Here is a 144,179-nt window from a genome sequence, read left to right as displayed (position 1 = left end):
TCATTACGGAATGTGAAACGGACGACAGCTGTGGGGAAGATATGGGGGAATAACACAATTAGTAATGTCTGGAATACCTGAAGGAAGTCCATATAAACCATCTAAAACCTAAATAAATGCATTGCTAAATAATCCACATTTCTTAGTCAGAGAGGGTTTGTCCAAAGTAAGCCTGCAGAGATGATGAGATTAGAAAGAGAATTTAAAATCACAAAACAGGAGCATGGTCCAGGTGGATTTGTTTGGATTCATTACTAATGCTAGCATTCAAAGGAATGTGTAATTTAGCATTTTTGGCATGGACAAGTTTGTTTGTAGCGATATCCAACCTGTAAGAACAATTTATATTTATTCTGCAGTCACTCTGTCTTGAAGTGCACCATATAAACTGTTCTCTTTAAAATAGTTTACTTCTTCTAGCTGTAATTAAATAATCTATTTGTTGCTTTCAGTTCATGCTAGCAAACCAAACATACAGAATGTCACAACACAATATAAACATTTTGATACAGATTTTATTTGTGTTCTAAAATACAACATGTATAAATATTAAAGCATTATAACATATTTCCAAAAGATACAAAAGTAAACTGACATTTGCTCAATTGTATTCACTTGAGATAAAAAATAGAGATGAGAAATGTCAGTGCTAAATATTAGTCTACAGCTCATGTAAATACCGTCATAGAAAAAACGTCATAGAATAAATAATTTGAACATTTATTAATTTGAAATGGCATGATGGAAATGTGAGTAGTTCTGGTCAGTTGTTTATAAAATGGTGGAATTTCATGTGTTCAAGGTGTCCCTGTTCAGGTCTTCCTTTGGCACTTCTGTTGAAATACTGGCCACGATAGAGGAGAGATGGAGTAGGCTGCTACAGCCGGTGGACTCGACGGCCTGACCTGAAACAACCGAAACAAGAACTCTCTTAGTCCCTGGGCCACAGCCACAACATGGCGAACAGGGAACATTTGTGTATCTGTATATATACAAAGGCATATATTATTTATAGGCTTGTATGTAACTTGAGTATGCATAGATAATTTATTTTATTTTTGTTGTTTTGGCTCTGTAGACCAGGCCATTGGATTTGAAATGAAACAAAGTGTGATTAAAGTGCAATCAGCTCTAATCTGAGGGCATGAACAGCTGTTTCTATACCAACAAGTGGTCTAGAGTTGACTCAAGGTGAGGCTTTTTCATTTGGAGTTTGTTGGCATTGTCTCTCAACATGAATAAAATAAATGTGATAAAATAAGTCCCAGTAAAGCAAGTCATCAGGGGTAGGAAAAATCAGAATTAATCGATCAGAGACATAGTCAAAACATGACTATGTGCATCAAAATCATCCATTTGATACATTGTTAAGAAGCAAGAACACACTTGTGAGTGGTAGATCAAAGAAGAATATTCTCGTGGATGCCCAAAGAAAGCCCCTGTTGTACAACACCAAGAACAACACAACACACTGACTCCTGTGTATAACCTTTTCTTCAGAATGTTGGCAGACTAAAAGAAAGAGAAGATTACACCAGCATAACCCTCGAGGGTTCACTGCAAGCAGCAGCCTGATGAATTCTGAAGTTTACAGAATCATATCTGCTCAGATCCAAACAAATGTCTCAAAATTAATTTGACAGTGCTTCACCTTGCAGCAGGGCAATGACCCTAAGTACACTCCTAAAGTAACCAATGGAGTTTTTCAGGGCTAAAAAAGTGGAATGTTCTTGACTGGCCAAGCCAATCACCCGACCTGAGTCCAATTGAGCATGCATTTCACTTGGTGAAGACCAGACTGAAGGTAAAAAGACCCTGAAACATGGTAGAACTGAAGAGGGCTGCACTACAGGCCTGACCCAGCCTCACTGCGGAAGATATCCAGGGTCTGGTGATGGGTATAGCTCACAGACTTCAGGCAGTCATCCACGGCAAAGGATTTGCAACCGAGTACTAAATATGATGGCTTTAATATTGTGTTAGAATTTCTGTAATTACTTTTGTTCCCGTGAAATGGAGGGCTATAAAAACGATTGTCATTCCAACATGGATTACTGGATATGGATATACTAAAATTAAAGCTGACAGTCTGAATATAACCTCATACTCATTGTTCAGTTTAAAATGCAACGTACTACAGTGCTGGACCAAGACAACAAAAAGGAATGTGTGACTGTCCAAATACGGACTGAACTGCAGTTTGCAAATTTATCTGAAGATTAAAAAAAAAACAAAAAAAAAAAATGCATGTACACACTGGCTACTCCTACGCACACACAAAAAGTATGCAGTACAAACCTTCTCTTTCATTGATCATGTTCTGCCAGCTATGAGAACTGTCCCCTCTGCAGTGATCAGCACTGAGGATCTTAAAGTTAAGATACAGAATCGCAGTCATACATAGTAACTCCAAACATCCACCAGTCGAAGATCCATAAGAAACTTTATATTATTATAGGGTATTAGTCCTGTTACTAATGCTAAAATCAATACGAATTATAAAATACTACTTAATGATAAATGATTATAACATTATAATATTGATAAATATCATTTCAGCTATCATTCTCTGACACTACTAATCATTAATACTAATGCAAAAATACGACTTAATGATAAATGATTCTAACATTCATGAATATCATTCTTATCTTAATAGGTATCATCATATGATAATAGTTTCTTAAGTCATATGGCCCACAAATGTATACATACAATGAGATTCAAAAATCAAATGAACTGTATATTTCCCCTTTGAAAGTTTAACAGAAGGACTTGTTTTCAGTGTCGTTGAAGAGGTGGGCATGTTAACACTGTCTGTTGCACTCACGTGTCGTTTCTTAACGCTGCAGTTCCCCCTGTCCGTGTCCAGGGCCCTCTCCTCCTCGTCCAGCGTGTGCAGCAGGTCCTGCAGCTTCTCGATGTAGCTGATGGCACTGCGTAGGATCTCCACCTTGGGCAGCCTCTGGTTGGGGTTGGCCACGGTCTTCTTCTTCAGCGCCTCGAAGGCCTCGTTGATCTTGCGGAGCCTGCGTCTCTCCCGCAGGGTGGCGGCCTTGCGCCGGTCCGTGGGGGCGGACTTCCTCTTGCAGGTCTTACAGGCCCACACCAGACACTGCCCCGGGTAGTGCGGGCGGAGACCCGGAGGAGCGGGAACGTGCTCCTCTCCGCTGCTGTCCTCCTCGCAGCCCGTCTCGAACCCCGTCTCCCCGCCCCCGTCCCGGCCCGGGGAGGCCGGGCTGTCCCTCCCCCCGTACAGGGGCGACACCCCGGCCGGTCCCAGGTACTGCAGTGGCCCGCCCTCGCCCTCCAGGTAACGCAGGTCATTGAAGAAGTACGCACTGGTCTCGAAGAGGTCCATCATGGTGAAGTGGGCGCAAGTAATTCTGACAGTCCCTCGAGCGGAGCTCTGTCAATAGCATTTAAATAGCCCAACAGTCACATGGTTTATATATAGCCGGCAGGTGAAACTCAACCCCACGCTTGGCTGTCGCGGGACATCAGGGCCTCCCTGAGTCTAACGTGACGCATGCCAGCCGCTGTCAGTGTATTTCATGTAGCGAACAAATGCATACGTTAACACCTCTAACTGAAACATAAAGTGTCACTTCAAATACGCGATGCCTACTTTCTCATGTTTGCTTCGTGGTATCAGATTGCAACATCTCATCTCTGCTTATAATCTATAGACGGCGGTTTGTTGAGTTATTATTGAGTTGTATCGAGGAGCATATTATCTATATACTGTGGTTTGTTGTGTTATTATTAAGTTGCATTGAGGAGCGTATTATCTATAGACCGTGGTTTGTTGTGTTATTATTGAGTTGTATCGAAGAGCCCAGGGAGGTCTGAAAATGTAATAATGAAGGAAGTTAATGAAAAAATCCGGCAGGTTCCTGCTGTTGTCAACAACCTGAGCGACATCATCTCCAGAACAGCCAAGGGGGAAAAAGCATCTGTTGATTAAAATCTTAGGCTTGAATAGATAAAACAGTATGACAAAACAAAAATACCAAGCTTTAGGCTTTGGCAATTGCTGAATATTTATTCATTTTACTTTCTAATAACTTTTGTTTCTAAGCGTTTGATATTAGTAAAATTGTAATATCTAAAACCTTAATAGCCATTTCTCATTTTCATGAGACTATTCCTGAAACACAATACTATTGACAAGCAGGACTTTGTGACTTGTGAACGCAATATCTTAAAATTGCATTCTCCATAGAACCTCTGAAAACATATGTATGAGCATAGCAATGAAAATATATTGGGAAAGGAGGGAGTTCTCTAGAGAGAGGGATCTTCTTTACCAGTGTTTGGTCATGTGTACTGAGAGGCATGATCTGTTGTGGGCTCCGTCTTGTGACACCCTACACGTTTAGTATTACTACATAAGTATCCCAGTCAACCTGTCAGTAATAGCTGAATTTCACAGCACTCTACATACTCTGTGTCCTTAGGGAGAGACCGTGCAGCAGCTATCCATTTCCCTACTGTCGTAAGCATAAACAACCAGGTCTTCTTCTGTGTGGGGTGACATGGCTCAGGCAGTAAGAGCAGTCGTCTGGCAGTAGGAGGGCTGCCAGTTCAATCCCCCGCCCGGGCTGTGTCGAAGTGTCCCTGAGCAAGACACCTAACCCCCAAATGCTCCTGACGAGCTGGTCGGCACCTTGCATGGCAGCCAATCGCCGTCGGTGTGTGTGTATGAATTGGTGAATGAGAAGCATCAATTGCACAGCGCTTTGGATAAAGGCGCTATATAAATGCCAACCATTTACCATTTCTTTATCCAAAAATCACAATCACAAGATGTTGTTAAAACTACCAATTAACATGTAGATGTCCAATGGATCATTGTAACAGTAGGTATAGTAGCTGAATTGTATTTGCCCAACACATTGCGCTGTAAACTAGAAGGGTGTGTAAGTTATTAGGCCGATAATTCCAAATATTTCCAATTTTAGGACAAGGTGAATATGTGATTAAAAGTAGGTGCTCTAGTAATGAAATTTACTATCCAATTTGTGTAATTGAATTGTATTTTAACTGCCGCACTATTTAAATACAACTTTGAGTGATGAGCACAGAGAATGCTGACAATGGTATGGCAGCCAACACACGTCTGTTCTTTCTTTAACTGAACCAATGAACATGATACATATCCAAAATAAACTAACCCACTTTATTTCAAACTCTATTTCCTGCTTTTAAATCCCAGGAAACCAGCTGTTGCTCTCATTAGTATCTCATTATTACTGTTGCTTTCCCACAATTCAATTCTTCACTGTGAATAACGGTTCGTTGACAGAGTTCCAAACCACCTTGTCCTTGGCAGTTGTGCAACTGTCACTGCTGCACCAACTCTGCATTCAGGATAGCACTCTGTGTTCCAGCTCCTCATTCGTTTGTCATCCAGAGGTTTACGTAACAGAGGCCTGTACACCACTGCCAACAACTTGAATGGAAATAAATATTCACATTTTTCTGTGAAAGCTTTCTTCTCTTTCTTCTAGGAAAATAAGGTGAACTAACAGCCTCAGTGCACACTTGAGTACAGCAGAATTCATTCATCCCAACAGTTTTGTGTCTCATCATTGACTTTGAATGATAGTTTTAAACGAAAAGGTGCGTTCAGCACTGTTGAAACATTTTACTATGAAGGTATTTCAAACATTGTTGTTTGAAATGCTTTCATTTTTTGTGATCAAGTGTTTTTAAGATATTCAACAGTTTTTTTTGTTGGGGGGGGTTATAGGCTGCAAACATACTTTGTAGACTGCAAACATGGTTAGTTCCCATCACAGCACCTTGCTTTATTCTTATGTAAAGTAGTACTCCCTTGTAGAACACAGCTTTCCTTCTGGCTATTAAGCAGATTATGAAACTCAGTCTGACTGACTGGCACAGATTCCCCTGCAAGGTTTACATTCATGGTGCAGTTTTCAGACAATCTGTACTTACAGCATTTTCCCAACTATCACAAAAATAAGTTGAGTGATAAATATTGTAGCAGAATTTATATTTAATGCCTTGGTAACTCTAGATTATGTTATTCGTGGTGAGGTATGGCCATTTGATTTAAAAGATTAGAGTAATGCAGTCTGCCGTAAAATCATATTTGAATCAACACTAGTTTTTTGATGCAGCTATGCAATACAAGTCCATTATTCAGAAAGTACAAATGGAACAAAGGAATCATATCATTTTCTGATACCTATTACTGTTATCAGAAAAAATGCCAACAGACCGGAATTAAAATGTGACCCATGTTACATTTAAAAGATACCTGAATGTTTTGGTCTGGAATGTGGTACATTTCAAGTATATTTTAACCCTGTCCTGTCTAGGTTTACTGTCTATGTGCATTTATATCTCAAAACACCATATAAATAGACAGTGCCCACCATTTACATCCGTTCGAAAAAAAGGCAAGCTAGCCACTGTAACTGGTCAACAGAACATACCCAACATACAGCATTCAGCTCCACTACGCAGAATAACAAGAATTATCAGCTGCCTCAAAATCATTTAATCTGCTTCACAAAACTGGAAGTGTGAGGTGTCGCTTGTGCAGAGATAAAAATTAAGAGTAATGGTTCTTAATTTATGGTGATTATGATTATTATTATTATTATTATTATTATTATTATTATTAGTATTTATATTTTTTTACAATGTATGAGCAGAAGACAAAATGTCGCAGCGACAGCATTCAACAAATGAAGCGGCACACTATTTATTTAAGTTTGAAATTCAGACTGCTGTGAGCTACAGGGGGGACTTTTATTCATCAAGGGCACTGTGGGAATGTTGACATTCCTCAACAGAGGCCTGCTGAATTCATATTTCACTTCATGGGTTCAGCACAGAGCTCTGTATTTAGTTTGTTTGTGTGCTGCATGGCCAAAACCCTCCACTCTACAACCGCGAGGATCAAGGTGTTTTGTACTTTTAACTTAATAAGGCCATTTTATGTGCTTTCGTTTGAGTTATTTCTTACTATACACACCTTTATTTCATATCATATATTAACAATAATACATTTAGCTCATCATAGGTCATGAGGTATGCTGTTACAGAATCAGGAGCTAATGCTATATGCTAACACAACATCTTATGTAGCTCAGTATGTATGAAACTCTCAAGACGGAGCACCTCAACTCTAGCACCTAATAAATGTTAATTATAATAGAATACGTCAAATTAGGGGTCAAACACAGAGGAATATTTGCTGAAGCCATTGTGAAGCCATTTGTGTTACCTTGCCTATGCCTGCTATCCTAACACTCCAGCTATAACATTCCCAATAAACCCAGCGTTAGGTTCCACAGTAATTCCCCAGAGATCCGGTTTCAAGGGGGACCGAAATACGCAGGACAATCACACAGAGTGACCGTCGCGTGTGCCAATGGAAAACAAAACGTTCACACCCAGAGTCGCAAGGCCATCTTTCCGGAAAATTCTCCCTGCATCCGCCGAGCCTCAAGGTGACAAGCCCTTCTATGCGTAATGTATATCTCTGTCTTTAAGGGCTTCTGTACTGCTCAGCAAATGGGGGACATAAACCGCAAAGTCAGATTTATAAATAGGGCTGAAAATGAGTGTGATCTTCAGTCAGGTCAGCTGGAGGGTCTCTTTTCTGCCGGTAATGATGCTTCAGAAATATTGGATTTGCTTCAGTTATGAGGGCCTTGCTTCAGTTGGATGGGTGTTTGGTTGGGTTTATGCTACAAGCAAAGAATAAAGGCTGTACTGCACATTCCATCCAAAGTTGGGTGCAGGTGCACCACAAAACGTGTCAGAGAAAAAGATAAATATGTTTGCTCACTGAATTTTTGCACCCACAGGTTTATTGATGCAACGGTTCGACCAGTAAGGTCTTCGTCAGGCAAATGACTGATGACTTAGGGTTCAGGCTGATGAAGACCTTGCTGGTTGAAACATCGATAATCCTGTGGATGCAAAAATTTGGCGAAATATGAATTCAGTGTGTGGACATATTTTTTCCTTTTCTCTGGTTTTGTGCTACAACCCAGCTGATGCAATGTTTATTGGGTCAGGGGGAAACTGAGATCTTCTAGTGTTCATATTATCCAGTTTGGCATCTGGCCCTGGCCTTACTCATGTTCAATGTCCAGGTCACGGAGACAAGAGCTGAGTCCCATCAGGGACATGAACCCATGACCCCCTGGTCATTTGCCAGGCAGAGGTGAGCGGAGGGCTGGCTTTCACCAGCCACCCTGGGAGAAAAGTATTCTCTTCTCCTCACACCATTTCGCTTCTCCTCAGAAAACATACACAAATATTTCACTCCATGAACCTGAAATACGGATATATGTTCTTATCCAAAATTCACTTTTAGCAACTCACAGATTTGTTACATATATCCTACTGATAAAGCTATTTAGTGAAGTATTTCAGGTTCAAAACATTGCATAAGTGTATAATGGTGGTGCATCCTTGAAGGTAAGAGCCCAGTTTAATAGCCACCCTTATATTAATATTTTTGAATATCTGAGAACGTCCTTTACCCTCACTGGTCCACACCTGAATCATTTTCTCTTGCTATCTCTTGCTGACTTTATAATGGGTCTGAAGCAGTGCGACAATAGGTCATAGCTTTCCCCTGACCTGGTCATCACCATCTGATTGGTTCCCAGAGTTCTGCGTTACACAAGGTCACGCACTTCCTCTGTGGTCAGTCCTCCAAGAGGTCAAAGATGTCAATAGTTCCCTGGATATAATGACAGTGTCAGGCTCTGACATCTCACCCGTATGCAGGCCAATGGACAGGTGAGTCTCTCGTTCATGAGGTCGCAGAATTGAGATCTGTGAACACAAAGAGACAGATTCTGATTAGCAGCTGTTTCAAAACGGCTCATACCAAATAATGTCTGTCCCAACCGCCCTCCCTTACTGACAAAAGCTTATGCAAACAAGAGGAGATCTTTTCTCGTATATGTGACCAAGTGGTGCCATTGGCAATGGGCTTCTGCCTCCTGGCCCCTCCCTTGCACCACCATCTCCACCAATCACAGAGAAGAGCTCCACAGTGACTGAAGTGGTTAAAATGCACTGCGAACAGCAGGAGCTGTGTGAAAATCTCTTCGGGGACCGCCTTTAATGGGAAAGCAAACAGATTGGTTATTTTCACCCGCTAGGCTGCACCAATGAGGGCTCGGGGTCAGACGAAAGGTTTCGATTTCAAAGCCGCGTGGAAAAATAATAGATGCGTCTGTATGGTCCCCGATGTGGAGGTATTGAGTTCAAAGGCAGAGTCAGGAGAAGTTTTTAGAAGGAGCAAACATGGCCTATCAGCCAGCACCCAACGTTCCAACAATGTAACCAGAACAGCATGAAAATATTAACTTTTGAGTTAGTAAACAGAGTACTGTGTTAGTAAGTTAGTAAACATAAACACTCAGAAAAAAATTTTTATTTGGCTTGTTTCCATCGAGGTGTAAAGTGTGAAATCTCCCAGAGAAATAACCATTTTTGCTGAACAAAGAACCCTTGAACTAGACAGGGTTCTTATATGGATTCACAGGGTTCTTTTTGGAACCGTTTCTTTCTGAGAGCACAGTTTGTGGCAGGAACGTGTGGCTTGGGTATGTTGCACACATGGCTCGATGTCAGTGAAGCACTCCCTGGACCTGTTTCAAGACAGATAGTTGCCTGAGACCTCACGTGCCACTCCGGGGGAGCCTGGTATGGTTACTGAATCTGGATGCTCCCCAGAAGCTTCCGGAAGGAAACACGTAACGGTAAACAGACCAGGTCTTCTGAATGTGAAACGATACTGCATAACAGAAAAACTGCATAACAGGCATTTTTCATCTCTGAAGTTTATCAATATGAAACTGCATTATCAGCAAGGCAAAAAGGTGGGTACTAAACCGAAAACAGTAACTATAAAAATGTGAAAAAGGGCACACATGTTTCAGTACTATTGTTATTTTGGACAAAACCTTTATTTCATATAAAGTAGTATGAGAACAAAATGGAATAGTTTACAAAAGTATAAAATTGTTGTATTTTGGAATCATTGAAACAGATTGAATATTGGTATGTTCATTTATAGCTGAAAAGCAAACAAATAAACGTAAATATAAAGACATGAAATTACAAACTCAAACTGTATTAATGCTTACGAGACCAGTTATTAAAGTTGAGTGGGTTCAGGTGAGTGTAATTTGCTCTTACTCTCTCTTATTTGAGCACATATTTAATATTTTGAGTGTTTCCACATTGATTAATTTTAATGGCCAGCCAATTTCCTTTTTCAAGGACAAAGTACCATTGCGATGAAACCAGGATCCCCTTGAATTGGCAAGGACATTTCCATCAAAGCCTTTTAAAAATAGTATAACTCCAGTCTCCCACTACTCATGATGTGTGTCTTTCCAAGCATTAAATGTCTGGTATTAAAAATAAACGGTCTGCTGATATCAAAGTGCATCTGGGAGTAAGTTTCAATGGCAAAAGATAATATAAAATAAATCCCATTCCTGAGAAAAGTGTTGCTGTTCTCTAAACACTGCAGGAGACTGCCGTCTCCAAATATTAGCTTACGTTAAAGTAGCATAACTCACACAGATTTATGTTACCAGTGAAGTCACAATAATAAAAAACACACACATGATTTTCAATATGAACTAACTGGTTCCAAAAGAAACTAACCAGATATTGTCGAAAGGACATGGAGTAGATAGTGTGACATTATTGACCCGGGTCGTTTGTCACGGTTGCGGTATTAAAATAACACAGTGTAGTTTGAATTGAGAGGAAGAATAATGATGGATTTAGGCTACAATTGGCAAACTTGACCATTTTTGTGAAGCAGTATTGAAAACAGAATGAATATCATGCATTACATTGCAGCACAGGGGTGTCCAGTCTTATCCAAAAAGGGCTGGTGTGGGTGCAGGTTTCTGTTTTAGTCCAGCACTACAACACCTGATTCAACTCAATTCAATACAAAAAACACAGTTTGTGTGTGTGCATGAGTGTATACATGTGAGCATGCATGTGCGTGTGTTGTGTGTCTGTTTTGGGGGAATTAATTTTCAGTAGTCTATTTACATGTACTGCAGTTCTGTGGTGTGGGTGTTCAGAGATTGACAGCTCTGCTTACCCAACATACCTAGGATGCCGCCCTGGAATGGGTGGTCACAAGGGTGGGTCTTCTATCCTATCAGCAGTAAGCATGCCTGGTCCTGGAATGGCAGACATTTTTGTGGATTTTACTCCATTGTAACCCTGATCGAAAATGATTTATTTAATGATTAATGAGAATCTGGGCAATAAAAAGTGGAACAAAAGCCAAAACTATTTTTGCCATTCTGTCTGCCTACCCTGAAACACACCCAGTGAGAACTTTATAAGGCATTTATTTACTTATTTTTTATACTTCTGCTTCTGTAGCCTATCCACTGAAGATGTTTAACGTGTTGTGCATTCAGAGATGCTCTTCTGCATACCAATGTTGTAATGTGTGTTTATTCGCGTTACGGTCACCTTCCTATCAGCTTTGACCAGTCTGTCACTGACCTCTCTCATTAACAGGCATTTTTTTATCACAGAACCGCTACTCACAGGATGTTTTATGTTTTTACACCAGTCTCTACAAACTCTAGAGGCTGTTGCGTGTGAAAATATTCTGAGATACTTTACCTGATCTGGCACCAACAATCATTCCACGGTCAAAGTCATTTAGATCACATTTCTTCCCCATTCTGACATTTGGTCTGAAAAACAGCTGAACCTCTTGACCATGTCTGCACGCATTTATGCATTTAGTTTCTGCTACATGATTGGCTGATTAAATATTTGCATTACAAGCTGGTATACAGGTCTACCTAATAAAGTGAGTGTATATTCTGATAGAACAGGTCTGAAAAACAGAGAGAGATGTAAAATATTTGAACTTTATTTAAACATTGCAAAAGGTATTTGCCAAAATAAATAACCAATGACCTTCTAACCATAACAATGCTAAAAACAAAACACGAGAATAGTTTCATAGCCATTTCATAGCTATAAAAGAGAGCTTCTCACACACAACGACACACTTGGACACATACAGAAAGACAGAACTATTTTGAATGCTTTGAATAATATGCATTATTATTAGCAGGGACCAAATCCCCTCTCTCTTTTTCAACAAAATTCATTCGGCTCTTATCAGATACAGAATTCTGTATTCAATCTGGCCCTTGACCTTTGACCCCTATGTCATCAGTGACTAGTAGTCTGTCTCTAATCCCTTCATCCCGGCGTAATCTCCCCTGCTGCTCGGGGGAGGGGGCACAGCACTGACATCACTGTTTAATTATGATACGCTGCCCGGTCCCTGAGGAGCCTAGGGCTGGGCGAGAACACAGGCGTGAGCGCTAAGGGCCCGGGGGGCTGGGGGGGGCCTGGGCTGGGGGCGGAGGGCAGGGGGAGATTTGTAGGCTCCAGCTCATCTTACCGGGCTGTTCGTCACGCTCCCCTGATTTATGGTCGGCACGGTAGCGGAGCTCGAGATCTGGACTGGACAACAAATATTTTCCCCGGTCCTGAAATCTGAAGAGCGCCCAGAAGCGGGAGGTCGGGGTGAGGTTAGCGAGGGGGACAGGAGCGGGCCTCTGGTTCTGGAGCTGATCCAGCTGGTCTCTGCGGGCCAGACACACAGAGCCCTGAAATGGAGAGATGGTTGAGGAAACACGTCTATGTAAGAATGCATGAGAAGAGGCCGTGGCATAAGTCACTGCTGATGCTGAGAAGATTTTAAACTCTGCTCAGCATCTTTTTTTCACCGTGGCGTGACTGTCCTGATACCTGCCTGAGTGAAATAAAACAAAGGGCCTTTGTGGCAGTTAGGAATCAGTTTGTTTTCTGAAATCTTTCTGAATTTACACAATGATGATTTGATAAGGAGGTAAGCATTATGCTAAAGGGTAGTAATAGCTTTTAAATTTTTTACCTCTGGCCTACACAGCTCAGATATCAAACAACCAAGTGTTTTCTTGGTCCTGTTGCAAATTATAGGCTTTTAACACCAACATGCAGTCAAATGACCGAGAAGGCTAAATATATGAAAAGTGATTTATTAATAAGCATTCATCCTGTCTGTACTATCACATGCTCTAAATTATTCAAGTCAGAACCGTGAACATGTCAACAAGCACTGATATGATAATCATCACATAAAGAATGCAGAAACATCTGTATGCAATGGAACAATAGCGTTGTATTTTCTCCTCAGTATTTTCAGTGAAATGCTGGGATGATCCTCCTACTTAACCACAGTGTCTCCGACACTATGAATGTCACACTTTGTCTTCATCATATACCAAAGAAGATAAGTTAGGCCTCTACACATGGGATAAGTTTTACCCAAGGAGGCCCTGTAATGTACTTTTTACTCATTACATGGTTAATAGACTGAAAAAGGCTGGAATTTCTACTCTCCCAATCTGTAAAGATTATGTAGATGAATGATTCCTTCTGGATTAAAATCACAGGAGTAATGGGCAATAAATACAATTACAGGACATCTGTGAAGAATGTCCCCGCTAAATTTAGAACGCTTGGGTGACATTTTGACATTGGGTGACAGTTGCCCCTCTGAAATTCCACCCCTTTTAAATAATAATGGGACATTTGGGTGAGTATTCCTCCTCTGTGGGGACCACCTCCGTGGCTCACAGAGGAACCTCGATAAACAGCCCAGGAACAGGTGTAGCACCACACACGTAGTAACCCAAGGAACAAGTAACGTTTCTGGAACATTCGTGAAATTCCCGAGCAATGCTGCGGTATTGCTTTAACCTTTCATTAATGTTACAAAAAACATTACTTGGCCAAGACCTGCCCAACAAAACCTGCAATGGCAGCTGGACTAAATCTATATATATAGCCTACAGAAAATGGTGCACACTTAGAGGTGCAGACTAGTGTAAATATAAAAAATGTAATTGTCTCACCCTCAAGCTCCCCCTTGCTTTGTTTGAGTAATAATACACAGCAAGGAGGAATTGTTTTATTAATAAAACACAGCAAGGAGGCACTTGAGTGTGTGTGTGTGACTCTCAGATTTTTTATAGCTGGACTAAATCTACAGAGCCAAAACCGAAACTGTTGTTCCGTGCTGTTGAGAGATGTCAAACAGCACCGGGACTGTAAAGTTTTGATTACAAACGTGCTTCTGTGTGGGTCGCCATTAACACCGGTGACCTACAGCGTCCACACTATCTCCTCCATGTATCCTACTGTGAGGCCTGTGGCTCACAAACCCCCAGTCAAAACAACAACGCCACAGCTAACTGCTCTCTCTGTATGCGCCACCCAAACTTTACTACCGGATAATTACCAGGCAACCTGTTGTGCTTTTTCTAATGGGAGGTCCCCCAGGAATAACATTATTCAGCTTCTGGGGCTAATAAAATGTTTATAAGTACAATGTAAAGGTTCTATTTGTATGAATTATGCACTAGTCCAGTATTATTTTGTTAAACCCATGTTGTTTTTCTGTCTTTTTAAGAGCTGGAGATCGTCTTTCCGTACCATGGTATGCCTCACATTCTTTCTCAGTGAGGAGCACATTTTGAAGGAATTCTGGTATTTTCCATAAATTTCACAGTCCTGGAGTTAAGTGATGAGTTGCCAGTGGGTGGATAATCAGAGGAGCTCTCAGAATGAGATGGTTCATTGAGGTCCCTCCATTCTGGCTCTGCGAAGCCTTCATATTTCATCCCTGTTTCACCTATGAATTCTATACATTTTACTGCGTTTTCCACTCAACTGTTAAATTACACATAATAAAAATGATAAACTCTTGATATAGACCGATGCTACATGAATTTTGCAAGTATTATCCTATCCAGAGCCACTGAATAAAATAAAACAATAAAACACAATAAAAGAGAACATAAATACATCCAGAAATATGAGTAACAGTAAGACCTAACTGACATTCTGACACCAGCAAGTGTAAGTGCAACATCGACAAAGCACTGAAGGTAATTTAACCCTAATGAAGGTATGGCTGAAGAATACATTCGTTTCCTAATCGCAATACTGGTACATTGTACTTTTTTCAGTTTTGAAAGAGGTGATTGTCCTTTAAAATCTACAGAATTCATATATAGTACATTCTTGAGGATCTACAAACTATAAGCAATATCAAGTCACAAGTTTGCACTGATAAATGCGTTGGTTTATGCTCCATCAGATTGATAGCGTTGAAAGTTTTCTAACGTTTTGATGATCGCGTGTGCCTATAAAAATTTCTGCATGTGGATACAAGTGGTCGAAATTGAAACTGACATACTGAAGCTAGATTGTTAGGGGAGCATTATACCACCACAATTATGGCAAATATTATAACCAGTCATCATCCCTAGAAAGGAACTAAAATTACTGTAATTGCTATTTTAGCTGATAGCAATTTAAAGAGTTCAGAAGCCTGACTGCCATGTAATAAATCGATGGCAGGAATAATTACAATAATTAGCACCATCATCTATTTTACATCTTCAATCAAATTACCAAAATGTACAGCAAACAACATTAATTAATTATCTCCTAATATACCCCACCTTGCCCTGTTCTTCATCCACAAAGAGGGGTGTGGAGAACTTGGTACTGACTGGAGGTGGTGGTACATAGATTTTAGATTAATTTATGTGATCAACAAGTGACAAGGATTTCACTGGTCCAATAAATCAGCCTATACTTTGGGTCACTATGACTTGTGACTGATTCCCTGTGCTTTAATGGTATATTGTGGAAACATAAGCTATAAAAGGCCTGCACTGTGATAAAATTCAGTGGGCTTAAAGTCCTGCTCATAAGCAACCAGCTACTAAAATATAAATGCATGCAGAAGGGAGTGACACATGGATATTAATTCTATAATTCATGTAAATAAGCCTCAAGTAATACCCCAGAGCTTTATTTTATGAAAAACTTTTTTAATGTCTGCTGTGATTGGCTGTATCATTATCAGGAACATCTCTAGCCTGCTGCTCAGGCCCTAGGCAAGATTGCACTAGATGGCTCTGCATTGCACTAAATTGCACTGAATTGCACTTAATTGCAATTTTGCTGTTTGTTGTGCTTGTTGTATTGATGCAGGTCACGTTAAGTGCCTTAAATAAGAGCAACAGTGGCCCTTCACCTGGGAGTGAAACCTGTAATTACCTAAGAGTTACAGCCCCACTTCCCTGCCCATTATACCACACAAAATCTATCATTTTTAAACGCAGGTTTAAAAATCACTTTTTATGGGATCCCTCTCCAGACGCATCCCCCCACACACACACTCAAATATACATACACACACCACACCCACACATACACACGCACACACACACTATCCCCATCCTTCATACTAATTTTCCCCTGTCTGTAATCATGCCTATGGAACTGAAGCACCCATGTAACAGGCTGGGTAGTGCAGGGTATTCTCAGCAGATTAACCTGCCTGATTTATGGACATAGTCTGTGGACAGCAGCTGGCACTATGACAACAAACTCGACTCGAGCAATCAGATCTAAAGGTCACCGCTTTTAGCCCATTTCTTTTATCTTTGCTGTTTTTGAACACTAAAATGAAACACAAGCAGATGGTTTGCTTCATGTTTTAAACTTAAGAAAATAATTAAACTACATTACACCTTAAATTACCAGCAACACTTTGCCCTTAATACAGTTACTAGTATGTACTTCCGTTGTTTGTAGTGTGCCAAGTGAGGAGGAAATGTAGCCCAAATGTTTTTATTCTATCTGTTTACTGTTCTTCCTAGTTGGTTAGATGTGTAGAGGAATTAAATTCACAGCATGTAAGAGCATAGATTCTCAATGGTGTCTCATGTTCCTTTCATCCTCTCTTGCTGTTGGAAAATCCTGTTGTAAGAGACGTTCTTGTGTATTAATATTTGAGGAGGCCCAAATGTAAGTGTCTGACCATCAAAGTGCATGAAACTGGAGATAATTACACGTTAGAGAGAAAAAACGTTCAATATGTAGTTCACCGTCTACAGCCATACTATTTACCGTACAGAACCTGCAATGAAAGTGATGCAATGATACTTTCTCTGACTTCTGGACCAGACGTTCCTGTGTATTAATATTTGAGGAGGCCCAAATGTAAGTGTCTGACCATCAAAGTGCATGAAACTGGAGATAATTACACGTTAGAGAGAAAAAACGTTCAATATGTAGCTCACCGTCTACAGCCATACTATTTACCGTACAGAACCTGCAATGAAAGTGATGCAATGATACGTTCTCTGACTTCTGGACCAGATCCCTAGGAGCCGGCCCATTATCGTTCTGGCTGGAGCAGATTCGATTGTGCTTGGCGGTTGTACGATTAGCTAAGGTGGGGATCTGTCTGTGGTATTGTGTTGTTGTTGTATGCTGCTGTCTAACAGATGTAGGCCCCTGTTCCCCAGCCCAACCGGGGATTCAGATGGAGTATACTGAGGGAAAAATGGACCCAGCCACGGTGGGCACTCATAGAATAATAATCCAGTAATGGAAAGCACAAGCTCTACACTGAACCAGCCCATTCACAGAATGAGCCACTTGCTCCGAATCAATACTGTCAAATATCAACAACCGGTTTGCTCTTTGTTGATGGTTTACATTTGAAAATGGCTAACAGAGTGGTCTGTGGATAACAGAGTGGTCTCTTCGCCTCAAGCTAACATTCTAGCTGCTTCACAAATGTGTTTGTATTAATGAATTGTCAAACAAACACATACAAGTGCGTTCCATTAATAGAAAGCATAGCCTTACCACATTAGCATGCATGTCACATTGAAGTCCTGTCTTTTAGCGCAGATACAGAGAACACCACTTCATGAGGACATACTTTTTGTTGATTGGGCTTTATCACGGAGCCTTCTGTGGTCGAGTGACAATGTTCAGACGTTGATTGAGGATTATTTAGTAACCAGGAGCTGCTTGGACATGGTGTGAGGACAAGGCGCCTGAACGGCCGGAGGGCTAATAAATCTGAGCTATTTATTGAGCCAAAAACAGCCTGTCCTCAATCTCTCAACTGCACATTATCCAGACCCTTCCTCTCCTGCATAATGCATTTTCTGTGACTAACAGGCTCCCGTTCGCCCATTTTCACGCTCCCGGACCCCCTTTCCTGGGGAATGCGCCCCCCCCCCGGCAGGTCAGGGGTCACCCCTCCTCCGGGCCATGGACCCCGGATGCGAGTGCGGAGCCTGGGGGGATGGCCTCATGTCAGGAGGTGGCGAAGGATCCGGAAAACCCATCGCTTTTTCCATGCTGCTAATTCCTCCTTCCTAGGGAAATCTCTGGCAGGCATTCCCTGTAAAGAGGATCGTCACGCGTGCCATGTTTCTGGAAGCTTCCGCCCCGCCAGCGTGTCAGGTCATCCCAGCGTACAGTGCCTTTCGCTCGTACAGCTACACGTGTCTGAAGTGTCATCTGCCTTGACCCCTGACCCCGGGCCAGGCCCTGGATAGAGCAGGGTAAACAGTGAGGTTCAATAAGACCGTTTTCAGGAACCAGTTACACTCACAGAAAGAAAGGTGTTTTGTTCTTCAAGGATCACATTTCCCAATGTACCCTGAATGTACCATAATGTTCTCTTTGGGTACAAAATGAATATGTTCTCCAAGCAAAAAAGGGACAAGTTATTTATACATTGCTGGCTAGGGGTGCAATTTTATGTACCTATAGGGTACTACCCCAGCAACAAGCATTTGTACCCTTTTAGGCATTTTTTGTACTCGGCATTTCTCAGTGTAAAGTCATGTCTGCTCATCCACAAAGCCTGGTGATGTACTCTAAACAATGCAGTTCTCATTTAAGGGCACATTAAGGGCTCGTTAAGTTTTTAATGAGAAGGTATATACAAACGCTGTCCATTTCACTTCAGAAAGCAAGCTTTTTAAATGGCCTCTTTTCAAATGGACGGATGTTTCTCTTTCTTTTGGTTTCGTAAAATCACCTTTGAGGTTTGTGTGCGGAACTAGCAGCAGGTTGAGTTGCTGAGTTCATCAGCATTCACACGACCTCCCTTCCACCGTCCAGTGAAGAATGTCCTTTTAAAACACCTGAAAGTGTGAAATGTCACCAGGAGTTGTGGGCAAATCCATCTTCATCAGGACACATGCGGATTTACATTAGAAATGTGCAGCAGTGATTACATGATTTACCTGACATAAAGCACAGACTATCTCATGAGAAGATGGCAGTACTAATATAACTTTACATTGTGGTTAGCGGGCGTAGCAGGCGGCCTGTAGCGTAGTGGCTAAGGTAAAGGACTGGGACATGCAAGGTTGGCGGTTCGATCCCCGGTGTAGCCACAATAAGATCCGCACAGCCATTGGGCCCTTGAGCAAGGCCCTTAACCCTGCATTGCTCCAGGGGAGGATTGTCCCCTGCTTAGTCGAATCAACTGTACGTCACTCTGGATAAGAGCGTCTGCCAAATGCCAATAATGTAATGTAATGTAATGTAATGGTTCTGAAGTACTATTACTGGACATACGTTCTCTCTGTATAAATAGAGACCATGTAGTGGGTTTGGCCAAAGCCAGCACTGTTTCAGGCAGCTGCCACTATAGCATGGCTGCGCTTTGCGAATGATGCTGCATGTATTTTGGGTAACGTTTACTTCAACCCTTCGACACAAGGCTGATATAACGCTGTCATACCCATGACATAACAGCTGTCACAAGACAGCATAACAGATTATGTCAGTTTATGTGAAATGGCATAAAATGGCAGATGTTATTTTTAACTAACTGATAAAATCATCTGTTGTGTTGTGTGTCCGACAGAGCTACATCAGCCTTATTTCAAAGTGTTGAAATAGTGTTACTCCCTGCTGAAAAAAAACAGCTCAAGTTTTTGAAACAGCTGGTAGCTGCTTGACCTGTTAGACTAGGTTTCACCAGTTCCAGCTATGTTTTAAAAGAGCTGGGAGCTGGTATTTCAAGCTGGTCATAGCAGAATTTTACACCAGGGCTGTTCTTTGTCCCACTGGCCTTGCACTCTTCATTGCTAGCCCTGCTGGCCCAGGCAAAGCAGTGATTCAGCACTCATGCAGGGGTCACTGGATGCCCTCCAGCCAGAACCAGCACAGAGCTACGTATGTTGGGTGGAACTAAACCTAGGGAGTAGGATACTTACACTAGATACAAACCCTATGCAGGTATGTTAATGCTAATGACAACGCCAAGCCAATGCACTGCATACTCAACGCATGCTCTTACGTCCCTGTGGAGGTAGTAAGCCAGAGCACTCAAGGGGGCGATCCAGGACGGTCAGGAAAGACTGAGTGGAAGAAAGCACAAATGGAAGAAGACGGCGTCATCCTGTTGTTGGCTGCTAGAGTACCCCCTCACTGCAACGCTCGACACTTGCATTAAAATTTCTCGTGACACATTTTAGAACTCAACGACTTTGCTCAGCTCAAAGCATTTGTGTACTCACATAGGGTACGTTTCAGGCCTAAGTGCTTAAACAACTTTTACGGTTCGAAGAACCCAGAATAAAACCCAGGAACGGTGTGCTTGAATTCATTTATCAGTATTGCAGCACTTGCAGGGCTGGCTGACATATTTTCCAAGACTGTAAAATGGAATTTTATATAGTTTGTGCACGTTGTTCCTTGTCAGAATAAACACTTCATGGTGCTGTCCAATCACAGGTCGTTTATACTTTTATCAAGCTACACAGAAAACTTTTACTTTTGATGTTACACTACAGTATAAACTGCCCCTCCAGGCACACCTCAGGGTACAGGGACTTAACGATATCCATTTCGACTGACAGAGCGGGTGGAATGGCAGTTAGTTGTCGACTTCACAAACACCTCATATCTCTGGAGTGAGATGGAGCCATCAACGAAACAATCTTACATTTATAAAATTACATTTACAAAATGGTTGCCACACAGCAGTTTGGGGGGAAACAGAAACAGCCAAGAGCCATAATAAGGAAAAACTGGAAAATGATTCCCTGTGTTAAACAGAAAATAGTGCGATATAGAGAATTAGGGCTTATTTACACAGTGACATTAATAAACCACAGCTTTAAGTGTCCCACGATGGCTAGCTGTATGAATAAATTGTAAGAATAATACCTCATAAGTTTATTGAAATACAGTCTCCTGATGGATGTGGCAGGACTGTTGAATATGGTGGATCATCTATAGGTTGAGGAGGCCACCGAATGAACGTCGGCGTGGTATCACTGGGGCTCTGCCCACAGGTCTAAGCTGATTTATCTCCTGCGGTCAGTGCTTCTGGACCCTTCTGCGGAGCGCTGAGGACCTGGAGCATTCAGAGGTTACCACCAGGGTCCTGGGTGTGTTGTGCCACAGAGGGGGGGCCCAGGTGTGTTCAGCACCCAGTGACCCCCCAGGACAGATCGAGTTTCAGGAGCCGGCCCTCCGAAAACACCGCGGGACGTATTTCATCCCACATAATCTCCGCTCTGGCCCAAAGGTGGAGGAGGGCTATGGCCCCTGGCCTTCAGGGGGAGAAAAGGAGGTTGTTTGGGGAAAGTAAAGGTCCAGCAGTCAGAACACTGAGACTAATCCGCCTCTTAGTTCAAGTCTAGGATGAATACATTACGGATGACTCAATGCTGGCCGGGGAAGTGTGACCAAAGCTGAGGGCTCTTTAACGCGGAGAGGTTCAGCCGAGAGACGGTGACGCCGATATTACACAGCAGGCTGGAATGTGGGCCGAGCTTTGGAGCTGAGCCCCATGGGAGCACTGCAGCTCTGTCCATCCAATGACAGATACTGTATAAATAAGGGTACACGAATGGCAACGAATGTAGTTGTTAACATGATTTAATTCATGCACAAATACATGAATTAAGCATGAAATTACATTTTCATTGAGCAATGCATTTGTTAACTACTAGCTAATGTATTAGTTACATGAATATTTATACATTAGCAAACCACAGGATAAACATAGAATTAGTTGACCAAAAACATGAACTGCTTCTTTTCATTCGAATATGAATAGGCATTAACTAGTTGTTAACATGAATGAATTATGCACAAATATTGCACAGATTAGTTAGTTCATTAACAACTACATTAGTTCATGTCAATTCATGTAACCTTATAGTAAAGTGTTACCCGACTCTCTAAAAATAAAAGTTTCAAAAGGAGCCCTGTGATTCCATAGAAAAATATGTAGTTCAAGGGGTCCTTGTTGGGCAAGGGTTCTTTGTCTGGGAGCTGTCACACTTAACACCTATGATAGAGGATTCCATAAATTGGTTAACTAAAAGAGTTTATCTTTAGAGACAAGCCAAATAATCTGTTTTTCTGAGAGTATAGTCGCTAGTATTTTTAATTGTGATACGAGCTGTGGTTGAATTTGGATAGCCCAGAGATGTTTACCACTGGACAGGCAAAGCAAAGGGCAGGCCAGGTTTACCTGCCTTACCAAACATCTGTAACAAAACCAGAGGTTTGGTCCAGGCAGAATAGGGTCAGGCAGGATATTGTGAACAGCATGTTATTATCATGTAATAGCATATGCAATATTGTTAACAGTAGATCACAATGATTTGTAGAGCACTCCTGTGTAATTGTTCAATTCATTAAATTAATATTTGAATCAAGGATTTGGAATTTGCTAGAGGTCAACTGCTTCTCAGTCTGCCATATTCTACACCATATTAAAAAAGGCTGTAAAATGGTATGAACATGGAAAATGAAGGTAATTACCATAAATGATTATTCATTGACTACATCTCACATGGTTTTTTATCACAATGTATACCAGTGGAGTTCCATTATTAAAAATGTAAACGTTTGAAATGAGTTTTAGCTTGTTCATTTGTAGAACTCAATAGTAATTGTTTAGTTTAATTGTTTTGTTCATTGTTTAGTTTAATTGCAGGTATAATTAGCTACCTTGTACCAATCCAACATATTGCATTAACGTTTCTCAGTATGAAATGCTATTAGAAGAAATCCAATTGCACAAAAGTTTAAAAACAAAAGCCCTTTCCCACAGGAATGCCTGGTTGGACATGACTAAAATTTGATGACGGTAAACGCACAACTCCATGTGCTGTGCAGTTGTAAGGCATGGTTCCTCATTAAGGCTACCCCCAGCCATGATCCCAGCCCCTCTCTGAGTGCTACTGTTCTCTGCTCTCCCACACCCATCACAGGGGATGTCAGGGTGACGTCAGGGGGACACAGAGGTGTTACAAATGGCAGCAGTGCTCCTGTCCCTGAAAAGCAGAGGTGCAGGTGGGGAAAGGGGCCGGGGCCCGAGGTGTTTCGGCCAAAATGCACCCTGACCCGACACCTCTGGTGTTTGTGTCATTTGGGGCTCAGTGAGGTGAGAATAGAGGAAATTAGTGGTGTTTGGGTTTGCAGCCAGTTTGCCATGTAACAACAGAGATCAGTGGGAGCTAAGGATATATTCTAGATAATATTTCATGTTTAGTTTTGACCATGATTCTTTTGCTCGATCCCATCATTATAGGATTGTCTACGTTTGGAATTAATACACTGATACCTGTTAGTTATGTGTCATGACTGCTTCTAATTTTGATCATTCCAAGAACACTGGCAGTTAATATTCCTTGTTGTATTCTAAGTTCGATAACATATTTAGTTAAAAAATATACATCCACTATAAATGACTTCAAAGATATACCACCATAGTACACAAAGTATTAGAATTCCAACTGGAAGATGGTATTATGGTATGATTTTGAGACCAAAACGCTTTTTGGCCATGCACAGGGGTAAAGGGTTTGGTGTCAGAAGTAGCCAAAATGGACATCACACCGATGGTAAAACATGGTGGTGAATCCTTCCGGGGTAATCTTTGTCCACTGGTCCTGCGGTTCTGGTAAAGGTCAACAGGGTCTCCTTGCAAAGCTCAAACTTGTCCACAAATGGATCTATCAGCAAAACAATCCCAAGCACAACTCAAAATCAACCAACAAATGGTTTGTTTAAAATATGTCCACTTTGAACGAGTTCAAATATCCACCACCATAGAACATTAGAACATTAGAACATTACCTGGAACAGGGGGTTATGGTCAGATGAGACCAAACGTGAGCTTTATGGGGGTTTGGTGTCAGAAGAAGCTGAAAGGGATGTTATAGCAACTGTGAAATGTGGTGGATCTTTGTTCTGTTCATCTAATGGTCCTGTGCCTCTTGTAGAGGTCAATGGATCAGGCTCCCTGCAAGGAAGAGAATATGTACTTCAAAATAAACCAACAGATAGTTAACTGACCACAAAACTACTGTTTTGAAAGTGCCATCTCTGTATACTGGAAAGGAAGATCCTCAGTATGAACACCAATAGCATAAAACAGTAGTGTTATCCTTGCAAAGGCAGGGTGCACAAAGAGAAAGTATGGGGTGTGAATAATTGTGACATAGACTTTTTTTTTTGTACTCCACAATATTAGATTTCTAATCAAACAATTCAGATGCAGTTAAAAGGAAGATATTGGTTGCACCATCGACTGTAGAACTTACAAGATTTTTTTAGCCCCCACATATAAAACATAGAGAAACCCAAACATTTGCTTTTCTCATCTTTAAGGGTGTGAATCACTTTGGGAGACACTGTAGATCGGACACATCAATGACACATTAATGAAACATATAATTTACTCAATCAGCCTCTTGTCCTATAAAAAAATTTTAAACAGACTATTTCAAGTACTAGAACCACAAATGGGATTGAAGAAAGTCACATCTTGGACCAGAGCCAGAATCCTGCTCTACGGTGACAGAGAGAGTCACCTCAGCGGCACTGGGATTTTACCAATATCAAAGAACAAGAGAAGAGTCACTTCCAGCGTCTGCAAAGGTTAAGCTCATACAACCCCCAATGGTCATTTAAAATAGACACTAGCATCGAATAATCATTCTAAAGAGAGTGAGGGGAAATTGGGTTTTATCACGGCCTCATCAGTCCTCTGCCGCCATCTAGTGGTGATCTAGTAAAGATTCAACAGGAGTTCCGCAATGAGCGTTCACCCCAGCATCCTCAATGCATTGATGGATTTCATATTGTGGAACATATTGTGTAGCAATACAAGTTTTCAGTATGTTTAGCAGAGGGTACATTTTGAGGACACAATTTGGCCTCAGGTGCCAAATTGTGTCCGTTTCCCAAGTGAAGTCCACTCATAACCATGTAATTTACCCTGGCAAAACTTACATTTCAGAGTACTTTTAAATTCAAAAATTTCTTGACCACAAATTATACTCTGCAGGGACCTTTTTTTTTCTTCCGGAGTTGCACAGATTATTTTTTTTACAGTCCTATTGATGCCTTCATGGTTATGAATCCAGCGCACATACGCTAGTGCCAAATTGCCCCATAGTCGAACATGAAGTCTCGCCTCTATGAACAGACTTCTCAAGTAATTGAGGAACCATAGGAACCGGTATGGGGAAGCTAGCTCTAGTTCTTGTACACCCCCAGGGTTCAATCCATGAAAAAAGATTTACCTGTACTGAGGTATTCATCTTCACAAACTCAAACCCAAGCATCACTGAGACTTTAAAAAAGCAAAGGCAGATATTTATCTGCCAAGATACAACTTTACAAGCGGTTTTTGAATGTCATCAAATCTGGTTAATGACTGAATACTGCCCTCCAGTGACAAACATCACTTCACAGTAATTGCTCTTAAAAAGAAAATCTCAATACCGTCAAGGGATGGCTTTCTATCTCTGCCACTTCTGTAGTTGTTCATTCAGAACAGCAAAGCAGTAGGCATAAGCAGAAAAGGGACAGCAGACTGTCCCTCTCCGAGAACATTGTGGCGGTGACCCGGTCATGCAGGTTCTTCCTATACAACATACGGAGAACCCGCCCCTTTCTCACCCCCTACTCGACCCAGCTCCTGGTCCAAGCGATGGTTCTGTCCCGCCTGGACTACTGCAATTCCCTCTTGGCTGGCCTCCCAGCGTCTGCCATCAGACCCCTCCAACTCATCCAGAATGCAGCAGCTCGTCTGGTCTTCAACCTTCCCAAATACTCACACGTCACCCCCCTGCTTACTTCCCTCCACTGGTTGCCTGTCATGGCTCGCATCAAATTCAAAACATTGGTGCTAGCCTTCCAAGCAGTTAAAGGGTCTTCCCCAGCTTATCTACAAAAAATCATCAGACCCTACACCCCTGCCAGACCTCTTCGTTCAGCCTCCACAGGCCTCTTGGCACCTCCCCCTCTCCGAACCTCCACATCACGCTCACGACTACTGTCTGTTCTGGCTCCACGGTGGTGGAATGAACTCCCCGTTGAGGTCAGAAGTGTAGAATCTCTCCCCACCTTCAAGCGCAAGCTGAAGACACACCTCTTCAAGCAGCACCTCTCCCCATCCCTCCCTACCTCCCTGTGAACCTTAATTGTTGTCTCTGTGACTTGCTTTGTGTATCGGTATTTTTAGTTGGCTAGGTAAGCAGTGTTTGGATAGTTAATTTTGGTCACTTTTGCTGTTTGTTTCTTTGTTCTCAAAAAAAATTAAAAAAAATTAAAAAAAATCTTTGTTGTACAGGTAGCAGTTGAAATTGTACTTCCCTCTAGGGTCTTTTCAGCGAACTTATCCCTGGTTATGGGTATGCACTTTGTTGTACGTCGCTCTGGATAAGAGCGTCTGCCAAATGCCAATAATGTAATGTAATCCCAGCAAGACATTCAGAACCTCATTCCCCATGTAGCAGCAGTTTGTAAATTAAGTCATCTTAAATCACAAAGGTTCAAGCCACAGAGTTTAAGAGTAGTTTGCAATAAGAAAAGTTGGAGTCTCACAACTTCAGAAGTCATTGGATCTATATCATAAGGAAAGTTCATCAGTCACTGGGCCAGTTTCACAGACTTTCAAGTTTAGTCCTAGACCATTCAAAAGTTTTGTATGGAGAATCATCATTCAAAATTTAATTTAGTCTAGGACTAGGCTTAATCTGAAGATTTGGTTTATTCAAAGTCTTTTTCCCCCCAACAGCAAACAATATATAAATCAAATGTTTCCATACAAGACAAACTCTTCCAACAAAGCAAGCGAGAGACGGCGAGTAGTCGAATCGCATTTATTGTATGAAAATGTACAGATTAACGGTAAGACTTCTGGTAGCGCGCGCGGGCCCCGGGGCCACCGAACTTCTTGGACTCGCAGCGGCGAGGATCGGCCACCAGCAGGGTCCTGTCGTACTGGATCAGGATGTCTTTGATCTCCTTCTTAGAGGCCTCGTCCACGTCTGGGAGGAAAGGGCAGGTCAGTCAGACTACACACCAAGGCCGAGCTTATTCGGGGCGGCAGTGAGACACAGGGCCAGTTTCACAGGCACCGATTAAGCTCAAGTCCGAGGCTAAAGCGAGTTTTGTATTTAGTCCGAGACAAAAAAACTATAAGGTTGTAATAATGTACATCAGTACACATACCAGACTCCTGAACCTCAAAATTCATTAAAGATTCTGCACTTGAATTCTCAGTAAGTTTAAATTCCAATCATTTCCACAGATTTACATCACAACCCTAAAAGAATTGGTAAAAGTGAGGTTAAAACACTTACATTTCTGGTAGTAGGCAACCAGGGATTTGGAGATCGCCTGACGGATAGCTGCAGTAGGAAAACAAAAATCATTATAAGAAAGGTCTAACAGGATTTTACAGAACTGTATAATAAACAGACATTTCAACAGCAAAGCTGTAGCATACGGGAAGTTAGTTGGCTACCCAGAGCCCAGTTTCACTAAGCAGGATTACTGAATTAGCCAGATAACTGTACCTAGTAGAACCAGGACTGAAGTAAAAAGAGCTGTTCTGGGTTTTACTCTGCACAGTTACGCAGCGAACACAGAATTCCTGCTTTGTGAAATAATGGCCATGCTGTGTGACAGCTATTAAAAGCAGCCCCTCACCGTAGATCTGGGCGACGTGTCCGCCCCCCTTCACTCGCACGCGGATATCCACTCCAGCGAAGCGCTCCTTGCCCAACAGCAGAACTGGCTCCAGTAGCTGCAGGTATAGGGGAGAAAGTTATTCTAGCACAAAATACATTCTCCACTTCTTTTACAGAGCATAGGGGATACGGGTTTAATTTAATCCGTTTAGAGCTGCATTTCATAGAGCCATCCCGGAGACTGACTGTTTAGGCAGGTGCTCTGATTGAACCATCCAAACAATTTTTTCACTAAGTCTGTGACCAACTGGAATCAACTGTGTACACATCAATAGCACAGCAGGGTACATCAGAAACAGTAGCAATGTTTCAGTCAAAACAACTGTGCACGGCCACGTAAATGTACTGTCAGCCAGCAAGTTGATATACTCCAGAATGAAAAGGAAACTCTTCATGCCATTTAAACTGTATACAACTGTGGCATGTCTAAAGGACAAGGTAGTCACACAGGTTGATTTGAGACATCAAGGGGTTTTACAGTGTAGACATGTCTACTCCATAACAGAGAAGGAACTGTATTACGACCCTCTATTAAAGGCAAGACAATATGACCGTTAAAACAGAAACGTTTTTGGCAAGTCGTCTCACCTTGTACTGCAGAGTGGCCGGCTCGATCATCTCCAGAGGACGGCCGTTAACTTTGATGAGACCATTGCCCCTCTTGCAGTGAGCGACGGCAGTGGCTGTTTTCTGCAACGAGTCAGGAAAGATGTAACGTTAACATTGAGGAAGCAGGTGGCTGCCCGAGTGCTTACTACCAATATTTAAAGGTCCCCCGCCGACAGCAATAATTAAAACACAGTGGGATGCTTTCACCGTTACTTAAAGACCAGTTTATCAGGCGGCCCTAACAAACTAGCTAGCTATAAGGTTACTACAGTGAAGTCTGAACATAGAAAAGCTAGCTACATAGCACGCTTAAACTAATACCAGTTAGAAAAACAACCTATCCAAACTGACAGCTTAATGGTAAAATAGATTAACCGTCCGGATAAAGCAGTTAAATCATATTTGTCTGAACCGTTAGCTCGCTACATATGATTAGCACATCGGAACTTACTGGGTGCGTTAGGCTAGCATAGACGTCAGAATTAGCTGCTAACTCACTTCCTTGACGCTAGCTACCAAACCATGATCCATATGTCCAAGCTACATTAATGATCAAATCAGTATATTCATTTCAAGGGTTACTTTACAGTATTCAGTCCGTAACACGAACAGTATGATCACCGCTGAAATACTAAAACGGCACATGGCCAACGTTTGCATCATGGTAGCAGAGCAGCTACAACGTGGTGTAGAAGTATCCACCTCATGTGGCTAACGTTAGCTCGAGGCTTGGCATATGAACAAGGCCAGGAAATAATATCACCCTAGTTAAACCTATTACTTGGAAATAACACTTGTAGCTAACATTAAAAACACAAATAGTTACATTTTAACAACGTATGAATAACGTTTAGTTAGTCGTAGTTCTCAAAATGTATTATCTTGCCGTTTGTCTGTAGCTACTAACGTTAGCAAACATGGAGAAACAGATACGCGCTAACTACTGAAGCTTCACATGCTAAACAAAAAATGGTTTTATACTCACTTTACGTCCGAAAACCTGGACAGACTGCAAAGGACCTTTAGCCGGCATGTTTCTAAACCAAATAACACAGCAGTTATTTATTAATGTTTCTTTAAAAAGTCATAAATATTACATTTTGTGAGGAGCACTCAGCACAGACATACCTGATTTCAGCTAAAGTCGCACAGAGAGACCGAAAGGGATTCACCGTCCAAAATTCAGGGGCATTTGCACGACAATTCCACACTAATTTACGGCATGTTTACGTCAATGTCAAACGCACTTCCCAATGGTGTTGGCTTCTTTTTGTGTTACGTATCTAACAGTATATTAATTTAAGAAACGTTCTTAAACAGATCAAATTAAATGAAAACATAAACATTGTTTTTATGTACAAGTTTTTAGACTTCCCTTTGTTCAGAAAAAAAAACAGTATTCTGAAAAAGATGCTAAGTTTAATAACCCATTGTCACGTTATCTGTTTTAATTAGTTACCCCAACGCTCAGACGTAAACTCAGTTGTAGATCAGCATGCATACCCGCTGACATTAAATAAAATAACAGTCATTCGTTTATTAATTACGAAATTAAAAACACGCACATATTTAATTATATTTACACATGCGTGATTCGGATTGACATTTTGTATTTATCCCTGTGATGCAAGAGTGAACTAAAATGATCTTGGGGCAAAAATAACGATATTTGAAATGTCCCGGAAAAGTGAGCAACGCCGTCCAGCCAGAGGATATTCCAAAATCATTCAATTAAAGTGAAGCTCTGCTTGGAAGCATTTCATTAATTTTGAAGGAGGTAGATATGCTGTGAGACATATTGGATCTGTAGTTTGATTAGTTTAATTTGATTAGTTCTCTTTCATTTGCATTTAATGAAGGATTCTGTTTCCTTATGCATCCGTATGGGTTTAGTTTCTTATGAGTGTGGGCGAAATGCATATGTGTGAGGCTACCTGTGTGTGCGTGTCCTTGCGTGGTAAATGGAAATGAAGAAAGGACAAGTGAGGGTGAGATAAAGTGTGGGTGACAGGAAAGGAAAGCATAGTAAAGTAGAATATAATTTTGCACACAGATGGGTAACATTGAAAGGAGGCTTGGATATGAGAACAGTGTTGAGGTTATTTCAGTTGTAGCCGACATGAAGATGCATGAATCTGAGGTTCATACGGAATTGCTTCTGGTCATGTCCAAGTTTGGGATGTCCCCCTTTCCCTTCCCTAATAAAGACCTATTTACAGCAACAAAAATATAATAACATATAATAATAAAAAAATTTTTAATCAACTCTGACTAGTCCAAATGTGACACTCCTACAGTTAAAAGTACTTAATGGCAGTTTATTTTACATTGAAATAAATATTATATATATTGTTATATTGTATTTAAAGGGAATGATGTAGATGTTTGCTTGGAATATCTAACTTCTCTGCCATATATTTAGTTATATCAAATCATTTTGAGAATAATAATAATAAGAAGAAGAAGAAGAAGAAGAAGAAGAAGAAGAAGAAGTATTAAGATTATTATAAAGATTATTAAGATTCTCAAATCAAATATAAAACATAAACGCCAGCAATGACAAACATGGTAATGCCGTTACAGAGATTTATGTTATTTTAATAAATTTATTTCAGATTTTTCCCTTTTTCTCCCAATGTAGTAGCCAACTGTACCCCCTTCTAATTCTATTCGAGTTAGTGTTAGATACACCGTCCACACCCCGCCCCCTGGCGGGCCGAGGAAGAGCGACACGCCTTCTTCAAGACGTCTCATCTCTCTAATCGTGTCAGTGGTTCCGAGGCGCTTATTGTGCGACGATCGGCTAACCCTGCCAAGACCCTCCTCTGGAGCGGCGAACCAATTATGCCGCTCTACGTGAGCCGGCCAAACTTGGCTTTTCTTGGCCATCTTAGCCGGCTGCATCTTAGCCTGTTGCGCCACCGCGGCCCCTGGATTTATGTTTTAAACTACTACTAGTTCTGCAGTATAATGGCTTTGGAACTGGGCTTCTGTCCCAGTTGTAGTTGTGGGTTTTCTTCCAGGTAATGCACAGCTCTTATGTCCTTGAGCAAGGTGTGTAAGTGCTGTACTGTTTGATAAATGTGACTAAAATAACTCAAATAGAATTAGAAACAACAGACACGAAAAATAGGTTCAGGACACAAAAGTGTATAAGCAGGTTTTTAACCTCCCCCTATTCGACAAGCCTGCCCCACTCAGCCTGCACACTGAGAAAAATCAGGTCAGCTCTCTGCAGAATAGAGCAGGAGAGCTGAAAATTGCATCTGAGATTGATTGCAAAGCAGCAAAGGTTTCGGACAGATTACATTTTTTCATTGGGATGGTACCGGTTTTAGACTGTAGAGGGAAACCAAATGTCCTACCGTGCCACCGATACCATTCCACTACTCACCACCAGAGGGTACCATAATCATTGCTCGTAACTATTAGTTCTCTCCAGGTCAACACGTCACGGCTGGTGAATTCATATGTAGAACTAATTACATTTCTGAAGTAGCTAGATGATTTTAATGCAGATGGGTCATTCCATGAAATTGGTCACTGTTGTTTTGAAGACAAAATTCAGTGATGTTGATCGTGGCGAAAGGTAATAAGATTTATTAAAAAGTCAAGGTTGAAACTGAGTTGAATTCCGGTCTGCCGAACTGCCACTTGCACAGTATATTCAAATGATTTATGAAACCATGAATGTTTGTCAAAAGAGAAGTCATCTTTATTTTGAATTCTGTTATTGCGGTAGGAGACTTTCCAACAGATGTAGTGCTGTACAGTAATAGATGTTTTAACATGGCCTCGTTTACTCACACTTCTGAGCAAGAGCCAAAAGCCATCCAGCTGTCTTCTGTTCCCGTCCCTGGCTTTCTCATCGTACAAATGGGCAGCCTGTTCTCCATCAACGGCAAAGATCTTTCTGCTGTGTGACCTCCTTACCCCCCTCACACACACACACTCACTCACTCACACAAACACACACACTCACACATACGCACTCAATCTGAGTATGCTTCAGAGAAACATCATTGTCTTCTGCGTATTAATAGTGATGTTGCATAGTGAGGCCTGCTCGACTCATGACCACTCATTCTGAATTTGCATTCAGTGGTGAATGTTTACACTCCAGTGTACACAAGCGTAATTGTTTGTGGACTTTTGACGTACATAGCGCAGTAATCTGACGCAGTGCCATAAGTCTGTGCGTCTGTCGGTCCTGTACCCGACACTGCATCCTGGATTTTATCCTCTTGCACCTTGAGGTTTCATAGCTGGAGTAAACCACAGTAAATCAAGGCTCTTTCCTTCCACACATTGTCCATTTAAGCCATGGGAAGAGCTCAGAAACCCCAGCCCTCTCAGGCCAGGACACTTTCCAATAACAGCACTGATTCTGAAAATATTCTCAGATAGTAAATAATTATTAAACACAAGTCACCACTCTTCCACTCTTATAAGGGTATAGGAAATATAATAATTGAGAAGATATACAGTCTATTAAAACTAGAACATTATGGCCAAATAAGCTGCAGTCAAATGCTTCTGTTCATGTAACACGTAATGTTTTGTACAACACTATGTACTTATTCAGTGAAAATAAGCTGGCACGCTTACAGTGACTTTGGAGACAGCCTTTGATTATTATGAATCACTATTAGTATCAGAAGTACTAATTAATACACTCACACTCACAAGCGCATTCTCACATTCGCTCGCTCATTCTTTCACACTTAGATCCCTGCAAGGACGAGAGAGGGGGCGGGACAAGTTCAATTCCCAAAAGTTTGAAAAGATTCTGGGGGGCTCTGGGGGGGGGGGGGGGACAAAAGGGATCTTGGGAATCCAGGCACGAGTGTGTGACTCATCCGTGAGTTTTCAGTGCCTGACATTTACAGGAATGGGCAGGTGGGGGAGGGGGGGAGCTGTATTTACAGTATCTGATTGGTCAAACACGCACCTGGCTTGTGTTATTGTCAGGCTCTCGAACACTGGGTGCCTCGATCGTGTCGTAAAGTGTGGAGTGCTGGCAGAGCTGGGCTTTTGACAGAAGGTAGGTGTTACAGGCCCTATCACCCTCGAGCCAAGGTTCAGACAATATTCATCTGCACAAACAGACAACATAAGCCCAGATACATTAGTTAGAGTATTTGTAAATGTAATCTCTGCAGCACCATAGCCTAGGACTCCTGCCCAGCTGGGAGTCACTGTCATGGGGTCCCCTCCGCCCAGTTCTGCCTGGCACTGGTGAGTACTCTGGAACATCTCCCACTGCAGTCATCTGCTGGCGTATACCCTGAGAAATAAAGGCACAGTGGATAGGGGTACAATTGTATGTGCATTTGCATTTGTACCTTTAATAGGAACATTTTATACCTTTTTTCTGAGAGGGTGGTTGAAGAGCTAGCTTTATCTCCCTGTGAGTTTCTAAATCGATATTCTCCATTCAGACATGCAGACCAGGGGTAAAAAGTCTGTTATATTTGAATTTTTACATTTTTTAATTTGAGTCACAGATTATCTCCAGTGTGTTGTTCTAAAGGACATATGTGTAATAGGTGCATTAAACAAAAAAAAAAAAATGGCTACATGTTATGTAAAATTATGTTCTTAAATATGATGAAACACATTAAGCCACCGACCATTAAGCCAATTATCATGCATAGATATTTAACGAGCTATAAACTGCTTGAGGCACCAGGCATGTTTCAAAATGTAGAAATGCAGGGCTTACACTTCAGGCCTTTAGTAACTAGTAGATTTTTAACACAATTACGCATTTGTAAAGCTGAATATGAACCTGAGGCACTCGCATATAAACCCTTTCCTCAGAGGCAAAACTGCAGCGCAATCACCTGGGTAACCAGCATTCTACCCTCTTGTTACAAAACCCCGTTCCTTAGCAACAGCTGAGAATGTGTGACGGAGCATGTGCATGCCAGCACATTGGGTAATTAGCGTGTAGCGACGCGGCAGTGGCTGCTATTCCCGCGAGCGTGGGCGACCTCGCGCGGGCAAGCTAAACTCCGGAGAACGGATATACTGTACATGTCAAAATTCACCCCCTTCCCTTCTGTCTGCCGCATTAGCCTGAGAGCGCCTGTCAGCTGCGCAACATTTATAGCAATCACAGCTCCCGAACAGTCGTTTTAGAGAGAAGTGTATTTACAAAGACATAGCTTTTGATTCCTCGAGAGGTGAGGAAGACAGATGACCAGTTTTCCGATGAGTCAGAGGGAGGGTAATTACTCAGCTGGATGTCAGCAGAGCTTCTCCACTTGTGCTGATTACAGAACACATCAAGGACTGCAGAAAAAATCTGGATTTCACTGCTGTCAAGTATCAAACACACACACACACACGCGCGTGCACAGACACACACACACACATGGCCTATATAGCTGTCAAGCTATCCTTGTTCCCTCCAGACCACACAAGGATCTAATTCGAATTGCTCTGCGTTTTAGTGAACCTGCTTTGTGGAGCAAAGATCTCCACTCTGCATTCATTGTGTAACCTACTTGGTGGTTTATAGCAAGAAGATGAAAGGCATTTTTACCTAAACAGTGGAGAGCCACTCCCCCCAAAACCCAGTCCGTTGAAGGGAGTTTCTACTATATGTTTGGCTGTCATGAGTGGATTCTGGGATACATTGCTGTAGCCCCCCCCCCTCCAGGACAGAACTGTGAAGCTTATTAAAAACCATACCATATATGCACGTTTCCACTCGGCCGCTCGATGGAAACACATCACCTGCTGATGCGACCGCGTGACCCCGCCTCGGTATGGTACGCCGCGCCCGAGACAGCGAGGCTCAGATTTACAGTGTCGGAGTTGCGCCGGGTTATGATATCGTTTCATTTGACCATACTAGGTGCTGCAGCAGGTGAAAAAGCTTTGCTGGTAATTGAAGTTACTCGCCGTGCTGGAGCGAGGCGGGGGAGGTGTCCCGGGTTTGTGTGGAATACAGTAGTGTGGTTTCCATGGAAATGGGGGAATCTGTCTTTGCGGACTGCTTATTAAACACAAAAAATTTTTGTGTCCTGGATATATTCGCTTGCCAAGGGAAATAATGATATCCCAATCTGCGGTCTGCGGACACGTCTCGGCACCATCACTTTTTTCACGTCGGGTAAAAAGTTCAAATGTAAACATTTTCTTGGTTCCCTCTAAGCAATATCTTCACAAATATAACTAAAGCCCACCATATCTTTTGGGCTTTTCACAGTGGATCAAAATATATGTGAAACAAACTGATTATTTTTTAACCAGAAGGGTGAAATAATTAGTCCTCCAAGTACACAGACCACAATACTGACCTAACACGGAGCAAAAAAAGGCAGATTAACTTGAAAAGAATGGAAGAGCTATAATATATGAACATACATAATATAGAAATGTGGCAATTGCATTTTATCCAGTATTGGCAAGGCTAATATTAGCTGGCCAAAATCTGACAGAAAGGCGGGTATCACGATTTGTTTTTCTTATGTGTAATTTCACCCAAATTTTTGTCAAATGGATTATGGTGTTATTGGGGCTAGAAACATCGTTAAATGCAAAAGTATTGGCACAGTTGTGGCAAAGTGGTTGTTTTTTCCAATCCCAATTTGGACCTCATCATTAAATCCCAATTGCCCGTCACTGCATACTGGATATGAACTTTAAATATGCTATAATATTGAAAATGGAGCATCGTATTTGCAGTTTTTAAGTTTTAATAATGTATACATTTTATAAAGCTTTTTAGAGAACCGAGGATTATTAGAAAACTTAGAAGATAATCATCAACATCTTCAGATCTACAGTATGTAACGAAAAGTCTGTTTTGCTTGGACTTGAGCTCAAGTTTGACAGTTTGACACAAGTATGCGAAGACTCTTTCCTTCTTCGTCACTTACAGAAACGTTCAAACAGCTCGGCTTTCGCTGAACTCTGTCCACTTCTGGCGGCTGCTATTAATAGCCCCGAAGACGGTTTAAACATTCAGCCGCAGCCGAGCGCTGCAAGGGATGCTGGGAAACGGCGGGGCTGAGCCTGCTGGTGCTCTGTTGGTGAAGAGACGGAGGTCGTCTCTGAGACAGCTGAGGATGAAGCCGGGGGTGGGGGACATCAGTAACGATGGCTTCTTACCCAGAAACATCACTGAGTGTACAGAGTACACCCCTGCTGTCTGACGGACAGTGGGGAAAGGACCGCAGGAACATCTGCTGTTTCACGTTCAGTACTACATGCCCTCCCTCTACTGTGGCCCACTTACAACACAAAACAGGGTAATCACCATTTCAGGCAAAAACAGAATTGAAAAAATGGAATGAGACATATATATTTTTAATTATTCTTTAAGTGCAAATGATGAATATTAGTGGTAGCAGCGGTAATGCTGGATAATGCTGTGTTAGACAACACAAGTAGTAGTTCGAATAATAGTAGCAGTAGTATTAGAAATAGTAACAGCGAAGTACTGTAGTTTATTTATTTATTTTTTGACTAAGTCAATGCACATTAATAGTATCTATGTAAATGTGCCAGGTAGCCAAGGAGGCTAATTTTCACCTGTAGATGTTGGGCGCGCTGTCTTTGGATTGTGGACGGAAACCACAGTGTCCAGAGGAAACCCACACAAACGTTGGGAAAATGTGCAAACTCCACGCAGAGAGGATTTGGGCTGCTCAGGACTCAAACCTGGAAGAAGGCATCAGTGCTAACCACTGTGTCACCGTACCGCCCATGACCGTGGCTCTTCTCTGTGCTCCTTCCCCGGTAGTAGAATTGCTTATTCTCAAAAAAATGTCTGAAGACCCACCTTTTCATGCTAGACCTCTATTTAAAAAAAATATATATCTTCCCTTTATTTTGTGGGTCTGGAGACATTCAACTCGACAGTGGCACGTATTACATTGTATCCACACGTGTTTAGCTCTAGTGGCGTTTGCTTAAACGCACTTTTGTTCGCGGCTCTGGCGAAATGCATATGCAAAATGACTACATTGTTGATAGTGACACAAAGAAAGAGCGATTGGGTAATAAAGTATTATGCTGTCTTTTTCTGGGGCAGTTTTATTGAGATAATTTAAGCATTAGCAAAACAACAGCTGCAGACTAACTCTCAAAAAAGTAAATCATGGTTCTGCTGGTTCATAAGTGTGAGTGATAAATCAATATTGATAAGAACTATAACAAAAAGATATGAATCTGTGGATGTGCAGGCGGTGAATTAAGAAGATGCCGTTCACTGCCACGGAGGACGGGAGATGAGACACGGTCCCTTTCTAAGATGAGGACATGCTTTTGTATGCAGATATGATGAGGTGAGAGTGGGGGTTGATGGGAACAATTGTGATGGATCCGTGTCTGTGGTTTTGGCTCCCTGGAGAGGAGAGGAGAGGAGAGGAGAGGGGGGCGGGCTGGGAAACCAGGCCAGAGCTTCTTCAGAATCCACCAGACCACTCCTTAAAAGGCCAGAACCCATGATGCCCGGGAGCCAGCTCTCGCTCTCTCGCTCTCTCTCTATCCCTCCCTCTCTCTTTCGGTCTCTCTTTCTCCCTCTGTTTCTCTCTTGCTCTCTCCTTTCTGTCTATCTCTCCCTCCACTCTCCCTCACTCTCTCTCTCTCTGTCCCTCTGTCTGTCTCTCTCTCTCTCTCCTTTTCATTAATTTCTTCATAGAGAAACCTGGTAGGCTGATAGGAAGGTCATTTAATACAGTGCAGGAGCATGTAGCTCTGTCAGTGGGACACACTACAGCATTTCCCCAGTTGTCTTATAGCAGTTACATAACCGTGATAACTGATAACCTGATAAACTGGTCGTTGCTAAAGTATTGCAGTTGTGTTCGCCCCTAGATTCGAACCAGCAACCTTGCGGCTACGGTCCATTTTCCCTATCTAGCACCATCTTGGTGTGCATTTACACATTTATTCCTGACTACTTAAGGTCCCGATATAGCCTTCATTTTAGATACGGCATGCCAAGTTCTCCCACTGCCATTTGACCAAGAAGTGTACAGCTATCAGTTGTGATTCCTCCCACTAACCCTGAACCCCAGCAATCCATTAAAAATGAGGACTTGTCAGAAAAAGAACTGCAGGGATTAGCAGAAAGGTCTTTCGCGCACAACAGCTGTTGAGCTAGAGAGTTATGCCAAAGACTATTGTACAAAATGTATTTGTCAAAATAAAAATCCCTCATTGTTAAAAGCTTGATTGACCCAAAGGACTTGGCACACTTTGGGACTAGACTGGGGTTTTTTGGGTGACGTTCGGGGGCATTGTTTGATGTACACAGGCTGCTGTCGTTCCTCCGAGCCTCGGATCTGCCGACCATCTGTAGATATCGGCGGAATGTTCCGCACGCTTCATGGACATATATGTACGAGAAGGTCCAGGTCTCAGCTATTTTTAGCCTGTTTCGCTGGCGGAAATGTTATCATGATGTCACTCCGTTCTCTAAATAAACCGTTTGTTTTTGTTTCTGCAATTTTCCATTTCCTTTGATGCCACTCTCTCGTTCTTTGTTTGTCCAATTATAACTTTTTTTCCAGCAGAGAAATTTGTAGAGCAGTGTAGACCAAATTAAGTTTCACTCCTTCCCTGTATGCTACTGTATACACATATAAGGGTTGCCAGGCTGATTACTTAATTCCATTACAACATGACAACAGTTGCCAGCAAAAGCAGACAAAATACTGTATGATCAATTGTTATTTTCCTCCTGTAAAATGTCTACATCTGATTTCAAGACAGAAGATTTCTCGACAGACATCAGGCAACTTGTGTGCTGTGGAAATCAAAAAGAATCATGTCACCCCCGTAACAATAGAGGCAGCCGGTAGCCCTGTGACGTTTAGAGAGGATTCGGCTTTGGAAGTGAACACCGAGTATGTTTATTATGAAATATGATTCAATCCTCACTTATTGTGAATCCAGGCTTCAATTGTACTTAGGGATTCTCATTTACAAATGATCTATAACTTATTTTACTGCTGTCATATATACCATAAAATAAACATCAATGTGTATGGCTGGTTTTAAAACAATATGTGCTACAGTTAGTTTTTCAAAGAAAATGTAACCCAGGGAAATCTTTGAGTAGGATCTGCTTCACAGAGTAAATGATTTTTGCAAGGCAGATTTATAAATGCTTTACATTTCCAGCCAAAGTCTTTCTCTGGGATTTATTCCCTCACAGAAATACAACCACCCCTTTTAACTTCACAGCTATGTTGTGAATTCTAGTTTCCAAAGATAGTGGCACCTCAGACCTGTAGCTATACTGGAATCTACAGGATTTACAGTTGATATTTCATTAGGAGTGGTCTATCTGTGCTCATATCAAACCATTACAAATGGCCGCTTTGCGTCACACAGGCTGAAAAATATCCAGCATATAATATTTGAACTTCGTCTTATCAGCTTTACTTCTATTTGACATATTTTTTGGATAGGATAGAGTAGGTCGGATTAAAGTATAAATCCGTACCATTGAAGGAAAATAGTGTTTATTGCTATGAACTCGCCCACATGAGGTAAAGTGATGACTGGTGTGTGTGTATGAGTGTGTGCGCCTTCACGCTGGTGATCATGTACTGTACAGTATATGGATGTATGAAGATGTGTGTCTGCACGTGTTCGTGCATAAAAACATAATGACCATCAGAACAGCCCCGGAGTTTATCTGGGGTGACGGCTGAATGTGTTTGTCATCGCTTGTGATTTACAGAGAGCTAAGTGTGTGTGTGGGGGGGGGGATTTCAAAACCTAGATTCAGATGTTTTTTTCTGCATGGTAATATGAACATACAGTATCTTTTGTTCTTTGGTTCAGTCATAGTATTCGCACAGTATTTGCTAATACAACAACTGTTTATGGCAAGACTTTATAATAACATGAATTGGTATTGACTAATGTAGTTGTTAACATAAATTAATGATTTACAAACGCATTAAGCATGACGTTTTGAAACTTTTCATTAATTAATGTATTTCTTAACTCCTAAATAATGTATTAGTTACATTAATATTTATACATTAGCAAACCACAGGATGAACATATAATTAATTAAGCATGAACAGATACATTAACTGGTTTTCTCATTCCAATATGAATTGGCATGAACTAATGTAGTTGTTAGCATGTATACATGATGTACAAATACATAAACAAAGGGTGAACAGCTTAATGTTTCAGTAGTTAGTTAATTAACAACTACATTAGTCCATGCCAGTTCATGTAACCTTATTGTAAAGTGTAACCCAGTTTATATACTGAGAGGTAAAACATGCAAATATACTTCCCTTGCACAAGCAAATTCACACAGTGAGGACATGACATCACTGCCTGGCCATGAACCTTCCCTCACTACAGGAATGACTGTGGTTTAGCAGTTAAATGATGGAGTGGCGGTGAGTAGATGAGAGCTGGTGCAATCGCAGTTTGGAGACGTATACTGTACATAACCGACCTTGACCTAATTACAACTCCCACTCTAAAAACTGTCCAGCTCTCACTCAATCTGCATCATCAGTATCACAGCCTACATACACTAAATATAGCCAAGATCACATTATAGGGTTTAGGCCTGAACTGGCTGCACAGTTTGATGGAAGAAAGAATTCCGAAACAGCCGTCTGGGAATAAATCCGTGGGATGAGACTTGTGTTTGGGAAAGGATCTAAGTCAATTAGCTGTATTTGTTTAATGAGGACACGTCTGATTGCGGCGAAGCAAAGCCTTAACTCTGCTTTGAGAGTTTAGCATTGTCTATGAACTTGTTCCATCACTCATTCCTTGGTCTATTAATGTTCACCTTAATGCCTACCACATGCCAAGGTGATGCTTAGAAATTGTTTCTGAAAACATGAAATACTGCACATTTTTTATGTTCTTTGTCAGATAAATGGATACCTTTGGTTTAATATGAACCAATGAAACAATCTCATTGTTAATTGGATCCAAGGATGAAACACAGCGATAAGCTCTTATTATTATTATTATTATTATTAGTAGTAGTAGTAGTAGTATGTTATAAAAGGACGTAATATAAAGCAGTATCTTTTGGAAAAATATCAGTGTTTTGTGTAGCTGTAATTTGGGAGCCTGAATCGATTCTCTATATTCATGTGAAAACAGAAAAAGTTTTGAATGTGCACATTTTTCCATATTCGCATTTAGCAGCCATGCTTATTTGAATGTTTACAGGTTTATCAAACCTTTCTGGTACCTTGCACCAGGTCCCATTGAGGTCAATTTTGCACTGTATTTGTAAGGGTTGTAAATATGTTCATTGATCTTTTTTAATAAGGACATACATTTTTTGTATAGTTTGATATTTGGAAAAGTGTCAATACATTGTTTTGTTCTTTTCTGTTCTTGTTTCTGTTTCGGTAAATGTTGTAATATTGTGATCAGAAAAAAGATTTATTTCTCATATATTTATTTTTCAGCCAGCAAATACACAGCCACATCACCACCTGTTTGGGAGTGGAATACCATAGCATTCACCATCTTGCCACAACACAGGCAACTCAACATCTTGCCACAACACAGTGAGCTCAACATTTTGCCACAACACAGTCACTCAGCTCAACATCTTGCCACAGCACAGTCAGCTGAACATCTTCTGTCTCTTTAAAATGTACCTGTTTCCTGATATTTATTAGGCCCACTGAGCACCTGAGGTTTGTAATGATTGTAGTCAGAATGGTGCTGCCACACAGGCTTAGTGTAATGACATGCCCTATGGCATGATACAAAGCATTGTTTTCTTCAGGAGCCAATTCACATCCAGATTCAAAATGAATGGGCTTCAAGCAGATACAACCTTTAAAATGTTGCACATTTTCATACTTTTGAACAGTATTTTTGTGTAGAACTTCACATATATACACTGTATTTAGTGCTCTGCAAACAACATATTTATGACACTAACTCGTTTTTGTCAGAATTGTCAGTTAGGACCTGAGGTCTCGATTTTCAGTCTTCCCAAGAGGGTTTCGGTCACCTGAGTTGTGCTCGCCTCATCACACAAGACAAGGATGACTCATCTGGTTGACTGGGTATCTGTAGTCTGCATACGCAAACTGAACTCCAGTTTGACTCCTCCAGTGCAATGACCCCACAGCTAAGCTAGTGGCCTCCAGACCGAAGAGGAGTGTCTGGTAGTGTTTGCTTCAGAGAGGATTAGCCTATGCATTTGGTCAGAAGACTTGACAGAGCCATTAATCAAGCCCAACAATGCAATATCAATAATACAATTGAATTGGGAGAAAACTGAACATGATTTTCTACTGAACACTTTGCACAGTGTTGGGGGAAGTAACTGCATCTTTTATGTGCCTTTCCAATCCAATAAAATCTTCAACTTTTTAAACTGAAATTATATGAAAATAAAAGGTTATATTTTTGTCTTCGGAGAAAGCAAAAACATTACTGCTGTTGGCTGTGTGGAAAACACGTTACGAAACGTCAAGGAAAAAGATGACCGCAATTGAGTTTCAAAGTGCTAAACAGCAGGTATGTGAGGGTGATTGTATTTTTTAAGTGTTTCTTGCCAGTGGGGGTATTTCAGTTTTTAAGGGTAGCCCATAAAACCTTAGACAGCTTTCGACCTTTGATCTTTGACCCCAGGACTGTTGTGCCCAACGGCCATGCACCCATGGTCAGAGCTTGTGGTTTTTGCCTGAATGATACCCAAGTTGAGTAATCACTCAGGAGGGTCTTGCCCACTGCTTACAGGGGTGACTTCACCGAACCTGATATTAAAGGAATCTTACTGCTTCACCGCCCAAAACAGGAGAGACATTTACTTTATCTCTCTCTCTCTGGTGAAGTTGATTAATTACCTAGGACACCATGCTGCTTCTCTAATTAGAGGCCATCAAAAAAAGCATTTGAGAGTTGACTTTTTTTCCTTTTTTTTTGACAAAAGAAATTATTAATGTTATACTACATTCGCTTTAAATTACAAAAGCGAAGAATGAAGATGAGCTCCAAAAGGAAAACAAAAAAAGGGAGAAAGCCCTTTTGAATGAAACACGTTACCTTCTGTCTCGGCTGTCTCAGGTGGTAGCGGTCATGGGCAGATTAGTCGGTTATTTCAAACTTAAAGGTCGATACCATAAAATGAGCCTCTCAGGTCCTCTCAACGTGTTACTGGCATTGCCATAGCGATGGTAAGTGGCTCTCGTAATTGGCCCTCCTGTGTTTTTAGGAAAAGACAGTCACCAGGAGGAGAGAGGATAAACACACTCAAACAGAACCATTACTCATCACAGGAATAAAAGATGCTCCGTTTTCATCGCAGGCTGTTAAAGGCCCTCACCATGGTCGGTGGTTGTTGCTACTCATCTGGCTGTTAGTTCAGACCTGTCAGCCTCAGGTTTCTAGACCAGTCCTATAATGAGCTCATTTCTCACAGAAACAAGGTCACTCTGACGGGCCATTTCTTATTAAGCTGCTGCACCTTTCCGATATCGCTGGTCAGAAAAAGCTCACTGCGATGTAGCCCAGAAACACACGTAGGAATGACGTGCCTGTGTCAGAAAATGGTTTTGTTCCAAGTATGACCAGAAAAACTATTTTTTGACAATAAGGTCAAAAAAATTACAATGTGGTCAATTTTTTTTCAAGTGATCACTGCAATGGCAGTATTCCCAGTTCTCCATTTTAAGTCAGGTGTGAATGTCAAAGGTAAAACACACATGCATAGCAATGCCACTGTTGTAAAGACCAGAGATCTGAAATATTTATATCCTTGTACCCTTTGTGTACTCATGTTATCAATCAGTTTAATTGTATTAAGAAGCATTGAAAGTACACCACTATTCTCAGCCAGACCTCAGCTGTTCTCTAACTATATAAATGCTCCTTTACGGGCCGCTACATCCTATTTTACTGTAATTTACTGGGTTTTTTTGGTTGAGGGGAGGGTGCATTTTTTCAGGGGTCCACTCACTGGGCCAGCTCTGTGGTGGGGTAGTTAACAAAGTTCCCAGCTGAGCTCCTTAGACTCTTAAAGGAGGCTAATGCCCAGTCCCGGTAGGGCAATACGACACTCGTAGGATACCAAAACACTTGTCGGGCGGTGTAAATATCGCAGAGTGCGAGTTACGAGTTACAAACAGACGGAGACAGGCAGGCAGGGGGTCAGATTCAGAGGGTCAAGGCAGCTCTTCGGAGCGGATTGAGTGAGGGGCGGTTGGGGAGCTGGAGTAGCTGTACAGAATGGTTCCGGCACCAGCATAGGCCTCTCTGACCTTTGACCTCCGGGCTGTCAGACTCAAATCCCCCATGTCTCGCACTCAGTAACTCAGCTGCACTGCTGATTGGCTGCACGTGGAGTTATTTACTGAATCCGCTCCTATGTTTTTGCTTCATTGTTTGGGTTATGGCAGATACCTTTTTTCAGGCTACTTTTTCAGGCCTTAGCTTTTATGTATTTTGTCAGCCATCTTTACTGGGCCTTAGGCAAAACAATTACCTTAAACCCACCTGGATACAGCAGAACCTGTCCCCCTGACACAGATCTCATAGTGTGGTCTGTGCGACTATTGGAATTTTGGAACCAGACAATAAACATTTTTTAGTTATTTTGTTTCTTTCCCAGACACGATTATCAATAACAAATTCAGGTAAATTCAAGTCATCGTTTATTTAATTATCATTCATTTTGTGCTTTTCATGGGGGCCTCAACACACTGTACATTTAAAAACAAAATAAAAGATAATCTATAAAAAAAAAAATAATACACATGCACATATCATCAATGATGAACAACAATCATCGTAACAAACAACAATAGCAATAAAAACACCATGCTTTGAAATGGTGGGTCAAAAATGGTGCAGTCTCATGAGTTGAGTGAACTTTTGTCTGAAGATGGGAGAGAGTTGGAATATTGGAGTACTCTAATTATTGCATTCCTTTTCAAATCTATGGTACACTGTATGTGAACATACAATTGCAGCTTGATGAAGACTGCATTGCAGATGGCAGCTTTGATTGTAAACATTGTTGCAGATGTTATACTGGGCAGGGCGTTTGCCATACCAGGCACATACCTGGGTGAGGCTTCTCTTATTCCTGAGGGAGTGTACGGGCAGGCAGCAATCAGATTTCCAGGTATTCATTTCACACAGGTATTTTCTACAGCACGAGTTTATAGATGTATTAAATCACCTGTGTCATTTTTCTTTAATTATAGGAAAGAGCTGGCATCACGACAAAGACTGAAGAGGTTTTTTGGTACAGATGAGCACACCACTGTAGATGTGGTTCTGTTGTATTCTCACTTATGCGCCAGATAGCTATGCCCTCCACGCATCTATGTGGAGACTATGCATTGTCCATCGCATTGACCATGTGTTTCAGGGTCAGCACCTGACCTGCTTCTGTTTTATCTCTAAAATCCAAAGTAAACTGCTGATGTTTGTACCTAAATGTGACCTGGGGTCAGCCAGTCCCCTTTCCCTTTCCCAGATGGGTTGAGAAGGGCCTGGGTGACAGCAGGAGACTTGTGGGACGTGTGCATGGCTTGTGCTCACCAAAGCCCCTTTGGTCATCATGGACAGAGAAATCCTGTACAGTTCTGGGTCTAGCGCCAACAATTCTATGGCAGTATGGCAATAGTGAGATATGCGTTGTGACATATGACATCATGTAAAGCAGGACTAAACACAATAGTCTGAGAAATGGATATGTACACTTATTTATTTAGCAAAAATATTGCTTAATAAAATTATAGACCGTGGCTGTGCGCAGTATTATTAAGTATGTGGGACTTTGATTAAGTACTTGTACCAAAAATATTATGTGCAACCACTGTCCATACTTTTTAAGTTAGTTGAGTCTAGATTCACCTGTGAGCTTCCTGAATCTTCACAGTCAACAAAACACTTTTACAGAAGCCCCCTGTTTCACCAAAGTAGGCCCAAAAACACCAGACCATCAGGAGATGGCCCTATCTGAAGTCGCCCTGCCCCACACTCACACCAACTGCCTACGGCTGGCAGGAGCTCGAAAGCGGACACTGACTAATTGAATGCAGTTGTGACCGTACGTGTACCGTTTTTTTCCATTACTTATTGCTGCTCAACAGCATCAAAGTGCACTATTTTTATCGCCGTGATAACATGGCAGTCTGGGTCGTCTGGTCTGAGGGAGGGCGGGTGGGTTTGGGGGGGGTGATGTGTCACATGCAGAGATGTTGCTGTGGCAACAGGCACCAGGCAACAAGGGTTGGATCCCTGTGTTCACTCAGACGTTGCTCTGTAGTTAGCAACACTCGCTGGACGTGCTGGGCGCTTGTATGTCACCTGCCTGTCTCAGGAGACCAGAGGAAGCCAACCCTGGGCCCTCCAGTGCCAGATATGGTCCTGATTTTTGCTCCATCCAAACCTATAGCTAAATTATTGGATTCATTTTAATTAGCTGTAATTAGTCAGGTTTAATGAATGCAGGAAACCACATGCTGGAGTACTACCATTTAGAACATTCAGAACAATCATCCAACAAATTCTCGTGACCAAGCTCAGATGGAAGAAAAACCAGTAGCTGCCACTCCATCTGGTCCAGGGTTGCCATCCCCTGCAGTAGACCTTGTCAGATGTTGCAGGGGGTGTCATGTTTTCAAAATTGTTGGTGTAGCTTTGTAAAACTGCAAGCATGTAATTTAATTTTTCATAAACATCACCGCTAATCAAGTGGTATTACATTAAGCACATAGGCAAATTTTAAGACACAATTTAATAATGGCAAGACGGATAACAAGACTTTGGGTTAAAGCGAGTCGACATGAGAAAAATCTGTTCCTCACAACTTACTTCTAAACATAAGTCTCTACCTTCATGACGGGCAGTACTACGAATGTCTTGGGAGAGATGGCTCCAGCTCCTCACCATGTGCCACATTAGTCTCCCTCGCATTTACAGAGTTACTTTTCAAATCATCTCCAGGGTGTCACATTTTTTTTAGATAAATTGCATATAAAAAAGGGAACACTTAAGTCCATAAGTATTTGGACAGTGACACAATTTGAAAGGCCTGTAATTCCTACACAGTGTAATTGATATTGATGTACATGGACATAAAAAACATTATTTCTGTACTGGCAATGTCTTTAATAAAATAAATTTAAAAAGGGGGGGGGTGTCAAAGGCTCCCATTTAATGTTTATTTCGGGTCTCTGTTGTTTTGTAATCATAATTCAGTCAGTGGTGATGTTGAACAAGATCGCTATAGAGACCCTGGGACACTGTAGTAGTGGAAAGTAGTAATTTGGCCCCTGAAAGCGTAACAAAGGTCATTGCTGCCACACATAAAGGTCCCAACAGATGAATGAATAGAAGGGCAATAGGAGGCAATTGATTAAATGTCTCTTTCAGGGTCTTTCTATGGGGCCTCAAAGCTTATCTTTCATTACAACTGGGACAGGCAAATACAGGGAGCCCAGATGGTTTCGACTTTCTCAGAAAGTATGAAAGTTGCACATTAAAGTTAAAATCTATAATGCGTAGAAATAGAACTTGGCTGTCAATGTCAATTTACCCATAAGAAGCTAATGAGGATCTCATGGGCAGTGCAAATACAGTTGCACAATGGGAGAGGTTGGATGATTAAATATTTACTGTATGAGAAAGTGGAAGCAATAGGCCAGTGGAATTGGAATGACATTGCATCGCTCCCTGGTCACGTGACTCTCTCCAGGAGTCATGTGACCACAGTAAGTCAAACAGTGAGTCTTGTAGTCCTGGAAACTGTAATCTGGAACCAGCAGGTAGTGAATCTTGGCCTGCAGGATTTAATGCTCAAGGCCCTACAAAATTGGCATTCTTCCACAGTATTTGAATAGATATCCAATTTCTTGGAGTTCTTGTGCTATAGAACAAGCTTTGCTGTGAATATGCATTGTGCTAAGTTTTACTGTCAGTACGCATACACAAAGATTCTGAGTGTCAATGGTTAATGAACTGCATTCATATTATCTTTTAATTATACATTTAATGCCTCTCATTCACCCATAATACACAATACATAATACATATACTCACATGCCAACAGTGAAAGGCTGCCATGCAAGGCACCAAACAGTTTGGGGGTAATTGGGGGTTAGGTGTCTTGTACAGGGACTCTTCCACATTCCCCGGGTGGTGGAATGAACCAGTGAACTACTTAGACATCTACTTAGAGAAAAAACAGATTTTGGAATTGAATCACAATTGTGGTCTGTTGCTTTTGAGTCATGGGATTAAGATATCTTCTTTCCAAATTGCAAAAGCAGTTCCTATTGGATGTTTCCTTGTCAGTATTTCGCATAGCGCTTGATCCTTATAAGTCATACCCCTTCCTGTTCAGTGATAGATGAAAGAGAGAATTGAGTCATGTCAAGAGAAAACCTCACGGCAGTGCAGTCCTGCTCCTATGTAAGCTGAAGTTTAATCGCGCTGAACACAGTGCAGTCAACGGGACATAAAACAGACCGCCAAGCCAGGCACCTCACCATGACTCAGTCTGCCCCCCCTCAAAACATCTGCTTACCTTTCACTTTCCTCCCCATCTTTGGATATCAACCACGAGAAGGGCCACCCTCCGGATTGCATTGTGAGTCACTGATACCATAGATGTTTAATGTGACCTTTAATACCATATACATGCAGTTTATATGTACCCTATATATTCTGGGTTGTAGCCTATGGTGACATTTATGCTTGCCACACAATTATTTTCTCAATTGTTTCTGCTTGCACATACTGTAGCAATTAGCATAGCTCAGGTCAAACCTGCCTATTTCTCTGATTTATGGTTCACAGGTGATTCAAATGTTTAAATCCTGTTTGTCAGCTGAAAGCTTTACTTTACAATCGTTATAACTATATCAAACTATATCTACGTACAAACTGTTTCAATGTAATTTCCTCAGACACAGAAAGAATCTTCACACTTCCTATTTCAAGGTATGTCTGCCTTACGGGGAGCAATGAAAATGAGGCATATCCACAAAAATGTCTTTCTGATTTAACCAAAAATATATTTAATGACATCTATTGTGACTACAACCAGCCGGAGACAGGCACACATCTACTTCAAAGTTCACTGTGAATAGCTGTGTTAACACTACGTTTTGATAGTCACTTGAGCAACCAATTCTCAGAATGCATCAGAACCTGTGTTACATATAACTTGCTGTTTGAAGCATAAAGAACGCCTCTTGTTTTCAACCTTCATCTACCGTTATGGTGGATAACAACTGCACCTACATGTGGGCTGTAGAGCTGCTGTCTTTATATCAGAGTCTGGTACTGATGGTACCCTCCTCCGCTACCATGTACACATGGGTGTCTGCCAATAACATCTCACTGCTGTGCCAAAATAAAGCCTTTTTCCTCAACCTGCCATATGCTCACAAAGGCCCTCAGGAGACCACCCTGGCAGGTGAATCCACTCCACATTCCTAACTGCTCAAGTGGTCATTTCAAATCATTACAAAATACCTGCGAGAGGTCTGCAGCTTTTAACTTCCCATCTGTATACCTTACCGCAGGATAGGCATACACAACAGTCTGTTTCCCGAATACACTTTCATTCAAGTGATAGTGATGGTCTCCTACTGTGACTCATGTGTCTTAACTGACCTGGGAGCTCCCAAGATAATGTGGAAAACAATGATCATATACACTAAGTGAGCACTTTATTTGGTAGACCTGGACACCAGCTTGTTAATGCAAATATTTAATCAGACAATCATGTGGCAGCAACTAAATGCATACAAGCATGTAGACATGGCCAAGTTTTTCAGACCAAATGTCAGAATGGGGAAGAAATGTGATCTCAGTGATTACGACTGTGGAATGATTGTTGGTGGCAGACAGGGTGGTTTGAGTATTTCAGAAGCCGCTGATCTCCTGGGATTTTCACGCACACCAGTCTCTAGAGTTTGCAGAGAATGGTGTGAAAAACAAAAAACATCCTGTGAGCAGCAGCAATAATGCCTTGAGAGAGGTCGGAGGAGGAAGGCCAGACTGGTCAAAGCTGACGAACGTGAAAGTAACGCAAATAACCACACATAACAGTGGTATGCAGAAGAGCATCTCTGAACAGACAGCTTGTCAAACCTCTAAGTGGATAGGCTACAGCAGCAGAATAAGTCTAAAAAAAGAAGTCTAATTAATAAATACCTAATAAAGTATTCACTAGGTGTAGAGAATATGCTAATCCAGTGCAGTTTTGTCCAGATTAGCCTAACCTACACAATTCGTATCTGAGCTGCAGAATTTACAGATAATATTTCTGTCGATTTCAAGCAAAAATACATTCCATTGGTGTCACAGTAGCTGTCGCTGGTGTCCTCAGAACCTACACTCATCATTGTTGTTCTTCTGTAATGTTATTGAAATGATAAGACTTTTTTTTTGTTACCATGTGTCAAATAGTGGAAAGAACATTGATGTTCTTCTTCTGCAATCCAACTTTCAGTCAAAGAAGGAGACATAATGTAAGTCTCATCTCTCAACAGTAAGATTATACTGGAAATGTCAGGCACATTCTCCGAAGACAAATACATTGCAGGGGATTTATTTTTCAAAGAACAGAGACATGTACAGTCGGTTTCCCCTGAATGTTCTAGTCCTATTGATTGCGCATGTGTCCTTTTAAAGATGCAAGGACAGTTTGGGGATTGGACATATCTCATCTCAAATGGACCCCCATATGAAGCCATTTCACCACCCAAAAAGGAAAAACTACAGAAAAGAACTACCCTTTGATTACGATGGTGCATACCATCTGCTCATTGTCTTCCTATGGACCTCACAGTTGTGTGAGCATGATGACCGGGAGAATTAACTCTGATTTTTTCAATATGATCTAATCAACTGTGCTGGGGAAACAGCTGATGTTCTACATCACGTCAGCAATCGTCCATCTAAGGGATTTTACTGTTAGATTCTTCCCGCTGATACAAATGAAAGAAAATTATGTAAGCATTGTGCAACCAAACATTTCACCCAGAAGTGCTGTCATGACCTAGACCATTGTGAAAGCTCATTTGAGTGCCAACATCTTTCCCTGAACCACTCTCTGTAGAACAGGGTAGAAACTGCTTTCAGAATTACAGTATGTATTAGTATATTATGGAAATACCAAAAATAATAATACAAAATATATATTTCTTACATCAGTGTTCGCATAAAGACCATTTCTAATACCGAAAATGTGCACACAGTCGATAATGGCAAAGCATATGTGATGAAATATACAGCCAAAGAACCATTGCCTGTAGGTGACCTCTTCTTTGTGGCATGTTAAAATATGCAGTGAAAAACATCTATTTTTCTGTATTGGCTTCAACGTGGCTGGGGTTCATGTCAAAAGCTTAATCAGAAATTGTATTATTATTCCTTCATCATCTTTAATATGCTCTGGATTTATATCAATATTATCAGACTGAGGTATTATGGGATATACCTGAGAACAGATCAGACTCATACTGATGACACACTTGATGATATAAGCAGCTTTGCATTTAATTGTTTCCCAGGGACAAGGGGCAGATGGTTAAAATGTGATTTTCTCTGTCTGTCTCTGCTAATGCTGTGGTTCTGCAATATTGATTTCACTTCTTGTCTTCCAATGTGCTTTCTGTGTAAACAGCTGCCGGCTCACATTACTGAATTCAAAAGCCCTGGTTCTGCTTTCTGGAAGTACAGTCCACAAAACACAATGTGAAGGAAAGGCTTGGTGAAAAGTGACCAAAATTAAGTTAGTAGAATGAGTACATTGTCTTCTGTTTTCTCCAAATGTTTCATTAACAGTGGCGTGCAGCATAGAATATATCAGGGATCAGCAACTCACAGGCAGAGGGCAGAGAACGGCTGGTTTTCCATCCTTTCTTTACCGGGGAGTCAGGTGTGTACTTGATTACACAGGAGAAAAGAAAACCAGGGCTGGATTTGGATTTGAGGGCCAGAGTTGATCATCCCTGGACAATATTATAGGTTATTGGGGGCTTTAGGAAAATTGGAACTCAGACCTGGTCCAGCAGAACTCCTGTATATCATGATTCTCCTTCCAACTAAACCTAAGGACTCTGATTCTCTCCCTAAACAGACAAAGACAGTGATTGTTTGTCTATTACCATTTGCATTGTCCCTGAAAACTTTGTTTCTCACAAATTTGATTTTATTATTTTTATTATAGGCATTTGGCAGACGGTCCTAGCCAGAGGGACGTACAACAAGGTGCATACCCATAACCAGAGATTCTTGCTTCGCCTAGTAATTGAAATTAAACGGACTTAATTTCAAGTACTAGGTGTCCCAACATTCATCATTCAGTACTTTCAAACAATTAATCAAAATGAAATGTATCCCATTTCAAAATGAAATGTTTGCCACAGCACATTGCAGAAACTGAAAGCGCTGTCAGAATCCGAATCGGATTGTTGGCCAAGTTTGCACATGCCAGGAATTTGTCTCCCTTTGGCTCACATAGATAACGCTACACAAAACACAGAAACCACAGCAAAAAGCAAGGAGAAAGGGAATTGACTGGAAGTCCTTAAATTCATATGGAATTTATTTATATAAAATTATTTGTTATTTGGAACATTAATTGGCCTATCTGTTTCTGAATTTAAAATATGTGTTTTAAAAATGTAAAATAATTTGCAATAGGGCACACCAATGGAAAGCCTATTGTTAGTCATGCAAAAATATTCATTGAGGGTCATTTCACTTCAATAACACATTGAGATACAGATGTAGTCCGAACTGCTCTAATAGAATTAGTAGCCTATTTATTTCAGTTATCGAAACCAACCGATAAGTGCGTCAGTTTTGCTGCCTACATTGACGATGACGTGATACTGCAGATCCTAAGATGATGTCACCGATGTCTCGCGAGATGACGAGAACGCGATTCCAGCCGCCCAGACGCTCCCCCCCTCCCTCCTCTTCCCACGCCCCAGTGCGCTGTGGGATAGTGGCAGTATATCCTTTCCTCGGAGAGAGATAAGAAGCCGAGGCAGGAGAGGGGATGAAGATGGCGGACGCCAAGCAGAAGAGGAACGAACAGTTGAAACGATGGCTGGGCTCGGAGACAGACTTGGAGCCGCCCCTGCTGAAAAAGAAGAAGACGAAGGTGAAGTTCGACGATGGCGCCGTCTTTTTGGCTGCCTGCTCGAGTGGCGACACCGAAGAGGTGCTCAGGATGCTGGACCGGGGAGCTGACATCAACTACGCAAATGTGGACGGTCTTACAGCCCTACACCAGGTCTGTATTGCTTGTTTCCTAACGTTAGTTCTCTCTTTGCCTTTGATGACTCTTTGCCTGCCCCGCTAAAGTCGAGACTTGTTAGGAAAGGAGAGTCTGAGGTGTGTTTACACAGTGCGCGCGGAAGCGTCAACTGCGGACAGGGCCGTCCGTGGGTCTGTGTGTTATGTAGCCTCAATTTAAAAACGGGGACAAAAAGGCGAAGAAATCCTGTTTTGTTTGTTGATTTACATTTCCCAGGTCTCGATACTCGCTTTTCTTGACGGCCCGAAGTGATTGGTGTGCGCGTATTTATGATATTTAATCTTTGTTAGAGAACTGCAATCGGCTTGCTAGCTAGCTGTGTCAAGTCTGTGATAGGTCGATGGCTTGGGTGGTGTAGCTAAGCTAGCTAGCTGATCTAGTCTGTAGCTAGCCTGCTAGCTAACTGTTACCTTTCTGTTGCTTTTGTTATGGACATGTAACGTTATGACAATTGGCGCTCATGTTGTTAACTAACTAGCTGACGAGCTTGGGGAAGTGTGAGATTTCCAATTTAGCCATGCCAAGCAATTATCTAATGAAAAGTAACTTGGCTGTAGTCAAAACACAAGTGTACGGCTAGTAAGCAAAAGTGCAAGTTGTGGAAGGGGGCGACAACGTTTGCACGCACAAGGTGAAATCTTGATTGCAACTCAATTCATTGAAACAGGAAAGTTGCAGATTCTTGCGAACATGCGAATGAGGCGGTATGCCCAATTGACTGTATGGAATTGTTTCGTGACATTTTTATTGGTGCCAAAGTGGTTTAATTTGTGTTAGTGTGTTGGGGAGTGGTGCAACTAGCTTTACACTAGTTTGCCGTGCCGCAGTCTACGGCAACGAAGGCTGTTGCATCGCAATGTAGCTGTACAACAGCAAACTAACATTTGGTGATTGCTGGCTAGATATCAAAACAACACTCGAAAAAGCTGTCTGTAATATGGCTTTATATGTCTTGTTTCAAATTGTCATCTGGATTCGGCTTGTACGATCTTAAAATATATTCCAATTTGGTTTGGCCAGAAGCTAGTCTGATATTAAGCGAGACATGCATATTTCTTTGTGAAACTGAACAGTTTTTAAACCAGGTTGCATTCAGAAGCATGACTAGATAAAGGTAAGCAGTACTATTGCACCAGGACTAGTTCAAAGTTGTTTAGAAACCTCTACATATATTTGATGCGCTACCCCTTGAATGACAGTTTTAAATGTCGCGTTATGTTCGAGGCTACAGGTGCTGTCGCAAAGACAACCTAGAGGCAACCGTGTAGTTCGTACTGTGCCTGCAGATATCAAATTGTCGAGATTGTTGAGGATAAATATGTTGGTAATTTAATGAAATATGATTGACGGCCGAGGCCGTGTCTGGTTTTCGCTGGATTTGAAGAGAACGACTTTGAATCCAACCGTCAAATACATCTAAACACTCCAATGGAGACGGTAGTGTGTGATTTCTTGTGACAGGTTATATGTCAGGCTAGCGTTAACTGGTTCCTACGTGACGCGTGTGACGTGAAACCAAAGTAAGATATTTATTCCCCCCCCCTTTAGAGATGAAGTCACCGTCAACGCCGGTGTAGGTCCACGGATACTTTTAATCACAACCGTGAAACACTCAATCTGTGGTTGGGGATACTTCATAGCTTTTACTTTAGCTGCCACAGCTGGTGCTGTGGGTTACACAATTTCACTACATTTCACTTGAGTAGGAGGTCACGAAGGTGAAGGAACACAAGGCCCTAGTTAACACACGCATTCCCTTGGTTTAAGATAATCATTTGCATATATGCCCAGGCGGGATGTTTGGCTATAAAATGAATGCAGTGTGTGCTGCCTCCATCCACGCATGTGTTGGGACATTCGCAGCCTCGTTGTCGTCTTCGTCGTGCTTTAAATGCGACATGTGCTACTTCAGAGAGTTTGCAGGGCAACATGAGAACGCAGTCGCAGCTGTCACTTGTTGGACATGTGCGGGGCTGTATCAAATAAATTAGAGTGCAGAAGTCGGTGTAGTGGGTGCCTGCTGGTTCCAGCTATTCTCTTAGCAGTGCCAGGGCTCACCATAACTGAATTGCCCGTTCACACACGCGCATTGGGAAAACAGAACAGGCTTTGTCTGATAAAATGCATCACCTCTTTTAAATTGCGGGCCTGAAGGGGTTTTCTGTTTGCTGGTTTGTGACACATTCACCATCGATTTCTGTGCAACAGTGGCTCTTCTGGTATTTGCTAAACCGCAAAAACACGGTCCTTGGAGAACGGAACAGTGGCCTATACGTGTTTTTTTTGGTTTGACCTTACAAATCTTTGCTCTTAATCATGATGCAGAAGTTTGCTGAGCAAAGTATCCCCCCTTTTCTCCAAGAGCCGTGTAACGCACCAGGACCAAGTAGTCATAAGGTATCAGGTTTTCATTGCGGCTCCTTGCTGCTGCACAAGCATTTGCCTTTCTGCGCAGATTCCCGGATCTCCTGCCTTGCAAGTGGCCTTCAAACCATTGTGGGGGTCATTCTGTTTTGTTTCCCGGAATGACCCTGCTAAGGTTCATGGAGGGCTCAGAGGCACGGTTTTCCGAGCGGGAGGCTGTGTCAATCGGCCTGGTCTCGTTTGCCTCTCGTCCGCGCTCGCAGAACGAGACCGGCCGCCTCGCTTTGGAGCCATTTCCTGGAACCAGCAAAATGGGGAAGGAATTTGGAGGACAGCTGAGACTTCGGCATGCATGTCTGTTGTGGCCCTGAACTGTCACTGGTGTGTGTGTGTGTGTGTGTGCGCGTATGTGTGACAGAGAGAGAGAGACCAAGAGAGACCGAGCCAGCCAGCCAGCCAGCGCTTTCTCTCATTTTAAGGAAATGCTAACTGTTTCCACGAAAAATATGGCCAGTGTAGAGCTCATTCAGCTTTAATTTAAAACGGAGGGAATTGTCCCCATTTGATGGAGACTATTTTCAGTATGTTGGTGCTGCGCATTTGTATACATTCGATACTTTCCACTTATCGAAAAGTAATTGTCACTTCAAAAATGTTTCACGAAAAAGTACAGCAGCTAGATTCATCATGATGGTGAATTGGGCAACAGTATGTCTCCAACTTATTTTTAACTGTTTTTTGGACAACAATGGAGTGAAGTGACTTTTAGGATATTGGCTATATCTGGTATATGAACTGTACTTGTTAGAATAAATGCATTAATTAATTGTTCATTTGGTATGTTGCATAAAGAAAGGAACTGAAATTAACAATATAAAATTACCCCTGCCTTATCCCTTAAATGGAGCAAAGGGCAAAAGGCATGGTGGGGATTTCAGTTAAACTTTCTAATCCATGGGTTTGGGAAGGGTCAAGTCTGGTGGCGATGTGCTCAGACCAGGTAGGATATCATGTCCTTTGGGACTCAACAGTCTGACCGCTCTCCGGACCACCGTAGTCCTGTTCGTAGGCCTGGTATTCCAGGGGATCACCCCTTAGAATCCCTCAAGGTTTGGCTTTGCTTGACCGAGGACAGAGGTGCCAAGACGGTCGGTAATGCTGAAAATGGGATTAACCATCTCTTAACCCTTTGAGGTGTAAGATCACAAACGTGTGATTAGACCAAGCTCTTAAGTGAACATTCTAATCCTGATGTCACAATCACTGCTGGTGACTGAATGCAGTGGAGTTCTAGAACACCGGCTTAGAATTTAAAAAAAAGCATTCCAAAAAACATACTCTGAAGCAAGGGTTAAGCAACGACGATCGAGTAAACCTACATTGATATTGTTTCGGATACTAGAAGATTGCTTGGGGCATTCGGTGATATTAATGGCTGTTTTCTCTCTTCTTTTTGGGCCAATACAGTTTAAAAATTAGGCTTTTTGCCCACGCAAATGCTCAAAATGGCTGTTCATGTGAAAGACCTATTGTAAGGCATTGTAATCAAATAGAGCGTGTATGCAGTCCTAGAGGCCATTGCCAAAGGTGTGACCATTAGCACCTTGGTGATTGTATGTCTGCTTGTTCTATCTCAGAGTTCCTTCAGTGTTTAGGAGAACAACATGGTCTTGCCTTAGTGGTCGGCCTATGTGGATAAGAATGTTTATGGTATTGTAGAGGTTTTGTTGACTACACCAGGAACAGACCTGCATCAGATAGGCAAGTGTTTTGGAATCGAATACTTTTCGGTGCTCGAGTGATCTTGCCTGGTGTGGTTGAGCAAACTAAGAGGACCAGAAGCTGCGGTTTGCACTTTTTGAGAGTATTTCATAGGTTCCTATACACCAGACAAGCTCAGTAAAGCGTAGAAATGTATTTGAATCCAAAACAATTATATATTTGACTCAGGTCTGACCAGAAAGCGGCTGGATTAGACCACATTTTGCTTGTCAAACTGATACATAATTATGTCTCAATGTCGCAAAAATGTTGGAAGGGCTGTGGTGTGAAATAATGGTCAGCCCAGCAAACACAGAATGTTCTCACAAAGTTACTGGAATGTTTTGTAACCTTGCCATAACCTGGCAACAACATTGTGAGAGCGTTTTGTGTTTGCTGGACCGGTCTTGTTTCCTGTAAAGGTTGTTGGTTTGATGTCCAGTTGGGGTGTTGATCTCGTACCTCTTGAGTAAAGTACTTAAACTGAATTGCTTCAGTGAAAATATTGAGCTATTTAAGAGGATTGTATGTGAATGCAATCTACGTATGCGAGTCTAATCCAGAGTGACATGTAATCAGCATAATGTCGGAATCTGAATGCAAAGCAAAATCTGCTTAAAATGACAGCCTCAATTGTAAGTGTGAGGTTTAGTGTGATTCAGTAATAAGAGCCAGAAACCTGCTCATGCCATTAAATGGTTAAAGAACTCACCTACGGCTAATATGGGCCTACCTACAGCAAACATTTATTAGATTGTTTAACTCCGGATGTTAAAACTCGCTCTTGCTCTTACTGCATGGTATTGCATTGCTCTTGGTAAGAATCTTGTACCAAACACATTTCTTCTTGCCATGTTGTCCTAATTTGCGCCAAAAGAAACCACAGCCCCCTTTTTTTTTGCAGGGGGTAGTGCAGCTCTGTCGACCATGCAGGTCACAGCAGGTCTATAAATAGTGCCCCCAGAGGTCTCCCTTAAGCTTTATTCCCGAGGGGGAAGGGGAGGGGAGGAGCCTCGGCGTTCGGCGCTCAACGCGGGCTGATCAGCATTCCGGGTAGCTTTGGACCTGAGCCCTTAGCCCCTGGCCCCTAGCCCTCAGACCTGGCACGGCACCAGAGGTAACGTCCGCCCGTGATTCACTCTCTCCAGGCACCACTGTCGGAAAACCAACCACAACAGGAAACGACAATTCGCCGACCGCTTTTTGAGGTGGACCTACCAGTGGACCTGAAGTGTTTGTCATATCTTTGGGCCCTGTTTTGATTACTCTGAAGTGACCTTTTCTTTTCCCTCCCAACCCCTCTGAAGATATTTCTTGTGGATTAACGTTAAAAGAAGAATCCACAGTGACGTGTAAAAAAGGCTATTCATAGCTGGAGTTGAGCCTGCCTGCCCCTGAGTATTTACATTCTGTGTCCTCTGTTTTTAGAGAAGATATCATGGAAAAGTTCTCCTGAACCCAGCTTGGGGGGGGAAGTACATTTTTCTCATAGTTTGTCCTAGAAAGAGCAGGAAAATTTGCAGCGTGTTTATCTTTTTTTCTGATGAGCCACTTCAAATTGGTGTTAAACGCGTTTTATTTCGTGTTCCAGGTGGACGCTTTGTTTGCTGGGAACTCACTCAGTGGATTTTATTAGATTCATTTTGATGGTGTAGACGTGCTTGAATTTTTCCACACAGCCCAAAGTGTCATTTTGAGGAGGTGCGATGGAAATATTTCACAATATTCCTTGATCCTAAGCGAAGCAGGCCTCCTTTTTTTTTTTACCCAGGCACATTACTGTGACCACTGCAGAATCACATTGCAGTCACATTGCTCATATGAGCGTAATGCAGGTGTTGAGCCGCTGTAGCCTGCTCAGTGTAGGCCATTGCAGTCCGCAGCAGAAGGGCTTGAAGTTGTGAATGAGCTGGAGAGGAAAGATGTGGAGATACACCGGGTGGGTGACATTCCGGTCAGCAATTGGAGTTGGGCGTTCCTCAGACTACACACAGCAGGAGCTGCTGCGAAAGACTGTTTCCTCCCTCATTACCCCCCCCCCCCCCCCCCCCAACAAACACACGCATGCGCACATGCTCACGCCCATCACCCAATTTTCATTCCGGGCGATAGAAACCCCTTTTTAAAAATTGAGAAACTCTTTCCCCATATTTGACTGAAAATATTGGCCAAATTTCAAGGTGACTATGAAGTGTCATTGAACCTTTTTAGAAGGTTGATACCATGACCTCAAATAAAGCTGGAACAATAATATCAATTGTACTGAAATCTCGGCAACAACATATTTTCCCCTCCTCTATTTTCTATATCATAGCTTCTTAAAATGCCGTCAGAATGAACTCATTTCTACAGTTTAGAAACATGGAGTTCACATGTTCAGTGTTGTATACATCTGAAAACTGCTGCCTGATTTCCGCATCTCAGCAAACAGGAAGTGCCATAACTTGCTTAATTACCTCCGCTGCTTTGTCAGTGTAATTTGTGGACCTAAGCCTTCCGCTAAAATTAATCTTGAGATGGACCCAACCTGCCTGCCATGGGCCCATTCTTATTCTCCTCTTGGCAGAGCTTGGAGTCGTGACATAATCATCTCAGTCTTAGCCTTTCAACCAATTGGGGCTCATCTAAAAAGCAGCAGAACGGCTCAGCTGTCCAATGGCGCGACTGCTAGGATGTTGTCGATTGGTCTCCGAGACCCCATTGAAAAACAAACCTGGAGGAATCCTGTTGCACCCGCGACCTTAGGAATTCCCGTAACGTGATCCGTCTCCTTCGGAGAGTCGGGGTTCCCAATGCACTTTGTGTCATCGTGAGCCCTGCTTTAACTGCTGTTGTAACGATACTCCACTCTCTGCTGTAAATTGGGATTCCTGCTATTAACCCTTTGGAATGTTGCATTTTTTCCCCAGAATTCTCAGTCGGTGTTCTAGAACACTCCTTTCAGTGACCAATAGTGATTGTTACATCAGCATTAGAATGTTCTGTTAACACCATAAAGTGTTAAGTTGCGTACAATATATTTAACTTAGCAGTATTCCTAGGAAAAGGTGATGATGGGCTTGAATTTGGCATGGTTGCAAGTTCAAACAGGAATGGCTGTTCCAACAATCAACATTCTTCACCTTGAACAACATGGGGAAATGTCCAGCTTAAGCAAAAAGGTTCTCAAGAAAATTGTTGCCCTGGATAACGACGTCTTCTGAACATGGCCTTTTTTCCACTTAAATGGGATTAAGCCTGACGATAGGCCGAATGATGAACGCTGAAGGAGAAAAAAAAAAAAGAAAAAAAAACATTTTGTTGCCTCTCTATCACTGAATGTTTTGCATCCTTAAGCTGAAAACTCTTTCTTTGGAAGAAAAGCTAGGGGATCAGGCCAGGTCAACACAGGTTGCCCAGTCCGCCTTGAAGGGGCACGAGGGGAGACTTCCCTAGGGTTTAAGCGGACAAAAAGGTGATCATGGACAAGCAGAAGTCACTTTTTCCCCCTCATTGTATGTTGGTAGGCCCAAACCACCTTTCAGGATCATCAAAAGCTCAAAGTTCAGCAGGAGGATACTCAGTCACTTTCTCCCAGAATGGTTCACAGCGACTTCTACATCAAGTCCTTAAAGAACACGTGGCAGTGGCATATGGAAAACCGTTTATCTGACAAATTCATCTAGTATGTAGCCTGTATTTAATTAGAGCTGAAGGTGGATTTGTAGGGATTACTACCCAAGGCCCACCTCAGGGAACATGTTCAGTTGGACAAACCAAACATCCAGCAAGTCAATGTGCAAGGAACGGTGGATTCACGGATGCTTGACACGTTCTGTCAGATGTCTTCAACAGGTTTTTTGTTTTCTCATCAACCAACTCTACATGCCTTTTTAAATTCACTTTATATCGAAAAGCTTGTTCTGAGATGGGCCTTGATCCAGGCCTATTGTTCTCTGGGACACTGAGGTTCACTTGAGTGACAGTTTGAACTCACTGACAGGTCTTTTTGTTGACGTTATAATCTTGGGGAAATGATTGCTGACTGGCTCGGAGTCAAGTCAAACAGAATATGTGAAGGCAGGCAGGCGTCTTTCACTTGGTAATTCCTGATGTGCACTGTTGCTCAATCTCATGACTGTGAAACGCAGAGCTGGGGCATTTTGAGAGCGTGTGAGCATTTTGATCTTTACTCGGTTTATTGATTATCTGCAGTTTGTCTAATTTAGAGGCGTTCCTTTTCCCTTGCAAACATTGACAGTACGGTTGGTGGTAGGGGCTAATGAAAATGTTGTTTTGTTTTGTTCAAATTGTTGTGCAAAATTGGTTTGCTTGTCAAAGTTGATTTGAGAGAAGAATGCACCGTGGATCGATTTTCAAAAAGAGGTATTTTGTATTTTCAACCACAAAATCCTCCAAACTAATGTAGAGGACCTAATCACCTGTAAACATATCCATCTATTCTCTTGACATGAGCCATTTCCGGAAAGGTCACTGGACATTTGCAAAATAATGTATCTATTTAGGGCCTATTAGCAGTGGATATCTGACACCAGCCAGGCATTACTACAAAGGGGAGTACCTTCATGTTCAGCATTTCATCTTGCGCTCCAGAAGGTCACCCGCCTAGAATTGATGGTTTCAGCCTTTGCTTCATTTAATAATTAAAGATAAATCTAATATCCGGAAAACATTTTGGCACGCCGATTAATTTACCGATCTCTTTGGCGTGTCCAGACCTTTTCAAGTATTTCTGTCATGTCTGCAATTAATGACGTGATGCCCTGTGCTGTCAAACCTGGATAAATGTGGACAGTCATCAGGCGATTGCAACACAGTCGTCATGTGATTGCAACGCGTTGACAGTAGGGTCCTTGCATATCGTCTTTGTGTTACGAGATTCATATTTTCATGTTTCATTATGCATCTTGTGATGTTTAGCTTTCTTTTTAAAGCTTGTTTTAATCTGAGGCATGCTTTCCTGCTGAGATAAGCGGCCCTCTCTTCCCAGTCATGCGTTGTAATGTTGCTGCTGGTGTCAGTGATGCCTCAAAGGGCCTGAAAGGTTTCCCGCTCTTTGATGACTGGACGCTCCCAGTAAAGGGAAGGGAATGTGAATTGGGTCACTAATGTCAATGACTGGCTGCAAGGGAGGGTTCAGTCTGCTAGAACGAAAGCCAGCAGCCCTAGGAATAGTTTGAGTAATGCAGTGCACTTTTTCACAGCCCTGAATTGATGACGTAATTTCTGGTTTGCTGTATCTGTCACTGTACAAATTCTTTGATTTTACACCATTTGACTGAATTTCTCCATGAGTTTGCAATTGAGTTTACCTTTCCTATCAGGTTCTCCACCTCCTTCCAGTGGCATGTCTGAGACCTGTGTGGCCTTCAAGGGCTTAAACCGATACAGGATGGCATTTCACCGGCGTCCACCGTCTTGCCCTGATGTAATCAAACGTGTAAAATGTGCAGGTCTCCTCATATACACCCCCTGCTGCCATCTTGAGTGCGGTTTTCCTTCAAAAAGCCATAAAGCAGAGGGCAGAGGAGACCTACTCATACACGTGTGCAAATGGTAAGACTCAGGTGCCTGGACAGCCAAAAGACGTCGCGATCAACACCGCTAAATTCCTCCCATGTATCCCAGGGGTGGCAACGCAAAGCCACTCTTTTCCAGAGTGCGCCACCCAGCAGCCCCTAATATCTAATATTTTCAACAGTTAAGTAAGTTATTCTATCAGCACCAGTCGCTTGATCTAAGCCCGTTACACCCTCCCCGTTGTCCCAGGCTCATTGTTTGCGGCTGTGATGACGACCGGCCTTTCAGCTTCAAAGAGAGACCAGCGGCGGGAGCGGCGGTTTGTATACAGCTCGCTCGCTTCTTCCTCTGGCCGCTGGGTTTGGGCACGACTTCAGTCGGTATAATCACCGTATTAACCCCCGTAGTTCATCCATCACCGCGGTGGTGATCCGTTACCGTGGTAACCAGTAACACAGAATACCGGCACGGCCCGAGTTGGAAGTCGGTTAGGCCTGCTGAAGGCCTCAGTGTAGTTTCTTGCGAAAAGCTTGGTGTGTGGTTCGCCCTTATGTTGGGAAATAAAGTTTTTCTGTTAAAGTGTGATGTTTAATGTTTTCATTCAGTATGTCATGTGGGTAGGTTATGGTATGAACATATTTCTTCGAAAGACCAAGTTCACATGAATTATCATAATTATTGGTTGTAGGACCTGACAGGGAAGTGACTATTGGTTCTTCTAAAGTTTCACTATCAATGCATCCCTAAAATGAATAGAGAACCTTGATATGACCAAGTTCAGAATGCCACTCTGTATTACAGTTTTTGCCATTCTGTAGTCTGAACCGTAACGTATGGATTTGTAAAGTTGTTGCTTGAGAAGAGGTCCCAAATGCTAGGACAGGCATTACCACAGGTTGGGACTGGCTGAGGTGAAACTTGCTTAGTCGGCAAGATTCCTGAAACCTTTCAAATTAGATCAATCTTTTACGGGAGACGGTTACGTGTTCCCCCGTAAAGGAGAACTCCTGAGTTGAGTCATGATCCATTAGGTAAAATCCAGGATGAATCTAAAGTGAATGTCTGGACTGATGTCATATCTGTATCATTGCCAAGGCAGCAGCCATTCGATGCTGTCTCGTTTCTTTTGACACCTGTAGATTCCAGCCTCCAAAAATAGCACCGATTCAGGCATGTTTCAGTCTTGGCCAATCTTTTGTGTAAAAGATTAATGGAAACTTCATTTGGACTAAATTAGCTACCTTGCAGACACGATTGCTTATCTTGTTTAATGTAAATTTATCTTGTGATCCAATTTTAGTTATATATTGGCATTCATCAGATTGAATCCCAGATGTTATTCCCACATGAACATATTTTGATACGAAAACATCTTGAAATTGACATCAGTCATTGTATTCCCTTTCTCAAACTCTGGTTTTGTATGATCCCGTCTCCTGGCCTCAGGCTTTGGCTGTTTGTGGAGGTACTTGACAGAAACCTCCGGGTCAAAGGGTCTCCACAGCAAAGGGCCCTTTTTCCATCTGAAAATAAATAACATTCCATCATAGTCACTGCTGTGTTGTGCTCCACACCCCTCCTGGCTTCCCAACCCTTCCCCTGCTATGTGATCTCCTCGCCGCTTTTGACGTTTGTCCCATCGTTTGGCCGACTTCCCTTGGAGGGCATAAACCACAGACCCGGTGAAATAAGCCAGCTTTGGCATAGGCATCTCCATTACGGCAAAAAGAAATCGCCAACATTTTGTTGACGGACCATTCATAAATCATCGCCGTATGGGCCGTCACCTTGACATTGGTTTGAGATGCTCGGCTCGACCTAGTCTTTAGAAGTCCTCTATGAAAAAAAAACTTTTTACATCTCCTTAAAATCTGTTTTTTAAATTGAAGTTTTGAGACCTGCTCATGGTCATCGGATAACAGCCTTTCACGTCAGCTTCTTTGTCTCACTCTTTCTTTCCGAAGTCTATGTTTAGAAAGCGGTGTCTCCTGATGGCTCATTATGGCCTTTGACTTCAAGGATTCGTCTTTGTGCCGCTAACTCGACCCCTTGGCAAGCAGCCTTATTTTGTGTGGTGCATTACGCACCTGTGAGGGGAAGTTTTACTTTTAGATGAGGAGAAAGAGTGGCCTTTTTTCTGGTTTTCCCAATTGTTGAAATTTTGCCATTGAAAAAAAAAAAGACCCAATAGAACGGGACACCTTGGGCTGTTCTCTGAAACATAATTAGGTGCTGACCTTGAAAACCCTTAGTGCTTGGTGTTCAGTGGGGGGAAACCTCAATGCAGTTTATACTAAATATAAAACTTTCAATGTAATTGTCAACGTTAACTTTTCACAAGCACACAACCATGAAAGTCTTGTGCCTCGTTCCAACCATTTTTATTTTTATAGTCACAGTAAATTTGGGTGCTTAATGGTAAGGGCTCTGGATGCCATTTATAGAAAGTTAATTGAGAATCGTGACTGGTGAAGTAGGTGGACCATTAGCAGTCCTAAAAACCCAGATGTTCTCACGAGAGTTTTGCACCACCAGTGGCAACTGCTGCTCGGCACAAAGACCAAAGCTGGCAGAGGGAAGGGCTTTGTGACTGCTTTGTCTCCAGTCACCTCTCTCCAGAGATCTCCTTTTGAGGAAAAGGTTGTCTGCATTAAATATAATTCTACATCCCTTATGTTCTGATCGTATCGTATATCTTTTTTCTGTTCTGGAAAGCACTTTCTGCTCTGAAAGGTGCCGTATAATTAAAATGTGTTTCAGTGCTGCTTGGATTTAATTGTATTTTGGGGCATTTTAATTGGTAGTATTTAGTAGTGGTACATTTCTATGTTCGTTTCATTCAGGCTCTTCTTTTCTTAATTGAAACTTGCATCTTGAGAGCGTAGGCTCTCTCTCAGGAGTGTGCTAAAATTAGAAGCCCTGGCGTGTTTGTGTTGGGCTTGTGTCAGAGCGAGGAAACAATGTCTCCAGAACAGGTCCACCCTGTAGCTAAATCATTACCTGCGCTCTGTAAACAGCCCCGCGTCTCCTCCTGCCCCCCTGCGTCTCCGCTCCTCCCCCCCCATCTCCGCTCCTCCCCCCCCCCCCCGCATCTCCGCTCCTCCCCCATCTCTGCTCCCCCCCTGCGTCTCCGCCCCCCCCCCTGCGTCTCCACTCCTCCCCCATCTCTGCTCCCCCCCTGCGTCTCCGCCCCCCCCGCGTCTCCGCTCCTCCCCATCTCCGCTCCTCCCCCCCCGCGTCTCTGCTCCTCCCCCATCTCTGCTCCTCCCGCCCCCCCATCTCTGCTCCTCCCGCCCCCCCATCTCTGCTCCTCCCGCCCCCATCTCTGCTCCTCCCGCCCCCCCATCTCTGCTCCTCCCGCCCCCCCATCTCTGCTCCTCCCGCCCCCCCATCTCCGCTCCTCCCCCCCGCGTCTCTGCTCCTCCCCCATCTCTGCTCCTCCCACCCCCCCCCCCCCCCAATCTCCGCTCCTCCTTGCATTTCCATAAAGCACAATTGACATGATAAATGTCATTTATAAAATCATTAAATAAATTGGCAAATCATTTATCTAGTTCGGGGAATTTATGAAAGGAGAAATGTAAGGGTTACATAAAGCATTCTTACAGCATTTTTTGAAAAGATGACAGGGAGTGCGGCCTTTGGCTGCCTGAATGGCACGGCTCCATTTCCGTTTGCCTTGCTGACGCTAGCCTCGTGACAACCGTGACGAAAACGCTGCTCGTCCTGCAAAGCCAGAGCCTTTAATTACAGGTTATGGAGCTTTCTTTCCCCTCCCACTAATCATGAAGCAGTGCTTCATTATTCTCCCTCAGTATGCACTATCGGTGCAAATGTCAGCGAATCACAGGCCGGCAAGCCCACACACCTCACAGCATAAACACGGAATGCTGGTATGCATAATACGCTCTCCTCCCATTTGTGCGAATGTCATGTGTGGCTCGGCAGCCAATGGCGGGCGAGCAAGCCCACACACACCTCACAGTGTAAACAAAGAACGCAGGTATGTTTGGGAGCGAGATCTCCGCTCACAATTCAAATGTCTCCAGGCATTGGATGCGGTTCAAGCCTCTGACACGCGACCAGACTCCCAGGTAACGTGCTTCTGCACCCAGCAGAGAGCGGCCTCCGTTTCGGATCTGGATCCAGCTCCTTGTGCGGAAAAATGTTTTGCCTACAGTGTTAATTTCCCTGCTGCATAATTGAGAGATCTCTCGGATTCATTTGATCAACACATTGCTTAGGGTTTCAGAAAAAAGTCCGGAACGTCCTAATGTAGTTTAAGATTACAGGAGCATAGGTAGATGCCTACAAAAAATAACATCAGTGGTATCACCACAATCATTTTTAGTATTTAAAAAAAAATAAATAAATATACGTTTACCATCCGTGATTACAGTTGTGATTAAGTGCCTCCCATTGGCTAACGTGTAGAGCGTGGACTTTCGGTGGAGGACTGGGGGGGAAGGAAAGATTTTTCGGGCAGAAGAGGAACAGGAAGCGGCTGTTTATTTTTCTGGTTTCCTCGCGAGGCCCGGCGAGAGCGAGCTGCTGTTCACCCGGTCACGGGTCCTCCGGCTTTCACCCGCACGCCCTCCCGCCCGAAGAGAGGGACCCACTTCCATAAAAGTCCACTCTCCTTCTGCTAACCCAAATATCAGCAGCGCGCTTCTGCGCAGAGCCCCCCCCCCCGCGTCCCTCGCTGCTGTCCCTGCCTGCGGAGGGTCGACAGACAGCCGGGGCAGGAAGCGCTGCTCCGTCTGATATCATCTGCCTTCAGCCCCCCACCCCACCCCACCCCCCGCCCCGCCCCGCCTCTGACTTCAGCCCGCAGCAGAAACCGAAGAATAAGTCCCATCTCCGCAAGCGATTTTAATCCGCGCATTCAGACTTAAAATTGTATTTTTGACCGTTTGACCGTTGGTGTGTGCGTGCGCGCGCGCATGAGGCGTTAGCTAATTATAAAGCGCTTTGGATGAATACACTCCATTTACCATTTGCTGTGTATTTACATTATTGCTAAATAAGATGAGGTAAGTCCGTTTGACTCATTGCGAGGTTTGCCAATGGAGTCGGAAGATTTCACTTGTCGAGCCAAACGGTGACTTAAACCGCGCTAATATTTTCTGCTTGAGAGAAGCTTGCTGAGCTTGCGTGGCGCGGCTGAACGCAGGCCCGTCTCCGGCAGCGTTACAGACGGATCATGGGACGCGACCGGCATCGCGCCGGGCAGTGGCGGGAACATCAGTCGGCACCAGTGTTCCCGGAGCGCCGGTATTCCCAGCAGCAACGCGTGCAGATTAGCTTTAGCGCCGGAAAGTCACGCTTAAGGAAACGTATCCTCGGTTTAACCCCTGGAGTCCGCAGCCGGGCGAACGGCAGGGAGACGGGCACAGGGATGAAGGGAGGTCTGAGGCTTGAATCTGAAACCCCTTCATCCACATTAGAACCACTTCAGGTCCTTTCACTCCTGACCCCTATTCAGTAAGACGTCCTGTGGGGGGGGGGGGGGGGGCAGTATCACTGCTTCTGTCTCAGCCTTGCCCGCCTCCCCCGCACTGCTGGCAGTAAAGGACTCATGGACGCTAACTACACCCCCGAGTGCCTCTGTTGTATTGGCCGTGGAGTATGAACCCAAATGAAACGTGCAGCAGCCTCGCTCTGTACATTTGTATTTTTTTTGCCCTTCCTCCTCCTCCTTTCCCCTCCTCCTGTCCGGGTCTGCTTTTTCCATGGGAATCCCAGGCCCTTATATGGTCAGCAGCAGCAGCGCGGCTCTCTCTGCCAGGGGCTCTTTACGGAGCCGGCCCGGCCGCGAGTGAAGCCCAGCTGGCCAGCCCCACGCTGGTGATACCCTCTCCATGGCCTCCTGCAGCAGCACAGTAGCTGCCTTTTTACCCCAGCCAAACAGCGCCACACACACATACACACGCTCACGCTCACACACACACACACACACACACACACACACACACACACACACACACACTCGCGCACGCTCACACCCACACGCTCACACCCACACGCGCTCACACACACACGCGCTCACACACACACGCGCTCACACACACGCGCTCGCACACACACGCGCTCACACACACACGCGCTCACACACACACGCGCTCACACACACACGCGCTCACACACACACACGCTCACACCCACACACACGCTCACACACACACACACGCTCACACCCACACACGCTCACACCCACACACGCTCACACCCACACACATTCTCACACACACATTCTCACACACACATTCTCACACACACATTCTCACACACACATTCTCACACACACATTCTCACACACACACACGCTCACGCACACATTCTCACGCACGCACACAAACAAACTGACACGCGCACACACTCACTCGCACACATACACGCACGCATGCACTCACATTCACACAAACTCACACACGCACACACACTCACACACACATTCGCGCACCACACACACCCACGCAGACATACTCACACTCAGTCTCACACACGCACACCCTCGCACGCATGCACACGCGCGCACACACACACGCAGTCTTACGCACAGATGCATTCACTCACTCTCTCACACACACACCCCCTCACAGACACAGACATACACACACACACATGCGCACACACACGCATGCATTCATACACAGACACACACTCACGCGCACACCGACTGTAACAAGGAATTCCTTTTGTGGAAGTGCCGCATTCTCCACAGCCTGTGACATCACGGGGGGCCGGCGTTCGCGGCTGATCCTTGGAACTCCGAGCCCGGGGTGTTACTTATCTGGGAATTTCTCCACTGGTATGTTAGACGAGGACCGGGCCATGGGATCGCGGGGTGGCTGAAGAAACGGGGGGGAGGGAGAGGGAGCGTCTAAGCTTCGGCCGAAAGGAAGCGGTCATTTTCTGTGCCGTCTTTGCTTTATATGGGAAAGCCGATCAAATCCGGCTTTCTAAAAAAGAAAAGCGGGCTCTCTCGCTCCTCAAATTCAAAGTCCATGTACTCTTTGCCATCTTATAATTCGATGCGGACTCATAAAACAGAGTTGGGCTTTTCTTTGGCCCTACTGAAAGTTCATGAACTTGAAAAATAGTTTTTCTTCTGTGTGTCACATATTGAGCGAGCGAGACCTGCCGTATATATCTCTGATATGGTGTTGCTGGTTGGGTTTCTGCGAGCTGTGATAAGGCTTTATCAAAACACACGGGCAGATACCGGATCTCAGACGGGAAGCATGGAGAGTACAGAACACTCTGAGCTAATAGATGAGCAAAACAAATCATGGCATGATCAGAGTGATCATGCTTCGTTTGTGTTTGGCCTCGCTCTGTTAAGCTGTAGTTTGTACGGGTTTGTAGCCGTTGTGGTTGTCTCCAACCAGCTGTGCTCATAATGGTGGTAAATGAGGCCTTCATACACACGCCACGCCACACCACACACCACACAAACACACACAGCACGCAACACACGCACACATTACACACGCAACACACGCACACATTACACACACTCACTCACATACACACATACTCACTCACATACACACATACTCACTCACACACACAATCACACACAATCACACACACACACACACACACACACACAGCACGCAACACGCGCACATATTACACACGCAACACACTCGCATACATACACTCGCAGTCATTGAAATGTGTGCATGTGGCCCCTCGTAAGGGATGTGCTTTTTCACATCTCACCGAACACCGCCTGAGGGGGTCTTTTTAAAATAGGCTGCTGACCTTATTCTAAAAATACAGGGAGAACCGGAGGTCGCCTTTTAGTCAGAAAGAGGAAAATGAGACATTTTTATTTTTTTCTGTGAGCCCTCCTAAAATGACTTCCTGTAAGAGACCCATGAGCCTACATTTCGGTTTTCTAATTTTCATTTTCAAATTTTGAACAGAATCATGTTCCCTGGCTATTATGCCAATGAATGAAAGACGTGTCCGGCTCATACTGAGAGTGTGCAGTACACGATAAACCTCATCCGCAGGCCTGTTTGCCCGGCTGTTTTTGCCCACCCCGTCAATTGCTGCGTTTACACATTGAATAAGTTATTGTGTTACTTTTTTGAATAGTGTTATGGCTTATTTAACCTCTAAATTTCCCAGAATAGAAGGTCTGACTCTTGGAACCTTGGAAAAGCTGTAACAATAGTAGTCGTAGTAGCAGCTGTCGGAAGTTTGCGCTTGCTTATCAATGATCATTACATTCTCGCTAACCAACACGAAGCATGATATATTGTATATTTATCGTCATCGCAATATCAACATGCAACATAAACGCATCGCAAAAGTGAATTGTCTGCATTTTTTTATTATTTTTTATTAATGTTCTTCTGTTAAATCGATTCGCTGTTCATGTGCAATTTCTTCTTAAACGGGTGTTAGAAATAATGTTCTTTTTTTGTATTACTTTTATTCAGTTGGCATAGGTTGTTCATTGTCTAGGGTCTACATTATCAGTGTACCTAAAGCAGTGTGACATTAGAACTGTGCGCACTTCAATATTTGTTTATTTCTCGGAACTCATACTGGCATTGCAATATTCAACCACGTTATCGCATATTGCATATTTTCCTTATATCGTGCTGCCCTACCCGACACCACCAAACCGAAGAATGGTGCATTGTATCTGTTCTGGCAGCTTGCGGTGCCATATAGTTTGTCTTTAATGTTGTCTTGCATTTGCCATGAAATGGAGACAAAATGCTAAATGTTTTGTTGCCAATCCTCTCTACTGCAGAGTGGCCGTGGATTAGAAGTTAGTTGGGTCTCGTCCCACAGTTTGATTTCCGGTGGATTTTTGTTCTCTCTCCCACGTTAGTGCCAGAGGCTGTTTAACGCTGGTCAGATCCCAGCTCTCTTCAGTTCCGCTAGTTGCTTAGTTATGATGCCGGTTGCTCCTTATGAATATATATTAATATTTACACAACTAGGCGGCCCTGGAACATGTTGTGCTTGCCGGTGATTGGCTGTTGCAAAGCTCTTTCTCGTGATATACAATGAACCGCCATAGCTAGAAACATTTATACATAACCATGTCTGGCTGTTGGTTTAAATGACGAGATTAATGGCTAAATGATGCATATTCTGTTATGAAATTTAAATCATTTCTGAAATAAATGAAGCGTAGGCCTAACGGCATTGCCTTGTGGGATCAGTCATAATCAGCTCTTTTTTTTCTCTGGGAGTACTCTAAACACATGCCAGAAGTTTTGTATATTTCAGTTTTTATGTATTTTCTTTTTTTGAGTATTTCAACAAGTGCTTTTGTGTGATGATCGATGATGCCTGCTGTTTAGCTCCCAGCTAAAAAAAAATTTTTTTCCCCTGTCTTCATATTTTCCTTTTCTCAGTTAAAAATGCACATGTTGGTGTTGCACTCTGTTCGAGTGTGAAGACACTCTGAAAGCTGTATTGTGTATATATATAATTTGTGGATTTTGGTAATTGGCCTACATTTTGTTTCCTGGATGAGATATCGCACTGTTCATGCAAATTGGCGGGAAGATGGACGACCGTCCTAACGGAAAAGAGTATTTCCTCTGCGGGCTGTCTGTGGAGATCAGAGCGCTGGGAAGAATGGAAGCAACCGGAAAGACTCATTCAAAGTGTGGGGGGGGGGGGGGGGCGGGCGGGTTCTGAACTCACCTTCGCTGCAATGCTACAACCTGTTCTGTCAAACTGGCTCAGCGCATGACCTGGGCCAGATACATGATTATTGTGGATTCCAATACTTTCCGGTGCTCGATTGATCTTGCCTGGTGCAGTCGAGCCAACCAAGAGGACCAGAAGGTGGGGCCTGCGCTTTTTGAGAGCGTTTCACAGGTTCCAGTAAACCAGTCAAGCTCAGTAAGGCGCAGAAGTGTTTTTGAAACGATTGCATATGTGAGCAGGTCTCGGCGACAGCTCTGGGAGCACCCGAGGGCCTTACCTGTCGTCACGGCGAAGGGTTGCCTGTGTCGTCAAGGCGAGGGGCCCTGTCACTCAGAAACGGGGGGCGGAGCAGGAATGCACGGCAGCTGAAGATAGGGCCCTGGAATTCCGGGTGTTCCTCCAGCCCCGCCCCCCCACCCACCCTCCCCAGCTGTGTCACGGCAATGTCCGTAATGCCAGCCGTCTGCGCTCAGAACAAAGGCGCACGTATTTCCGAAACCGCACCAGGTGCTTTTGGCGTCGGCGTCGGCGTCTGGGTCAAAGTAAGGGAACACGCTTACACCTGGTCACATAGCACTAAGCGCTCTGGGACGCTTCTGTTATGAATTTTAGCCTCTCTGGGTTTGGCCAGCGGTGTGTTGTTATTGGCGGGGCTGCGCAGATCCTCTGCGGCGATGTCGTAACGCAGCTAAAGATAGGAGGGCTTCGCTCCGCTGTCAGGGTGCGGAGGCTCCAGTCGCACATCTTGTACTTTGCTCGGGCGGAACTGTGCGGTTGCAGGGCCTTTTAAAGTATGGAACGAGCGCCGGGCCCTCGCTCAAGTGGGTGCTGGGTTTAGGGAAATCCAGAATACACAGACCCACACGTGTCATTTCCAGGTGCAGCGTTAAAAAAAAAAAACTAAAAAAAAAAATAAATGATCGATATTGTTCAAATACCTTTCACACGATTATTAAATTATTAACAAGAGCTGTAACGGGGTGCAAGCCATTTTTGAACTATTGATTTAGGGAACCTTGTTATTCTTTTTCCTCCTCCTCTCTGTGTCCTCATGCAGCTACTCGGAGGCTTCCGGGGCCTACTTCTGTTCTTAGTTGTTCAAGGGCCCGAGACCGCCTGTTAGTCAAAATAAGATGACTGTGGAAGCTTTTCTGGGGCCTCCTAAAACCCAGACTAGACTCTTGTGTCGCACACCTTTCTTACAGCCAAGCGCCTCGCTACCTAACCGGCCTGGATGTTTCCAGAAACTGGCGAAACGGGCAGAATCCTGACCCACCTGCGCTGGGTCCGTGCAGAGCAGAGGATGGGGACGGGCAGCCTCTCGGATGGGGCTCCCAATGCCCCGAGGGGCGGAAACCAGCACTGAGTACAGTCGGGCGTGCGGGAAGTGCCTGTGCAAAACCCAGCCCGCCCTGCACCGAGCGGCCCCCACTTAGGACGCATATTAGATTTTTCTGATCTGTTTATTTTTAGATGTTCCCCGTGAGATAATTTGTCCTCTGCATTTAGCACATCCTAGTTACTCCGGAGCAGTGGGCACAGTGCAGCGCCCGGGGAGAAATGCGCGCTCAAGGGTCCCGACAGCCGCGCGGATCTTATGGTGGCTACACCGGGGCTTGAACCACCGACCTCCCGGGTCCCGGTCACGTACTTTAACCGCTACGCTATCGCATGTGAAGGCTGTGAAAACGGCGGCGAGCTGCAGCTCACGTACGGCCGTGGACTGGACCTCGTCTGCAGGCGGTTATCTCTCGCAGCGTGTGGAAAGGGAGGGGAAAAGCCCCAGTGTGAGCTGAGCGAGAGAGCAAGTGAGCGTGTGTGTGTGTGTGTGTGTGTGTGTGAGTGTGAGGTTGACTCATAGGCACCGTGGCTGAATCACAGCGTTCGGTCAGCCCGTGCCGCCAGCTGTCAAAAAACCCGAATCAGAACTTTGTGTGCAGACGGACTTTAATTCGGTTCCTTCGGCGGGCTTTTTAGGCCGAATATTTCAGACGCGCCTTCAGAGTTTCAGTGCTGCTCGCTGCTTTAATCCAGGGCTTTGTCTGTTGGTGGCAGGCCAGTCAGTGAATTATGTAACCTGCATAATGAATTCTGCTGCCGACTTGTTTTGCCACGTAATTACTGTCTGTGCTCAGTCCCCCGTCTGCGTGTTCCGGAGGCTTCCTGCGGCTGGAAAGGTACCATTCGGATAGACGTCGAGGCAACTTCCTGTCCTTCGACCCTGTTCTCAGTTTTTTTTCTACACTAAAAGTTCTACTACACTAAACCGTTTTGCAAGAGTTTTCCAGGCCTCCAGATTTGAGTAGGTGTAGCTAATCTTTGGAAAATCTGTGGGAGAAACTCTGCTTCCCGCAACACTTGACCATAATGGGACTTCCTCGGTTTGGTTTAGAGTGGGTCACGACCCCTTGTGGGGTCATCTGATTTGAGGATGGGGGACGGATGGAAATTTTGCGGAAAAGATAAGTTTTGTCTCTCTCTAAAACATGAATGTAGGCTACTGCGTAGCAAGGAGGCACGAGAGGTGGTATATCGTAAATATAGTCACGGCTAAAGGGCGTTGTTTAGCGTAAGGTGTGTATGTGGGTGGGGGGTTGCGGTCTTGTTAACATTCATTTGGGGTCGCATCAGAAAAACATTGGGAAGGTCCCCTGCTTTAGAATGTTCTCACTTTGTCGCAAACCTGTGTGTAGAAGCTACGGTCCGGTACCTGCCCTCGTTTGCAGGAGAATGGTGGCTATATTTAAACTGGTCCCTCTCCCTTAGCTCTGTGCGGGTAGATGACCTACACAGTGGAACAGCACAGCAGAGAGAGCTGCGACAGAGTGGCTTCACGCGTTACCTGTGCGTCTGCCCGGCCGCATTCCTCCCACACCGTGTGCTTATTGAAGCTGCTTTTGGGTAGCAGAGACTGTGTGTTCCGACCGGACCTCGGTCAAATGTGTCATTGTTCTGGATTCAAATACTCTTCTGTGCTTTATTGAGCCTGTCTGGTGTACTGGGACGTATGAAGTGCTCTCAAAAAAGCGCTAACCCGGCCTTCTGGTCCTCGATGGCCTGAATTTCACCAGGCAAGATCAATCGAGCGCAGAAATGTATTTGAATCCAAAACAATTGCATATTTGACCCAGGTCTGGTTCTGATTGCAACCACTCGCCTTCCATGAGCATTTAGTCAAAATTGGATGTTTAATAATCTGGTTAATGTATTAGGTTTTCTGATTTAGAGAGTTCTTGAACTTGTCGGTGCTGTAACGGCACGCAAGTTCTGGCCCCGGTTCCCGCTCATAAACTTTTGTCCTGTTTCGGACCCCGTCGCCATGGAAACCGGCCCGGACGTGACTGCTGCAGGTTTTTTTTGGGGGTTCTTTTGTTGAGAGGCTTTCGCCCGTCTCTCCCACTTCGGCCCAGAGCCTGGGCCGTGAATTCCGCCGTGTTATTTCAGGATTAGACCGCCGCATGCGATGGGCGGCGCATTGTTTCACGCCCGTAGCCATTTCCATTTTTACCCCATAGGTCGGGGCAGGTTTTATTAAGTTATTCTATAGATAGCCCAGGCCCTGTGTGGGTGTGTTTAAATGTAATGTTCAGACCCGTCTGTTGCACCCACACACTGCTAAAGAGCATATCTGTAGACCCGATTCAACACAACCCTCATCGGAGAGCGATGTTGTTCTACCTTTTATTCCAGGGTACTTTCCTAGTTTTCGTGTATTTTTCCATTTAACCCCAGTTTGCATCATTCCTGGAATATTTCGTGCTTGCGAAGTTTAGTAATAGTACGTTACATTACATTACTGGCATCCAGAGCGATGTACAGTTGATAAGACTGAGCAGGAGACAATCCTCCCCTGGAGCAATGCAGGGTTAAGGGCCATGCTCAAGGGCCCAACTGTTGTGGGGATCTTGTTGTGGCTACACCGGGGGTCATACCACCGACCTTGCGGTTCTCAGTCATGTACCTTAACCACTACGCTACAGGCTGGCCATCGACTCTGCAAGTGTCTTGGCTCTGTGTGCTTGGGTTCACCCCACTGTGGTCTAACCATCAGCCATGGTGAGGGAATGTCCAGGGCTTTTGTATTCTTTTGTTTTTCTGTGAAGTTACAGAATGGGCACCCATTTGAGATTGCTACACATGCTATTAATTCATTGGGCTGCGACCTGCACTCTCCCATGATGCCCTTCTGTTGAGCCCGCTCCCCTATCACTACCTCTATCACACACCTGTTATGTTTTTGGTATGACGCGTAAATGGTAAATGGTTGGCATTTATATAGCGCCTTTATCCAAAGCGCTGTGCAATTGATGCTTCTCATTCGCCCATTCACACACCAATGGCGATTGGCTGCCATGCAAGGCACCGACCAGCTCGTCAGGAGCATTTAGGGGTTAGGTGTCTTGCTCAGGGACACTTCGACACGCCCAGGGTGGGAATCGAACCGGCAGCCCTCCGACTGCCAGACCACTGCTCTTACCCCCTGTACGGAAACATCGCTCTGATCTTACCCATCAGGCCAACATTTATTTATATCGGCTGAATATTATGTATCAATTGCATATATGAACAGTATTTTTTTATTTTTTGCTTCTGAGCAGAACATTGCCCATATTCCAAAACCAGATGTGTCTGGCTTTTGTGGCCTTTGTTGATGATGACAGTACTATGCACATGGGTGGCTGTATGCTCAAAGTAGTCAGGAGTTCATTGTTTAGAAGGCTAGAAAATCTTCCAGATCAGGCCCCAGTAATCTCTGTGGAAACTTCTCCAATGGTTGGTAGGAAGTAACACAGCAACGGGCCTATTTAATGTACCCTTTGTGTATATCGTGTGTTTAAGTTAAAAGCATTAAATGGATTCGCATTATGGAGGAAGTTGGCTCATTCCGCCTCTTCCTGTCTGTCACCCGTCGAGTGGGCTGCAGTTTTGCCGCCCACCATGTTGGATACTGTAGTCTGACTCAGACCTCCACCCCCCCATAATCTCCCCATCTGTGCTCCGTGAAGGTGCGATGTCTCTGACGTCAGGCACAAGAAGAAGATTTGAGAAGTCGCCTCCAATCTGGTGGTGTGTCAGGATGTGAATTTTCGTGCCAGGAGAGAACTTGTATATGCTCGCTCGAAACCACCAAGTCATACCTATCCCTCACTGACTGTTCAAACCCGGGAGATTTTGATTTACGACGGACATGTTGGCAGGGTAGTTGGCAGAAGAAGTTCGCAGGAGTTGCAGATTTGATGTGCATGTTTGTAAAAATCTGCTCTAAAAATATATGTGTTGTGTTCTTGTGTGCTGTCAGATCTGGTGCCTCCTCCGTCTTGAATGTTTGCTTTTAAAAAGTTACCTTCGCTGTAGCAGTCAGCGATTTAGGACATTTCTATATCCCCATCAGTACAGATTCAGCCTCGATGCAGCTTTTTGTGAAAGTTGTGGAGATCGTTTTTCAAGATGGCTTGTGTGCTAATTATCATTTCTTGCTTTAAAAAAATCCATTAACTGTAATGGTATTCAATAGAATGTAGTGATGAAATCAGTCACCGTTGGAAGCAGAACTGAACTCCTACTTTAAGTCACTGCACCCTGCATTGGATATGCGACTACTGAATGTAAATGTGGTCTAAAACTGCATATTTCCCTCCATTGTTTACTTTCTCTAGAATTGCCCAGGCATGTCATCCTGTGGGTTTTCTATGGCACGATACCTGTCCTGAAACATTATACGCTAACAATGGTTTCCTGGTATCAATGAGTGACATCAATGCACTGGTATGAATTAATTTAACAAATCAATATTATAAAGCTGCCACACCTCAAATTCCACAGTTTTACATTGTGCTGCAAAAGTCATCGCTCACCTTCAGCATTGGACCAATTAGATTTCCATGAACAAAAATATGAATAAAAAACACACAATCTTGATTACGAACTTGCTACTGTCTAATTACCTTAATTGGGGATTCAAGTATATGAGCTACATTATATTTCTATGAGTATCTTGGACTTATGGCAAGTGTCAGGGAGCAAAGGGAAACTTAACTTTGAACCCTGTGTACTGCATTTCCCACAATCCTCTCCTTCCGTGTGGATCAGAATTTCCTGGAAACCTGCACTCAATTTCCAAGAAACCAGGGTTGGGTACGGGTACGGTTTGCTTTCCTACTATTGAGGATACAAGTTGTATGCAAGTAGGGAAGTAAGCAGTGTTGGACCTGCCCCTGCACTCAATTTCCCAGAATGCTGTGCTGTTGCCGGCAGGATGGGAGGCGCTGGGCCTTGGCGGTCCAGGACAGCCCCCCTGCACCTGCTGCTCTGCCACAGACCAGCATAACCCCTCCGCTTGGCCCCACGCCAGCCCTGGGTCCTCAGCGCTATTCCTGGCGCTAATTAAAGTCACACTCGCTATATATAAATTCCCTGTTGGCCGGTGGGACGTGCCACGCTAAGCCAGGGTGGAATTTTACACTGCATGTCCCGTGCAGCCTGACCGCACCATGTTCTCTCTCTCTCTCTCTCTCTCTCTCTCTCTCTCTCTCTCTCTCTCTCTCTCTCTCTCTCTCTCTCTCTCTCTCTCTCTCTCTCTCTCTCTCTCTCTCTCTCTCTCTCTCTCTCTCTCCTCTCTCTCTCTCTCTCTCTCTCCTTCCCTCTCCGTCCCTCTCCGTCCCTCTCTCCCTCTCTCAGCCAGCGAAACTCCAGGGGTATGTCCACAGGAAGCCGCCCGGTAGCAACTTGAAACCGCAGAAGCGGTGTCTGGTCTGGGGTTCCTGGCCGCGAGGCCTCGTCTGTCACGCGTAATCGGCTGGCTTGCTTTCGGGAAGTGCGGTCGGGTAGCGGTCCGTGAGCCGGGCTCGTAACCAGGCTTCGTTGCAGGTTCAGATGCCATGTAAAACATTGCGGTTATAACCGTGGAACAAGGTGCTTAAAGCCGAACTGCCTTCGTAAATATTCATCTCTAAATGGGACATGTTATAGCTGGGCGTCCGTCCAGCAACTTCAGAACAAATTCAGATCGACACAACAGTTGCACACACCTGGAAGACGGCAAGAAAAACCAGCTGCTAATTCTGCGTGCCTCTACTGGGTTACACCCTCCTGAACCAAGCGTTGCTGGATAATCATAATCACGGCATTATTCACAGACGCTAGCCTCCAAGCTAACTTCACACCTACCTTTCCACATCCTTAGGCCGTGTTGGTTTGGCTGGCCTGCCACGGAGAATACTCGTTTGGCGGGCGAATGCGGAGTGATGTCACCACTTGGACCGAGACCTGCGTCTCGCGTCTGACTCGTGACTGCTCGCCTCTGATTATGTAGCCGAACGAGAATCGACGTGTCCTTAATGCTGGTCGTCCTGTGTTTTACGATTGCCGATTTATCGCCGAAAGCCGGCCATTTGTTTCTGAATCGGTGCCTTTGTGTGAGATAGTGTGGTGAGTGGACGTGGTAGTTTTTATTTTTGACTGCAGTAGAAATGCGTCCTGCACTACTTGGTACTTAGTAGTCACACGTGACCATGAGGGTGAGCTTGCTGGTTAGTATGACCGCCCTTGTTTCGGGCGTATTGCGACTCTCACACTCAATACGGGAGCGTTGCGGCCTACCAGTACCGGCCAGGGGGGGTTGTATGGGAAAGTTGCGACACTAGCGGGTCTAGTCCAGTGTTTCCTCCTTAAAATGAGCTCCCCGTTGAGACCCAGGGAAGCAGGTGAGCCGAGTTAACTGTGTAATCAACTGCTCTAATTGAATCATTAAGTGCAGAGTAACATCAAAAACCAGCAGACCCTGTAGCTCTCTGGGACCAGGGCTGGCGACCACCGGTCTAGGCCCTGGGGAATAGGCTGGAATAGGGTACGCTCACTCTTATAGCCTTAGACTCTGTCCATATGCTTGCTTGCGTGTGTGTGCGTGTTGCGGGGGGGGGTACGCCCGCTCTCGTTCGGGGGGGTCTGCGTGTTCCGGTCGACTCCGCGTGGTGACTCAGAGATCACTGCTGTAAGGAGCGGGCGCCGGCACCGGCGGAACAGGTTTGAGCGCAGACGCGCGGCGCTCGTGTGTCGGGCTGAGTCGCTACATGTCTGAGGACTCCCGGGAATGCCTGGACGCGGGCCTCTGGCTGCGTCGGGCCTGGTGGAGGAACCACCGGGGAGGCCTAACTCGCTACGCGCCACTGCGCTAGCCTGGCTGCTGCGGTACAGACACGACGTTAATTCATCCGATCTCAAATCTTTAGGAAAGGACACATCTGTAGCGTCTTGTTATTTGTTAAAAAACTTGTTTAAAAAAAAAAAAAAAAAAAACGCTAAACGTTCCTGCATTGGGCAAGAAACCCCCCTTTGAAAAGCATTATTTTAACCCTTTGTAGAGCAGGTTTTTTTTTTTTTTTTTTTTTTTTGGGGGGGGGTATATTTTCAGAATTCTACGTCCGTGTTCTAGAACGCTTAGTAGTGATTGTTACATCAGCATCAGCATTAGAATGTTAATTTCAGAACATTCTAATCACACATTTATGGCCTTTAAATGCCAGAGTGTCTCTAGCCCCCGTGTTGTCCAGCCTGGAATAGGTGCCGCAAAATGCAGATTTCTCTTTTGACTTTAGCCTGGCTCCCTGGCTGCCGTGCTAGCACCTTTAACCATCCTGAACATGAATGGATTGGCATCGGTGGTAGGTCGTAGCTCGTAGGCGGAAACTATGGACATGTGTGACGCACAGGTGAACCAGCTTGCGCGGTCTGCGTTAGCCTCAGGGCGCATAGTCGTTCCTCAGCCGGGGTGATGGAAAAGAAAAACGGGGCGATAGACTGCATCCCGTCTAAGAGCAAACGCAAAGGAGTACAAAATCTGTGAGGGTATTACTCCAGACAGTTTCAAGAAGCGGTTTGTGCGGATTTGCAATTCAAAACGGGTCAAAGGGACATCATTTCTGAGGGAAGGATTTGTTCCTGAGTTTAGTCAAAATATCCTGAAGCTGTTTTGAAGATTTCAGTAAAGTGGAAAAGAAATAAATGATCTGACTGTAAAAAAATTTGTAACCATATCACACTAGGTATCCTAGCGGTCAGCTTTAACAACCCTCAGACTGGGTTGGTAGCTGGACTGGACCTACCCTTTCAAGGGCGGTCAGTTAGACGAGGAGGAGAAGGGCCTGGTTCGGGTGCTCAATGGAGCCCTTATGGACCTGGGACAGTATGGCGTGGGTGGCAGCCTAGGCCTCGTGGTTAAGGTGCTTGACTGGGTCCTGGAAGGTTGGTAGTTTAAGCCCCAATGTAGTCATAATAAGATCAGTGCAGCTGCTGGACCATTGAGGCCCTGAACCCCACATTGCTCCGGGGGGCATTAACCCCTGCTTAATCTAATCAACTGCATGTTACTTTGGAGAAAAACATCAGCGGAATAACTGTTGAGCGGGGCCCTGACTACCTGGAGTGTGCCTAGCCGTAGCCCCGCCTCGATGCAGAGGAGACGGTCAGCACCTGGAGGGTTTCTCCTGTCCTCCAGTCTCTCCCTCTCTCTCCCCCTTTCCCTCCCCCTGTCTCTCTCCCTCTCCCTCTCTCTCATCCCTCCCTCCCTCCCTCCCTCTCTCTCTCTCTCTCTCCTCCCTCCCTCCCTCTCTCTCTCTCCCTCCCTCCCTCTCTCTCTCTCCCCCTGGGCAGATGGTCTGGTGGACAGGCCACTCTCTCCCCTGCCCATATACGGTGCAGCCAGCCACCCAAATTTGGGCAAGGACTCAGACCAGATGGCCATGCGTGGCAGGCCAGTGCTGCCATAGCAACCCGCGGGGTTTACAGGGGCTTGTTGAGACGGGGGGTGGTCGTGGGGGGGGGGGGGGGTTAGTTTATACTTATTATTTATTGACATTGGCGTTGCTTCATACAACATTATTAACCCTCTGCTGGGCAGGTTGTTTGGGTTTTACCCTAACATTTGAAGTCAGTGTTCTAGAACTCCGTGTTCTGGTAAATTTCCTGGTAAATTGTTCTGGGAAGTCACCGGTAGTGATCATTAAGTCAGCACGAGAAGGTTCAGTTCGGAACATTGTCACATTTGTGATGTTTTCGTTTATACTTTATTTATTGATATTGGCAAAATTTCATACAGAAAGTGATCACACAGGGTCTTAAACAGGCCTCTAAACGCAGTGACCAGACAGGGACGTCCTGATTCTCTGGGGGGGGTTTTTCGGATCACTGGTTTCAGAAAGCGCTAACGTCATCTGAGCCGGTTTAAACGCGCCGGCACCTTTTCCCCGGGTCTGCGCTGCCCTCTGTTCAGCGCGGGGAGCGACCGTCACCCTCTCCCGTCGAGCGTACGACCCCGGGCGTACGACCTGCGGTCCTTCAGCGCAGGGAGTGACCGTCACCCTCTCCCGTCGAGCGTACGGCCTGCGGTCCTCACAGGTCTGCGGACGCTGGAATGCGACCTCGCTCGCAAAATTCCTGCCGGGCGCGTGTGACCCATCCTCCCCGAAATCCAAAATGGATTCCGCTTGTGGAGCGTCACCAGCGTGTGCTCAGTCAGGCCTACGGCCCGTTCCGTCCGCACTCTGTGGAGGCTGCATTAACCGGCTTCATTTCCAGTGCTCCGCTTTGTACCGGGAAGTTTCAGTCGGCAGAAATGTTTTTAAATTCATTTTGAAATACGTATTTTTTTAATGGGGACTTATGCGTATTAACAGTGTGTAGCTTTTGCCGTTTTCCCTTGCTTGTCCCTAGAAGGCCTTTTAAACAAATTGCAAGTCAACTAAATCTGGAAGACGGTGATTAAAATATGAAGTTACACATTTATTGCAAGATAAATTACTGTTTATACATGATTGCATATCTGATTACCTGCTAAATATGGTTTTAACTTTGTTTGAAACTGTATATAATGACTTGCAAATCTGTGAAATGTGTTCCTTCGAAAGGTTAAATCCTTTGAAAAGTAAAAATCACAATTTAAAAAAAGACTTGGCTGTTGTTAGAGTATCCCTTAACAAAAACATAAGTCTGTGTTGTAGAACTCCACTGCTTTCAGTTACCGGTGTTGATGATTACATCAGCATTAGGACTTTTCAGTTGCCAACACTTTTTACATATTTGTGACTGTTAACCGTACAGGTAATGTTCTGGGTGACATTTTCTGAAGGAAATTGGTGACGAGGCTTAAGAACCGTAGCCTGATTGTGCAGGGGGGCCGGACGGGTCTGTCTGAAAGATGCTGGAGAACACAGATGGTGCCCATTTCCGTGGTCTGAACCCCGTCTCTGTGCGTTCCAGGCCTGCATCGATGACAACGTGGACATGGTGACGTTCCTGGTGGAGCACGGGGCCAGCGTCAACCAGCCGGATAACGAGGGCTGGATTCCGCTCCATGCCGCTGCTTCCTGTGGATACATGGACATTGCACAGTAAGTGACCCTTCATTAGCCTGTTGCCCTCTCTCCTCCTCCCCTGTTCCCCTCTCTCCTCCTCCCCTGTTGCCCTCTCTCCTCCTCCCCTGTTGCCCTCTCTCCTCCTCCCCTGTTGCCCTCTCTCCTCCTCCCCTGTTGCCCTCTCTCCTCCTCCCCTGTTGCCCTCACTTCTCCAGCCCTGTTCTCCTCTCTCCTCCAGCCCTGTTTCCCTCTTTTGCCCCTACACCAAGGCTACTTCCCAAGGGCTTCAGTGCTGCTGGCTTAGCTGCCATTAGCCACTAGCTGTCGTTAGTCACTAGCATTGCTGATATGAAGCTAGTTCTGTAAGAGCTGATCTGGGGGGAGGTCTAGATCAGCTGTGGTTCAGTGACGACTATAATTTGGCAAAGCAATGATTTGGTGATTTAGTGCTCAACTGAAACTAAATTTAGTTGTCCTCCGGGACCAGGGTGCAGGTAGCCTCAGATTTCAGAAGGACGTGCAGTCTCCATCCTTAAGGGACTTCTCTGGCCTGATTTTGGTGATGTACTGGAACTGGCAGGTAGTATCAGGGCTAAGATGAGCGAGATGACCCTGTTCGTAGAGTTCTGTGTGGGTTCAGAAGAGGGATGGATTAGGCAGAATATGCCCCAGTCTCTGAGCCAGGTCACGTGATTAGTGTGGTGCTTCTGTTCTGGTTCAGTGTTCTGAGTGGTGGGGAAAGAATGAAGTTGTGGTGCCCTTCATCTGTTAAAGATTCAGGTGTTTGTTTTGTTTTTTTTTCTCCCTTACGCCACACCTGGGTGAGGTCAAGTGCTCCCTCTGACTGACTGCTAGACTTCCGGCTGCTGGAGCAGCAACTGCACAGACACAGTCAGACTCCAGATAAACACCAAACCAAGAGCCTCGTTAGGTCGTGTTTACATTTACATTTTACATTTTAGTCATTTGGCAGACGCTTTTAATCCAAAGCGACTTACAAGTGCATAGGTTCTACCACAATCCAGAACTAGGAAAATACACCTGGACTGCTGTTCTAAACATATAGTTGTCATCGTAAGTGCAATTATTTTTTTTTATTTTTTTGGGGGGGGGTTAGACAGGGATAGGGGTATCAGAAGGGGGGGGGCGGGGTAAATCAGGAGGGAGTACTAAGGTAGAGTTTGAAGAGGTGTGTTTTGAGTCTGCGTCGAAATAGGGGGAGGGATTCTGCTGTCCTGACAGCGGTAGGCAAGTCATTCCACCACTGAGGAACCAGAACGGAAAACAGGCGTGAACGTGCAGCTCGACCGCCAGGTGCCTGTAGAGAGGGAACCGTAAGGCGACCAGAGCTGGCAGACCGGAGTGGTCTAGCTGGGGAGTAGGGAGTGATCAGGGTGTTTGACCCTCGACACAGAGCTGCCGTAATGGCCTGTGCGTTCTTTTGTTAGTGGCTTGCATCTTGAAACTGAACTGAAGCGCTTTCGAATTGGCCTAAAGCCGTCTAACTGATATCCCCTTTCAATTAATCGGATTGCATGGCGCCTAGTGTTGTGCTGATGGTAATTGTTGGTATCAGTATTGGGCTAATCCAGCTCGTAAGTGCTCGCAGTACATTGGGGGATCAGAGGTTTAATCTAATTATCCGAATCCACTGTCAAGTCTTGTAAACTGCGCAATAACTACGGCAGACATACAATCTGTAGTGAAACACTGCAATAAAGAGCTATGCTACTGCCTACAAATCCCAGAATTCCTCTGCCAACCATCTTCAGTGCAAAACACTGCAATAAAGTGCTATGCTACAGCCTACAAATCCCAGAATGCATCTGGCAACCATCTTCAGTGTAGCTTCACTGATGAATGGGGGACTAGGGAGTGGCAGAGCAGGTAGTGCTTCCAATTAAGCGAGAAACTTCCGCCCACATGCAAGTGAACCCTTAACTAGCAGAGATGGATTCTGTTAGTCCTGTGGCAAAGAGCAAATGCAATCAAGATGTTGGCAAACTACAGCTGTAGGCTATTGTTGTACATCGTTCAGTTCAGTTTTATTTGTATAGCTCTCTTATTTATTTTTTTAAAGCGGATGCTGTCACAAAAACTCTTCAAAGGCAAACCGGGCCTGGATGGTGTGTGATGGTATCACCAGCATAGGCTGTGTGCTGCTTGTAATTAGCCCAGTTGGTATTGTGCAGCATTATATCATCATTTAGTTTATTTAAACATTTTTATAAGACGTTTGTTTAAACAAACATGCTGAACAAATGTCTGTTTCTTCTTAATTAAAAACAAAGTTGTTGCAGTTAAGAGAGTGTTTAATATCTTGTTTTTGCCACAGGAAATGGGAACAGTTAGTTTTCGATAAGTGAAAATCAAACGCGTTTGTGACAGTGGTTTCCAGATGGCAAATAGGCCAACTCTGGCACTGTGATTAGCCTGTAAAACTTTACCAGTGGTGCATTATGCAAAATCCTCATGTGTTCCCCCTTTAGACTATACTGGCCCCTGGACTCAGGCAAGGAAAAAGGGGTATAGGTACATCCCTGGTGGCACGACTCACTCACTTGGTCTGAAATAGCAGGCCTGTGTTGTGATGGCGGTTACTGTCAGCAAAATGGGATCTTGAGTGTTGCAGTTAAGTCTTGGCATGTAACAGTATGGGGACTACTTCCTGTTTCCTGGTCCCATTGGTCAGCCATAATCACTTCAGCCGGCTGACTGATTTCCTGCAGGGTATGAAATGAACTCCCGCCACCAGACAGATGCCTGTGTATTTTATCTGTGGCTGGTTAGCTCATCTACTCTACCAGCCACTTTGGCTGGTTCCATTACTTTGAGGACCTGCTCTATTCAAAATATCTAGTTGTCTGGTAAGACGGTGAAACACGCTGGTGAGTTTTGGGATGCACCAGGTGCTGTTGCCAGTGGACAAAAAAAAAGTACGTTTCCTGTCCTGTCCTTGTGAGCCATCCAGGAACCGCAACCCTAGCTGAAGCAATGAGCCTCAGCCCTGCGTCAAATACGGGATTGTTTTGGACTTTTCTGTGCTCGATTGATTTTGCCTGGTGCAACAGAGCCAACCATGAGGGCCAGAAGGTGGGATTTGCTCTTATTGAGAGCATTTCATAGGTTCCAGTGCAGCAGACAAGCTCAGAAGCGTAGAAAAATGTGACCCAGGTCTGATGAGCAGTAATATCGGCTCGTGTTAATGCAAAACTAAGTGAAAGTGAAGACAGGGTCTGCTCCCCTGATCCAGAACTTAAGCGTTTGCATCTTCTGAGCGTCTGCGCTGTACCGGAGAGCAGTCCCAGCCTTAAAAGGTCATCAGAGAGGGGTTTGAGCCCCTACTATCTCACCCATGTATAATTCTCACCCTCCAGCTGTGCGGATTCGCTCTGCAGTCGGCCCTTTTCTGGTATTCTGTTGTTTGAGGCGTCTAACATGGTCACGGGCCCTCAGCTGACCGCGGTTCAACTGCCGTGTTACCGCCAAGGGCCGCTAGCGCGCATTCTCACGAGGCAGCGGTTAAGATTCATCACGGAGGGGCGTGAGGTCAAAGTTCAAGGCAGTGGTATGGTGGAAAAACCACCCCACCCTCTACAGTAGAAGGTCGCAGTGTCCTTGGAAACACGGGTCGGACGTGGTGATATGCGGTCCCACTATGCGTTCACCTATCGGAGCGAGTCCCTCTGCGTTGCATTCTTCAGCAAAGTCTCTCCCGATTGGCCGATTCCCCGCCGATGTTGTGGTTGACATTCTTCTTCAGGGAGCCAGGGTTACGGCACTGTTTTTCGTAGCTAAGATTAGGGGTTCGATATCGCGTTACGTCCGCTGGCATTCTTTGCCTAACCTTTTGAGGTAGGAATGCCATTTATAGAAATAGGAGCACATCAGAGATTTTTGTCAGTTGACATTTGAATCGGGGAAGGAGCAGGGAGGAGGTTAAGTCGTGCTTATTGTTCTGGCTGCCGCAGTGCACTGTGACCCGATTTCTGCTCCGAGTATCGCGTTTCAGTCCACTTTCCAAAAAGCCTCTTGTGAAAATATCACGAAGTTGCCACAGCTGGTTATTGATTGTTTGCGATTGTGTCTCGCTGGCGTTAGTGTTATCTTAATGAGCTTAGAGCTGGTCTGCTCGCTACGATACTCCTGTGCTTCTGCGCTCCGTAGGGCTGCGATCCGGCCTGCATTTCCAGCGGCGTGGAGATGCCCTCAGACACTTGCTGGATTAAAGAAATGCTCATCTGTTGTTCATTTATAGGCCAATGGTGCCTCCCCTATAGCCGGGTTCCTCACCAGATTTCTTCCCGTCGTGGAGTCCTCACCGCTGTTTGAGGGTTTTTCTCCCACCGGAGAGTCGTTTACCTCCTATGCTATTTGGGCGCTTAGGCCTGACATTTCCAATTTCTCTTCCGTTCTGGTACTATTCGGGATGGTCTGCTGTGAACAGCGCTATACAAATAAAAATTGAATTCAGAGATGGGAAGCGTTCACGGTCTTCTTTGTCTTTTATAAACCTACCATGATGATGCATTGCTTCACTACTTCTCTGAGAGGGGCCATCTTGGCCATTTATGTGGCAAAATTATTATTATTATTATTATTATTATTCATCTCATATTTTTTTATTTTGCCACTTAAATGTATTTTTATTTTTTAAGGGCAATTTTTGCAAAGACTAATTTTGGAATCAATATATTCATCCGGCTGGATCATAGGGTTGAGTTGGTCACTGGAAAGTTAGTCACAATCCATATTTTTCTAAACTGGGTGACAAGTAGGCAGCTATCTTTTGGAGACATCGTGGTGACTCAGCCTCCCCCGTTTAGCGCTGTGGCGATGAACTCCAGTCCTGGAAGGCCATGGTGCTGTTCATTGATGCCTTTGGCCATCAACGATTAAGCTATTGATTGACTAAAGAGTCCACACACCTTGTTCTCTGCTTTTTAATTGGCTGTTGATTGAACAGAAACCTCAGCATGCCTCCAGGCCTGGTGTTCATCACCTCTGCTGAACATCAGGACCAGACTCCCGTAGCAAAGTCACTGGATATGACCGAAAATAGTTTTGGCAACTCTCCCAAGCGGAGAGGGAAAGTGCACTGCTGACTGCTTTTGCATTAGGCTATGAATCACCATTTTGAGGCTGGGGTCCATGGCATAGTGGAGTGAACAAAGTTCACAAAGTGTGTCATCAGAACGGAGAGGCTCTGCATTTCCTCAGGGCTTCAACACCAGCCGCCACGATCCACAGATGCCGGTGTGGAGGAGGATGGGAGAGGGAGAGGGAGAGGGGGATTTGGCGGAACATTTTGCGGAACATTTTGCACACAACCAGCTGCTATCTGTGTGTGAGATGTGCTCTGTGGCAGGCGTAGACAACGCGTACATCACTGAACTGTGTATGCAAAAGTCCCACCTTTTCACAATCAAGCACACATTCTAGTCTATGTATTTTAGTTCTGGTTGGTTGATGTAAAGCTCTACTTTTAAGGGGGCTTGTGCTTACACATGGGGTTAGCTCACTGCACTTATCATCCTAGTATTTTTTTTTTAGATAAGTTAAGTTTTCACTGTATTTGCCTTTGCCTTTTTTTCATGAAGAGAAATGAGACACAAGTCAAGATGCCCACACACAAAATCCCGTCTGGCGTGACTCAAAGGAAAGTGTGGCAATGATTTCTGAAACTGAATAGACTTTATCCTAAAAAAAGAAAAAGAATGAGAATTTTAAATACTAAACAGGATGGGCAGTGCTGGTAAGGGATGTGGTTGTGTAGCTCCTAGGTTTAAGTGAGGCTCTGCAGGAGTACCCGTGAGCAAGGTGTTTAACCTGAACCGCTGCAGTAAAATATTGCAGCTCTATGTAAAGAGGATGTATGCTGTGTAAATTGCTCTGGGTGAGAGCCTCTGCTAAATCCATAATGCATAAGTATAAAAATGTATCTTGGATGGTGTCTGTATAACTAATGAATTCATGATGATGGCTCCGGAACCAGAAGATGATATACTTGCACAATTTTAAACTGAAACGAAGTGAATTTTCATCTCCACCTAACACGGCTGCCGTTTTTGGCTGTTGAGTAATTTGGGTTATGGACCATCTCAGAGGCTTGTCTAAGCAGGTCGCCGTCTGAAATTCTCTGGCCTTCCGCAGGTACCTGATCAGCCAGGGGGCGAACGTTGGTGTGGTCAACAGCGAGGGAGAGACGCCATTGGACATCGCCGAGGAGGAGGCCATGGAGGAGCTGCTGCAGAACGAGATCAACCGACAAGGTATGGGTTACCCGGCAACTAACCGCCCCCTAACCGACAACCAACCGCCCCCCTGACCGACATCCAACCACCTCCCTAACCGACAGCCAACCACCTCCCTACAAGGTAGGGTGTCCTGGAGGAGATTGTTTCCCATAGGCTGAGGCTCTGATCAGGCAGTCCTGATCCGGATGTCAGATGTGACGGGGAGGTCTTCACTGGGTCAGCTGTCGGCGCTCAGTACTCTGGCTCCTCACTCTTTGTCCGGAGACGCACCGTTAGTTTGGGTGCCAACAAAATCGCTCACTAACTTTACGTTAGTTGTATCCGACTACTCCTATCGACAGCTGGGCACGAGCTTATTCTGTCTGTCCAACTCACACAAACGCACAACCATTTTCAGCCATTCGAAGAGTGGTAATGCTAAGGTACCTGACAGTCACACGCTGTGACCATCACCTGCCACCACCCAACACACTGGGACTGACCACCTAGGCAGAGACCGACCGAATATCCACCGGTATGCTGCACAGCCTGGTGGTTTGGCTCTGCCTCTCGCCTGTCTGTTCTGATTTATCTCCCAGTTAGTCATCCAGCAACTGGGCTTTTGCAGTGGAGCCTGTCTCGTCCTTCAGTGCTGTATCACAATGAATAAAACGTGAAGTAAAAACCTTCCCAAATCTGGAACATGGACTCAAGTAAAAAGAGCTGCTCAGTTGGGTAACTGCACTATTTCCAGCTCTGTGAAATTACCTGAACAGACCTGGGGGGTAAGGTTATGTAATAAAAAAATGTGCATGACTCGCTCCTTTTTGGGGGCATTTAGAAATGCAAATTTACACAGATTGGCTTTGCTTCTAGGAAATCAGTGCTGTAGAGCTGCACACAGCCTGCTTCTAATTTAAAATTCCTTGCTGATCCTTTCTGCGTGGTGTACTGGAGGAGTCTTTGGCGAGCTGGTGTGAAGCAAGCAGTTCGGTCTCATTGTCTCTGAATTATCACCCTTGAACTTCTAAATGGTAATGAACTTTTTTTTTTCTTCCAAAAAGAAAATGGGATGCACAACCAGTAATTGCTGGCAGATCAAGCTTACCTTGAGAATTCCCCCTAGCATGAAGGTCTAAATATTTATTTATTTATTTTTTGTTTGCACTACTCCGAAGCATTAACGATTCATGTGAAAGCAGCTACTGTCTGTGCATACATTAAGGAAAGACGGAAGCCTTACAGTCGGGCTGTGTGCAACCAGACACTCCTCGGACCCACAAGGGGGCGTGTGCCAGGCTCCAGGGGGGGTCTCTCACCACTCCTCTCCCCCCCTTCATTCACACGCGCCTCCGTCCCCCTGCCCGGCGCAGTGACTCGGACACGGCCCCGGTATGCAGGGACAGGGCCGCATCATGTAGAGCGGGGCCCGGCCGGCCCTCCAGGGTGGGGCAGGTGAGGGGGAACGGGCCGTTAATGACCCCCCCCCCTCCGGGGCGCGTTGCGTAACGGCGAGGGGGCTCAGCCCCGCTCTGTGAAGGCAGCTGTCAGGTCTCGTTCGCGGGCCTGAGTGACGCGGGGAGGCCCCCAGCGGAGCTTACGCTGACTGACAGCCGCCGCGTAGCGTCGCCCTCCCCCGGGGCGCTCCTGTCAACGCCGTTTACCCAACGCCGGGAGCCCGGGCTGCGTTTCGGAGCGGGTTACGGCCGTTCAGCGGGTACGCTGGCCGACGCCACGGAGACATTTCTGTTTTTGCTCACCGCGGTCTTGGCGGCAGAGTGGACGCGCCTCCCATTCTCTGCTGGAGTGCATTTCAGCTCGCAGGTCTGTTGTGTAACTGCGTGCCTGTGCTGTAGCTTCCAATCGTGTGCCTCTGAGGGCTGTCGGTTTTCATTTGAACCAATCGCTAAGCCCGCTGTTTTCTCTAATCAACACTCCTTCAGCCAGAGAGGAGGGAACTAATCAGTGAAATCAGCTGGTGTAGTGATGGGTTGGAATGAAGACATGTATACTCACCTGTATACCTATATGCGCACGATTGGGCACCCCTGACGGAGATGACTCCACTCTGAAACTCCCCCGCTCTTCACGGCGTACAGGCTCATACCGGTGACCCCATGACCCCTGAGCGACCAGACCCTTCCCCTACAACCCGGCTCCTCATGTGACCTCGCCGGTCATGCGATCGCCTGTCACTATTCCCGGATCTTAGTTCCTCATCTAAATAAAACTGAAATTGTTGGGGGGGGGGACTATGTATAAAAAGGACCAATTTCTACACTATTCACCCAGTATATGAAATTAAAACTGAAAGTCTGCTCTCTGATCTGTGTGGTTACTCGATGAGGAAGTAAGAGCCAGGAGTAGGATGCGCTCCTGGCAGTGACGCCGGTTTCGGCACTTCGGTTGTGTTAGTCAGAAATGCCCCGAAACCCAAATCTGCCATGTGATGTCATACTTCTACTGAAGCTGGCACACCCCGTGACCACTCCACCAGGTGGGATTTCCTCATGTGGAAAAAGTGACAACAAACCACCAAGACGTGCACGGCATTGTGAAATCCGTGCATTTAACGTCTGAAACTCAATTCTCGTCCTTTTTTCTGCAGCTAACTCGACACCGAAAGCCACTGAAAGTTTGTTTCTCTCTGTTCAAACTCGATGACCCTACTACGTTTGTTTGGGGAGAAGATGAAGTCGTCATCCTCTGATTTTAATAACTGTTATTGTTACATTGGAGTCGGCCCGCATCAGTCGGAGAGGGATTGGACAGTCCGGGTAATTTATGCGTCATTCGCAAAGTCTGTACTGGGAGGTAGAGGTGCTGTTGTGTAATACTTTCTGTTTTGTTGCACATCTTGGACTACGGAGAAATCTGACGGTATGCTCTCTCCCAGACTTAACTGATTGCAACAGCATCATAGTGGGACTCTTGAAAAACACATTTTTAACTGAGGTGTTTGACGACGCCTCTTTTCGAAGAATGTAATTAAAACGTAATTGTCCTGAAGTCCTTCCATTCATTACATTACATTACATTTTATTTAGCAGATGCTTTTAAGAGATGTACAAAAAAGTGCAGACCAAGGTCGTAGAACAAACTCGAGAACAGGTCGGATAACGTACAATTCATATAGATTTGGTTGTACAGCCATGAGCAGAAGTCTAGTACAGATTTGGCCTGTCTGCCTCCTGTAAGTAATAAGGTCAGGAAGTCCCAGATTGTTGTATTTTGTACTTTAAATGACTGTAGATCAGGGGTCACCAACCCTGGTCCTGGAGGGCTACTGGGTCTGCTGGTTTTTGTTTTCACCTTAGAAACAGCACCCTGTTAAGACCCAGGTAACCAGGTGAGGTGAGTTTGCTGTGTAATCATCTGCTCCAATTGATTAATTAAGTGCAGAGTAACAGCAAAAAGCAGCAGACCCAGTAGCTCTCCAGGACCCCAGGGTTGGTGACCTCTGCTATAGATGGAGACAGGTGAAAGCAGTGGAACCAATGGAACAATCGGAGGATTGTAGTCACCGTTTTTACGGCTGCTAAGTCAGTGATGTGTTTTTAGCGTCCGTGCGCAGCAGCAGCTCTTCGGCGGGCGCTTGACGCAGCAGAATAAAACGCTGAGCTTCCCCGCGTACTCCCGGCGCAGGGCGGACACCTGGGCTTTTAGAGCGTGGCTTTGTACCTGCACGCCGCCGCCCCGTCAGGCTGCCCTCCGATCGATTGATCCGGCTCTCGCCTCTGGGCCCCCTTCTCTGCGCCCGGCTCTAATTACACCGTTCAGTCCCTTTCGGTTTCACTGCCGCCCGGGTGGCTTCTCGGCTCAAAACCCTGCGCGGCCAGAACTCCGTTTGAAACCCTGACCAGGCTGATGTGCGGACATCCAGCCTGTTCTGCTTACGCTCTGTGACAGGTTTCCAGAACAGTTAAAGGCCTTTAGTGGCCGTGTAGAACGGCGATTGCTTGCATGCCCGTCCGTTTAAACGTCTTTGTTAACCTTGATGGCTGCCTGTGGGGGTGGTTGGCGAGGAAGGCCAATAAAAATCATCGATGGGCCATTTTCCGAAAAAAAGTTACGTATTTTGTGGAGTGAGTTTTACCTATGCATCTCATTTTATGTAGGAGTTGATTAGACCTACATTGACACATCCAGTCAGGAAAAGTTAAAGGCATAACTGAGATTGAACAAACCGCCAACATTATTATTATTATTTTTTGCTATTTACATCTTGACACTGTTTTTCCATTCCTTTTCTCGGCTCATATTTCTCTAAAAAGTACTTATCTTGTAAAGTGAGCTGATTTCAGTAAGTAAATCTGTCTCACAGTAATAACACTCCACAGACACTTAACACTGTGCACTAATAACTAATAGCACTGTACACTGATAATTAATAACGCTGTACACAGCAGGCGTTGTGGCCTTGCTCTTCAGCCCCAGGTAGAAGCAGCCCGGCTGTAGTGTGGTGCGTATGCTGTCTCTTGCACTCTGTCCCCTGGGGTTTGCAGTAAGCTGCGTTTGTTGTGCGGTTGTATTTGGCTCCACTCGTGCACAGAGCATAATTAGATTACATGAACTCTGAAATGAGCAGCAGTTTTCCAGCTCACAGACCGTGGAGGCTCTTTTCCCACATCGCGTCTTGGCCAAGGTTTCCTTATCCCAATTTCGCCTGTGCTTTTTCTAAATCTTCAAGCCCCTACGACGAATTTAATTTCTTTTCTTATCCGGGCGATAGAAAAATGAAAATGAGTGTATGGCCTTTATTTTAGCTTTAAAATTTTTTTACATTTTTTTTATACCGTTCTCTTTTTGATTTTATTGGCAAAGATGTGCATTGATTTCCAATGGTCCACGAGAAATAAAAGTGACAGTTGCACAATCAATCCGGTTAGCCAGGCTGGCACATGCCCTTCTACTTGTGCAGGTTTCTCCCCAAAATATCTGTGTTCCACTTGTTGCGTGCCCCTACAACTGAGCTGGATGAAGCCGGTGTCTGCTCCTGTCTGGAGAATGCCATCATTTCACTGTATGGCTTTCCTGCCAAGAGCGGCTGCAATAGAATTATGAACAATTATGAATTCTATTACACCCTTCTTACCCTTCAGGTATTGCGCACATCCATATGGTCATAATGATTTTTTTCCAGTGTAACCATCATTGGTAAGCCTTCATCCGTTTTCTTTTCCCCCCGTTTGTCATTGGAGAGCTTTCTTACCAAAAATGTGCAAATGATCAACAAGAGGAGAAAATGTCTGCTTGAACGCGACTACAGTTCATCTATTTTGACTTGTGCTCGTAACTCGCTTCGAGCAGTCCGTTTTATTTATTTATTCATTTATTTATTTATTCTCGAACATGTCTCGCTGAGCCGCGCAACAGGTTTCGTCTGGGCCCGACGCGAAGCGGTTAATTTCACACCCTGCGTCTCGGCGGCTCGCACGGTTCAGAACAGGCAGTTCACCGCACTCAGACGCTCAACAGCTGCGCTAATTTACAACTTAGCATAATTGCCCCGCGGCCCAGTTGAGCGCTGGCGAGTGCGTGCACGTCTTCGGAAGCGGCTGCCGCTCCCACGCAGAGGCCGGGGTGATGTCTGTCGGGTCATCGGGAGTTTTATCGGCCTCCATTATCCGCAGAACGCGGGGAAATAATAACGACTCTGTGGCGAATCAGCCTCGAGTTACCGCGCGCTTCTTTAGAAAGAGGTCAGCAAATCGGGGTGCCTACGTCTCCCCCCGGTGGACGGAGATGGTATCGCGTTTCGTCGTAGACCTGCGCTCGATTCTCGACCGTGCGAAGAAAGTGACGTGAAGGGAACACTTGAGGAATATTTGAACTACTTTATGCTATTCTTAGCATCCAATTATGTAGCTAGCACCTCTGTATTGATGGTTGTAAGAGGACAGTTGGAATGCGCAGTAGTATGTATGAGGTGTGTCCTATCTGAGGCGATACTCCATTTTCTTTTTATCTACTGCATTGCTCTTGTCTGGCATAAAGTTTTTTGTTTAATTTCATTAAGACCTTTTTTGCTACCCCCCTTCAATTTGAGTCGCCTAAATTTACTCAGCGTTTTGGTTTAGATGAGGTTAGGCCATCAGTTGTCAATACTCCTTCTGAACTTGATTTCCTTGACATTTTCAGAAAGCATTGAGTTGTTGAGGCCTTTTTGTCTAAACTATATAAAATTTGCCTGCTGCAATATCAAATTCCAGGGTGAAATTTCTGCCATTTAAAAATGTTCAGTAAAGTCTACTTGTCATTTGCTGTCATTTGTTTCAACCGGAAAGATTTCAGGCATTTCTTTTTGTTTTATTTTTTTTCATTGGGAATTTGAATAAAACGCTGCAGGCCTGTTGTTGTATCAGATGGGACATGACAGATCTCATTGCATTGTAATAGTTTGGCTTTGTGTTTCAGATGTTATGAAAGGGCTCTTTAATTTTCCCTTGATTGATTGCCTAGTTCCTCACACCCAGTTATTCTGGTTTGGCAGCTCTAGTGTTAAAATAGGAGTTAATACAAAAGAGGTGTGTGTGCATGTGTGTTTATTTCAGTGTGTGATTGTGTTTGTGTGTTGGTGTATCTACGTGTGTATGTTTGTGTGTGTACATGTGTGTTTAGTGCGTGAATGTATTGTAGTGTGTCCATGCGTGCGTGTGTGTTTGTGAGTGTGATGTGTGTATTTCTGTGTGAGTGAGTGTATGTGTGTGCTTGTGTAGTGTGTGTATTTCTGTGCATGTGTGTGCATGTATTTTAGTGTGTGTGTGCCCATGTTCCCACGCTCTCTCGCTCTCTCTCGCTCTCTCTCCCAGGCGTGGACATCGAGGCGGCGCGTAAGGAGGAGGAGCGTGTGTGTGTGTGTGTTGAGCATGTGTGTTGAGTGTGTGTGTCCATGCTCACCCCGCTCCTCTCTCTCTCCCAGGCTTGGACATCGAGGCGGAAGCGTAAGGAGTAGGAACATGTGTGTTGAGTGTGTGTGTTGAGCGTGTGTGTTGAGTGTGTGTGTCCATGCTAACCCCGCTCCCCTCTCTCTCCCAGGCGTGGACATCGAGGCGGCGCGTAAGGAGGAGGAGCGGATCATGCTGAGGGACGCGCGGCAGTGGCTGAACAGCGGTCAGATCAGCGACGTGCGCCACACCAAGTCCGGAGGCACCGCCATGCACGTCGCCGCCGCCAAGGGCTACGCCGAAGTTTTAAAGTGAGTCCCCTACCCCCTACTCTCCCCCCTACCCCTACCCCCCGTCCCTAACTCTCCCCCCTACCCCCCATCCCTAACTCACCCCCCATCCCTAACTCACCCCCCATCCCTAACTCTCCCCTCTACCCCCGAACCCCCATCCCTAACTCTCCCCTCTACCCCCGAACCCCCATCACTAACTCTCTCCCCTCTACCCCTACCCCCCATCCCTAACTCACCCCCCATCCCTAACTCTCCCTTCTACCCCTGACCCCCCATCCCTAACTCTCCCCTCTACCCCTACCCCCCGTCCCTAACTCTCCCCCCCCTACCCCCTACCCCTCAGCCCCTGCTCCTCACTGTCTCTTCATCCAAAAACCACCGCCCCATCTCCCTCTTCAACGCTGATCGCAATGGTCACGACCCGGCTCGCTGCCTGTGACAGAAAGGGAAGTGCGCACTGACGCATATAAAAAGAAAACAAGGTCAAATTTCTTTTAAATAGCCAGTTAACAAGAGAAACAGGACAAATGTGGGGTGTGAAAGTCCGTTGCATCAGTAGTGTGTGTGTGAGTGGATGTGTGAACAGTATGGAGAAGCAATGTTGTCTGATGCAAACCCCAAGGCAACAGATGTGGGGAGTGCCCTCCCTCAGGCCTGGAGACTGGCACATTAACATCTGGACACAGGTGCTCCCACTTGTGCCAAAGGCCCACCAGGCACCTGGGAAGTAACACCAGAATGAGTAGTACAGGCACAGAGCAGGGGGTCCTAACACAATCACAAAGCTCATCCAAAACATGAGATCAGTGGTTCAGTGGTTCAGTGGTGTTAAGTAAGTAGACGTGCAAGCTGTAGTCACCGTTACCAGGGGTCTGGACTCTGGGAACTGTAGTCAACACTACCAGTCTTCTCAATGTATGGGGGACTGGAGTGGACTCTGCTCCTGTCCTGGGCTCTGAACACTTTAGGGACTTACCCGCTTCCTCTGGGCCTCCAGCCAGAAGGCCTTATTATCGTGTCTGTGTAGTTGGACAGGACTGAATGCAATACTGTTGAATTAAAAGCACTCTATTTGTAAGGTACTCTGAAGCATGGTCCCTGCGTGCCTTTACACATTAAATGTTTTCGATGTTATTGCATTGTTTTTGCAATTTACAATTACAATTATTTGTCATTTATATGATGCTTTTATCCAAAGTGACTTACTGTTGATTAGTATAAGCAGGAGACTAACCCCCTCCCCCCCCCCCTCCCCCCCGGAGCAATGCGGGGTTAAGGGCCTTGCTCAAGGGCCCCACAGCTGTGTGGGTCTGTGTGCGTGTCAGTGCATGCGTACGTTTCACCGCGTGTGTGAGAGGTCTGATATGACGTAGGCGAGATTACAGCACTCGGAACTGCAGTCCTCACTTTGCCGGATTTGAACAGCCCGAATCCAGGAGCGGCAGATTTGCTAAATCCCTCCCTGCTGCTATTCCTGTCGCCCGCCCAGGCTTTTAATCCAGGCGGGGTACGATGTGAATATTAAAGACTTTGATGGCTGGACCCCCATCCACGCGGCAGCGCACTGGGGGAAGGAGGAGTCCTGCCGCATCCTGGTGGACAACCTGTGTGACATGGACGCCATCAACAAAGTGGTACGTCCCCCTGTCCTCCCTGTACCATCCATCCTGTCCTCCCTGTACCACCAAGCCCTGTCCTCCCTGTACCACCAAGCCCTGTCCTCCCTGTACCACCAAGCCCTGTCCTTCCTGTACCATCCTCCCTGTCCACCCTGTACCACCAAGCCCTGTCCTCCCTGTACCACCAAGCCCTGTCCTCCCTGTACCACCAAGCCCTGTCCTCCCTGTACCACCAAGCCCTGTCCTCCCTGTCCACCCTGTACCACCAAGCCCTGTCCTCCCTGTACCACCAAGCCCTGTCCTTCCTGTACCATCCTCCCTGTCCACCCTGTACCACCAAGCCCTGTCCTCCCTGTACCACCAAGCCCTGTCCTCCCTGTACCACTAAGCCCTGTCCTCCCTGTACCACTAAGCCCTGTCCTCCCTGTACCACCAAGCCCTGTCCTCCCTGTACCACACAGCCCTGTTGGTTTTGGATTGTTCTGTGTGTTAAGCAGACACAGATATGTGATTGTTTTGCATTCAAAAAACTGAGCTCGTTTGATCATGCCTGGTGCAATTGAGCCAACCGAGAGGACCAGAAGGCCGGGTTTTGCACTTTGAGAGTATTTTGCAGGTTCCAATACACCGGACAAGTTTAGTAAAGTGTAGAAAAGTATTTGTATCCGAAGCAATTTACGACTTTCACCCAGGTCTGGTGCGAAATTTGACTCATGAATGTGATTATCTGTATTATCTGGAGATGGTTTTGTTATAGCAGGTGTTCTCTTTCAGGGCCAAACTGCCTTTGATGTAGCAGATGAAGATGTTCTTGGTTACTTGGAAGAACTACAAAAGAAGCAAACCCTGGTAAACCATTTGTTTTTGTTTTTTTAAATTATATAACTCTTGGACAGGGGGAATTAAACGGAACCTGAAAATTAATTTATGCAGAAAAAGCTAGCCTCTGCTCCTTAGCAACACGTGCTTGCTTGTTTCATTTGTGAGGTCACAGCTGTCCTAAAATGGCCGCCTCCTGTCTAGATTCTGCAGCTGGTGTTACAGACCTGTTCTCTGTCTTCCAGCTCCTGAGTGAGAAGCGGGACGTGAAGACTCCTCTGATTGAAACCAAGACTACATCGGACAACAACCAATTACAGAAGCCCGTTAAGAGGCGAGTTGGCACCGTGGTGTTGACGAATTTGGCGGCAGGGTGGCATGGCTTGCATGCATTGCTGAGGTTATGAGTTTCACAGTTCTGCCACAGGGCATGTGTGAACTTCCCACGTTTTGTTTTCCCACGAAAGGTTGTGGTATTGAGTTTTTTTGGTGGATTAGAGCAAGGCCTTCCTCCCCCTAGCCCCTGTACCATTCTGTTGCTGTGTGACCTGCGTGGCAGTTAAACCCTAGGTGGCATGGTGGCACAGTGATTGGTAATGTGTTCACGCAAGAATGAGGTTCTGGGTTCAGGTACTGGCCCGCTGTTAAGTTACACAACAGTGTTGTGTAACTTAACTGAATTTACTCTTCCAGTGAGGACAGTGTTGTGTAACCTACCTGAATTTACTCTTCCAGTGAGGACAGTGTTGTGTAACCTAACTGAATTTACTCTTCCAGTGAGGACAGTGTTGTGTAACCTAACTGAATTTACTCTTCCAGTGAGGACACTGTCCTACTGGTGCCGGAGAAGGTGGCTCCCAGGATTGAGTCCCTGGAGCAGGAGAAGGCGGACGAAGAGGAGGAAGAGGAAGGGAAGAAGGACGAGTCGAGCTGCTCCAGCGAGGAGGAAGAGGAGGAGGACTCTGAGTCTGAGACTGAAGCAGGTAGGAACAGAAGCAAGGCATCAGATATCACAGAACGGGTGGCCAGTGTGGTATAATGCTTTAGAATAATGGGCAGTGTCAGTTTCTGGGTTTCAGCCCAGTGGCTGAGGTGCATGACTGGGAGTCGCAAGGTTGGTGGTTCAAGCCCTGACGTAGCCACAATAAGATCCGCACAGCTGCTGGGACCTTGAGCGAGCGAGATGTTTCCGGTAAAACATATCCATCTATCATCGCTGGTATCTCCTGGGCATTGAGGCTGCCTTTCTTCCACACGAGAGACTGTCAGCCAAGGGAAAAGCATGCGGTTGCAAAGAGGAAGGGAAAAAGGTGAGATGGGAACTAGAGCTCAAGATCAAGCTCAGTCCAAAACAATAGAAAACAAGGAAGTCATCTCTCCAGGGATTTGAGCGAAGAGAAATGAAATGGTTCAGATGTGAAAATGAGGAATAAAGGAAGCCGGGCCCTCCCAACGGGTCTGCTGCCTTCTGTCCTCCTGCATAAGCTAACTTTAGCTCCGAACCCAAAAACCGCAGAGCAGCGTGTCCCCAATATCCTGGTCACAAGGCGAACGGAGGGAGGGTTGAGGAGATCCAGGAGTTTAGATACCAGGGCCTGTTTCACCAAGCAGGATTACGGAGTTAGCTGGGTAACTGCGCAGAGTAAAACCCGGAAAACAGCTCTTTTTACTTCAGTCCCTGCTCCACATTTGGGGGGGTTCTATCAGAAACGTCCACTGCAACATGTCCTGTGCGCATTTTAAATGCATTTAAGCAGCTGACCTCTGGATCCAGCCCAGGCTGTGTTGTGATGGTAAATGTTTTGCGAGGAGCGAGTGAGTGGACGTGCGTGGGTGTGTGGTTTTGAAAATTGGATTGCGTGCTACTTGTTTCCATGACGTGTGCGTGTTTCCCAGCTGAAGATGAACCCCTGGGAGCGGAAGTATTGGGTGGCCGAACAGCTTTAAAGTCTGCGGTCCTTACAGGACGGTTTGTCCGGCCCAAGCGCTCCCCCTGGGTTTTTCGTTCTTGTAGAGCATGGATCCGCAACTTGCGATCCTTGAGGGCTGAGAACTGCAGGTTTTCCTCCCTCCCTTTACCTGGGTAGCAGGTGTGAAGACTGTCTTGGCCAATCAGTAGCACTAATTACCTAGGAGAAACAAGAACCAGGGCTGGATCTGGGTTCAAGGGACAGAGTTGATGATCCCTGTTGTAGATGCCCTTTTGGAGGAGCACATATAAAATGCGGTGTCCTTTCAAGTGCGTGTATTACGTGTGTGTGTGTGTGTCTTTGGTACGCGTGATGTATGCGTGTGTCTCTCCGGTATGTGTTGACGTATGACGTGTGTGTGTGTGTCTGGTACGTTTTGACGTGTGTGTCTCCGGTACACGTGATGTATGCATGTGTGTCTCCGGTATGTGTTGACGTGTGTGTGTGTGTCTCTGCCTTTTCCAGAGAAGAACAAGCCCTCTGCGCCCACGAGCAGCTCCAACAGCACGACTCCGGCCCCGCCCAGCGTCACAGTCTCCTCCCCGACCAGCCCCACCAACCAGGTGACCCCCTCGTCGCCCGTCAAGAAGGTACGGCCATGGCCCTGCCCCTCCCCGGTCAGCCCGAGTCAGTCTCTGGCCATCACCGATTCAAACAACCCCCAAGCAGACGCTCAACCTGGGTCAGATACGTCATTGTTTTGGATACAAATGCCTTTCTACGCTTTACTGTGTTTGTCTGGTGCATTGGAACCTATGAAATACTCTCAAAAAGTGCAAACCCCACATACTGACTCTCTTTGTTTGCTCAGTTGCACCAGGCTAGATCAATCGAGCACAGAAAAGTCATTGAATCCAAAAAAAAGTGCCTATTTTACCTAGATCTGTCCAGAACATGTCGCAGTGGCAAGATGGTCGTCTTTGATTTCGGGAGGGGACAGAAAAAAGAAAGAAAATGGCTTACTGAATTGTCGTGAAGCAATGACCTCTGGTGGTGGTGTTGCTTTCCCCTCTGTTGACCGATTCATAAGGCCAGGAATACTGGTGAGACGTGAGACAGTAGCTCAAATCTGCCATGCCGGTCATTGCTGAAGACTAGTGTGACATGTAGGCAAAATTACACGTATGTTCATGTCACATTATATTTTGATTATCATATCAATGCTAAACACAATTTTTTTTTTGGTGGCTACCAACCGTCAGACCGCTTTGGCACACGGTTACGTAAAGCAGACTAATTGGGTTGTGGTGAGACTGACGGTGACAGCAGTTGTTGTAGGAGCTGGTGTTCCAGGAACCGTGAGGGAGGTCAGAACAGGGATTACAGCCAATCACATTCCCCCCTTCCCAGCGCCCATTCTGCAGTGTTCCTGTGCTGCTGCTGCCACCTGCGGGAGGAACCGGGAACTGCAGCCACGGGAAATGACCAAAGTGAATGTAGTTAGGAGTGCTTATTATGGGTACTCAACAAAATACCATCCTGGCTTTTAGAGAGCCATATAAGGAACTGAAATTACACGGGAAAAAAAAAATATCCTGCCCTTTTCTGATAAGAAGGGCTTATAAGAGAAAGCTGCTTAAAACGGTCGTTTTTAGCCTCATTCCCCTGATTGCACTTCCTGATGGCAGTGAGCCACGTCCCATTTGCGGCTGATTGCAGTGAGCTCTCGTGCGTCAGAGAAGCGCGCGTCGTCTGCATTTCCTACGGGACGCAATATAACTGCCTTTTATTTCCACAGGGGAACGGGGCTAAATGTGTGTCCCTGTCTGAAGTCGAGTGCACACGTGACAACCAAAGCCTTTAGTTCCATCTTACTGGTTCAGTACTGGAGATTGTGGGCTCTGAGTGTTGACATTCCAACACAAATGCAGCAATAGACTCCTCTAAATCCAGAGTTGGCTTAGTGTAGCTCGAATACTTCCGGGCAACTGTCGAAGTCGTCTGTCGATATCAACTGGTTAATGGCTTTTTACTCCAGATGGTTGGGTCTACGACAGCCGGCTATGACACCCACAGCAACCTGGAACAGCTGAGCTCTACTATTCAGAAGAGAACGTGACAGATATGTAATAGTTTCGCATTCAAAGAAGTTTCTATGCTCGATTGATCTTGCCTGGTGCAAATGAGCCAACCAAGAGGACCAGAATGTTAGAGTATTTCATAGGTTCCAATACAGCAGCAAGCTCAGTAAAGCATAGAAAAGTATTTGAATCCGAAGCAAGTACGCATTTGACCCAAGTCTGATTCCAGCACAAATACAGTAATCGTGGTTAAGCAGGTTCCAGTTATGACCCGACTGCAGTTCAACCAGCACCTTCCTTATGCAAAGATTGTGTAGTGTGTTCGTGGGCCAAAGCTGCTTCCCTTCAGTCCTCCTCTCCAATCCCACTTGCTCCCATCCCTCCTTTCTTCCATCCCTCCTTTCTCCCATCTCTCCTTTCTCTGTCCCTTGGAGTGTGTTGTATCTCTGCTGCTGCTCTCTTCTTGTTGTCCTGTCCTGTTCTGTCTCCATGCCCCTCTCACCCCTGGTCTTGTCTCGATTGGTTTAGTCTGAATGTGTTGCTCCTCTCGCGGTGGCCGGGACGGGGCCAAACGACCCTACACTGTGGCGTCAGGGCTTGCGCAAAACTGGCATTTCTCTTTTGCCCAAAAAACCGATGGTGAGACATTGGTGTGCCCCTGAGTTCCTCCCCTTCCCCTCCCCAAAGCCCCCCATCCCGCCCTGTCATGATGACCTTAACCGTTTCGACCGCCCTTACCTCCCCCAAGACTGCACTAACCGGACCGCCTTTCTGCTCACCGGTGTTCTGCATGGTCGGATTAACACGCTGACCGGAATCTCATTGACCGTTTCATTAATACGCTGGTTTGTGTGCTTTTGCGGTACGTTAATGCTTCTCTGTGTGAAAATATGAATGTTTTCGTGTTGTCTGTTTTCAGTGTCAGTTTTGCAATGTGCCCTTACACTGTTAGCAGTGCTAACATGAAGACCTTCAGACATATGTCCTGTATTTGTCTGCATAGAGGCTAACCGTATTCATTCAATTACCTCCCCCACACGCAATGCAAAAATGTATTTATTTAGCTCATTTCCATTTATGCCCCCTCATTCTGCCACCAGAACTCAACAATGCCCCTGCCCTTGTCCTGCTGGGGCAGCTCATGGCCAAGTTGCTTGACTGGGACCTTGAAGAGCCTGGTGGTTCAAGCCACGGTGTAACCCCAATGAGATTGGGCTGTTGGGCCCTTCAGCAAGGCCCTTAACCCCACATTGCTCCTGGGGGGGGATTGGCCCCCTGCTTAGTCTAATCAACTGTAAGTTACTTTGTATAAAAAGCATCAGCTAAGTAACTCTTCCGCCCTGTCCTCAGCAGGCCCCCCCCAGCGGAAAGGTGTCCCCGAAGGAAGAGGACCGCAAGGACGAGTCCCCGGCCTCCTGGCGCCTGGGCCTGCGGAAGACGGGCAGCTACGGGGCCCTGCCCGAGATCACCGCCACCAAGGAGGCGCAGAAGGAGAAGGGCCCGTCCGGCGTGATGCGCTCTGCCTCCAGCCCCCGCCTGTCCTCCAGCCTGGACAACAAGGACAAGGACAAGGTCAGAGGGGTGTCCAGGGTTATACGAAAAATAAACAGTCAATGACATCCATCCCGTTATTCTCAGAACCGGAAATGTTTTTATTTTGGATGTAATATTATGTACAGTCCACCAAACTCCCTGAGGAAATTAGTCGCTACACTGCAAACAAAGTCTTTACAAGAATGTTTAGTCCTGCTAAGGAGTCTTAAGACTTGAGACATTTAGAAAATATTAGCTTGTTTTACTGTAAGTTACTGTTTGCTTGAAATGTTTTATTTTAATTGGTTTAAATGCAAAATGGTAAAAGAAGTAACATTTTAAGTCTAAATATTTAAGTTTAATTTGCGTCTAAGCCTAAAACAGCGGGTTATGACACTCACAAAAATGACTGAATTCCTTTTTGAGTGACATATTTCTTAGATTTTGCCTATAGAGGTAGAGCTTTTTGTTAAATTCTGTGTTGTGTTCTTCAGGAGAAGGAGAAGAACACGCGACTGGCCTATGTGGCTCCCACCATCCCGTCCCGGAGGTTCGCTAGCACCTCAGACGTAGACGAAAAGGAGAACAGGTGCGTACGAGGGGCACACAGCCCAGAACCGCCACCCCCCTTTCGGGGAACCCCAAGCCTGGGAGATACACCCGGTGTTACACAGCGTCCCCTCACACTGATCCAGGATCAGCTAATCTCCCCCAGAGCCAGCTCGTGATAAAAGCTCAGACTGGTTTAGGATGAGATAATCCCACCAAAAAATGGCTTTCACAAAGCCAGAATCTAATTAAATCCTATCAAATTTTATCTGTCTGGCACATTTTTACAGAAAACGGGTCACAACGATGCTTTACAGAGTAGCAGAAAACAAGTAAAAACCAGGTCTGAACCCCCAAAGAGCAAGCACAAGTCCCCAGTGGGGAGAGAAACCCTCAAATGGCAGTGAGAACAAACTCACTGATGAGAAGAGTTTTCAGGAGGAACCTGGCTATAGACCGGGAGCCCATCTGCCACTGGCCAGCCTAGTGTAAAGCAGGGGCAGAATGGATGTAGCAGAAATGTAATAAGGGGTCTATCACAGCAAGCTGAAGGGGTTGTAATTGAGATAATGAACTTGCTGTAAAAGTAGAAGCTGGGCGTAATGTACAGAGCCGATCTTGGCATCCGTCTACGGCCGAGCACCGTGTGCATGGGTCTGTGGGCTCAGACTGCCATTCACTCGCATTGCAGACTCTTGCGAATGGCGAATAAACATCGCCGTGACGGGCGGATTAAAGGGGAAACTCCAGGGGAAATCATGTCTTCAGAGGCAGACTCGCACACACCGGTGCTGTACGACATCAGCGCTGTGTCAAAGTGCATTATTGTAACCGGGCTTGGGTTCCAGACCTCCGCCGTGGCAAATCTTCCCGCACTTCTGGGACTAGTATTGCACTGTTGGCCTCGGGGGGTGAGACAGAGCTTGGCTCCGTTCGAGAATGATAATACCCCTTGGGACAATAAATAGGAGGAACATGAGGTTATTCCCATTTCTGACTGAGGTAATGCACAACCTCCAACTATTGACGCTTGCTTTGGGTTCAGTAGTTTGTTTTTGTGGGGTCCATAAAAAATACTTTAGATATTTTTGCTTTTAATGTTGTTTATTTTGAAAGTCTTAAATTAACGCAATCTTGAGCAAAGACTTGCGTCTCTCAAAGGGTTAAGCTATTAGATAAAATCAGCTGCTCGGTGTCTCAGTGGCAAATTTAACTTCACGACTTAAAAAAAAAAAAAAAGGTAATGCGTTTCAGGGAGCCAGTTGGCCATTTTCATTGATTTCAGCAGGAGCACAAATCGTTACGCCGCAGAAGTTAATGGAGGAGGTGCGCTCCCGTTACTCTCGTTAGTCGAGGATGAGGATCCCAGCCCGTCGCTGAGCGGAGACCCGTAATTGCTCCCGGAGCCGTTATCTCTTTCTGTTAAGTCGTGCGTTTAGCCTGGGGAGAACGGGGGATGGAGACCTGGGTCTACAGCCCAGGTGCGATTGTATAGATTGTGGTCCCCAGGGATTAAAGTCAAGTTGTCAGAAAGTAAAATTCCTTCCTTGTGTTTCTCCCACCGTGAACCCGGCCCAGTTCTGCCTCATGGTCGAATGATCGTGCTAATAAGCAATTAATGGTGATTGGAACAAAATCCTGGGGAGGACTTTCTGGACTTTCTGAACCTGAACCTGGATTTTCCACCTCTGCTGGTTTTACATTACCTCGTTAGCATTAGCTTCAAGCTTGACTTTAGTCTCAGTTAACAGGAGGACCGGTTGGAAGTGTCATTTGGAGCCTTGTTGCTATTGTATATTATGGTTATAAATCATTGAACGGAGACCGTAGATCAGGGGTCGGCAACCCTGGTCCTGGAGAGCCGCAGGGTGTGCTGGCTTTCGTTGTTGCTTGGCGTTAATTGATCAATGAAAGCCGTTGATTACACGGTTAACTCACCTCACCTGGTTTCTTGGGTCTGAGTCGCTTGCTTATTTTAAGGTGGAGACGAAAGCCAGCACACCCTGCGGCTCTCCAGGACCAGGGTTGCCGACCCCTGCCGTAGATCTATCGAAGGCCGCTATCGCTTAGCCTTACGGTGCAGGTTTAGACTCTGGGAACAGGAGGAACAAGGGAGAGATCTGTTTGTAGATCGCACGGCCGCCTGTAGCGTAGTGGTTGAAGTACGTGACTAGAACCCGGAAGGTTGGTGATTCACAACCGTTGGCCCCTTGAGCGAACCCTTAACCTCACATTGCTCCAGGGGGGATTGGACTCTGCTCAGTCTAATCAACGAAGTCGCTTTGGATAAAAGTGTCAGCTGAGTAGCTACATTGTAATGTAATGTACAGTGCAATTTGAAATGCATTGTAATGTAATGGTGCATTGTAATGGTCTCAGGGACTCCGCTGCCAGTCTGGTGCGCAGCGGCTCCTACACCAGGAGGCGCTGGGACGACGACGCCAAGAACACAGACGGGTCCGCCTCCCAGAACAGAACCTCCGGATACCAGCGCAGGTTCGGTTCTGATCCTGGATCTACACATGCCCACACTCACATTCAGGCGCAGACACGTACTCGCACACTCATACATATCCACACGCACTCATTCACTCACTCACTCACTCACTCTCACACACACACACACACACACACACACACACATTCTCTCATACTTGCACACACACACCCTCACTTACACATGCACATATACACACTCACTCACACACTCACACACTCGCTCACACACTCACTCACTCACTCATTCATTCTCTTTCTCACACTTGCGCACACATCCTCACTTACACACACACACACTTGCTCTCTCACTGTCTCTCACACTCACTTACACGCACACACACATACACACACACACAAACACACAGGGGGGCTGTTTCGACTAGTGGAGGCCCACCATTGTTTCCGACGAGTCTTCAGTGGCATGCCATACATTGCCATCACTGCTTCCCGGTCATTTCAGTTTAGAATCACGCCTCATGTCATTTCAGGCCATGCGTTTTCACAAATCAAAATAACACAATGCTAACCACTCATTAATTTCAGTACCACCTGCCAAATTGCACTTTTTTATTTTTGAATTTGTCTTTAGTCAGAACCACATGTGTGTGCATGCTAAGTGCTTGCGTCACCGTAGGTTCGTACCGGAGTGTATGAACCGGAGATGCTTTGCCCAGGAGCAAAACGCATCTGTTTCATTGTGTCGTGTGTCTCTCCTGTGTCTGTCCTGGCTCCTGCCTCATTTTGATTAAAACTCCTGTGCTCCCCGCTGGACTGTAGACCAAAGATCAGCACACAACAGTCCTCGAGTACTGCTGGTTTTACCCTTACCTGAGTGTCTGGCCAATCAGTAGCACTAATTACCCTGGAGGAAAGGAAAAAACAGGGCTGCATTTGGACTGCTAGGGCCAGAATTGATGATCCCTGCTGATACTTGTTGTAAATGAAGCTAGCTAAAGTTCCTGAACCTTCCACTGCTAAATTTGCAAAGTTAAGTGAAAGTCATCATGGATATTATTTACCAAGTAATAAAGATTGAATGCACTGCAAAAAGTCTTATCAAGTATTTTAGTCTTGTAATGAGACTTAATAGCTTATATTTTTCCTCCCAAGGACAAAATATTAGCTTTTAAGTTACTGTTGGCTTGGCAAGTGAAATTTTCTTACTCCATTGGCAAATCATGAAATGTGTGAAAACTGTCTCACCTCATTGGCAGGAATTTTGTCCTATTTAGCAAAAAAGTTATTGAAATACAAATTGTAAGTTCAAATACAAGCACTTCAGATTGACTTCTTTTATGGTTTTTGCAGTGTACTTGATAAGAACCGATGTACAAAAAGCTGATCGCCCGCATAGCGTAAGGCTCTTATAGGCCCCACCCAGATCCTCACTGTTCACATCGCCACGGCAGCCAGCAGGAAACAGGAAACAGGAAATGAGGGCAGGACCCAAGCGGCCGGAGTAGTTTTGCCTTTGTCCTTTGTGTGTGTTCAGTTTGCGCGTGTGCGCTTGTGTGTGTATATGTGCAAGCGTGTTTGTGTGCACACGTGTGTGTGTGTGTGCGCGCGCGTGTGTGTGTGTGTGTGTTAACACGCTTCTCTCGCCTGCTGCGCATGCCAGCCCGTCCCACTCGCTAGCAATAGGGCGGAGCAGCAGCGCTAGAGACGTTCCGACAAAGTCCTCCTCCGCCTCCAGCCTGGACCCTAACGCCTGTAACACTAAACCGTGGCAATCGCCCTCATCCCACTACCAGTCTTACAGCATCTATAGAAGGTACCGGCGCACCTGCATCTGCTAGCTCTTGTGCCACACGCTCAGCTCTTTTGTTTTTAAATTTACTTTTTATACGTGATGGGCCGGTTTCTGAGATACGGGGCTGTATTCAGAACCGCATACAGTGCTAGAATACTAATACTACATTTCAGCCTGATTTTCATTTAAATGTAGTGTGAGCAGTGCGCCAAGTGTGCGGTTTCGAAAACAGCCGTGGATTAATCGTAGAACTAGATTAAAAGAAAAATGATTATTGACTATCCATTGAAAATAGTTTTTAGTCTAGGACTCTGACTCTGTCTGGGAAACCAGCCCAATGCGTTTCTTTTAAGCAACACTTATTTTGATGTGAACACCTGCTTTGTTATTGGGTTTTTTTCAACGTGTTAATGTGTTCGAGTATATATGCGTTTCTCTCTCTGCCACGTCCTTTGTCCCATACTTTTCCTCTCTCCTCCCTCCCTCCCTCTCTCCCTCCCTCCCCCATCTCGCTCCCTCTCTCTGACCGCCGTCTTGTGCCTCCCCAGCGGGTCTTTTGGCAGGAGGTTCGACGACGCCCTTGGCTCGGGTGTCACCTCCTCCACTCCCACCTCCTCTACCACCACCACCACCTCCTCCTCAGTTACCTCGCCGTCTGGCCACCGGAGCCTGCTGTCCGGCTCGGGCCCTGTCTCCGGCTCCACCACCTCCTCCTCCCGCACCGGCTCCTCCGGCATCTCCAGCAGGTACGCAGCGTCTCCTCCAGGACACCCAGGGGGCTGCAGGTTCCAATCCTCACATTCCCATATGCTGAACCATCTGAAAACACTTTACTTGAACCCCAAATGTTACTGTCATAAAGTGTACAGTTTAAAATTCTGTCATATGACATAACCTGACATCATCTGTTATGCTATTCTATTTTGTGACAGCTTGTTATGTCATGTGTATGACAGTGTTATGTCAGCCTTATTGCGAGGGGTTCAAGTAAAGTGTTCCTATATTTTCCCCTGTGGCACCCAGATGATTTTTCTGCTTCCTATTTATCCTTTCATGTTCAAGTAGCTAGTGTTGCAAAAAAAACAAAAAACAAAAAAAACCCAGAGTCAAACATGACCGCCTCCATGAAATGGCTTCATGCGCCATTGAGCCACTCCTATAGGAACCCATGGAAGTGCTAAGCGGAAGCTGTCTCCAGTTCTTATGCATCTCTGTGGTCTGTGTTTCACGCAGGTTCTGGTCAGATGACAGTGCGGAGAAGGAGTCTGCTGCTGTTATTCCTACAGTTGTAAATACAGCTTCTACCACCACCACTACGTCCACCAGCAGCACTGTACCGGGAGAGAGGCGCAGGTTAGAGGAAGACACACACGCACACACACACACTGAGGCATACAGACACGCACACACATGCGCGCACACACACAGGCGCACACACACACGCTCCCATGAATGAACGCACACACAGATTCTCAGGCCTACACCAAAACCCACACATACTACACATATAAACATACATACAAAATCTGGTTTCACTTTGATACGGGCACAGTTCCAACAACAACATCTAAAGTAATGTACACCAGCGTGGCCCTTGTTCATAAATAACTTAGGTTATCCCGGGTACTGCTGACTTACCCCTTTGATGTATATGTAGATTGCACGAAGCGCCCTTGTGTACATTTGCTAGCTATTTCATATCTGGCCCTGTAATGAATTTCTCATGGTCACTGGTGAAGCAAGCCACCTGCTTTGGAATTATTTTGAGCTTTTGATTGCAGATTGTCCATATAAGGGCTCTTGCAAAACCTGACACGCTTTTGCAAGGCCATTAATATGACACTTAATATGGTGTGAAATATGGTTTGTTCCCGACCTGTGAAACTTTTGGGAACTGAAGGAAAGTGTTTTGGGGTCATTAGTTTAAGCTTGTTTACTGCTTCTGGGTCAGGTACCAGACTTCACCGGTAAATATTTGCTGTTTTTGATTATTTGTTTTGTCTGAGGATGAGCTGTAGGCAGAGTTTTACAGCTTTGGTTTTGAACTCAGTCTCTTCAGAACATGCCGTCTTTTAGATTTAAGCCAATCACATTCTTGTGACAGTGGAAGGTTTAAAATACAGCCCCTGGGTTACGAAGGTGTTATCTGAGGATAGATGGTGTATGTGCGTGTCTGTGTGTGCGCATGTGTCACGCTTTTGATTCTGATGAAAACGCTTTACCTTGTTATGTGTATTTTTGTTGGCAGTGAGAGCATTTAGTCTGTGGATAGGAAGAGCATTTAATAACTCTGGGTTTTGGGGATAAATCCTTAAAGGCGTAGTTCACCTGTGTCTGTCTTTTTTTGGGATGAATCCTTAAAGGCATAGTTCACCTGTGTTTGTCTTTTTTTGGGATACATCCTTAAAGGCATAGCTCACCTGTGTTTGTCTTTTTTTGGGATACATCCTTAAAGGCATAGCTCACCTGTGTTTGTCTTTTTTTGGGATACATCCTTAAAGGCATAGCTCACCTGTGTTTGTCTTTTTTTGGGGGCAGATCGTACCTCACTCCCGTCCGGGACGAAGAGTCCGAGTCCCAGAGGAAAGCCCGGTCCCGCCAGGCGAGGCAGTCCCGGAGGTCCACCCAGGTAAAACCCCCAAAACCCTCCCCCGACCCCTCCCCCACTCCTCTTTCCTCCCTAACACCTCTACTCATGATCCAACTCTTCCACAACCTACTGTACTGCTAATTAATGGAGTCGGGTGAGCCAAATTAGGGTTGCAAAGGAAACCTGCAGGGCGGTAAATCTCCAGGAACAGTGTTGGTGACCACTGCTTCGTATGCTAGTCCAGAACTTGTTTTGAGTCTTTCTCTCTCTGCCACCACTTTGTCCCCTACTCTTCCTCTCTCCTCCCCTCTTTTCACCTCTCCCCTCCCTCCCTCGTTCCTTCTCCTTGCCCGTCGTCGTGTGCGTCCTCAGATCAGAATAACGGCCGTCACTGTCTGCAGGCAGTACCCGTCATGTCTCAGCGCTACATCTTCCATGAGCACATACCGTTTCCAGTGCGCTGCAGACCTTTTACGGGGAAATGGCTGTTTGTTTATAAGCGGCTGGAGATTGGGCAGTTCCCCCCCCGCAGGGTAACCATTCCCAGGCACCATCCAATGGCTGCGCAGCGCAGCCTGATCTCGGCCAATCCAGTTATTAGATTACATGTTCTTTTATTGTGTGGATTATGCATGTTTACTGGATGCGAAAAGCGGCCCTGTGTTTTTCCATCTTTGCGCTTTTTCAGAGCTCTTGGCAAAGAAGCGGAGAAATGTGCTTTCCTTTTTTATTTTTATTTGTTTGTTTTTTTGTAATAAAGAAAGCTGAACATCCAGATGTGTTCTGAGGTCTCTTGCCTCCTCAAATCTGTCAACACATAATAAAATTTGCTTAATGGGCACTCGTTTTAGACAAATTGCAAGCATTTTGTCAACGTCATTGTCTAATGGGAGTTAACTTGAAGTGCCAAACACGCAGGCTAAGTTCAAAGCCTGCATAAATAAGATGGACAAATGATTGTTACATCCAATGAAATATCCCCCCTCAGTTTTATTGCCGTACATGACTGTGTCAGGCTGTCAGCGTGAATTTCAGCTGATGTCCTCCAGATGTCTCTGTAGGATCGGGCTGTCTCTGTAGTCCAAGTCCTGTTGTATCCGCTCTTAGTGTCATCGTAGACATAGTCACATACACACATGCACAAGTCAGATAAACCAGAGGTATACAAACCTCCTCATTGAGGGAAGGTTTTTTTTTATTTATTTTTTTTATCTTACACTAGGAATGTGCTATGAATTGATCTAGTATGTGACATTCTGTACTTGGATTGAGCTTGATGTTGATGTTGAACTTTGTCTGTCAAGTCAAATTCAATTCATAACTGTCCAGAATGCCTGAATGGACCGAGTTGTATAGTTACATTATTACATTATTGGCATTTGCTGGCTAACTAGAAATAAAACCAAACTGAAATTAATTCATATTATCACAGTGGGGACAGACACTACATCAGAGGTATCAAATGGTAATATACTTCTTAAAATTGTTAATTTCAGCAATTTGTTCAGTTTGAACAAAAGCTTTTTAGATGAATTCCTGCCACCACTTTAAAACAGCACTTTTCTATAGAAGTAGTGGATGATTGCCATCTTTGTTGGAACTAAGGTACAATACCACTAAAGCCTGCGTTGATGTACAATGGAACCTGGCGTGTAGCTTTTGTGCGGCAGCTGATTAGCATATTAATGGCCCTCTGTGGTCTTCGGCCTTCTCTCTCTCTCTCTCTCTCTCTCTCTCTCTCTCTCTCTCTCTCTCTCTCTCTCTCTCTCTCTCTCTCACGATCAAGGACAGTTGAAAAATCACTTGGTGACTGTGACATCACCCATTGACTTTACATGGGCTTATTGCTACCATTGACGGGTGGCACGAACTGAGCTTCATAAACAAACCCCGTTTTTGGCTCGCTTGCTCCCGACCCCTCTAAAGCTGTCGCCCTCTGTGTGACCTTGCAGGGCGTGACCTTGACCGACCTCCAGGAGGCCGAGAAGACCATCGGGCGGAGCCGCCCGGCTCGGACGCGGGAGGAGGAGAAGGAAAAGGAGGAGAAGGAGAAGGAGGACAAGGAGAAGCAGGAGGAGAAGAAAGAGGCGCAGACCAAGGAGGATGACTACCGGTCACGCTACCGCTTTGAGGAGGTCAGTGCCCGCCATTTTTATTGCTCTTACTGGTATATGCACGCAGTAAATCCTCAAATTGTGTCCGGGATTCTATTAGAAGCCGGGCCTCGGATAATAGCTGGGGGCGTGGCCGATTCGGACAAATAAAGGCCAGCTCCCAAATACAAGCCAGGGTAATATTGCCTACCAGTAGGGCTATCAGTCCATGAGCACTAGAAGACATTGTTTCGATTTAACTCAATGAAATAAAAGAGCTCTTCTTAATATTTTATATTGTTGGTTGGTTTAATACTGTTGCAAATGCAAAGTCGTTGTCCTACACCATGGATCTCCAACACGTTGCTCACAAGCTACCAGTCGCTTGCCGCCCCCTTCTAAGTAGCTTGCCAAAGGCTGAAGCAGTATACATTTAAACACAATTGTTGCCGTGAGGCATTCCAGCCTACGAATTTAATAAAAAGTAAATCAGGCAAAATAAAAAATTAACTCAATTTAGGCTACTTGGCTACGCAATAAGGTGTCCATGTATTTACAGCACAGTGCACGTTCAATGAATTAATGAAAGTGGCTGCCTTGGCTCACAATAAACAGACGGGTGGAAATCCCAACACTCTTTCAACTACATAAAACTTAACAGTGAACCATCAAATACCCCCCAGATTTCAGTGCCCATCAGTCCCAACATTTAGCAATAGAATCAAACAGTCCAAAAGTAAATTAAATCCCAAACCAAAGCGAAAATCTTTTGATAGCCTACCGGTATGCTGCTCCAAACGAAACGCATGTCTCACAATAAAATGCACTTTAGGAAAAAAAGATCCTTAACTTGCTGTTATCTACGCTAATTTGTTATTGTTCATGAAGGCGTGTCTGGCAAGTTGTTATTTTATGGATTCTCTGATTCTGCATGTGATTTATTGTGTTTGAGAATATTTGCAATAAACTAAGTCTGTTAAGACTTACACTATGACTTACCAAACGGTGTTCCTGATTAGCTTACACTAATTGATTTCTGAACAGTTACAGGAAGTGTTGAACAGTGTTGGCTCACTTTAAGTGTAGCCTTTTACTTTATTTCTAAGAATAAAATTCTACAACAGAAGCCAAAAAAGAAATAAAGTCCTGTCTCGAATACAAGCCTGCCCCAAATAAAGGCCTGTGCTTTGTGCAGCCTAAGTAAATAAAAGACCCCGGACACAATTTGAGGATTTACGGTATTTCACATTTATTCCAACTTCGCCATAGCACATAGATTGTTGGGATGAAATCTCTTGAATTTTGATTCAGTGACTGAATACTACATAATGATGAGGACAGGCCGTTCAGCCCAACAATGCTCGCCATTTCCCAGTTTACAAGCTACATAGTACCCAGCACCGTATCAGGCCTGGTCTTCAACCCCCAGCCTCCACTACATGACCTGGTCAGCTATTCCACACAGTCACCCCTCTCTGTGTGAAGAAACCTTTCCTAATGTCTGTGTGTGTTATGGTATTCCTCAGTCAGTGTCAGTATGAGCTGTTCACATTACATTTGTTATGCAGATGACACTTTTTATCCTAAGTGACTTATAGTTGATTCGACTAAGCAGGGGGCCAGTGTTCCCTGGAGCAATGTGGGGGTTAAGGGCCTTGCTCAAGGGCCCAAAGGCTGCACTAATCTTATTGTACCTACACTGGCGCTTGAACAACCAACCTTCCACTAGGCCAGTGTTACTCAACTCCACATCCTGCAGGCCGCAGTGTATTTGCTTCAACCGTGCGCAACACCACCTGATTTCACTTATTAGCTTATTATCTGAACCAAGCAGGTAAAATAATGAGTGAAATCAGGTGATGTTGCGCACGGTAGGAGAAAAAGCCCGCAGACACTGCGGCCCGCAGGACGTGGAGTTGAGTAGCACTGAAGGCCATAGGCCCCACGGCCGTGTTGTGTTGTGCCCGTACCCGCTCTGCTGACGCTGTGCTGTCGCCCCGGCCCCGTTCCCTCCTGCTCAGACGTACCAGCGCTACCGGCCATCCTCCACCTCCAGCTCCACCACCCCGGCCTCCAGCACCTCCCTCACCTCCTCCGGCACCTCCCTGTACTCCTCCAGCTCGCTCAACCGGCCAAACAGCCTGAGCGGCATCACCTCCGCCTACCCCAGCTCGGCCCGGACCTCGCGCCAGACCGAGAAAGGTCAGGAATACACTGACATGCGCACAGGCACACACACACACAGACACACACACACACATACATGCACACAGGCACACACGCACACAGGCACACATACATGCACACAGGCAGACGCACACGCACACAGACACACATACATGCACACAGGCACACATACATGCACATGCACACACACACGCACACAGGCACACATACATGCACACAGGCACACACGCACACGCACACAGGCACACATGCATACGCACACATACATGCACACATGCACACATACATGCACACACACACATGCATACACGCAGACACACACGCACACACACAGGCACACATACATGCACATACGCACACACACATGCACACACACATATGCATACACGCAGACACACACGCACACAGGCACACATACATGCACATACGCACACACACATGCATTCACGCAGACACACGCACACAGGCACAAATACATGCACATACACACACACGCATGCATACACGCAGACACACACGCACACAGGCACACATACATGCACATACACACGCATACACGCAGACACACACGCACACAGGCACACATACCTGCACATACACACACGCATACACGTAGACACACACGCACACAGCACTCAACCCCAGCCATATTCTGTAATCTTTCTCAATCTTCGATCGTCGGCACCTCCCCTGAATCACTTGCAAACCCCAATCTCATGAGCCCTGCCCAATCAGAGCTCTGCCCACTCTCCAGTGAATGGTGCCCCTTGCAGTACATTCACATGGGAAAGTCAGATCGTTTCAAAGCCCCATAAAAAATATATTTAATGCTAAAGTTTGTTTCTGTTCTTATAATATACGCGTTTGGGTATTATTAAACATGGACAAGGGCCTGGAGCTCGGTTCTAAAATTGAGAATGTAATATTAAGAGATCAGAATGCCATCAAAGCTTGCCTTATGGCTCCGTCTGTTTAGTTTGAGCTGCAGCCAGCTATGCATGTCTGCGCATTGTCTGTTTAGTCACGCCTTGGAGAATGGAAACAGACAAGCTGTGCCAAGCAACTTTAGGCTGCTTAGTCAAACTCCTTCTGTATTGTTAATGCAAATGAGAGTTCTCACCTCCCACAGTTTATAAATGCTGGGTAAGCAACAAATAGAGTAAACCCGCCAAGCTGTGTCACCTGCTGAAATGTTGAAAGTTGCAAACGTTTGAAAACACAGAGGGTGATTTTGTGAGAAAATACACCCAGCGGACCATTTTTCGCTCTGTCCAAAATTGTATTTTTTATTTATTTTTTTCAGGTTTTTTTTGGTTTTTTTTTCATTTCCCTGGGGTTTACTTTCAGCACTTTCTGAATTTTTCCACCAGATATTTTATTTCAAGCTGGGCATAATTACTCATATTCTGTGGTAATTGCAATGACTCCTCGTTTTATTTGTTTATTAATAAAAAAATATGTATTTTTTTATTTTGTGATCAACCACCCCCCATGCTGTCCCATTTGCAACCTTAAATATTTACTTAAACTATCAATAAATACATAAATATAATAAAAATGTAATAATAAAAATAATAACATAAAGGGGGTTCATAGAAAGAGGATAAGCAGCCTTATGATAAATATCTCATTAGACTGAACGTTTTTGAGAACACACTGGCCCTGAATGCTGTGTAATGGCGGTGCCTAAGCGGTCAGACAGACCGGTCAGGAGGGGTCGAGCTGTGTTAATGGTGGGAGACCGGCTCACACTGTTGCCCTTTGACCCCTGACCCCGGAGCAGAGCTGGATAAGAAGGAGGAGGAGAAGGAGGGAGAGGACAAGTCCCAGCCCCGCTCCATACGGGACCGCCGCAGGCCCCGGGAGAAGAGGCGCTCCACCGGGGTGTCCTTCTGGACTCAGGATGTAAGCACTTCGTCACTCTTCCTCCTCCTCTCTCTCTCGTGCTGTCTATCTGTCTCTCTGTATCTTTCTCTCAGTAACTCACTCTCTCCATCTCTGTCTCTTTCCCTCACTCACACTCTGTCTCCCTCTGCTTCTTTCCCTCACTTACTCCATTTCTCTATTTCTCACCTGTCTGTCACTTTCTCTCACTCTGTCTCTCATTCTCTCACTGTCTCTTTCTCTCACACTGTCTCTCGGTCTCTATCTTTCACATTCTCTCTCTCTATCTCTCACTCACACTCTGTCTTCATCTCTCTCTGTCTCTCTCTCACAGTTTCTTGGTCTCTATCTCTCACTTTCTCTCTCTGCCTCTCTCTCTCTCTCTCTCCCCCACGATACCTCTGTAGCGCACCTTCTCTCACCGTTCCTCCAGGGTAGGGTCACTTTAATCTTGTCCACAGGGCCAGCAAGTACCGCTGGCTTTCTCTTCTGCCTGATGGTCCAATACTGTCACTGATTGGCCGGAGATTGCGCCCACCTGCTGCCTCTGGTTTAAAGCAGTCCCTGATTGGAGGGAATGAACGCCAGCAGTAGTACAGGCCCTGTGGGGCAGATGTGAGTGTGCTGGCTCCGGGCCTTCAGACACTTTATTCAGAATGAGCCTCTGAGAGCGCTGCTCTGTGTTAAGTGTGGAAGCAGCTCCACAGTAGGTCTGGAGGGCTACCAGTTAAGCCTTATGGACGTTTTTATGACTTTAAGCTCTATTTATAGCTGCGTATTGGACCAAACTCTTGTAAAAGAGTTCAGCTTTCAAGCTGTCTGAGGCACCGTTCGTGCACTGTTCGCAAACCCGATACCCTGTCCTGTTCGAAGCTAGGCTAGTGCCGGTTGACTCTTGTTCAGTTTGAGAAGCAAAATAACCAAACCCTGTGAATATACATAGCAAGTCATAGCTGTTGAGAAAGATGTTGAAATTGAATGTGATTTAAAGGGCTCACTGGCAGAATTGACAGCCTGCGGTTGGCAGGAATTATTCTGGAAAGTGTTGCATTTTGAGTTTTGATCTCTGAGTCTTCATTCCTATATTTGATGTGAAATACTGTCCCGTTAGAATTCACACTTTTGACAGGACACCGGTCGACCAATCACGGCTCCCTTTCTGTGTTTCAGAGCGACGAGAACGACCCGGATCGTCAGTCAGATTCGGAAGAGGGCAGCAACCGGAGCGAGCCTCAGGTAAGGGTCCCGGCCGGCCCGCGAGCCCACAGATCCCTTCCCAGAATTCCCGACCGGGTCTCTCCTTTTCAGGAGTGCTTTAATCGTTTTCAGTCCAGGTTTTGTGTCCCTGCAGTCTTCATTTCTCCACTTCACCTTGCATAGTGGAGGACAGGCAGTGGGCTTTTGCTCTAGTCTTTGCTCCGCTGTTTTGGAAAGATTGTCTCCGGCATGAAAAAGGACTTAGTCATTCCCCGTCTTTTCACCTTCCTGTAATTGTCACGGCAACCAGAGCGAATGTTTGTTTTCCAAGGTGATCTCAAACTGAAGTCGTGGCAGCCGAAACTCATTAAGTTAACAGCTGCCGAGTGAGTTTCTACACGTACCTGGCCCAATCAGTCCAGTATGGCAAGAAAAAATATATATCCTTGGGGGCTCTTGAAGGATGGCTGTCAGGCCTCGGGGTGGCCTAGCTTGGGTGGAGTGTAAGTGCGTAGAGTACAACAGGGACGAAGTGTACCAACTGACCCTCGGCGATTATGTTAATAGAGGGGAAAAAAAGGGTTGAATTAAAAGTCAATCTGGAAGTGCGGAGGCCAGTTGGGGAAAATAATTGTTATTTTAACAAGTTTTTGAAGTGCACCAAGGGTATTGCTCTGTAAAAAAATATATATATATATATATCACTTGCTCGCCCAGCTGTGAGTAATTTATGTATTGGGTGTTTATTTCCTCCTGGCATATTTTGATCAGTTTCAGGAAGTGCAATGTAGAGACACGTGCCAAAAAATGGGTATCAAGCATTCCTGTTATCATTAATGGTGCACAACCTGTATTGCTGGCCCCGGTGTAGTAATACAGAAATACGGTAGCAGTGTAGAAATACAGTACTGTAGCGGTGTGGAAATACAGTACTGTAGCGGTGTGGAAATACAGTACTGTAGGGGTATAGAAATACAGTACTGTAGTTGTGTGGAAATACAGTACTGTAGTTGTGTGGAAATACAGTACTGGAGCGGTGTGGAAATACAGTACTGTAGCCATGTGGAAATATAGTAGCGGTCGGTTAAAAGCAGCTCTGATGTTGGCTTTGGCTCTGACTCCCATGTGAAGCGACACATTCCTTTGAAACAGTCTTGAAAGAGATTGTATGAAACCTGCTGAATAGGTTGACTCCTTTCATCTGGTCTGGCTGCTCCGTACTTTTAAAAAAATAAAAAATTGAAGTGAGGCTAGATCGTTCCGGGCAGTCGGATCCCCTCCGCTAACAAGCCCAGACTCCTGAAAGGCAGGAGGGGGTCTGGATTAACGCCCGTAATTTGAGAAGAGAATTCCCAAGAGTCTTGGATGCCTACCCCATGGCAAACAAAATGGCGGTTTGTGGCGGTGAGCCGAACGTGGGTGTGCTCGCATCACCCCTCCCCGGTCCGCACCCCCACCACCCCTGTCTTTGAGGCAGTCTGCCTGGGCACGGCAGGCTGGGAGAGACCGGGGATCCTGGGGATGCTAGGCCGAAACACGGGAGGATTAAACGGGAGAGAGCACTCTTGTGTGAACAGGCGGTACGGGTTCAGTACTGAAAAGGATGATATTCTCCAGGCGCAGATGAAGGCTGCTGTGTGCATCTAACCCAAGTTGGTGCAGCATAAAATATTTCAGTAAATAAACATGTCCGCACACCAAAGTCTTTCCTCAGGCAGGGTTTTTGCCTGACGAAAGAACTTGTCGGTGGAAATGTTGCTTCAATTAACCTGTGGGAGCAAAAATTCATTGTGCGGACATCTTTTTCTCAAGGCTTCTCGGAAAGAAGAAATGATCAGAATTCTACTTTTGCTTTCACCGAAGGGTCTTTGTGATCCCTGTTCTGTTGTCTGTGTCCTTTGTGAAGTCTCACCACCGGAACTTTGATGTTCAGCAGGGTCATGTAGGGCATACTGTAGCGTTAACCACCTCGGTTTCATCCAGTATGGATTCAGTCAGTGCCGTTTCCTCTTAAACGTTCTGATCGATTCACAAATTAAGCGTATCGGTGGCATGCTAATGATGAGCAGAAATGCAGAAAATTGACAGTTCTTGTATCGGGCAAGATCAAGCGTTCTGCAGATAGCAGCTGCTTAGTGCTGTCATTTCTTCTGGAATTCAAATCCAGAACAAGGCCATTACTGTACAGGGATGGTCTGATGAGGTTTTGTTCCAAGGCGTTATTATGATAAAAATGTTTCTTAATTGAGCACTATTCACACATCACACGCAATCAGAGACCAGCTGGGTCTGATCTACTCTGAATGTGGTGCAGCTTAATGGCATTTTAAGCATCCCAAATTATAACAAGCTAATTAATAATGCAAGTACCCCCAGCATAGCTGTCTAGACGGCAGAAAAGCTGCACAATGTTCGAAAATCTCACATCTTTATGTCCTGAATCGGCACTAAAAATAATACCCTTTCTTTGTTTTCTTTTTCAGAGTGACCGACTATCAAGGTATGTGTGCTCATCACTATTATTCTTTATATGTAACACCACTTTAAGGCTCACGTCATTTTAAACCTTTGTGGTATACGTGGTTACAATGGGGCAGCCTGTAGCCTCGTGGCTAAGCTACGTTAAGAACAGGGTCCCGAAAGGTTGGTGGTTCAAGACCCCGTGTAGCCACAATAAGATCCATACAGATGTTGGTCCCTTGAGCAAGGTCCTTAACCCGTCATTGCTCCAGGGGGGATTGGACTAAGTCACTTTGGATGAAAATTTCAGCTAAATAACACATTGTTATTTTTGTGGTTGCGTTTGTGATGTGTGGGGTGATGCTGTTTTACAGGGGCGACTCTGTACTGACTAGCACTTCTACTGAGCGATACGATCGCAGCTACAGCGAAGGCCGCCGGCCCTACCTGAGCCGACTGGAGAGGGACGACACCACTGATTACAAAAAGGTACCTTTCAGCCAATCGGATTACATTATACTTCAACCCTCACACCCTCCATCCAATCAGATCACACTAAGCTTCAGCGCACACCTTTCAGCCAGTGAAATCACACTAAACTTCAGCTCTCACACCTTTCATCCAATCAGATCATGCTACATTTTGTAGGGCACCTAGAGGTGTTTTTTTGTTCCATTTATTATTTAAATATTTTGCCACTTATGTATTGATATATTTGGGGAATTGTATTTTCTGAAACTATTGAATATTTAGAAACAGAACTCAAAGAAAGTTGAGTGATTAAAGCCTACACCAAGCTAACACCCTTTTACCTAATTTATAAACCCTGTGTTCAGTTACGTTCCATGATTTTTAGGAATGCAGGAGGGATCCATATATAACCAAATGTATTCATATCAAAGAGAATTTCTAGCACGAATATTTCTTGGCGTTACGATAGTGTTTTTATGCATAATGCTCTGCGCCACATTCAACTATCAGTGGCACAGCAAAGCGAACTGCATGACCGTTAACATCGGCAGTCTTGAATTTTTAACTTATCTTCCCCCTCTTGTGTGATCATACATGTTTGATGTATAATGTAAGACACTGCGACCTTTTCGTGAACGTGTAGAGTGGTGTTGGCTCTGAAAGGCTGTGTTCTCCGCCCGCTCTCCCAGCTTTACGAGCAGATCGTGGCTGAGAACGAGAAGCTGAAGGCCCAGTTACGCGACACGGACCTGGAGCGCTCGGGGCTGAAGCTGCAGCTGGAGAAGGCCACTCAGGTGAGCGCCCGTACGATCTCTCCTGCGCCCAATAGAGTGCCGCGGTTTGTGGCCCAAGCACCCGGAAGTCGGTCTGTATTTTTGAGCTCTCGGTTTCCTCTGCAGTTTCCCACTGCTTTTCCCCCATTTTGATTTCTGACGGGGGTAGCGTTCCGCCTGCCTCCGCTAGCCCAACTGCATGCGGCATTACCCTTACACTTTCAGGATAGCGACTTGTAAGCAACGTGCTTTTTTTAAAAGCACATAACCGCTTTTAACTCGTTGAACAAAACATGAAACTCTCTGAAGCTTACTTCAACCACAGACCTTATTTCCGTCAGGAATCAAAAATCCCTATGGGAAAGATCCGGAAGTCTGCTGTGGGAACCTATGGCGGAAAAAAACTACAAAATGTCCTCACTGTGGCTCTCTATTGGATGAATTCCCTTTGGGGTCGTTTACTGATCTGTGGGCTGGCTTATTGTCTGTGCAAGTGACATGGCGTGATTTGGTGATGTTGTGAGGAGAAGAGATTCTGAAGCGTGTGTGCCTTGTGTTTCAGCGGCAGGAGAGATTCGCTGACCGGTCGCAGCTGGAAATGGAAAAAAGGGTAAAGCCCTCCTCTTATACACTTCTGCAGTATTAACATTACTCATCAGCCATTACGTGTGAATGTACTGTTACAATTAAACAGGCTTGTTTAATGTTGAACTAAGCGCATTCTTCGCCTGTACGGTCGAAAGGGCTTAAAGACCCCTCCTGTCCGTCACCGTGGAGATTGAAATTATAATGTCCTTGTCTCAGCCTAACTCTGTCGGCCATTTTGTGTTGTAACAAACTGATTTATGTCTGAAGGTTACTGGCAAGACCCAATTTCGTCTGGGTGGTATGGTCAAACCTGAGTTTCTACAGCACACTGCATGCGGCAGCTACTGCTGCTGGCTGTCGATTCACTGTCTGCTCCTACTCTCTGGGGAGACCTCCCACACACACACACACACACACACACACACTCTGGGGAGACCCCCCCCTTCTCCGTGACCCAAATCACACGCTCCTTCCTTCACCTGTTTGTTTAGTTCCTGAAGACAGTGCGTGCCCACCTCCAGGGAGTCTGTCTGTGTCTGTTTCTCTCTGTCTGTGTCTGTCTGTGTCTGTCTCTGTCTGTGAGAGAGAGAAGGAAGGGGAGTAGGGTGGAACTTGTAGAGGAATGTCATATCACATGCTCGTGTGGTTTTTCACTTGCCTTTCAGTTTGTTATTTTAATAAACACCACCTTAAGTTTGACTGGACTTCCCATCACAAATTCTCTTGTATATCCTTTTAAAACTTTTTTATTATCTGTTACCTACCCGTTTCACTCACTCGAAGCCAATCAGCCTTTATCCTTACGGAGTACTGATGAAGTTCCGTTCATTCATTGTATTACTGTGTTGTCCTGGGGAAACTCTAGCCCCCTCTGTTTCAAAAGCATCTATGTCCCCCCCCCCCCCCCAATCTAATAGATATCTAATCATCACTATTCTGTGACGTTGGTTTAAACGTGTTTGTCCTGCCACTCCACAGTCTTGCTGGCTTGGTAGACAGCCGCATACCTGAATAAGTACCCTGTAATTTTCATATTCGCCTGGACATTTTTGGACTGAATCCATTGAGTTTAAATTACCTTGCTTCTGCTCGTCACCGTTCAGAAGTCCGGTGTCACGTGTCCCATAATGCCTTGGTGCTGTCTGACCTGGTGGCGCCCTCTGTTGGCTGCTCCTGCTTCACGGTCGTGTGTGTTTCAGACTGCACCTCTCTCCACCGCTCACCCTGTTCCCCCACGCGGTTCACACACTGCATCCATTATCCATTATCCATTATCCTCCACCATAGTTCATATGCCAAACCGTAGCCTTTGCCTGTACCTGTTTAGAGGTATTATTACAGCATTTTACTGTATTTTGTGTAAAAGTAGTGACTTCATCCATGGCTGTTATCATAACATGTAAAATGTCAAATGATTAGCTTTACTTTTTTGTGCTCTGAGTGAATATTACTATTACATGACACAATGTTAACTCAATTTGGCACTGCAACACTGGAAGTATAGTGTGGACTCAGTAGTGATTCAGTAGCAATGTTATCCACGTCAAAGCACAATTGGCAACACAACACGCAATAGTGTTGACTTCAGCAGCAGATGCAGGTAGATGTGTAGACGTCACATTGACACTGGATGAGGAAGTGGATGCAGTCTGGAGGACTCTGTGGTTGTGTGACACACGCGTGACTCTTGTTCATGTCGTATGGTGTAAGGGGATAATGAGTGACGTCATCCATCCCCTGTCCACAGGAAAGAAGAGCTCTAGAAAGGAAGATCTCTGAGATGGAGGAGGAACTAAAGGTACTGCTGTTTGTGCGTTTGTGAGAGTGTGATGTTTGTGAGAGTGTGATGTTTGTGAGAGTGAGATGTTTGTGAGAGTGAGATGTTTGTGAGAGTGAGATGTTTGTGAGAGTGAGATGTTTGTGAGAGTGTGATGTTTGTGAGAGTGTGATGTTTGTGAGAGTGAGAGAGTGAGAGAGTGAGAGAGTGAGAGAGTGAGAGAGTGAGAGATGCATGTGTGATGCTTTTCGTTCTGATGAGAAAGCATTACCTTATATTAATGATATTAAGTGTATTTTCTTTGGTTGTGAGAGCATTTGGTGTGTGGGTAGGAAGAGCATTTAATGACTCTGGGATTTGGGTATATCAGTGAACAGGTTAATCCATGGCAAAGCAAGATATGGTTTCACAGTTTCATAAAGTCCTGAAAGACGTCATTTGCTTTCTTGGGGGATTGTTGTATTATTTTCCTGCAGTGGTGTCCTATCTTATCCATAGAGGGCCGGTGTGAGTTCAGGGTTCTGGATGAGGACCCACATCGACCTCGTCCCGAAACCTGCACCCACACTGGCCTTTTTCCTGACAAGAGTTTCAGTTTGTTTTCAATTGGCCCAGATGGTTTTAACGTGATGACGGATCTCTTCCAATATTTCGAGGAGTTTCTATCGACCTGCCAGCTTTTCAATCCCACATATAGAGCATTCTGGGGTTTGTAGTCTTAACTCCAAAACTGATTGTAGAGGCTGTGAATAATAATAGATACCTTTGGCAAAACTATTTTCACAATTATAAACGCAAGTATACGTATTGGCATCGTGCTGGTGCATCTTTCCTCGTGTGGTCTCGGATCGCCTGAGCCATAGAAAATGGCTCCAACAAAAAATTGTAATATTTCAAATAAAACAAAACCAGCCGTTTTTGAGGAATAATCAAGACTATACATGCGTACCACCTCTGGAGGCTTCACCGCTTCGGAGAAATGATCCCCCGGAAGACCTACTCCTGCACATGTTGGATCCAAACACATTTCTCTGCTTTACTGAGCTTGTCTGGTGTTCTGTAACTTGTATGCACCAGGCAAGATCAATCAAGCACAGAAAAGTATGTGAATCCAATACATTTACCTCATGTGTTGGACCCAGATCTGCTTCCTTGCACACGCAACCGTATGCTACAAATTTTTGTTTTTGTTTTTGAGGTCTGAGCTGTCTCTTTAAGGCCATACTGAAAGCATTAGGGAAAAGCACTGGCCTGCCTCGTGCGGTGGGATCCAAAGATGTAAATAAAACCCAGGACATGTGCGAGCCTCTTCTACGTTCTCTATTGGCTGCGGGATATCCAGGAATATGAGACTCTGTTTTGGAGTCTGTGGACACCTGGAGCCCCTTAGCCTCTGGGCGACTGTCTTCTTTTCCTCTCCCAGATTTCGTTCACTGTCGATTTTTTTTTCTGTCGTTTGCTCGTGGGACTGGGGATTTTCTCCGGCCCTCGTTACGCCCCGGTCTCGTTCACCTCAGTTTGTGTGTCCTGTCCGTCAGTGCCAGATGTTCCGGGTTGGAGAAGTTGGCGTGGAACGCGCCCCTGAGCTGTGCCTCTCGAGGTGCGCCTGCGTCTCGCCTCGAGCCGCCCTCCCGGTCCCGGGTGGTCTCGGGGCGAGACGTTTTTTTTCGAGGTGCGCCGAGGTAACAGGGCCGCGGTGCTGTCACTTAATTTAACTTCCTCAGACGCGCTACAGACGTCAAACCGGATGCTCCGCTCCGACTTGGACGGCGTGCGGAGTGAAATCCGCAGAGCTGCAGTCGCAGGCTGAGTTCTCAAAGTTTTTTTTTTTTGGGCCTGTTGGGCGGCGTGTATTGAAGCGTCTCGCCTCCGTCTGTCTGAGCCGTGAAACGAGCTTCCTGCAGAGAGAACAGCGCCTGTCACGTCTCCGGCCGTCTCCAGCCCTCGCCCCGACTCCTCGCTTTCCCTGACCCCCTGCCTTTTTCCTCTGTGCTTTTCTTTTGTGCTTTGTCTTGTTTGTGACTCAGAAGACGGATTCACACCGTCTCTGGATCGCTTGCTCGAGACGTGTTCAGATCCGTCTTTCGTCACAGCCCTTTATCATTTTGTTATTATTTATCTTTTGTGCTCTTCTTTGTTTTTCAGCAACATATTCCCTTCTTTCATTCCCATTTTTTTGTCTTTTCTTGTATTTCGTCTTCTGTTTTGTTTTTCTTGCTTTTTTCCGGCCCTACCCCCACCCCCTTGTGCGTCTCTCTCTCCGTCTCTGTCTCTTTCCCTCCCCTTCGCTCCCTCCCTCTCTCCCTCTCCCCCCTCACCCTCTCATTTTCTCTCCCTCTCCCCTCCCCTCTCTCTCCCTCTCTCTATCTCTCCCTCTCTCCCTCTCTCTATCTCTCCCTCTCTCTCTCCCTCTCTCTCTCTCCCTTTCTCCCTCCCTCTCTCCCTCTCCCTCCCCCCTCTCTCTCTCTCTCCCTCCCTCTCTCTTTCTCTCTCTCCCTCCCTCTCTCCCTCCCTTTCTCCCTCTCTCTCCCTCTCTCTCCCCCTCTCTCTCTCTCTCCCTCCCTCTCTCGCTCTCTCTCCCTCTCCCTCTCCCTCCCCCTCTCTCTCTCTCTCTCTATCTCTCTCTCCCTCTCCCCATCTCTCTCCCTCCCTCGCTCTCTCTCCCTCTCTCTCTCCCTCTCACCCTCTCTCATTTTCTCTCCCTCTCCCTCTCCCTCTCTCCCTCTCTCTCTCCCTCTCTCTCTCTCTCTCTCTCCCCCCCCCTCTCTCTCTCTCTCTCTCTCTCTCCCTCTCTCTCTGTGTCAGACGCTCCGTGAGGTGCGGCAGGTTCAGGCTCTGAGGCGTGTTACTGAGCGTCTCCAGGCTGAGCACCGGGCTCTGACCCGTGTGGTGGCCCGTCTCGCCCAGGCCTGCAGCCAGCTCCAGTCCGCCCCCCTGCCCCTCTCTCCCGCCCCGTAGACGCCTGTCCTGCCGGAGACCCCCAGAGTCAGAGGCCCCTTTGCCCCCAGCGTGACGCCCGGAATCCATATTATTTATAGTATTTATTCATCATTGATCCTATTTCTTACCTGCTATTTCTCAGATTTGCCTGGTCTGTCTCCTCCGTACGTGCTTTGGAAATGGCCTTTTTTGTTCTTTTAATGCTGGGTTGAGCTACAAGTGCAAATTCTGTTTGGCCTCCTCGTTTTAATTTTTTTGTTTTATAAAGGTATTTTGCCTAGCTGTTGTTGGTGGCATATTTCTTTTCCCAGGTTGTCTCATATGGGTAGCATGACGTACATTTGCATGTTTTGTGGATCGGCAACCATTTAACAAGTCTAACTAACAATTGATCTGTGTTTACGCGGTGAATATTACCCTCTTGTCATTTGCATGTGCGAAAGGTTAATCTGGAAAGCGAAAGCCACCCTAATATTAGATCCCTAACATCCCCCGGCAGACACGCCTATATACGATAGTGGTAACATCTTCATTCTAATATCATAGCCAAATTAAATTAATCCTGTGATAATTTCCCAATTTTCAGTGTCTTTTTCTGAACACCTGAAGGTGTTTTAACTATACCTCGTTTCCAAGACAAAGCACATAGGTGATTCTCATACGGGGCTTGATCAGTGAATTGGATGAATATCCGGACAGTCGATTTGAACCGCAGGACCGACCGTTCTGCGCGGCGTTTACATACACATTATTTATGAGATGTACGTTTACAAATATACACTATCGTCAGGTAGTGCAGCTCTCCACGCCTCCCAGGAAGGGAGCTGAGAAGGTGTGCCTTTTCTATTTAAAGGCCATTCCTGTAAGACCTACAAACCAGGTCAAACTGCGGATCTCCCTTCAGCCTGAGCGCCGTTAGGTTTCCCTGCCTGCTTCTCTGCCTGTGATTTCTGCAGTTCACTGGAGCCTTGCGCCTGGTTACCAAGGGCCTTGTTTTAGCTCATTGTTACCCTGATTACCGCCGAGGGCGTTTTCTCCACACCCTAGAGAAGTTGTTGATGTTGGCTTTTCTTTAGCACAGGGGACTGCCCCATCTCTCTGCTCACTCGCAGTTCTACATGCCTCGCGATAATTAAACAGTATTCTTATTGATAGAGTTTAATTGAGTTTCCCGTCCATCAAGGGCGATATTTAGATACGAGGAGCCCGGGAGTTGTGTTCAGGCAGGCTGGGAACCTCAGGAACGTGTGATATTATGCACTGTGAATTTAAACACCTAGAATAAGCGTCTCGCGAGCTGTCATCGCTGACGACAGTGAAGACGCGATCATGTGATCTGGGCCTGCATCTCAGGGTGAAATACGCTGAATAGATCTGGCTACTGGAGGCAGATTTCATTACATCGGACTTATGAAGTCGTGGATTGTAATTACGGTGTAACTGTACACTGCAGTCTGGTATGAAATGTGATTTTTAAAGCACCAGTACATGGAGTCTGAAGGTTAGGCTGAACCTGAAGGTAAACCTTCACTGCGGTGATTCATTCATCCCTTCATGATCATCATTGGAATGTTTGTTTCAAAGATTACATTTAACATTTTTATTACGAGAAATATTTAGGTTTTTCGGAGTGGATTCCACCCTGAACACTCCTGTGCTTACAGTAACTGCCTCATGTGAAATTTCTAAATGATTTATCTGTGTATCGCTAGTTGCTAAATTAACTGTGATTACCGATTTGTATATTACAGATCGGACCCTGCCTGTACGTGTGCGCTTTAAAGACTTTCTTGCCTTCGTGAACCTTTATAATAGCGGGTCTGGGGGTATTTTAGAAAGGCCTTCTTGGTCAGCTGTGAAGGAGGATGCTGTCTGGCCTGCACGGATGTTTAGCTGTGTGGGGGAACTTTAGACCCCATCGCCGGGCTTTGGTGACGTGCTTGGATGAGAGCCGAGGAAAAGGCTGATTGAGATAACGCTCGCTGCTTACGAGGGAGAACATGGCTGCTTGCTAACCCTGCGGACTCACGGAGGCTCGTCCTAACCCCCTGTCTCTCTCTCCCTCCTTTTCCAGACGCTACCAGACTTGAAAGCAGACAACCAGAGGCTAAAGGACGAGAACGGAGCCCTCATTCGCGTCATTAGCAAACTCTCCAAGTAGCCCGGCCCCCCCTCACCCGCCCCCAAACACCGCAGCGACCTGTGGCATTGCACATTTTAGACGTTAAACTGCGACCGACATCAGCTACGAGAAGGCTCCCCACACGCATTCACAGTCACCAGTAGCCCCGCCCCCCCCCGTCCCCAGACCCTGCGCTGTCATTGGCCACCGCCCCATCGCCTTGTGTGCCCCCCCCCCCCCCCCTACTTCCTGTTAGGTTCCTACACTCCATCCTGCTGCTGTGCAGACAGAACCACTGAGAGAGAGAGATAGAGAGAGAAAGAAAGAGAGAGAGAGAGAAACATCGTGGGCGGGGACGCCTCACAAAGACATATTTAACCAGTAAGCCTTAGTCTGTACATAAAAAAAAAACACTTGCATCAAAGCGCTCGACTGTCACAGAGGAAGTTATTCAACACTTTGTTCTTTTTTTTTTTGGTGCCACAGTCTTTTTCCTTTTTTCTTATTTTTGTTTTTAAACACAAGCTTAGAAGTGTTGTGTGCTGTGTGATTTTTTTTTCCTCCTGATTCTGCTTCCATCATTTCTGTTTTTTTACCCTTCATTTCCTTAATTTACCCCCACCCCATGTTACCATAGTCCCGCCCCATGTCACCGTAGTCCCGCCCCATGTAACTGAAGCCACGCCCCTTCCCGTGTAGGAAGTCCCGCCCCTTCCGAGTCTCTGCCACCCAGCAGAAGCCTCCCCGAAGACTCCCGGCGTTTGATTGGACGTTCCTGCCCCCCCATTCCATGCTCCTCCTCCTCTTCCTAACACTCACACATGCACACAAAATGTCCCCTCCACCTATTCAGTGTCATCTTTCCGTTTCTTCCTCCAAGAAGGAAAGTTCTTGCTGTACAGAGCAGGTGGACTTTGGTGGAATTTAAGCTTTCACTTAATGTGCAATATGCATTTTTTTTTAAAAACAAAAATGCTCGAACGAGTCCATCAGAAATAGGTTATTCACCCCATATCTCCATAGCTCCCGTCTAATTTTTTTTTGTTTTCTTTTCTTTTTTTATTTCTAGTGTAGTTGTTGGTTTATACCCTGTATTGTACACTTTATTTTAGCAGGTACTGAGTGATGCTGTACATATGTATTGTTTGACACCAGCACAAGGCATGCATAAAGGTTCCCTATGACAAGGTCCGCCTGTTACTATTAAAATATACAATCTCCTGAGGATTAAAAGGTGTTTAAACTACTTTTATAGTCTAAAGTCATTGAGTTGAGTAGAGCCTGTCTCTCCAGGGAGGTGGCTATCAGTATTCAGTACTGGTCTTGTTTTCGTTTTTTGTTTTTTTTTTCCTTTTGTTTTGTGATCAGAATTTAAAAAAAATGTTCACAGTAATTGTGAAAAGAATAATATAATTGCTTCACTACATTTCACACGTTGTACACAGTATCTTTGGAAGAGTGCTTTTTTAAGCAGTGATATTAGTGTTTGTCATTCAATTCTAGGAGTTTTGAAACCCAGTCCTTTTTACAATGTCATCGTGCACTGTTTATGCCGTGTGACGAGTCCTGCCCAGGCAGGAGAACTTACCACTATGTCAAATAAAGACCATGCATCAAAACATATATATTGAATGCATTTCAGTGGCCTTTTAAATTTACAGTAGTGAACCGAGATATTGCTGTAGTTTGCGGATTGTTGGCATTTTCCTCTTTAGTTTTGATTTCCATTTTTACTTTTCCCTTTTAAAAACTTTAACGCCATCTTGTAAAATACGTGAGTGACTTCATACTGGCGCACTGTGCTGTGACTACCAACCACTGAGGAGTTGATTTAAAAAAGAAAAAAAGACAATTGTACATTGTAAAGCTTGCATTAGCTGTTGTATTATCATTGATTATATTGTATACTTAAATGTGAATTTATACCCCTTCATAAAAGAGAGAGAGCGCGCGAAACAAGGTCGTCCTGTCGGATATTTTTAGTTGCAAACGCTGGGCAGTTGTATTTTTTTTTTTTTTTTTTTTTAAGCGATAGGTTCCGTGTAGTTGGGAGGTTTTGCTCTGACTACCAAGCTCAGGATATATCGATGTATAAAAAAGTAACAACGTGAATATTCCGGTCATGGACTAATCTTGCGTAATTGGACGGTGGGAAGGATGGATGCAAGCTAATATATTGTGCATAGTGATTCTGAGGCAGAGTGACGTCAGGGAGGCAAAGATCGCGAGCAGAAGGTCTCAGTAGTGCGACTTGAACAGTTAGGATGAACGCCAGTACCGAGTGTACGCGCAGACTTCGCAACGCTACTGTCCGATGTTTTAGTGTTTTATATTAACGTTATTTATTCTTTAAGACGAGAGAAGCGAAATGACTGGGACTGTGGTGGTTCTATTGGTAGAACAGAGCATACCCTTGACGTTGCATGGAACCAGTTGCTGAAAAGCAATTATTTTGGAGAAAAACTGTATTTTGACATATACAAATAAAAAGGAATAAAGTTATGCTTGTATTTTTCTGTGTTTAAAAAATGAAAGTCCCCTATGTGCAAAATGATCATTTTCGTCCATGAATTAACCATGTGAGTGAGTTAATGACTGAGTGACTGACTATTGTGTATAATTATATGAACACATACATGTAATGGGTAGGCCTACACGTCTCTTGTTTTCGTGAATGTCAATGATTGAAAAACTGATTGATTTTACTATACCCTCTTAAAGAAGAAATTCGACACGAAGAAATTCAGTTTATCATTTTTCCGTTTATTTTTACTACCTGAAACTGTGTATTACACTTGTTAGCTTGTACATAAAGTAATAGAGTAAACATGCTGTTGTACTGAGCTGTGACGTCGCCGATTGCCCTTCTGTGGAATTCCAAAGAAAGTAACAATTATACTGTCATCAAAGGATATCGGAGCTATTAAGTGCTGTAAACTACATATGAAATGTCTCAAGCACCTATGAAACATACACTCAGTGACCACCCTTTTTTTCTTTTTTGTTTTAAAGCCCCTTCATGGTTCAATGTACAGTATGGTATGTTCAGATATGCTTTCTGCATACAACCTTTGTAACGTGGTTGAGCCGTTGGCATTTTCCTGTCTGCTTCAGACGGTCTGGTCATTCTTTTCTGACTGCCCTCAATCAATATGTATTTTTGTCCACCGTGCTCACGGGCTGTTTGTTTTTTTTTTGTTTGTTTTTTTTGGTGCACTCTGAAAAATCCCAGGAGATCAGAAATTTCTGAGATACTGAAACCAACCCGTCTGGCACGAACAGTCATTCCACAGTCCAAATCCCCATTCTGCTGTTTGGTCTGGATAACTGAACCTCATGACCATGACTGCATGCTTTTAGGCATCGAGTTTCTCACATGGTTGGCTGATTAGATATTTGCAGTCATGCGCTGTTGCACAAGTCTACCTAATAAAGTGGTCACTTCGTATGTGTTCTCCAAATATAAATGGTCTGTTTAATATATGTAATTGTTTCATGTTTATCACAGCCGGTGTTTGCCTGATTCTAAAACGCGCGTTCATTTTGATGCCAGTAGGTGGCACACAGCATGTCTATAATTTACCCCCGCCAATGCGCTCCACAGTACTCTACTCAAAATAGGTCCGTAGGGCTAAGCGTTCATTCTTGTGTTATCGTACAGTGCAGACTGGATGTCAAAATGCCCCCCCAAAAAAACTTTACTACTCTTATCAGGCAGCCGAACTGAGGTCAAAGTGGGAGGTAGCCCTCATCTCCCCGGCTTGTGTGACATGATTGTTACACAGAAGGTGATCACATCGGTCAATTTCACATTCTACGGTGTGCAAGTCTTGAACAGGCGCATGGGTATATTTGGAATCCATGAAAACTGATTGCAGTAGGTCTGTGCCTATCTGACATCTAAAGTTAGGCTACCTTTATATCGTCTGACATAAATCTGCCAAAGATTCAATATGTTGTTGAGGTTATTAGTCCTGGCATGTAGACGCACACCTAATGACTCACTTTACGGTATCCTCATGCATTTGCCACCAATTTTCCAACAGCAGTTCTATACTGACATTATTATTATTATTATTATTATTATTATTATTATTATTATTATTAACCATCCAAACGGGCGCTCCGTTTCCTTCTATTGAATGACGGGACATTTGTGGAACCTGTAACTGTCGTTCAATCTTCAGAAACTTGTGTGGGTGATGTGTGGAAGTTGGGAATAATGTCGTTTCAAGTTGATTGGAATGATGCAGAGTAATGGCAGTTGCACTGCAAGTGATATATGAGACGATTCGTCAATTATGAATGTAAATGTCGGTTACTGTGTCTGCTGACTGAATGTTTTTACTATTTTTGGCGCCTGGATAAGTTAAAGGATTCCTCCTAATCCAGAGTAACTAGTGCGAAAACTCCAGCAGTTTCCGGAGAAGGTAGATTGCTTTATCTCTACATCAGACATGAGTTTTAAGTGAAAACTGGTTTGCAGGATTTCTGAGTGCGTAGATAAAGGTATGTGGTCGTGGGAAGCAGGTTTTTAAGGCTTGAATAAGGTTATTACAGGATCGTTAAGCGAGTGAAAATCCAAAAGCGCAACAAATCTTTGGACCAGCCAAAATTTCATTTAATACTGAGGTTTCCCATTGAACCGGGAGATTTTCGCCCCGGCCACCAGGGTTCCCGCAACATGGATGTTTCGGAACAGCCGGCATGAAATTACCTCTTCGAAAAATCCACTTAGGGCTTTGCATCACTGCGCTTTAATTAGTGGGGAGATGTGTGCTACTCTGGGCATTTACAGCTTTGACAAGTTAATTTCTCTGCGCGGCAAACCTTCATTCCTCGAGCTACTGCTCTTCCGTTCGCGAAGACCTTTTTGGAGATGTATTCCATCTTGTTCGCCGAATCGCCGCGTCGAGTGTACTTTCTTGTTTGTTTTTAAGCAAGTAGCCTAATTTATGGATCTCTTTTTAATGGGAGTCGTTAGGTCGTGTGGAGGAAATGTGTGCTGTCCTAAAGAAAATGAGCGGCTCATTGAAGCCACGCAGAGCCTAATGAATCCCAGCTCCCCGTTACCTGTTTAAGTATATTAGCTTGTTTTCTCCATCTTCAGAAGTGCAAGCACCAAGTGCCACATCCCAGCTGTTATTTTCCCAAATGTCTTCAGAAACAAAATTAAACCTTTTAAGCTTCATAAAATGTAACAATTAGATTTAGTCTGCGTGACAATGCAATTCAAGTGAATATGCAACTGGAAGACCAAAGCGGACATTTTTTGGTTTGAGTGAACCTCCTACAGCTGTATAGCTGCTTATCTTGAATCTGAAATTGTACCTTGATACGTCATGTATTGGTAGCAGATGCAGCAAAGTATTTTTAAATACAAATATTTGCCAAAATGTGCATTACATGCACAGGTGGCTGTACTGAATGCTTTAACCTATAAACTTGAAATTGGGCCCTAGTTCTTTCTTTCTACTAAAATGTAGATTACAAACAACTAAAACACATACAGCCATGCGTGCCTGCAGTGTATTAGTGGAAATGTTTTTGTACTCTTGCACCGTAGGCCTATTTTCCCTTGATTTAAGTGGGTAGCATATCACGTTCCATCAGAAACAGGAACGTTTGCTTACTGAACACTGAGGCCAAAGCTCATCACGGTTAATTGTGGCTTTCAGTCTCTGCTTTTTATCAAACTCTTCTGTTTTTCGTGATTAAAGAGTTATTCATTAAATTGTGACTTTATAAAGCTCCCAATCAGTCGACACAGTGCAGCTTCCGCGGTGCTTGCCTGAGTTCCCCGTGCTTTAATAGTATGTCGCGATAAGTGGTGGTACTGTACGTGCTGTATTTACGGGGTCGTCCAGTTAACTTGCATTTTCCCACTTATCGCACAGACCCTTTCCAGTTCATTTGGTCTGGTTTGTGTCTTTCTCAACACGTGCATTCCTACACTGCTACCAAAATGGTTTGTCAAAATCAGGACTTAAGCAGAGTTAATGCATCGATGGCACAGCATGCGGTGCAATAAGAACAGCGACATCACGATGACAATAATAGAAAATGAATGGGTTTAATTATAGTTGCCTGTTCTTTGTTTTTGTTTTCTGAGTATGGCGAGAACTCGTCATTTCTGTTCTATTTTGGGCTTTTCCTTCCTCAAGGTGTGAATGATCTTGTGTAACTGCCCATGAGCGATGGCGTAATGTGTACTATTCATTGCTTCGTCCTTTTAAGGCTTTACGACGGAGGCATGCTGGTGTCTGGGGTTTGTGCTCTCGAGCTTCGCAAATTCATCATGATTCCCACCAGACCTGGGTCAAATATGTCATTGTTTTGGATTCAAAACTTTCCTATGCTTTACTGAGCTTGTCTGGTGTACTGGAACATACAGTATGAAAAAGTACCATCTCTGTGTTCTGGTCCCATTGGTTGGCTCAATTGAACCAGGCAATGTCAATTGAGCACAGAAAAGCATTTTATTCCAAAACAATTATGTATTTGATGCAGGTCTGGTTTCCACATAAATACTTTTTGTGGAATATAAGAAACATATGTTAAAAGTCTGAATACAAGGAATATTGTTTGTCAGAAATGCAGACTAGAGCTATTATGCTTATTACATTAAAGGACAAGAACAGATTGTAATGAATGCCACACTCAGTGCTTATTCACTGGAAAAACATCTAAAGCAAAATTATCAATGACAGGCATCACATTATGGAGTGGACCTCCACTGTGTTTGACTGGGAATACACTGACAGTGGAAGGAAGTATATTTTACGCCACGGAAAATATGAAAATAAATAAACCGTATGTATTGGCCAGATATGTATTCTTCCAGCAGCTTTGCTTCTGTCGAATTTGGCCCTTGAATATAAATCCGGCCTTTTTTCCTCTTGGGTAATTAACTGAACAATTAGAGCTACTGATTGGCCAGACTGTCTTCACACCTGACTCCCAGGTAAAGGGAGGGTGGAACACCAGCAGTTCTCAGCCCTCGAGGACCGTGATTTGATGATTCCTGGGCCAGAGGTTTCATGCTTATTGTATTGTAATTGTGTCTGGCTTTTCACTTGAGACTTGCTTCTGAAAGATAAAAGACCAGCTCTCCCACTGACAGCCAAAACAAGCGGCTCTCGCTATTCATTCTCATTTTCTACAGCAGAAGACTGAAATTGTTATTGTTGAATTGAAACAGTGCACAGTGTTTTTAGTTTTTTTTTAGTTTTTTTAAATGGTAGTTGCTTTTTCTCGTTGTCCCAGTGTAGATTCTGCAGCTTTGTTCTGCACGCTGGCAGCAGCGATGCCCACACACTTGTGAATTCTCCAGTATACTGCACCACAAGGAATGCCACCGGGTGTGAGCCCCACTGTGAGCTGGGATCGATGGCAGAGTGGCAGTGTGTGTGATTTCAGGGACCAGGATACGGAACGCAGCAGAAAGGTAAAAAGCCATTTAGCGGTGAACAGTTCACCAGATAAACATCAAGCCAGCTGAGAGGTTGCATTGGGATACAAGAGTAACTTTGAGAGACATTTTCATACACTGTCTGGAATGGTGCTTATTGTGCTTATTGAATGGTTTAAATAAAAAAATAAAAAATGAATCGCATGTTTGCTAGCGCGTTTTATTACACAGTGTTTGGTGTCTTAATCTTCAAGACATCGAGGCTTACGTTCGGCTGGAAATTGAAACCTCGCACTCGTGCTCTGATCAGACCTGCCTGGAGGTAATCCTCCCCACACCCCGGGACCCGGCCGTTCCCATAACTCATTACTGGAGCAGGAATAACGCTCGGCCGTGTTTATGAGGATTACAGCGCGTTTGTGCAACCGGGCACCGCCGCCCATAGCAGTGCATTTAAGATAATTACGTCAATTAGATCTCTTGACTAACTCATCGGCTGAGTTCAGGAGTTCTTTGACCCCCGTACGGAGGTGTACTGGCTGCTTTTAATGTGATTTGCTGCGTGTTCGAGGCACGCAAGACCGCATACAAAGCAAAACTGAAAGCGATTGTAATTCCGGCATGCAACACTTCCTCGGTGGATTGGCCCACGCTGAGCACTTTGCCCGTTCAGGAAGTTTGCGCGTAAGAAGCTGCGCTGCAGGCCTAAGGTGGTATGGGGTGTGACGTGTCATTAAATTTGAATTATGTGTCAGTGAAATGTGGTCATGATAGCCTTCTCCCTGGTAAACTTCATTTGTTAGCAGTAAAGCGATGTGAATTGCATGGTGGCGCAGTGGGTCACACTGCCTTCTCTCGGCAAAATCTGTCATCACTATATGATGCAATATTTACATAGGTTGTTGCAACATTGAGTGAATGTTATGTGTGCAACTCAAGGTCTCCATGAGCTGTGAGACACACATTTATTTTGACATAACCCAGCTAATTTCCCTTCTAAAATGAAAGCAATTATAGTCAATTTTAAAACGCTTAAACCAGAAGCCGAACATACTCTCCAACACAACAGGAACAGCCCCTCCCTCCTTCCTGGAGCTTTCTCTTTCTTTAATTTGTCATCCCTTCCTTCCTCCCTTTCTCTGGCCCGGTTTGTTTTGGCCCCTAATTCGCCTCCACAGCGGGGAGGCCAGCCCTTTTAAAGAGCACGGATATGTGCAATGATTTGCACTAACAAGGCCAGAATGGCTGGAGACACAGTCTGTAATGGGTAGAGTGCTCCTACCCAACAATGGCTTGTTAGCAGCCGCAAAGCTAATTTGCGCTTGCAGCCAGCTACATGTGTGCTACTGTGGTCTGCAGACAGCTAGTAATCATTTAAGAATCGGCTTCATGGGATTAGTTCCAGCACGGTGTCCTGTTTTTTTTGTTTTTAATTCCGTGAATGTCATGAATGCCATGCATTCCATGCAAAGCGGGTTAGCACTTATGTTTGAAAACACTGTTGAAAAGAACATGCATAAATTATTACTTCATTTGTTGAATGGTATTGTTACTTCTGTTTATTGTGGCATACTACCTGGTCCATTATGGTGGTGGTAAATGTATATGAAAGAGGTTGCTTCAACCCCTCAAAGCTCCTAGTGGGAACATATTGTGTGTAAATGACAATGCCAGGTCTTTTCTCCAAACATCAGTGAAAGGGCAGATTTTATCTCACTATTAAAAACATTTGTGAACTTCAGTGCTTCTGAAACCCCAACCTGTGCAAATAGACCTTCGCTGTGCCTCCAGAGCTTATATTTACCTGAATAAGGATGTTGTTTGCATTACATTACCAAAGGTCATTGGAACTACAGAACATCAACATCTGTTCAGTGCACAAGGTAAATATGGGCCATGTCAGTAAAGTTATGGCAAGGTACAACATCAATGAAGATCAGGATACAAGTGGTACATGAGTTGTGTCTGAAAAGATGTTCCTGAGAAGTTGTGTCTGAGGAGATGTGTCTGATGAGGAGCTGTGTCTTCAGACCACAATGAAAATGAAGCAGTGACTGAGCCATAGAGGAATGGGGAAACATTTCAAAACTATTTTAACAAGACAGACAAATTCCATGGGAACGTAATGTTGTGGCATTTCTTATTCACTTCCTTGACACAGATAATGTGGCCTGTTTTGTTTTGGTCTCACTGTAGTCATAATTCAGATACAGTTAAGCACACAAGTCATGGTTTGGGTATCGGAGCATTTCGTGGGATGATATAATTCTTGTGGGCCCTGTTTCATGAAGCACGATTACTGAGTTAGCTGGATAACCACAGTGAGTAGTACCCGGAGCCCTCTCAAATCTGAAAGCTGGACTTCAGCAAATGGAGCTGTTTCCGGGTTTTACTCAGTTAGTGCGTTTATTCAGCTAACTCAGTAACCTCCCTGAATTTTTTCCTTCACCAGTGTACGAGTCTTGAAAAGGTAGGTCTCATCATTGCGTCAGGAAGCTTGGTCATTGCTTCAGCCACGGCTGCAGTTCCTGCATGAAGACAGGGGCAGGTTTGCCTCCTCTTCACGGAGGTATGAAGCTACGGCATCACAGGTCTGCCTCATAAGATCACAGGAGCAAAGGATTGTTATTGCCAGCACGGGGAGAGTCAAGCCATTTCAAGTGCCCTATCTATTTACACTTAAATGCGCCAAGTTTAACATTAAGCTCCTCAGATGAGCACAGTCTCATATCTCTAAAGTCACCATGGGAAACATAAAAACTGCTCGAGCAAGGGTGCTCATTACACCGCTTTATATTTTCATATAAATTTTGGACTGAAGCAAGGAGAATTTTGACAATTTTATGGTTGTGCTGTTATATAGTTTTCAAGCTACTGCCAAATGTGCAGTCTCCAATCTGTACTCTGCTCTTGGCCTACTATTCCATCAAATAATATATTGGCAACAGTAAGCAAGGCACTTGACCTAAATTGTTTCAATAAATATAATACTTCATGAAATGGTACTATGATGAAATAAAAACCATGTCTCTCCTTCTAAATCAGAGCTTCTGCCAAGTAAATACAGCAATATTAAATGTAATAAATACAAGAAAAATGTAATGCTGGTACATTGTATATAATAATTTACTGTGAACTTACAGTTTCTCCCCATTGTTTACACACTAATACTGGAGCATGAGACACAATAACTGAATATTGAAATGCATGCACCAGCCCCGGTACTAATTTTGAGCACACCTGCTCTTCACTCCCATTGACATTCTGAGCCACACTTTTTGCAAAACACTTCTCACAGTGTTCTTCACTTTCTTTACAATCTTCATAAATGCCATCTCCTGTGTTCACGTGGAAAACGCTGCCATTCAAAAATGCTGAAATGAAATGACCAACTGTGACACCTTTGACTCCTCTGTTGTTCTATTATCGTCTGAGCACTAAAAGGGTCAAAGGTCAGTCTCGGTTCCTGTGGCCACACAGACACCAGAAGCAGGTTGCAGCCTCTTCTTCCTTCCATTCATTTGTTTGTTCACTCTTAGGCCTATTTTTTATTTGCATTCGCAGAACACTGTGTCACCTGTCTTTAGCAATGTCAGGGAAGAGCAGCATTTAATATACATCTAATATCTAGTATAAAATATAATGTAGAAACACAAAAACATTAGGTCTCCTCTAAATTACTATATACAATATGGCAATACAATTAAATCCCACAAAATATATTTGCTGTCATCATATTGCACATTTCAATATGCCTGTCAATAACACAGTAGCATCTGTAATAACAATTCCCCTGGTTCATGATTGCAATCTCTCACCCCAATCTCCATTAGCATAAGTAGTAAGACTGAAAATGCAAAAGGCATAAACCTACTAAGATATTCATTGTAGTGTTTTCCATTGAACACCTCAGTGTGCACATTGTTCTTAGAAATATCTATTCATATGATGCTGTGTGTGTGTGTGTGTGAGTGTGTAATTTAAATACAGTACAAAATTACATTTTGAGAAAACAATCGTTTTGAATTCAATGTTTCTTTTTGCAAGAGAATTGTGGCGTTTAGCATTTTCTGATTTCGTTTTTTGTTTTGTTTTTAGAAAATGCACTTTAGTTTCAGAATACTTGTATAAACTTGTATAAACAATACCGTTTGTAGGTGATACTCAATTTGCACAGATAAAGTGCAATTGGGTGCTGGCTTCAAACAGATAGTTACGTAGGCTATAGCGCTTATCAGTTGCTTCCGCAGCGCTGGAATGCTAAGTGGGTTTGCGCTGAAAGGGAGCAGCATTCGCCTATCTGTGAGGGAGTGCAAGTCGGTGAAGGATAGCCGCTTTGCCCCTTCTCGCTTCAGTTTCCTGAAATCAGACTCGGAAAAATGTGAAAAATGAGGTGATATTTCCAGCTAGACCTTTGTACCAAGACCAGATGCTATATTTAGGTCCTTGTTCAAATGCCAAACAAGATATTTTCCACTTTCCTTTTTTTGTGGTGGTGGGGGGGTATGTTTGAACAGTGATTTGTTTCTGGTGTCCGTGGACAAGAGACACATGCCTACAGGGATTTCAGGGGCAGGTGCTGTAGTCATGGAGGCTGTAACCGTCGCATCAGGATAAGGACCAGGCCCGTATCAGATGAGAGAAATAAGGCTCTCTCACCTCTCATGTAACGTGTAGCACAGCCGAGAGAAGGTGAGGAAGGGAAAACAAATTTAAATACATAGTGCTCACTGTAACCTCAATGGACTGCAAAGAGATCTATCTTTACTGTACAGAAGATTAGGAATAATCCATCACTGTTGTGTTGATTGTATGATTTCCAGGACAGGGAAGGGACTGTTTGGGGATGGAAGCTGTGCATAATAATAATACATTAATAATGTAATGTAATAAATTAAATAATAATAAAATCAAGTCGGCCTACATTAAAGCAAGAGGAGAAGCATATCCCATGAACACAATAAAAGGAAGTTT

At 44.8% G+C, this 144,179-nt stretch overlaps 3 protein-coding genes across 9 annotated transcripts; 1 reads left to right on the top strand and 2 right to left on the bottom strand.

The window, feature by feature from the left end:
* Positions 1–548: 548 nt before the first annotated feature.
* Positions 549–3,364, bottom strand: LOC133134941 (myogenic factor 6-like). The gene is made up of 3 exons (XM_061251560.1): positions 2,831–3,364; positions 2,299–2,368; positions 549–905 (listed from the first exon to the last, which is right to left on the bottom strand). The coding sequence occupies exons 1-3, from the start codon at positions 3,362–3,364 to the stop codon at positions 790–792; spliced, it is 720 nt and encodes a 239-aa protein (XP_061107544.1). The 3' UTR covers positions 549–789.
* Positions 3,365–27,078: 23,714 nt separating this feature from the next.
* On the bottom strand, positions 27,079–29,808 carry LOC133135249 (small ribosomal subunit protein uS9). Its single transcript, XM_061252119.1, has 6 exons — positions 29,703–29,808; positions 29,560–29,611; positions 28,554–28,655; positions 27,925–28,021; positions 27,576–27,623; positions 27,079–27,260 (listed from the first exon to the last, which is right to left on the bottom strand). The coding sequence occupies exons 2-6, from the start codon at positions 29,605–29,607 to the stop codon at positions 27,115–27,117; spliced, it is 441 nt and encodes a 146-aa protein (XP_061108103.1). The 5' UTR covers positions 29,608–29,611; positions 29,703–29,808; the 3' UTR covers positions 27,079–27,114.
* Positions 29,809–53,513: 23,705 nt separating this feature from the next.
* Positions 53,514–134,296, top strand: ppp1r12a (protein phosphatase 1, regulatory subunit 12A). 7 transcript variants are annotated; one of them, XR_009709351.1, is made up of 27 exons: positions 53,514–53,829; positions 84,442–84,572; positions 90,690–90,808; positions 97,811–97,970; positions 99,442–99,586; positions 100,346–100,420; positions 100,636–100,724; positions 101,210–101,373; positions 102,826–102,923; positions 105,735–105,953; positions 106,409–106,503; positions 108,843–108,959; positions 110,581–110,733; positions 111,261–111,458; positions 111,946–112,065; positions 113,251–113,341; positions 115,255–115,437; positions 117,417–117,597; positions 119,366–119,487; positions 120,637–120,702; positions 123,147–123,163; positions 123,498–123,612; positions 124,284–124,388; positions 124,930–124,977; positions 126,703–126,753; positions 129,538–129,769; positions 131,747–134,296. XR_009709351.1 is itself a non-coding variant. In XM_061251196.1 (26 exons), the coding sequence occupies exons 1-26, from the start codon at positions 53,593–53,595 to the stop codon at positions 131,831–131,833; spliced, it is 3,216 nt and encodes a 1,071-aa protein (XP_061107180.1). In that variant the 5' UTR covers positions 53,514–53,592; the 3' UTR covers positions 131,834–134,296. The 7 variants fall into 7 exon arrangements, 2 of the variants coding, with proteins under 2 accessions (XP_061107180.1, XP_061107181.1); XR_009709350.1 differs by having other exon boundaries at positions 105,732–105,953; XR_009709349.1 differs by having other exon boundaries at positions 102,826–102,950.
* Positions 134,297–144,179: the final 9,883 nt, after the last annotated feature.

The sequence above is a fragment of the Conger conger genome, chromosome 8 (assembly GCF_963514075.1).
Source record: "Conger conger chromosome 8, fConCon1.1, whole genome shotgun sequence".
Classification (NCBI taxonomy): domain Eukaryota; kingdom Metazoa; phylum Chordata; class Actinopteri; order Anguilliformes; family Congridae; genus Conger; species Conger conger.
The sequence above is the reverse complement of the archived record's forward strand: the minus strand, read 5'-3'. Positions and strand labels throughout refer to the sequence as shown.

Coding starts and splice junctions, on each gene's coding strand:
- LOC133134941 (XM_061251560.1), bottom strand. CDS start 3,364: ATGATGGACCTCTTCGAGACCAGTGCGTACTTCTTCAATGACCTGCGT. Junction 2,369..2,830: donor GCAGCGTTAAGAAACGACAC/GTGAGTGCAACA, acceptor CTTAACTTTAAG/ATCCTCAGTGCTGATCACTG. Junction 906..2,298: donor CATGATCAATGAAAGAGAAG/GTTTGTACTGCA, acceptor CGGTTGTTTCAG/GTCAGGCCGTCGAGTCCACC.
- LOC133135249 (XM_061252119.1), bottom strand. CDS start 29,607: ATGCCGGCTAAAGGTCCTTTGCAGTCTGTCCAGGTTTTCGGACGTAAA. Junction 28,656..29,559: donor TCCAGGTTTTCGGACGTAAA/GTGAGTATAAAA, acceptor GACTCGTTGCAG/AAAACAGCCACTGCCGTCGC. Junction 28,022..28,553: donor CGGCCACTCTGCAGTACAAG/GTGAGACGACTT, acceptor CTATACCTGCAG/CTACTGGAGCCAGTTCTGCT.
- ppp1r12a (XM_061251196.1), top strand. CDS start 53,593: ATGAAGATGGCGGACGCCAAGCAGAAGAGGAACGAACAGTTGAAACGA. Junction 108,960..110,580: donor ACCTCCGGATACCAGCGCAG/GTTCGGTTCTGA, acceptor TGCGCATGCCAG/CCCGTCCCACTCGCTAGCAA. Junction 113,342..115,254: donor AGTCCCGGAGGTCCACCCAG/GTAAAACCCCCA, acceptor GTGACCTTGCAG/GGCGTGACCTTGACCGACCT.